Raw genomic sequence first — 144,179 nt, 5'->3', positions numbered from 1 at the left:
CCTGTCTAGCGAAAGAGTGTGAATAGACAGTTTACATAATAGAAAATTCAGTAGGCTCACATGTGACAAATTATACAGCCTTGTTTGCAAATACCAAAATACAAACTTAAAAAGTTATGGCATATTTGAAAACCTATTAAACTCACAAAAATAAACCACAATAAGAAAACTCTAAAATTCAATTCTTTCTGGTCAGCCGTGTGCCTAGGTTCTGTGCTATGGCCGAAAGAATGTTTCTTTTGTAATGTGAAGACTTTTAACTAAACTATGGACAAGTTATTTACTTTTCCGAACTCAGTTTCTTTCTTCAGCTGCAAGGTGTGAATAATAGTATCTATCAACCTTTCAAGGTTTATAATAGGTTCAAATAAGTGAATGGAAGAAATTTTCAAATGGTAAAGCATTGTATAAATATAAATTTTTCTTCCTGTTTTTGTCAACAGATTAATAAAAAGGTGGCAAATTTCAGTTACTTGCATCCTTTTCAGAAGTAGGTGGGATGTAATTTATGAATACATTAAATGTGTTTAGCAATTTCACTTTTATACGTTGACAGTGAACTGGCTAAATAAACTGTCTCAAAACAATATGAGGGAATTAATTATTATTAAAAATTACGTTTTGGTGTACTCTATCAATACACTCACATTAAACTCAGATTTAACCATGTTTTCCTCATTTTCTTGAGTGATTTCACTTATGTTATAATTTAATCCACAAAACAATCTTGAGAGGTAGACATTATTTTTCCTATTTAAACGTGGGAACTGAAGGTTCATTTAGTTGTCTGATTTACGTTAAAAATATATTTAATTTAAAAAAGCTGAAAACAAGATAGTGAGTGTACACTTTACTTAACATTATATATGAATGTATGTGAGGACCTTAATAAAGAGTGGAAGACAAATCAAGGAAATGAAAATGGTTTACAACTAAATACTTAAATATGTTTTATCATGATGCCTTTTTAAAATTTAAAGACAAAATGATATCTTCAAGGGAAATTTTATTGGTATGATTTAAAACAAAACAAAACAAAATAAAACACCATTATCCTAAGGGAAAATTAGTTTAAAAATCATTTAAACTCTGAAAGATATTAGTATAATTTAATAATAAAACCAATCTTGCCACAAAAACAGAGACACTGTGACTGAAACCAACACTTATGGGGGGAGGGCAATTCTGTTTTAGCCTTGCTGAAAACTGTAAGAAAAATGGCACTGGTGAATAATAAGTCACTTTTCATCCCGTAACAAAGACAGGAACACAATCCTCGAGCATTTTCCCGGGTCAATTAACAGTTAATATGTTATCTGCTCAGTGACATTAAGATGTGGTTCCCAAAGCCCTTTATAAAAACGTGGGCTTTGATGAGTGACAGACAACAAGCCCAGGCAGGCTGGTGAAAGGAAATTCAATTATATTCCTTCTAAACTGTGCATCCTCTGGGTTGAACTCAGAGATTCAAATACCAAAGAATAACACTGTACCCTAGATTTCCTTCAGGGAACGCTGAGTGACTTCACAATTTTGTTTCTGCTAGAGAGGGACACACTTCAGGGTAATTAGGTAGCAGACCCCACAGGAGAGTGAATGCCCCGGAATAAGGGGTGTGAGGGCTGGCATTTGTTGGTTGAGAGGCATTTCCGGGGGTGTCAGGTCCCTCCAGGCCTCGATAATTCGACACATAATAGAACAAGGGCAGAGATGGCTTTTGTCTAAGAAATGATTCAAGAAACAGCTGTTCTCTTTGTTTACTCAGCAGACTGGTCTCCAAGGTGGGAGTTCATGCATCTCAGAGGTTGGCTAAAGACATCATCTGGGGTCTGGGAAGAAAAAAGTAGAACTATTATTTATGTTCTCTAAAAATGAAAGGGATCCAGGTTATTAGTACGCATGGAATGGTTGGTGCTGGCGCTCCTGGCACCATTCATTGGTCTATACGGATAGCCGTGTACCCTGAGTGGTGTGGAAGTTTTGCTGAGTGGAGAATGGAGTTCTATATGGTAGAGATGGTAATGGGCTGTCGGTCTCACTCTTTTGTTTGCTTTCAAAATATTTCAAAGTAGGGTCTACTAAGTGGCTTTTCAGATACTGTCTTGTTTTAACTGAATGAATGCTCACTAAATAGACAAGTAACTTGAAAATGCCCCTTGTAGAGAAATGCAGATTAAGAAACACTAACAATGTAAGCATAAATGAACAACAATAAATTTGTAGAGATGGTTCTTTGCCTACTCCTAATATAAGCTACATGGCAAAGCAAAAGCAATGATCAAATCAGATCTATTAAGAATTAAGGTAACTTTTTTTCATTTATCAAGAATATTATTTAAAACGTGGATTCAAATCCACTATTTTTTCAGCTTTCTTAAGGTATAATTGACAAATAAAACTGTAAGATATTTAAAGTATACAACGTGATGATTTGATATATGTATACCTTGTGAAAAGATTACCCCCACTGAGTTAATTCACACATGTCCATCACTTCACATATTTACATTGTTTTTCTTGGTGAGAACATTTAAGTTTCACTGTCTCAGCAAATTTCAGTTATACAATACAGTGTTATCAACTATAGTCACCATGTTATACGTAAGATCCTCAGACCTTATTTATCTCATAACTGAACATTTGTCCCCTTTTACCAACCTCTCTCTGCTTCTCCCACCCCCTGGCCCCTGGCAACCACTTTTCTACTCTCTATTTCTATGAGTTCAACCTTTTTCTTTTTCCCTCCAGATTCCACATACATGTGATGCCATATAGTATTTGTCTTTCTCTCGTTGGCTTATTTCACTTAGCATAATGCACTCCTGGTCTGTCCATGTTGTCACAAATGGCAAGATTTCCTTCTTTTTCATGGCTGAATGATACTCTATTGTGTGTGTGTGTATATATATTTTTTCTTTATCCATTCATCCATTGATGGACACTTACATTGTTTCCATGCCTTTGGTATTGTGAATAATGCTGCAATGAACATGGGAATACAGATATCTCTTCAAAATAATGATTTTGTTTCCTTTGGATATACATCCAGAAGTGGAATAGCTGGATCATATGGTAGTTCTATTTTTAATTTCTTGAGGAACCTCCCTACTGTTTTCCATAGAGACTGTACCAATTTACATTCCCACCAACAGTGTGCAAAGGCTCCCTTTTCTCCACATCCTTGCCAGCATTTGTTATCTCTCGTCTTTTGTTAATGATGGTCCTCACCCCAAGTTTATATTGTATATTGCATGTGTGGTGCCTTTGAAAGGCACCTTTCTCAGCTATCGTGAAGTATCACAGACTGGGTGGCTTAGATCACAGATATTTATTTCCTCACGGTTCTGGAGGCTAGAAGTTCAAGATCAAGGTGTCTGTTGGGTTGGTTTCTTCTGCGGCCTCTCTCTTTGGATTGTAGATGGTCGTCTTCTCTCTCTGTCCTCATGTGGTCTTTTCCTGTGTGCGTGCATATCTTCCTCTTCTTATGAGAACACCAGTCATGTTAGATTAGGGCCCAACCTAAAAGATCTCCTTTTAATTTAATCACATCTTTAAAGATCTTATCTCCAAATACGCTTACGTGCTGAGTTAGAATGTTAGGGGGTTAGAACTTTAACACGTGAATTTTGGGAGGACACAGTACAGCGTGCTTTTTAGTGGCTTCAACAATAGCCATTAAAATGGAGTATTAAAATAAACTAAACTTATAAACAGACTTCCAAATCACTGATCACAGCTTTAAAGCAAGATTTTGAAAAGAAGCATACTTTTCAAAGTTTTGTACTACTAATAAATACAAATTATTTAAAAATATCCTGTATTCCAACTTGAGCTTATCCTGTAGAAACTTTTGGTTTGGGTTTGTGTTCTATGATATAATAATTTAATGCCATTAATTCATTAACGTAACAAATACTATGAAGCTCCTGTCATGTGCGGGTACTCTGTTCTAGGCACCTGAGACACACCACAGAGAAAACCAGATCCTTACCTTGTGGAGTTTACATTCTAGCGGGCGAGAGGCTGACACTAAGAGCATCAGAATTAAGACTGAGAGACGTAGCCCCAGCTACTGGGAGTGTTGCCAGCTGTCAGCCAGCTTTGGGAATTGCCCTTGGCTGAAGGGACCTAATTTGCCCAAGGTTGTGGACTCTTCTCAGTGCAGCCTGTATCCGAAGATTGGTCTCTACGAACTGAAAAGACCTAGAAGCCTAGACCCAAGGCCACCCCAGCTGGAGAGCTCCCTGCAGAGTTGTCTGAGGACTTTGTTCAGCCTGAATCACAGCCCCACTTCTCCCTCTACCCAGGCCTGCTTCTTTCGCTTCCTGCACAGTCTCAGCGTCTGTTTCCTGAGGAATCTAACATGAAACAAATGTCATATTATGATGTTACATTACATTATATTATATTATATTGTATTGTTATATTGTATTATATAGTGTTTGTCTGCCTCATTGAAATGCAGCCTCTATGAGAGCAAGTCCTTTGTCTCTTTCATTCACTGCTCTATCCTCACCTCCCAGAACAGAAGCTGGAAAATTAGTGTGCCAATAAATATTTGTTCAATTAGTGGATAAATTTGTAAAGTGGGAATAAAAATAGGACTGATTTCAAAAGATCGAATTGTGACAACCCATGTGCAGTCTTAACATAGAGCCTGGCATATAATAAATGCTCAATAAAAGTTGGTAATTATTATGATATTCATATCAAAGGTGATTTATCACTCTCTCTCTCTTTTTTTTTTGGTGAGGAAGATTGGCCCTGAGCTAAGATTGTCCATGGGCTAACATCTGTGCCTATCTTCCTCTATTTTATACGTGGGACACTGCCACAACATGGCTTGATGAGTGGCGTGTGGGTCTGTGCTGGGGATCTGAACCCATGAACCCCAGGCTGCTGAAGTGGAGCATGTGAACTTAACCACTACACCACAGGGCTGGCCCCATCTCTCAATTTTTTTTAAGGCCAGTAATTCACCTGTATTTGCTCATGTGTTAACTAATAGAACATTTGTTGCCAAGTATTGCATTAGGAAGTGTGACTACAAAAAGGGTGAGAAACATCCTCTGTCCTTTATGAAGGTCCAGTTCCCAGACTCAGTCCCAGGTTGCATTTGATTAGTTATGTCTCATTTACCCATGTATCACCTAGCTGCTTTTGTATATTCTTTCCTTTCTCAAATACTCCAAAATGTGAGCTTCAGTACCTGTTTTCCAAGTGACTTTTTTCTTTTTAAAATATTTGGACAATAACTCTTAATTAAAATCCATTCATGTAAGTCATCGGGCAACACTTATCTAGAAATTACACAAAAAGACGACCATGTTTCCATTGATATGATTAGATTCTCTTCATCTTCTGGCTTATTATTATTATTATTTATAAATAGGGACATTTGGAAAGGATTTTATTTGCTAACATTTTGGGTGAAATGTTTTTTGGCTAAAAGATTCCAAAGCTTCCACCAGAACTTAGCCATCTACTCATCCTGAAGACTTAGTTTAGGTACTCCCTCCTCCAGGAAGCCTTCCCAGTTTAAATTAGCTACCTCTCCTCTCTGACCCCAAATACACAGTGGTAGGTTAAGACATTGTTGTACGTGGCACATTTTATTGGAATTCTGCTTTCAATCTGTCTTTTTCACTAGCTCAGAAACTCCTTTAGAATCAGAAACCTTGCTTTATTTATTGTAGTGTCTCTTATGCATGATGCCTGGCAATTAACCAGAATTGTAATAATAGGCAACCCTCACTTGCTATGTAGACAGGCACTGTTGCTAAGTGCTTTGCAAATCCTTGTACGGATCCTCTGAAGTAGGTACTGTGATCATCTCCATTTTACAGATGAGGGAACTGAGCCCCAGAGATCTTAAATAACTTGGCAAGATCGTCCAGGTAGTAATGACCCAGATGTAATTTGAACACAGAAAACGTGGTTGTGGAGTGTGCACGTTTAACCACTGTGCCCTCCTGGCTTTTGCATTTTGAATTGAACTATGCATATAAACTATCTTACATAAGGGAAGAACCATGACGGGAAACTTCAACCACAATTTAAACTTAGTCCTTTCTTAAGTTCAGAAACTTCCATAAGTAGGTATCAATTCTCAGAAGTAGAGCTTTTTCATATTTTCTAGTTTAAAAGTAGAAGGTTCCATGGTTTACTGAAGTCTTACTTCTGTCTTGCTGTAGTCTTCTGAGAATGGGTAACTTATAATCCGCTTTGGATCTGCTCCGTATCCTGGAACAAATCTGTACTTAGGAATAATAATAACGTGGAGCAACATTTAGTGAGCATTCACTATGTAACTTGGCCAAAGGCCCACAGCGTGTCAGTGGTGAGACAGGAATTTGAATCTATACCCCTCACTACCCTGAGCCACTACTTCAGACAGGAGCTTGCTTTGTTTCCTCTGCCCGTGATTTGTAGCTCAGTAGCCAGAGCATTGGACCATGCTCCTTCATGTTGTGGCCATACTTCTTTCTCTGTCTGGCCTCCAATTCTTCTGAGCCAGAGGTCCCATGTCTGAGTCCCTGTGGTTGAGTGTCTAGTACATTTTCCTACTGCTCACTGTTTTCTAGGACTCTCAGTAATTGCAAGTTGTTAGGTCTCTGCCTCTCTTGGTCTTCCTATTTCTTATGCATCCCTGATGTGTGGTGATACATTCAAAGATTGTTTTAGGTCTGGGAGGGACCCCAAAAGTCACCTATTACAACTACTTGGTTGATACTTAAATACAACTTTTGCAAAATTCCTTCCCAGTGGTTATGTGGATATTCTTGAAGAAATCTATTTCATCTTTCAATTATTCTGCTAGTAAATTCTATGTTGAGATGTACTCTTGCCCCCATGACTTCCACCCCTCTTTTTGGTTCTACTGATCTCTCAAAACCTAATCCATCTTCTCACTAACAGACTTTACAATATTTAAAAACAATACTATGTTCTCATAAGTGTTCTTAATATCCATTCCATGTCGTTTTTCTTATTAGATATTGTTTCAAGTCCCCTTGCTCTGAGCGTACAGGAAGGGGAGGAGAAAATCATTCGGAGTCAGACACACCCAGCTTTTAATCCTGCCTCCACCACTTACTGGCTTTATGTGTTGCAGTTTCTTCATTTGTAAAATGTTGACAATGACACGTAGTTTAAAGGGGAGTTGTGAAGATTAGATTAAAGAGGTGAAATACAACACTTGACACAAAGTCGACACTCCAATAAATGGTACTTGCTGTTATTTTCATTATCATCATGTTTTTGTAAGTGGGGTTTGAAGAACCAAAACTGATACTCAGATGTGATCTGATTGTCCCCAAACAGAGTGAGACTCTCATCCTCCGACGATGATGGTGAGGATGATACGAATACAAAAAACAGTGGCTTTCATTTATTGTTTTCTCCATGCCAGGCTTTGTGCTAAACACTTGATATTCATTATCTCTTGAGGTCTTCTCAACCATCCTGTGAGGTAGGTATTATTCCCATTTTACAGACAAGGACACAAGCACAGAGAGAGGTGACCTGCCCAAGGTCACACAAGTAGGACATGATAGGATTGGCAAAAACCCTTGTGTCTGACACCAGAGATCTTGCTGCTTCAAATTTTAGACCTTTGCTAATCCTTTCTTTGTGGCACATTTTTCTTTTTGGCAGTAACCTACACCATGGACTAACAAAGTGCTTACCGTTACTGGAAGCCTCTTCACCGTGGAATGTGCGACCCGTTGCATGACTGTACTATGGGCTGGGTGGCTTCAACAACAGAAATTTATTTTCTCACAGTTCTGGAGGCTGGAAGATCAAGGTGTCCGAGATCAAGGTGTCGGCACGTTTGGTTTCTTCTCAAAGCTCTCTCCTTGACTCACAGATGCCCTGGTCACCTTCTCGCTGTGTCCTCACACAGTCACCCCTCAGTCTGTGGGCTGTCTGTGTCCTAATCTCCTCTTCTTATAAGGACACCAATCAATTGGATTAGGGTCCATCCTAATGGCCTCATTTTAACTTAATCACCCCTTTAAAAGTCCTTTCTCCAAATACTGTCACATTCTGAGGAACTTGGGTTTAGGGCTTCAACATATGATTTTTGGGGGGGGCACACAACTCTGTTCATAACAACAGGGTCTCATAGTCTCCTTCTGTTAGATTTGACTTATTGTTCATTGAGAATTTTTTGAATCCTGATTTTGTCCTCCAGCATTTGCACATTTCTAAATTTGTGCCATCTGTGAACTCAATATGCATTCTGCCTATATATCTTCCCATTAATAAAAATGTTGAAGAAAACAGAAGTGATCACAGAGCTGAGGGATGGAGCTAGATGATTTCATCCAATTTGATGCCCTCTTGCTGCCTGACTGGGCCTTGTGGATTTCTCTGGTCTCCATTTACTGACTGTCTATGGTTTGGTCCATGTGGCCATTCTCTGCACACTGGTTTTGATTTAATAGATGAAATACAGGTACCGTGTTCAGGCCTATTCTAATGACAGCTTCACTTAATTTGGTGGTTGTGATAATAGAAAAAAACATCAGACAAAGAGTCAAAAGACTTGAATTCTAGTCCTGGTTTTATATAATTACCTATGTCATGTAATCTCTTGGATTCTCAAGTTTCTCACCTGGAAAAATGGGATAATACCTGCCCTACTTCAGATTTTACAGAGCTGGCATCAGATTCCAGTGAAATGTCTATGTGGAGCCCCTATAGAGGCAAAATGTTAGCTATCCACGGCAGATTGTTGGCAGGCATTTTGAGATTCACATCTGTTAGCCTATTCTCAGGCCAACTGGTCCCAGTACCAGCCAGATGATGCTTAAAGCATCCACCTCCTTAAAGTTGATTACTCTCATCATTTGTTTGTTTCAGACTCTTTGGAGGAGCAATATAATACACATATACTTTTGAAAAATTAAAGTGAATTGAAATAGAGTTGCCCAAAAAATTCAGAGCTGACCTAGAATTGTAAATCATTGACCTAGGGCACGTAGATTAAGTTTAATATCTTGAACTCAACATAATTAGGAAGGTAAACCTGCTTTAGGGTCATGCTGTAGTGCTTTTCTAAGCCAAATAGAAGAAGTATTTTAGAATATACCTCTCCATTAGCTGGATAAGCAATATATGGAATGGATGCCTTCCTAAAGCTTCCTGTAAAACAAATTTCTGAGTGTTTAACTTTATTTTACTACTGATTTCTACTGTAATATGTAATATATATTCTATGGAAACTATGCTACACTATCAGATTGTAAATTAGCTGAGTCATTTATCCCTTCAGGATCGAATCTAGGCTTCCTAAATTGTGTGGTGTCACAGGTGCACTCCAGGAAGCCTTAAAGGGAGTTAGGATAGAGAAAGGAGATAAGGCAACTTGCATTTACTGAACATCTACACGTCAGATTTATGTGCTATTTAAACTCTCATTTAATCTTGACAACAATTCTGAGGTAACACAAATATAGCAGCCGGGAGGAAAGTATATATAACAGTTGGAAATGTCAATGTACTCAAAACCAGCTTCCTAAATTGTGAACCACTTCTGTTGATTCTATTTGCAGAATATAACATTGAAAAATTGTTTTAAATTAAGATTAAAGAGAAAAATAAAAATCTTGCTCAGTGTTCAGGAAGAAGATCGCTGACACACCGGGTGACATACCAAGTCACCATCTGGTGATTGATGCTACTTTCTGTAAGGTTGTTGTTATCACTCCAGTTTTTCAAGTGAGGAAACTACAGCCTAGAATAGTGAAGTGCTTGTTCCATGTCACAGAACTGGTATGTATTGGAGCTGGGATCAAAGCTTCTTTTGCCTTCTGACTGTGTGCTTTTGTGCCACGCCCTGAAAATGCTGGACTAGCAGACCGAGGTTCTCCTCTCTGCGCTCAGGGACTAATATATGATGTTGTCAGCCACTTAACTTCCCTACATTTCCTGTTTCTTCGCCACAGTATGGGAGTAATTTTATCACGTATCAGATAAATAATCTTTTCCAGTGTTTGGAAAATCATGAAGTGCTATGCAAACATAAAATAGTGTTATTCAAAAAACTCTGTGACAAGATTATATATTAAATTCCTTTCCTAATTTAGAGTGTTTAGAATCCAACAGTTCTATCCACTAGAACGTTCTGTGATGATGAAGTGTTCTACACCTATGCTGTCTGATACAGGAGTCACTTGTCCCATGTGACTATTGAGCACTTGATATGTAGCTACTGATTGAAGAACTGAATTTTAAATTTTATTGACTTTTAACTAATCTAGTTTTAAATTAAATTATGACCTATGGCTAGTGGTTGCTGTAATGCGCAGTGCATAATGTCGGATGATTTCACACACGAATACGGATTCTGAACAGCCAGTTCATTTTTACATATTCTATGCGTGATCAATACTCCTTGATGTATAGCTGGTAAACTGAAATGGGTGTTTTACCCTTCTCTTCATCCTCTATCTCCATGTCATCTGTATTAGGTTTGTCATTTTAGTTTTAAGCAAACTCAGGATATTTTTAATTCTCCTGACTCCAGGTGGACTTAATCAATCAATCAATTAATATTTGTTGAATGAATGGACATGGTATAGTTAGTGTATGTAAGCTCCCTTTCCCCGTTGGGCCTTTCTTATCTGTATACAGTGGAGGGAATCATACACCACGGGCTTCCATTGAGGTTTAAAGGCATCTAGTATGTGACAGCCTCTGCCCCAGCAATGTTCATGCCCTTCTCTTACCCTTGAGAGAACCTGTTGCTTGTAAAGGACGGAGCATAGTATTCACAGAACCAGCCCATGTGTCTAAATGTTCATCACGGCTGGGTCATCTTGCCAGTGCCATTCATTTCTTTGTTTCACAATTTGTAAGTTTAGCTCATTCATTGGAATAATCTTTAATTATGCAACTTCATTTGCATTTGTTACTGTGATTTTTAAAAATATAAAACCAGAGGAAGTATTCTCTTCTTTCCACATGCTATCTTCTCCTACCCAAAAATGACTCATTGTAAAATATATTGAATTGGGAGAATCTCAATTTCTGTGAATATAAAGAGTCCAACTGCTCTGAAGTGACCGTGTGATTTTTTTTTTTTTTTTGGTTTCATGCATTTTATAGTTAACTGGAAGCAGAGGCCACTCTTTTCTCCTCATCCCCTCAGTGTGTGTGGGAAGTTGTGAATCAGCACAAGTAGAAATCTCCAGAAAAAAACGCATATTAGGACAGTGACTACAGATGTCCTTAGCTTTGTGACTCAGTAGGACATTTTTATTCAGCACTATAGTCGTAATCACCTACTCTCTGGAAATAAAAAGAGAAAAGCAGACTAAAAGAGGCTCTAACAAACTTGAAAAAGGACTCCTTTGATCTTCTCTCCAAACAGGCTGTCCTCATCAATTTGTGGAAATTCCTGTTCCATTGACATAGAATGTAATGCTTTGATTGTATCGGCTAAGTAAAGAGCTGTACATTTGCTTTATTCTAACTGATGAGATTTTTGGGAAGAGAACAATTTTTTTTCAGAGGTCCTGAAGCCCTTAGGGGCAATTTTGCCTTTGATCTTATCTCTCTGTTTTTCCTTTTTAACTCAAGTGTAATCTTAAATTCAGGTCCTCATTTTTCCTTAGAGAGACCCCATAATAATTTTCAAAGTGAGAGCATAAGCAATATTTCAAAAGGTAATCATTATGAGATCAACTTTAAAACATTTTAAAAGGAAATTAAAATATTTCTCTCATGTTCCTTTCACCGACAAAACAATTTTTATTTTAGTTCAGGCATTATTAACACAATAGGGCATAGCAATAAATTTGTTACTCTGTTTTTAACTAGTTTTTTAATGAAGAGAAAAAGAGAAGTTATAGCAATAAGCCACAATGGTACTTTTCAATCAGAAAAGAATCTTCAGGAATAGATTAGAATTAGACTAGAATATAATTAGGAATCTAAATGTTGCCATCATGCAAGATCATTTTAACACACAAACCTGTTAGAAGTATTAAAGAATTATTGTGAACCGTAGATGTAATGAAAAAAAACCACTAGAATAAGTATCAGGAGAAGTGGGTTCTTGTCTGAGTTCTGCTGGTAAATAGTTGTGTGATCTTGAGTAAATATTTTAGACTTTCTGGACCTCTTTCCTGACCTGTGAAATAATACATTAGATCTCCAAAATCTTATTACTCAAAGGATTCTATCTTGGATAATAGTGTACAGATATATATGAGGGCTTTTGTATATAGAAATAAATGGGCCAGCCCCATGGCCGAGTGGTTAAGTTCGTGTGCTTGGATTCAGCAGCCCAGGGATTTGCTGGTTCGGATCCTGGGTGTGGACATGGCACCACTCATCAGGCCATGATGAGGTGTGTCCCACATAGCACAACTAGAAGGACCTACAATTAGAATATACAACTATGTACTGGGGAGCTTTGGGGAGAAGAAGAAGGAAAAAAAAAAAAAAGATTGGCAACAGATGTTAGCTCAGGTGCCAATCTAAAAAGAAAGAAATAAAAATGCGAGGGACCCTTTGTCAGTAGATCATGCTCTTGAGATAGAGTATCAGTAATGGGTTTGTTCCCATCCATCTACACATCCTCTTACAAGGTCCTCCTTGGAGCCAAGGGCAGATATTTCTCTTTCCTGCTTGTGTTGAGGCATCCTGTCTGTGAGCATGTTAGCTTTGGTCTTCCTGGCATTAGTCTTGAACCAATTAAATGACTGATGTAGCAAGTGCAGTTGCCACAGAGTTTATACCCAATAATGGCCCCAAAGAGTTACATATGGCTGCTCCTTGACCCAGTAAAAGGCAGTTATAAAAATCCACCAAGCAACTGGAAGCCATCAAAAGTCATTTCTCAATGACTCATTTGTCACTGTTAACAAGAATGAGTTAGGGACTAGTGGAGAATGTTTGTTATTTTTAAGGCAACTAAATTTCAACAGATGAGCAAAAAGTTGTCCTTCAGCACTTGCAAATAGCAGCTGGGTTGTTTCGAAGCCAATAATCCTTGTTTCCTTTAGGAGTGCCTCTGAATGCCTGTCACTCAAACATCTTTCTAGTTGCCAGTTTCCCAAAGCATCAGTGAAACCCACCCTCTGCTATTGATGTTCAGCTGGAAACGGGGGTGTAGGAATAGAGTCAGGTAGAATCAAGCTGGGGAAGTTTGGCCTGGATTTAATTCTTCTCATAAGTCCTTTTCTTCATCTGTTAAGTGAAGCCGTTTTTAGATAACCACTCAAGATCACGTCTGCTCTAAATGTCTGTGACTTATGAGCCCAGTGACCTTAAATAAGTGGTAAAATCTCAGAATCTTTCTGTTGATCTTGAAATCAGGGGAAAAGGCATTTGTTTGCAATACGCTTTAATCAACAAATTAACTCTCTCAACTATATAATTACGATATACTTGTTCTAGGCTTTGTGATGTATAAATGATAAACTCCTGATTTCTACATATTAAATTATTTTAATTAGCAATTTGAGTGCTTCCACTAGATAATTGCTCACAGTTTCACATCCTTATGTATGGAAGGGTTATTAACCTGTTTTCTGTTGGAAATGAACCTTATATGTAAGCTTTCTGTAATTGTAAGATACAGAGTCTACGGACATGTAAATATTCTAAAGAAGATACAGAAAAAAACACAAAAAAACTGCTCTTCCCGTATGAATAAGGGTATCCTTTCAAGCATGATAGTCTAGAAATCTTGTTTATTTTTCTTTAAAAGATGTTGGTTTGAAGATCCTGAGGAAGCCACCGGCTATGACAGTTATTTGTAACATAATTTCCTGGTGAATGGATCAGAGATAACTTCATTATATTTAAAAGGCAGTTTATTTGCCAGGTTTTATGTGTATGTACAATTATGAAGGGGTTTTCAGCATTTAGACAATGAGTCTGGCAGTTGAAAGGATTACAGACAGCCTTGTCATAGCTATAGTTGTACATAAGCCGAGATCGCTTGGGGTTGGTGAAACAGCCAAATGCTACCACATTGGCCGAGCAAATGCTTTGTGCTTTCTCCAAGGTGACTGGTTATTTGGGAAGACTGAGATTGCTGTATCAAATGAAAGATAAGCTGTGGAGAGGGAGTTATCAGGTTAGTAAACAAGGGATTTGGATACAGGCTCTGAGATGAAAGGTTAAGAGGCAGGGCTTAAATAGCAACTTTAGTTATCGCTTCCAGGTCTGTTAAAGAAAACCAGTCTTGAGCAATGCTTAAGATCACAGTTTATACTGAGTAAGGGCTGTGCACTGAAGGACGATACCTTTTATTGCTTAGCATTCTTTTTCCTTTGAATAAGCAGAGCATGTGTGTGGACAACTATCAACCGTAAGTCATCATTGGTAAATGAAGTTGTGATTTTCATAAGTACTCCACTAGCTCTTCCTCTCAGAACCCTAAACTCCCCTCAGTCAGTGGTTTCTTATGCTTCTCAGTTTCTATGTGGGGAAGGCTGCAAGCCTTCCTAAATATTTAGGGACTTTTTCAAACGTCTAGCTGAAATCTATATTACTTTAGCAGAAATCCCTATTTTCTCTCTTAAGAGCTTAAAGATCTCTAACATTTCTTTTTGGTGGGGGATGCCTCTTTTTTTTCTAAAGAGGGCTATAACTTTTGAAATATCTATGTCTCTCAATATTCAAGCAGATGCTTCCCATTTAGATATTTTCCTCCACCTTTAAAAACTGGGAATCAGCTGCTCTGGCTGCTGGACTGGCTGGTGATCTCTACATTCTCATCTTCATCTTCTAATAGGGAGTATCATGGAGACACCAGGTGTTACTTAAACAAAACAACATCCAACCTTTGTAATTGCAAACATGAGGACAATTCACGAATCTACTAACTGCTGTTTTCTTTTGTCATGGCACCTATCTGTGTGCATCCAGTTCAGAAGCCAGAGACCACAAGAGCCCTAGTTTCACACAATGAATTTCTAGCTAATAAAAAAACCCCTCCAAAAACCAATTTGATTTCTAAAAATCAGCTTCACTTCAGAATTTCAAGAATCTAACCTTTGCAAAAAGCTAGGTGTAATAGTTTTGGATGTTAAGCTGTCTATTCCAGAGTTGCTCAGAGTTTACTTGGCGGACAAGCATTTTTTGAGCATCTTCCTGTGTGGTCTAGAGAAGGCAGGTGGTATCCCAGAATTACAGATGACGAGTCAGATAAAAATATGGCAGGTGTGTCCAAGGCTGTTAGAGCTTACCAAATATTAATGTACTCCTTTCCTTTCCCAGCCTCCCTTGCAGTTAGCTTGGAGCCACAGGAATAGTTTTGGCCAGTGAAATGTGAGCAGAACTACCATGTGCGTCACATTTGCGCTGAGACGTCTAAGAACTGGTTTGCCTCTTCTGTTTCTTTTTTCCAGGAGGTCTATACTGCATAGCTATAAGATAGAGGGGGGTGATATGAGACAGAAATACTTTACCGAGTTGAGCCACTGAGACTTGGGGTTTGCTGTTGTACCAGCTAGTATTAATTACCCTGACTAGTAATAGGAGGTGATACTCCTAATGTTAGAAAGTTATTGGAAATGCTGGGGCCATTATGTAGATTAAAAAAATCACAAATCTGACTTTGAATCAGAATCAACTGGGAGAGCTTTAAAAAAATTCACGTTTCTTGGACCCATATAAGATTTACTAAATAAAAATTAGGGGTAGGACATGTAAATCAATATTTTTTTTCAAGCTCCCCAAATGATTCTAGATCATTCCCTTTAAGTCTGAACTTTTTTTTTTTTAAACTGAGATGGGTTTTTCTTTTTTTTTAAGATTTTATTTTTTTTCCCCTTTTCTCCCCAAAGCCCCCCGGTACATAGTTGCATATTCTTCGTTGTGGGTCCTTCTAGTTGTGGCATGTGGGACGCTGCCTCAGTGTGGTTTGATGAGCAGTGCCGTGTCCGCGCCCAGGATTCGAACCAACGAAACACCGGGCCGCCTGCAGTGGAGCGTGCGAACTTAACCACTCGACCACACAGGCAGCCCCTAAGTCTGAACTTTTGTTCCTCAACATCAAAGTCTCTGATTATTTTCTGGGGTGGTGAGATGGAAGGTTAAAAACGATTGGAGAGAATTAGAGCTTTTAGAGTTAAAACAGGGACTGACAAACTATAGACCCCAAGGGCCAAATCTGGCCTGCAGTCTGTTTTGTAAATAAAGTTTTATTGGGCTATAGTCACACTCTATAGTTTATATATTGTCTGTGGTTGCTTTCACTACAAAGGCAGAGTTGAGTAGTTCCAACAGTGACCTCATGGTCTGCAAAGCCTAAAATATTTACTATCTGGCCCTTACAGAAAAAATTTGGGGACAATCTACATGATTCTCTCTGTACTTGAAAAAAACATGAGTTCTTGATTTGGCCCTTCCCATAATCAGAAGGCTCAAATTCTCAGCACTCTCGGTATGTATAAAGGCCAGTCATGGAAAGTTGTTTAACTTTGGATTAGCTACACATTATGGTATCTCCATGCTCCATGAAAGAGTTTAAAGTCATAAAAATTCCCTTAGTGTCTTATAATCTGTCAAATCACCAGAGAAACACAACCACAGGAAGAGAACTGTTTCAATAGAATCTAGAAAGAGCTGGCTGATATTTATAGAGAAAAAAAATGACAGTTCAAAATATATCTGGATTCTGGTAGTTCTTTTTTACCGCAAATGAAAATATGAAACAGGGTTAATACTTAACGGTAATTGAGTCACACTCTGGTACATATTTTCTTTAAAGTTTATCTTTCATTCATGCTCAATTTATATCCAATGCTTGGTACAACCCCTCAATTTAAAATATGTATGTATATTTAAAAATGTGTGTTCAAATACACACATTAAATACAAATTTTAAAGTTGTCCCATCCAGGAAACTCAAATTCAAAGTGAAATTCTAGGGTGGCTATTTGAACCAGCTCCAAATGCATCATCATTGCAGCTTCTCTTTCTTTCCTCTTGCTTCTCCCCAACAAAACATTACCCATCAGATACCTAGTGAATCACAACAGAGAAATTGAATATTCTCGCTTTTCAGTGAACAGGAGGGGAATTTTGTATCTTGGCTAAATGATCTCTGTTATTACTTAGTGAAGAAAAGAGGAATAAGCCTTATGTTAAAATCACAAAGAGCCTCCCCTGGTCGTTTTTGGGGACCTCAGCTGGTATTCTGATTGGTTCCACTGTATAGTAAGTGCTGAGGTCAGATTGGCATACAGCTGAAGAACTGGAGGAGTTTCAATGCACATGGTTCTTTTACACTTAGAGGGAAAAAGTAATGTTTAAGCTCTGTTCCCTCGCTACTTTAATTTATATAACTTCTTGGAGCTAGAGAAGAAAGAAAAATCAAAGCAAAACATCCAATTTCATTATGATCCCTAATAGAAATAATTGGTAACATGTGTACCTAATTTTGGTTACTCACTCTTCTAGTCACTTGTCGCTGGTTAATTGAGAGTGGCAGTCCCAATTAAACAGCCCCTAGTAGCATGTAATGGCTAATTGTGAACAGGTTAGAAGCCTTCTTTGTCTTTGAAAAGGTCTCAGTTCTCCAGGGCATGTCTGTTTTGGATTGAAGTCATAACTTGGTATCGGGTGGTTTAAATTCAAGAAAGTCCTTTAATATTAAAGTTCAAATAAATGAATTTACACCGCATGTCATATGTTCAGCAGGTGACTGAGACCATGTGCTCTTTACCCCATTTAGAAGAGAATTATAATGTGTGAGGGATTTAAATTAGGCTGTAACCAGCCTTGCTGCTAGGGGCAAAAAGTAATGTGGTTAATGTAGTGAGCTAGAATAAGAGGTATGGTCATTTGGGTTGTTGCAATGACTTCTGATTGAATTTAGGTAATTTCTTCTAACAAGAATTTATGCTTCTCTTCCTTCTACCTATAACTCCAAAACTTCACACACAAACACTCACTGATTTATGCAGTTACTATTACTAAATTTCTGGGCTAAACTATATTTGTCTCAAAATGCTTTGGCCAATAGGATCTATGAAAATGATTATGGAAGTTTATTATGGGTGAGGGCACATGTTATTTGCTGTATAATTGTTGCGGTATCCCCAGGATGGTTTCTAAGCATTGTTCAGGCCTACAGGCTCATGAAAGGATGGAATATGGTGGCCGGGGTTTCATCAATACAACTTTCGTTAATAGAGATGGTAATTGCATGGGTGAGAACCATAGCCCTCTTGGGCCAGCATGTGTGCACTGAGGACCACTTTTCAAGCAAAGATGCCATTTCCCTTTCCTTTATCTCAGAACCGAATTAAAAATTTATGAAGGTCATCATTTCACTTTGAAATCATTTATGGATACAGATGGACAGGATAATTGGGAAAATTAGCATAGCCCCTTTCAGGATGCATATCTGAATTTCTTTTCCATCTTTCTCCACATCTTTCCTTTTGACTCACTATGAGGACAGCATTCAGGGAGGTGAGTCATGTTGGTCTGCTTCTAAACCATTCATCCAGCCTCTGTACATAGCTTACATTTCTGATTCAACTTCCTACTCTGTCTTCTTAGCTTTTCTCAGACTCATTTGCTATACACATAGGGCGGAATATGACACATTTCCTCAAAGGGTCGGGGGAATTAGAATTAAGAATCACATGATGGTTTTCTGCCTTTATTCTTATTCCTTTATTATTTTTTTCAGGTCTTCAGATAAAAGAAAGCACATAAGATTGGTTTATTAGTTGGACTAAATATTCTGTTGTGAGCAATAGGGACTCAAAAATATCACTGGCTTAAACAAGATGTATATTTGTTTTTCTGTATAAAAGTTGAGCTATAGAGGCTGAAATGATGGCTTCTCAGTCATCTGGGACACAGATGGCTTCCAACTTTCTATCTCAGTTGATGAACTGGGTACATGACCCTCAGCCTCATGGATGGAGCTCTAGACCTTACATTCATGTTCTGTGCAATAAGATAGAGAAATAAGGAAGGACATGTTCCCTACCTTTAAGGACACATCTCAGAAGTAACACACATCGTGTCTGCTTACATCTCATTGGTCAGAACTTAATTACATAACCATACCTCTTTGTAGGAGAAGCTGAGAAATGTCTTTAGTTTGGGCAGCCGTGTACCCAGCTGAAATTTTGGACTTCTAATAATGAGGAAGTCAAGTGGTTAAGATTCGGTACTCTCTCTGCTGCAGCCTGGGTTGGTTTCTGCAAGGAACCATACCACCACTCTCTCAGTTGTCATACTGTGGCAGCTACATGTTGCTGTGATGCTGGAAGCTATGCCACTGGTATTTCAAATACCGGTAGGGTCACCCAGGTTTCAAAGGAGCTTCCAGACTAAGACAACCTAGGAAGAAGAACCTGGCCACCCACTTCTGAAAGTATTGGCCATGAAAACCTTATGAACAGCAGCAGAACACTGTCTGATTAACACCGGAAGGTAAGAGGATGGCACACAAAGACCAGGCAGGGTTCCTCCCTACTGTACACAGTTTGCTAGGAGTTGGAATGCACTAAATGGTGATAACAACAAAAATAATGAGGAAGAAGTGGAGAACAAACTTAGGGACATCCAACAATCTACACTATGGTCCATCCAGGTGGGAACTTAAATAGTTATGTGGATCTTCTCATACACTCAGCCCCTCCCCCAAGGGATTTAATTGAGTCCCATCCAGTTATTGCAATTAACTCAAAGCTCAGGATCTCTGGATGATACTTGGTCCCTTCTATGCGGTCAGAATAGAGTTCCTTTTCGGTCCATAATTTTCTGGCCCCATCTTACCCAATATGCTTCAGTGGAGTAGTAACATAACTATAGCAAAAATTCCTATTTGGAAAAGGAGGGAATGCACATACTTTCCAGTCATTAGACTGTAGTGGTTGTCAAATCCTCTTGGACCAGAATGGGGAAGGAGTAAAGAGGAATAAATCTCATGCTTAGTGTATCTGGTAGCTCTTGGTTCTGACTCCTCGGAGGAGCTCTTATCTTCCATTATCCTCCCCCACCACCTCTGAAGCCAACCTTTGACAGTTTGCCCTCTTTCTCAGCCCCCTTTCTGCTGGTGGAGGATTCAGGTTCCCGGGGTTTCTTTAGGGCCTGAATGATCAGAAGTTTTGTCAGGATGGGCTTATGGTTTCTTTGGCAATATAATTCCCTCTCAAATTTAGTAAATGTCTGACCTGTTTGTTTCTGGTTAGTACTCCTTTGAGGAAGCAAAGCTGAAGGACTCATTTACACATGATTTTTAAAACTAAAGACTCTGTCTTTTACATATTGTCTGCTGTGTTCTGCTTACTACTGTCTACCTGTATTAGTTTGCTAGGGCTGCCATAACAAAATACCATAGATGGGGTAACTTAAACAATAGAAATTTATTTCCTCACAATTCTGGAAGCTGGAAGTTCAAGATCAAGGTATCTGCAGGGTTGATTTCTTCTGAGGCCTCCCTTCTTGGATTGTAGATGGCCATCTGCTCCCTGGGTCCTCACATGGTCTTCCCTCTGTGTGTGCCTGTATTCTAATCTCCTCTTCTATAAGGACAACAGTCATATTGGATTAGGGCCCACCCTACTGACTTTATTTTAACTTAATTACCTCTTTAAATACCCTGTCTCCAAACTCAGACACATTCTGAAGTCCTGGGCATTAGGGCTTCAATATACTAACTTTGGGGAACACAATTCAGCCTATAACACTACTTCTCCTGGTTTTCTAGAAAATGGGCTTGGATGGGAAGGCAACACCTTGAATATGATCTTTGCTTCTAGACTGGCTCCCACTGTCTGGCAGAAACTGTTACATAATGGAGGCTGAAAATAAGATTTATCTCCTGCTAAGTCTACAATTCAGCTTGAAAAGGGTTCAGTTTGGGACATAAGCAGTCAGCTTTTTCATTCTTAAAAGACTCCAAATTTGATAGGCTTTTCCAATAACTTAGATTGCAAACCATAGGCAGAACTGTATTCGCTGCCATTTCTGCAACTGGCTATCTCTAATTCTTTACTAAAGGATTGAATTTTCAACCATGTGGCCTAGGGCTACAGGTTAGTTTGGCTGGGTATTATAAAAGACAGTTTTATCAAATGTTGAGCCATAACATAACATGGGACCCCAGCATGCTGGCCTCCACTGTCTATATGCTCGCTGTCTACTTGGTATCATACTTTTAAGCCAGTGCCAAACATTAAATCTATTTGGCTATGACTAACAGAAATTCAAAATAATAGTGGTTTAAATAAGATAGAAACATTCTTTCTTTATCACTTTAAAGTCAAGATGTAGACAGTTCAGACTTGATATAGCAGGGCCTTACTACAGATATCTGCAACCTAGGCTGCTTCCAACTTTTCACTTCACGTCCTAACTGGTGCTCCAGCCATTGCATCCATATTCCAAGCAGAAAGAGGGGTAAAGGGGAAGAAAGAGCAGATCTTCTTCCTTTAAAGACACATCTCAGAAGTTGTACCCACAAGCTCGGCTTATATTCCATTGACCAGAACATTGTCACACGGCCCCTTCTACCTGGGAAGGAATCTGGGGAATATGACTATATTTGGGGTTGCTAAAGTTTTGGAATTCTTATCACCGGGGAAGAAGGGAGAATAGATATTGGAGGACAACTAGAAAACTTGACTTCCTCTTTAATTCTCCTGCCTGCAACTTTTGCCTGCTTTCCTCAACTATACAGCAGTAGCTATTGATGTTCACCAGGAAGCCACTGAGGAGCAGTAAAAGCCTGAATTAGTTCTGAATTCTTTAAAAATCAGTTGTATTCAGGGCTATATTAGGGTATATTTTTTGGTATTTTAATTAGAGCAAAATGGATGCTTAACATGTAGTAATAGCTAATGTTAATAAATGTAAGCTATTAAGAGCTTGCAACATACCAGGTATTCTGTTAAGCATTTCACGTACATTTTCCCATTTAGTCTTTACAGGGACTGTGAAAATGGGTCTTACTGGCACCATTTTACACAGGAAGAAACTAAAGCTTGGAGGGATTAGGTAACTTGCTCAAGGATACCTGGCTCCTAAGTGACAGAGCTGGTATTTACTGCTTGCATGACTGTCTCTAAAACCTGATCTGTCTACCATTTGAGTATATTAAGAACAATGGTTCTCAACGAGGCAATTTTGCCCCCAAGGGGCATCTGGCAACATCTAAAGACATTTTTGGTTACAACTGAGAGGCTGCCACTGACATCAAGCAGGCAGAGGCCAGGGATGCTGCTAAACAGCCCACAAAGCACAGCATAACTCCTCCAAATAAAGAATTATCCAGCCCAAAGTATCACTGGTGTCATGATTGAGAAACCCTGAATTAAGCCTCACTACCTGCCTGACACATTTGATGGACTCCTTGGTTCTCACTAAATGATAGCAGATGATTTGTGTCCATTTAGGTTGCTGACCTCTGGAGATAGGGAACTTCCATTTCTGTGTAAAGGACTAAACTTTTCTTAGTCAATAGGATCAGTTCTTCATTTTAAAATTTAGCTAATTTATTTACATTTTTGGGGAAAAGATTGAGTTTTTTGAAGGTGTTGGAACAGGGAAATTTACAGAGAGAATACAAAACAACACTTGAAAGTTAATTATTTTATCCATTGTACTTCTGAAATTTTTAAAATAAAATGAAGCTTTCATCCAAATTCAGGAAGAAATGACATAAATTATTAATTCGTTATCTTTCTTTGAGAAAGAAAATGGCTGTGTATAATAGATACGTTTGGGACATGAGCCAACATTTGATATTACTCTTAGGATGCTTGGTTGCGTGGGTTTTAATTGCTGTAACTGCTTTACCACCAACAGGATAAACTTTACTTTAAACAAGCATTTACTAAGTAGTTAAAGTGGACAGACCTTGTCCTAGGCAATCCAGGTAGAGATGGCTGTGACCTTTTTAACCACAAGGAGATATATGGTTTATTGGGGAGAAACAGCAAGCAAACCAAAAGTTCTCCTAGGAGGGGATTAAGGATACCATGGGGAATGGGGACTCAGTGACAACAAAATGGAACATAATAGAGAGAGGCATGGGGTACTGTGGGCTCACAGAGGAGAAAACTTCTGTCACTGTGTCGGAGGTGGAGAATACAGTGAGAACCTCCCAGAAAAGGTAAGATTTTAATCAATTCGTAAAGATGATCAGGATTTGCAAGGCAAGCAATAAGGGGCTGGGGAGGGTGGAAGGAAAGGGAAAAGTCCTGGCCACCTGATACAACTGTGTAGTTCTTGCCCTGAAATCCAGCACATACTCTGAGGCACGTTTGCTTCCCTGCAGAGAACTTAGCATCTGCTTTTTGCACAAAATTTCCTTCCACTTTCTGAATCTTGCCTCTGGGACTGCCTCTTCCTGGAGGGGAGGTCTATTAAGAATTAACACTAATGTTTCCTTATAGCCACGAAGAGGTCCTGGGATTGACATTCTAAGTATTGGATGCAGTACTTGCAAAGCCATGGAAGAGTGGAATATCATGACATAGCTTGTATAGCATGCAGTGGAGCTCGTGGAGTTGCCAAAATGCCATCACCTGTGCTTTAGGAAGAGCCCTGGTGGCTACATGAAAGATGGATGGATTGATGCCGGAGGAGATGAGACTGGAGTCGAATTCACTCTAATGTCATTCTGGGGCAAATTTAAGTTACTGTAAGTATAATCAAGACCAATGCCATAGTTAGCTTTAATCCTTTGAAACTAACATTAACGGGGAGATCACCTGCTATAAACATTTTACTGGCAGCAGAATATGAATCATAAATACTCTGAGGAAACAGCTACCTTATTCAAATACCCTTTTGGCACAAAGAATTAATAAAGTGATACATGCCTCTCTAAAGACTAGAGGGCTTTTTAGAAGACAGCTTAGTTCTTCCTTTACAAATTTTAACTTTGCAAGATGTCTTCAGAATCTGGATTTCCCCCTAATTGTTGGGGGGAATTTATCATTCAGTAAATTTGTGTGTGAAGTAGAGAAAAATAATACGATTCTGTGACATTTGTGATGTTGGAATTTTTAGAAAATTCAGTGACTAGGAGTTTCATAAACTCATAGACTATTAAAATTAGGAAAGACCTTAGAAATATCTTTCAACTTCCTGCTTTTACAAATGAGAATTTGAAGTCCCAAAACATTATGGGATTTGCCCAAGTCCATAGTTAGCTACTGGTTGATCTGAGACCCAAATTGAATTTTCTGGCTTCTTAGTCCAGGATTTTCTCCCTTAGAAAATTAAAATTTTTTTTTACCTAAGAATTTTCAAAACTGGTAGTGATTGTTTATTTTAATTTCATAGAAAATTTCCCCAGTTCCTTTGTCAAGCAGTTCCGGGGCTACACTTCCTCTTAGTTGTATGGATTTTAAGCAAGTGATTGGGACTGATCTTTGGTTTGCTTATGTTTTGGTGGTTTTCTTTTTATTCTTGAAAGATCTAAAAATTCCTCTGAATTCTCTTCTTGTTGGAAAAAATGGGGAAAACTCTCTTTACTTTGCAAAGTGTGGATGTTCTTCCCAAATAAATAGTCAGAGAAAAGAACAATTGTTAATGGAAACATTCATGAGATTAGGACAAACTCTTTTAAGGTAATGAACAAGCACTTAATGATAAAATATTCTGGATTTCCTGCAGAACTGAAATAAACGGGAAGATCAGACAATGAAGTAAAGCAGCATATTAAGTAGGTTGGAAAAGATTTCCATAAGACTTCGCAAAACGGCATCTGGTAAATCCATTCTTGAATACAAGTAAGAATTACTATTCTTTGGCCTAAGAGGTATTTTATCACAGTCAAATGGGGAATGTGGTCACTTCACCTAACCTGGGGTTTCATAAACCATAAACTCTGCGTCAGAGTGGGGCTTTATCTTCTTTTGGAGTTCTCCAGCCTAGCCCAGGCTTGTTCAGGGGGCCCTCCGCATAACTTTCAAATTTTTAAAAGATTGAGGCTAAGAGCTGTCCTTGTTCCAACACAGCTCTTTTCTCCAACTTTTTTCTGGGTCAGCATATTCACATTTTCCCAGATGTAGCTTGGCCTCAGTAAGACTTGATGAGTCAAGTTTCTATTATATAAACAAGAAAGTTTATACTTATTGCCTCAATTTATGTTGCTAAGGTCTTTATTCATTGCATTTTATACATAACTACCATGTCAAGTTTCAGGTTAAAAGATACATTGTCTATATTTTCCAAGATTTAGATGGTCTTTTAATAAAGAGTTAAACCGTCCAGACAACTTTCCCTCCTTAACTTTGTGAAGCACATACTGCTTGGGGTCCTGCCCCCATATTCATTATCCCTTTCTTCCTGAGCTTTTCCTGGGCACATGGCTTCCCAGCATGAAACCACACCTCCCAGTCTCCCTTGTAGCTGGTTTGGCCATGTGAATAAATTTTGGCCAATGGGTTGTGATCTGAGATATGTGTGACTTACGGGTTGTGCACATAGAAAGGTATGTGGTGTCTGCCTGATCTGCCCTTCTCATTGCGTGGGAGTTGCCTAGAACCCAGCAATGAAAGCCTTGTCTTAAGGATGGCAAAGCTGGACTATCAGCCCTGTACATTTTCCTTTGAACCATTATGTGAGAAAGAAATAATTTCTGTCTTCTTTTGTTACTTCAGCTAAACCTTCTCCTAATTAATTAATATACCTTGCTAGGGTGTTTAAAACCATTTCAGCCCATTCATACCTGGATGAAGAGGAGGCAGTGGCCACATTGGTAGCAACTATAAAGAAGTCCTGTGAGCAAGAATGAGGTTCCCTTCAAGAGTCTGTCTAGACAGCAGAATCCTTCTCAGCACAACTGCTGAATGGGAAACATTATAACAACCCCACACATTGCAGAAGTTTGTTCACCTCTGTCCAGTTCTGTCTTTGAGGAATTTATTACCTAAAAGTAAACCAGGAGATGATGTGGCTTTATTATGTATTGAGGGGTGAGTCTCCTCCAGTTGTAAGGGTCTCAGCTGACAATGCTGAGATGACTTCAGTTTCTGAAAACTGGAGTATGTTCAGAAGCACAATTTAGGGGAGGAGAAAATCAACATCTAAAGTCTCCACAATGTGCTGGATACTGAGCTTAGACATCTCACAAACATCTCATCAAATCCCCACTAAAGTTGATGTTTTTATGCACTGTTTGCGGATGACGAATTGTACTATCAGAGAGTTTAAGAATCTTGTTCAAAATTATATAGTAAAAAGGAAGGCTGAGACTTGAACTCAGGTCTTTGGAGTTCCAAGGTTGATGCTTTTTTTAGCTGTAGTGGCAGTCTATGGAAGGAAAGAAATCTCCTGATGGGAGACACTAAAAAATAAATTGCTTGATACCCAAGGTACTCAGCAAAAACGCTATCTGTTTGGTCTCCAACCCTTCCCTGGCTTATATGCTCTACCACTGGTGTTACATTCTTAAGCCTTATTTTCATAGGGTAGCTCATCTGCATGTGCAGAAACATAAGGCTAAGTGGGACCTTGAAATACCGATCCTTCAGTAACAGTGCTTTTAGATAGAACTATACCAAAACTATCCTTGGTTTTTAAAGTCCTTCACAGCCTCTAGCAGAAGGTGATTCAAATTTTTCACAACCTTCACTGAATAGAAATTCTTCCTTCTACATGACATAAGTCTTTTATGCTATAATTTGGATGCATACTATCACCATCTTACTGAGCAAGGTAGAAGAGCAGGAAACAAAAGCTTATGATTCTTTATTTAAGAGTCCTTTCTGTTTTAGAAACTAATTTGTCACATGACTCATTTTCCCCGCCTTTGGAATAATAATCCAAGTTCCTTTAACCTGTCTTCGTCTTAGATTTTTGTGGGTTTTTTCAGGCATAACTCTTCAAGTTAGCATTTTTTATTTGTGGAACTCCAGACTGAGGCAGTACCAATTGATAATGCCCTTACTTTCGAGGTGCACAGCCATGTGCTAAGTGTCACTGGAGTGCGTCATCTTATTTAATCCTCATCACCATTCTGTGAGCGAAGTACTATTATTAGCTCTGTTCTACAATGGAGGAAACAGATGCTCAGAGAGATTAAGTACTGTATGTGCTAAAATATGAGAAGAGATAGTACCCCTCAGAAAGGAGGGGATCACTTTTAGTTCAATCTTTATAAAGTCTCTCCAATTATATGGCACTTCTTCAACTTCTAAAGCCATGTAAGACTGAGATGACCTCAGAAAATTCTGGTCTCAAAAGCTTATAGAAGTCACCTGCAGAATCCCTAAAAAATCAGGCAAAGAAATTGGACAGAGATTTATTCATTATCCTTGTGAAAGGTGAGGGTGGAGTGGTGACTTCACAATGACAAGGGTTGGATGTCATCATCAACCTTTAGAAAGACGCTTTTCAAAAGCAAGATATCAATTATTATATTACATTGAGTGAACACAACAGCACAAATATCCACCTACAGGATGAATGAACAAAGCAATTGTCTTAATGTTATGTGAATGGGTAATTATGGTTTGGAACCAAATTTCTGGTGACAACATCAAACAACCCATCCAGAAATGATGTTGTACTGTGAAGATGATGTCAGGTGACATGGATGCCAATGCTACAAATTAAGAATCTGAAGAAAACTGTTGGGTGAAATGTGAGAGTGAAAAAAATATTTCCAAACTGATGTTTACATGATTGTAAGTATTTATACGACTAAATAAGTGAAATAATATAAGTAGACATTTGGTTATTTCATCTATATTCCTAAAAGTTTATATAATTCCAGTAGGTGGGAAAAGTTTTCAACCTTCTCCTTGGGAAAATGAAGGAATTCCTCATATTCCGGACCATACAGTAATTTATCCAAGTTCATATAACTAAAAGTGGGATATCTGGGATTTGTGCCTAGATTTGTCTGATTCATGGGCTCATAGTGATTACATGGTATCATGGATCTTTAGAATCCTGGTTCTGAGGACTATTGTCTGTATTTGTGCTGTTGTATTCTCTTTTTAAGTGTATTTTAGTAAAGTTGGTAGACTAAATGTATGCAAGGCTCCAAAAAATTAAATACTCCATAAGTATATCAGTATTTATTGGGTACAGTAGAATGAGTGTTCCAGCGTGCACTCGATAATAAATATTAAGATTATTATTCTCTCTTTTGTCCTTACGTTCAATTGCTCATTTTTATGTTTAAAGGGGAAATGTGTTTTCCAGAATAATTTTTTTTCGTAGCCTCAATCTACGGAGGGGATAATGGATTTGCACCAGAGAATTCCACTTCCAGGAATATATCTGACCTATCTATTATGTAGGCATTACATAAAGAGTCTTAGATAGGTCATATAACCTCTCTTCCCTGTCTCTTCATTTGGAAAACAGGGACCTTGATGCTCACTTTTCTTCCTCTCTGCCCCACACCCTCCAAAAAAACAAACTGGGAAGATATTTGGAATGATGCTTATGCAATATCCCTCTTGCCTTAGGATGAATAATTATACATGATGGAAAACACATGAAAATATCTTGTAAGGCTATTAGCTTCCTCTGCTGCTATCCAGATACCCCTCCTATCCCCTCTCACATCTTTTGTTAAAAGCTAAAAGCAACTTATATAAATTACATGATGCAACTTCTTGGTCCAATTCTCCAAATATTTTATTCCATTTATTGCCACAGGCTGAGGCTGCCTTTATCTCTTTCTATAGACAACTTTTTCTCTCCCCGCTAGTTGAACTCTACATGAAGGAAGTGAATTTATTAGGCCAGTGGCAGTTACTTGGATGTTCAGACATATGGTCCACACACTGCTTCATTCTGTTTTAAATCAGTTCCTCCTGATGGTCTCCATTCTCTCTGCCATTTATGCCACAGGTGAAGTAATGAAGATGCTTATTGTGGCTTCCTGTTAATATTCCAAGGCCTGAGGGTCTGAACAGCAGGATGTCTGTTCTCCAGCTCTTTTTCCAACAGGAAGAAGGGATAAAATAAACAAAGCATACACAGTAGTCCATTGAAACCACAGGTAATCCACAGCTGCAGTAAAAACAATTCAGGGTTGCCAAACTGGTGCACCATCACAGATTCCCATCAGCAAAAGCAGCTTTAAATACTTTCAGGGTAGTTGATATTTTCTTTCAAGTCCTTCATGTCCAGAGGGCAGCTAACCTGTAAATCCAGATTTGGACCAATGAGTCCTAACTCTCTTGCCTTCTTAATGGTTTTTGAGTGGAATTCTATGGGATGGAAAGGGGGTAGTCATGGTATAAACATGCACAAATTACTACCATATACCAACTTGATTTTAAGTCTGAATTTAAAATCTATCCAAATTGACAAGCCCTTCAAAATAGGAATCTATGTAGCACTCTTTCTAATAGCTTACTGCTCAGTATTAGCAAACATTATTACCCCAAGCACCTAAATGTAATCCAGCCAACTGAATATGCAGAATTCTTATTATATGACTTGCCTTCTTTAGTGATATGCAAAATATGGAAGCTTCATGTGAAATGTCTATTGAAGAAGGACCCAGAGACTGATTCCTGAGCCAATTCTCTACAAATATGTAAGTTTGGAGTCCAAAGCTAATTTCTTTCTTTGATATAATATTGATGACTTAAAACCTAAGGCAGTAGATGCCACATAAGTCCAAAATGCATTGTTAATTCATGGCCAATCACCTGGCTATTATTCTCCAAATCCATGACAATGTGTCTCCAAGGGAAAATCAACTTACCTCTTAGTCATCAATAAGATCTAAATCCTGAACTTTTGAAATCCTGCCAATGAATTCCCAAAGACTCTTTTTTCTTTTGAACAAGGTATGCATTTATTCATCTCAATGAAAGCAATACTCAGTACAGGGCCAAGTATGATTCAGAATGAAATTGAAATTGGATTAAACAAACCATGCAAAGTCACAGGCTTGAATGGCCATTGATGCCATCAGTGAACACTAGTGGTATTGAAATGGATTTACCAAGCCAGTCATGCTTACCTGCCTAATGGTGACCATGGAAACACTCATGCTCTATTTTATCACAATTATTTATTATGTTTAGAACTTATTTCCAACCTTATGGTATTATTTTTCTTATTTTATTTTCTACAGTCATGATTAACTAGGAAAAAATCAAAGTCTGTAAGAAGCATGGTCTGAGAAGTTTTTTTTAAAGTTTGGCACCTGAGCCAACAACTGCTGCCAATCTTCTTTCTTTCTTTTTAAATTCTTCTCCCCAAAGTCCCCCAGTACATAGTTGTATATTCTAGTTGTGGGTGCCTCTGGTTTGTGCCATGCTGTGTGGGATGCCCCCTCAGCATGGCCTAATGAGCAGTGCCATGTCCACACCCAGGATCCGAACCAGTGAAACACTGGGCCTCCGAAGCATAGTGCATGAACTTAACCACTTGTCCATGGGAGCCGGCACTGGTCTGAGAAGTTTGATGAATGCCATAGTTTGACTCAAAGACAAATGGATGCTTAGAAACTGCATTTGCGTATTGTAGGCTTCAATTCTGTCACTATTTTGAGACTCTTTTTTTCTAGCCAATACCAAGAGTTACTAGAGTCATCTCAATTTATTAAGAAAACCAACAACATGCTCCTTAGGTTAAGAAACTGATGAGTGAGTAAGGATGAAAGATACGATTCCTGCCCTCAGAGAGCATAAAGACTTGGTTAAGAACACTGGTAGGAAAATTAAGGATTGCACCACAACAGGATGTGAGTGACAGAGCTGTCTAGCATGCATTTCCTCTTCTATTGTATTCTAATTTCTTTTTGGGGGAATTACCTTCTCTCCATTGTGTGAGTGTTAGTGCGAGGATAATTTCTCATGACCAATTCCCACTACAGAAGCTGGAAGGGAATGATTCTCTCTCTCATACCCTAGTGCAGCCACAGGCTGGTCAGGCTGGTCATGGGACCTAGAATTGGCCAATCAGACACTCTTATAGGACTTTGATGCTAGGATGGAGGGAATATTTCTCTAATTCCTTTTGATATGAGGCAATTGTGCCCTCTGCTTCTTGCCTTTAATGTTGGCTCTTGGGCATTTCCCAGTCTTTCCCTCCAGCTACTGTTGAGCCCAGTCCCCAATATACTTCCCATAAGTTCTCTTTTGTTAGAGTTACTTTGAATCAGTTTCTATTGCTTGCAGTCAGGAATCATAAACAATGTCATATCCTGGAGTCGAGGTGAAAGGAAGTAGCTGTGACAAGACGGCAGCTTGAAGAGGTAACTCCTGAGCTGTGTCCTTAAGGACAAGAAGAGGTTCCCTAAGTAAGGAAGTGGGAAAGGTATTACAGGTAGGGGAAATGGTATATGCAAAGGCTTGGAGGTCAGAGTAACTGGGGCGTGCCACTTAGAGGAAATGCAAGTTGCTTTGGTGGCTTCTGTGTTGTGTGGATGTGTGCATATGTGGGTATGAGACAGCCTGAATGCTGAGAGTTGAGGTCTGACGGTCCTGGAAGGGATATATGAAAATCAGCTCTTTCCTCTGTTAGAATAAACTATGCCTTAGCTATTGTGGTGGTATCTAACAGAGGTTGGCCTAGAGAAGGGGCTTAGTGACTGTTTTGTGAAAAATGTGACAGTTGAGTTTAGTTTCTCTGAGATACTTTCTCCAAAATTTAAAAGCATCTGTCAGGCCATGTGAGCCCTGGGTGCCAAAAATCTATGTGCTGTCTGGTACTTATATAATTCCATTTCTGCATTTAGGTAATATTGTCTGTAGAACATTCCAGACAGTTGGGAACTTTCCTATGTTTCTATACCTCTGGAGAAGGAAAGACTAAGATGTCATTTCTGTTGGCTCCTTCAATGTTTAGCAATGTTTTCTGCCAGGAACGTTCCTCTCTACCTAACCTAAGTTGTTTATGCTGCAGCTCACTTCATTTCCTGTTTCTCTCTCCTCAGAGGATACAGACATCATGGGCTCATAACCCTCCTTGGTAATGACAGCTTTTCACATGCTTGACGTCGATTACTAAATTGCCTTTAGCTTTCCCTTCCAGTTCTCGGAGTCTGTCCTCCAGCCTTTAATCATCTCTGTGGGTCTCTTCTCAACCCTGTCCAAGAGCACAAAGTGACTCTTAAGGCACTTTTCAGTTTCAAAACAAATACCAAAGTTTCCAGGCTTGTTCAAACTGGCAAAATGAGGTGACTTTCTAAGAAAAAATATTTCAGGGGTTCCTGGAATATGAAATGATACTCCAACCAATTAATGTAGGAAGAAATCTTTCAATATTGGTCTTTTTAAGCTGATGCTGTTGTAGGACAGATTCAAGTCAAAAGATTCCCTACACTGACCTTGCGAAAGGTCAATGTGACAAACGGTTATAGGGCACTTACTATATGCCCAGCATTTTGCATGGCACTAGGGAGCCAAAGTTAAATGAAATGTGGTTCCTACTAGCAGAGAGCTCATAGGCTAGTGGTTGAGGCAGATACAAGTAAAAACCCTTTCACTGTGATCGATAGCGCAAATAAGAGAACAAGGGCACAGAAAAGGAGGAAAGTGGCATCTCTAGCTGGTGAGATCAAGCTTGAGCAGATTCTTGAAAGAGAGTTCAGAGACCTAGGTTTGGAAAGTAGGTGAGGAAGGATGTTCTTTTTTCCAGGCAGAGAGAACTGCCTGGTAAGAGGTACGAAGACATGAAACAGCATGGTGTGTTCAATAGTTAGCATAGGACACAGTGGGCTTGTGGCAAGAGGTGAGGATGGTGAGGACGAGATCACAGAGAGCTTCATGCACTGCTCAAGGGAGTTTGGATTGTGTGTGGCAATGGGAGCCATGAAGCGCTTGTGAGTAACGTAGCAATTTAGGAAGAGCTGCTGTCCAGAATAATCACTCTGTTAAAAAGGGCATATTGGAGGAGAATGACATTGAAGTGGGACTGGCCTGGAGGCAGATAGAAGAGTTAAGAGGGTTGCAATAGATAGATGAGAAATGATGGGAGTCTTGGTGGGTTGTGGCTAGGAGAAAAGACAGCTGAATGACACTAAGCAATTTTGAGGAATTTTCATGAAAGTTGAGAATGAGTAAATGAGGTGGTTGTTATAGAACATGGTAGATAAGATAATTCTCAAAGAACTTCTCCATTTCAGTTTTAGACTCTAGAGGCCAGCTCTACCAGACTTCAGGTCATCGAGTTGAAAAGCGAAGATGTTGCCTTCCAGAGCCAATGGGGAGAATGTTCCAGAATTAGTATCAGTGTTGGTATCATAGAATCAGATAAGAAGCTTGGAAGAAAATAAGACAATTCAGCAAATGACTACATGTTCTAGGATGGCCCACAAGGACAGAAATATAACATTTAGCAACCTGTGTGATGTATATACTTAGGATCTGTATAAGATATAGGATACAAGATAAACTTTAGAAAGAATGTATTTCAGATGCAATCAGACCAGGGACTTTACTTATCTAATGAGTGAGAACAATGGGTGATAGTTGAGTAAGTGTGTAGTTGCTGTGACTGCCAAGTTTGTTGGCATTTTGTCAGATTGTGGCTGCTGTGAACAAAAAAAGTCCCTTCTTCTGCCCTTCCTGTCTCCGGGGCTGCTGGTCATGGGAATGAAGGTAAGAGTGGGTCTGGGTAAGTGCTGAGGATGGGTCAGAATGACTGAGGCAATCTTGACTGTGTGTGTGTTTGTGCAGAAGGGTGATGAATGGATGTGGAGGAGAGGAGGCAAACTGCTGAGAAAAGGAGGAATCCATGGAGGCAACAGTGACTTAGAGGCGAAAGCACCTCCAGGACACTGTTAAGAGTCTTGAGGTTCAGGGGATGAGGGAAAATGAGGGCAAACCTGTAAACGTTCTGCTTAGGGTACATTCCAAAAATTCATTTGAAAGTTTTTATTGTCGGTTGGGTTTTAGAATGCTTAGTATTGATACTTGATTATTTTTCTTAGAAATCTGTCATTATTTTTGAAAGGGATAAAATGAGCCATATTCTAGAGAATTCATAAAGATGAATTCTTAGGATTCTGTTAGGGATGCTGGCTTAATCTCTGGTTAATTTTTCTTTGATTTTCTAATCTGACAATAGTAATGACACCAACAGCAATAGCTAGGAGTCTGATGCTTTACATACACTACCATTCGTTCTTATAACAATGCTGTAAGGGTGGTATTATTTTAGCAATAAGGCATCTGAAGCTCAGGAGGCTGATAATATGCCCACAGCTGCGCTGCTCGTCAGTGGTGGAGCCAGCACTCAGAACCGAGTCTGTCTCCCTCGAGAAGTTTTGCTCTCCCCTCTCTCTCTTTCCCACTGGCCTACTACAGCAGAGAGTGAAGGGGCCTTGTCAGAGTTAGCAAAATGGTGTCTGTGGGCTGCCTGGGGATGCTGGCCAGGAACTCAGCAGTGTTTTTCTGACTGTGGTTGGCCTGACAAGTGATTCCTCACAGGATTCTGTCTGAAGCAGAGGGAGGCGACACTCAGTGCCTGAATCATACTGCTGGCTGGCCTTGACTTCAGAGGCCAGCGTTCCTGTGATTGTTCTCTCAGGTTTTAATTTATGCCCCTGCCAAACGGCAGGCCCGATGTCTAAGTCAGATAGAAAGGCACAGATGGGGCAGTTGGAGTATATCACGCAAAACGTGAGAAGACAGTTTGGTCAAGGGCACTGAGGGCATGTGGGCTGGCCTCTCTTTCACTGTGGGCTCTCCCTAGGTTGCCACCTGGTTCTCACTTCCTGTCATCATACACGATATGATGTCCCTGATAGGAGGTGATGACACGATGCAGAGGTTAAGTGTGACTAATTGGCATAACTTTTAAAAATTGGATTATATGGGATTTTTTTCTTCAAAGGATAATCTTGGATTACAAAGACATTCAATAGATAGTTTTTGGGCGTTCATAGCACTGTTCTAGGTACTGAGGATATATCATTGATTAAAATAGACAAAAGTGATTGCCCTCAGTGAATTTGTATTCTAACAGATAAATGCTACTCTTCTAGTGACATGTCCTTGAAATCAATTTGGCTTATTTCCTGAGTATCGAATAAGTGAGAAGCCCCAAAGCTTTAGAGATAAACAAGAAGTTAGACAGTTTGCAGTCCTATCCTTAGAATAAGACAAGGATGCTTATGAGCGTAGTATGAAGCAGAATATGATAAATTCCATAGTATACATATTAAGAAAGTGAAGTGGGGGTTCAAAAGCAGAACATATATTTGGATATCAGAATTAGACCTCACGGAGGAGGTGGCATTTGCCTTGTTTTTTAAAGGATAGGTAGAATTTTGACTGGTGGAGATTAGTGGGAAAGTCATACCAGGTGGAAAGATAAGCGTGGTAAAAACGTGGGTGTGTCTGAAGAAGATTGAGTGGGCCAGTTTGGGAGACAAAAGCTAGGAAAGTAGCTTGGGCGATACTCTGGAGGGCAAATAAGTAGCTGGGTCTTTTTTTTGTAGAAAAAGAGAAGTCATTCAAGGTTTATGAGTATGGAAAAGACATGATCAGAACGCTTTTCTAGGAGGAAGAGTAGTTGATGCTTTGAGCAATTATATGCTAGGCACTTTAATTTACATTATTTCATATACTCCTAAAATGAACTATCATTTTATGGAGCAAATTGAGGATTAGAGGGTTTAGGAAAATTGCCCAAGATCACACCACTAGAAAGAGGTGAAACCAGGATTTGTATACAAAACTATCCGATTGTGAATTTTTTTTCCCCATTAATAGTGTTTGCAGTAGTCCAGGTGAGAAGAAACAAGAGCTTGAACCAGGGTGGAGGCTGTTAGAATAAAAGAAGGAGTTGAATGCTAAGGAGGATGGATGGGAATGATATGTTGGAAATGGGTCTTAGAGAACCTCTCAATGGAATTTGAGTGGATGGGAGGGAAAAACAAAAGAGAGGAAAGAGTTGGTGATGATTGAGGTTTCTACCTGGGAGAACAGTGGCACCATTAATAGAACCTGGGAAGTTGGGTAGAAGAACTGGTTTTGCAGAGGCAGAGGATGAGTTTGGTTTTGAACATGTTTGCTTTGTGATATTGGAAGAACATCCAGATATCTGGCTGGAAGATTACAATGCAGGTCTGAGCTCTTGACCAAAGATTTGGGCGCAATCCATGTAGAAGCGATTGTTCAATTGAATAATATCAATGGAGGAAGGGACGACTGGACAAAAGTCAAGGGCCTAACCAAGATTAGAAACCGTGTTTCAGAGCAAAAAGAGCCAATAAAGGATTCAATTCTTGTTTTTGAAAATGCGATCACAGTAATGGAAATAAGGAAAAAGAAAACAAGTGTTTGTTTAACACCTGACATCCAAGAGCCTTTAGAATGTGGATTCTTAAATGCTCCAGTGATTGCCATGTTCCCTGACATGTTTGTTTGGATAACTTTTGTGTCTCTTGCATAAGTGACCTAGAATGGCTTTCTGGCATCACAGAAGCGTTGTTGTGTGTTGATGCCTCCATTCCTCGTATCTATGAGGCTCACAGTGTTCCTGGATGTGCACTAGTGACTCAAACATAGACATTCCTGTTTGGGAAAGTTTGAGCAACAGCTCTTAAAGTTCTGCTTTTAGTGGTTGTTGGCCTGCAAGGGAATGTCCATATGGGTGTTTCCCCGTCTCTGTTCTCGTCTTTTCTATTTAATCCCTGTAGGATAACATAAAGATGACCAGGGGTCCTGAGTGGAAAGGTACTTTGGAATAAGCCACTGCCAAGGCTTTAACCTCACTGTACCCTGGGAGGTTGGATATATGTCTTTTTTTTTTTTTTGTGAAGAGCTGGAAAACCAGTGCAATCTACATTTGAGAGCTTATGGAGAGAGGCACATTCTAGCAAGCAATCACAGATTACAAATATCATGAAAAACAGGAAGCAAGACTATAATCAATCCTTATAAATGGCAAGTAAAAAATTGTGTGAAAAAAATTGGCCTCTCACGTGAAAAACATTGGCATGAAGAGGCTTGGGGTCCCACCTAAAGCATCAACACTCTTGAGTTTATGAAGTGTTGGTTCACGACCCTTCATTTGCCTGAAGTCTGCTTTTATTTTTTCCTCCACATTTTCATGTCCTTTTCTCAATTCACTTGTTCATGGGCTTTGTTTTATTCACTGCTCAATTACCAGAGCCCAGAGCGGAGCCTGGCACACGGTAGGCATTCGATATCTTTGTTGAGTTCATCAGTCCATAAGTCTACTTCTCCATCAATTCATTCATTCATTCTCTCATCAGATATCTGTTGGGTATTCGTTATGTACCACGTTCTGTGCTAGTTCCTGGGGATAAAAAGATGAATCAGAAGTTGTTCCCTCCCTAATGAAGCTCATAACCTCGTGGAATAACAGTGACAGAAACAGAGTTACAATCCCACTGGATAAGCTCAATAATAGACTATGAACTCTTGACAGGCAGTAATGGGGAGGATGGAGAGGAGGAGGGGCGGGGAGAGGTCAGAGGAGGCTTCCGGAAGAAGGAAACCTCCCTTCCTGTACTTCAGAGATCTCCCGGCATTGATTATTTTTTTGCTCTCTTATCTTAAACCTCTTCCTCTCTACTGTGTCTTTCCCACCAACCTTTAAATTTGTTCAAGCCTCCACCATCTTAAAAAAAAACACTTTTCTTGGCCCAGCATCCCTCTACTTACTTCCCTTGACCACTATTTTCTTATCCCTTCTCTTGTGCCTTTCACTTCCAAGTCTACTGAAATCTGGCCCTCATCCTCACCTGTCTCCCAGATTGCTCTCAGTAAGGGCCAAAAATGGCATCTGGGTTGCTGAATCGAATGGAGACTTTCTATAACTTTTCTTATCTGTCTTCTTGGTTGCATTTGTCACTGCTGACACCTCTTTTAGGGTTCCCCTCCTCCCTTGGTTTCTCTTACCCCTCCACACCCCTGGTTTTCCTTCTGCTTCCCTGACTGCCCCTTCTCACTCTGTTCTAGCGTCTTCTCCTACAGATCATCACTTAAAGACTGGTAAATGTTGGAATTCCTCAGGAACCCTTTTTGAACTTTGTATTCTCTTCCTGAGTAAATGTATCTAATCTTATGATTCTAATACTGTTTTCATCCTGATGATTCCCACGTAATTTTCTCCAACCAAAATCAATCTTCTGAGCAACAGACCTTCATTCCTGCATTCATTCATCTACTCCACAAATATTTACTAGTGCCTACTATAGGCCAAACACTGTTTTAGGGAGAAAGAAATTAAGCAGCGAACAGACAGACAAAGTCCTTGCCTTTGTGGTACTTATATTCTACTAGAAAGGACAATCTCTCTCTCTCGCTCACACACACACACATACTCTGTCAAAAAGTGCCAAGGAGAAAAATAAAGTAGACTAGGGAGTGCTGGAACATGGGTGGAAGATTTTACTCTTTATTGAGGATGGTCAAGAAGTTTCATTCAATCAAATGATATTTAAATAGAGACCTGAATGAAGAGAGGGCAGGAATGAGCCATGCAGATATCCGGGGAAGAGCTCAATTGTCAGAGGAAAGAGCTAAATCCATCATTCTCCGTCATCCTTGCCTAGGTTGAGTAAGAAATCTGGATGATGAGAATCTTCTACCCTGGGACCATAGGTGGATAATAGGGGGAACAAATGACTGGTGCCATTTTTATATTTTCTCTTCTCACTCTTATACTCACCAAATGGGTTTCTTTTCTTGCTTAATGTAGCTGAATCATACAGGTGGGCTAGGAAGCATTGAAATAGTCTCGGTAAATTACTGGCTATCCCAGAAGCCATTTGGCAACAATTATCTTCCCCCACAAAATGTCTCCTCCGCCCATGTTCTCACTGACAGTGACAGGCACTGGCATCCACCCTGATGCCCAAGCCAGAAACATGGACATCACCCTCCCTCATCTCCAATAGCTGATTCATCATCACCAAGTTCCTGTGGGTGGCATCTTCTTTGAAATCTGTCCGTCTCCTTCAATCTCTGTTGCCTCAACATAAAACCAGTCACTGTCTTCTCTGATCTGGATTACTGCCTTGGACTCCCTGCTGGTTTCCTCTCCTCTTCTTAGTCCCTCCTCCAATCTATTATCTGCAGGCCAGCTGGGGTGATGTCTCTAAATAGATGTCTAATCTTAAACTCCAATGGCTCCTCATTACCCCAGGGAAAGATCCTATACTGCCCCCCAGGACTCCATACTCCAGCCAGAGTGAACTATTTTCAGTCCCTCAAAGGAACCATGTTCTTTCTAACACATGTGTGTTTGTATGTTATCATGCTACTCCTTTTGTCTGGAACCTCCTCCCCTCTCATATTCCCATTTGCCTGGCTAACTTCTACTTATGAGTCTTGACTTGGATGTCACTTTCTCCAGAAGACTTCCAACTTTGGTTAAGTGCCTCTTGTAGGTGCATCAGCCCTCCTCTGGTCAGTGTACTTATCACTGGGTAATCATTTGTTGATTTGTCCATTCCCCACCAACAGTCTACACTCTATGGAAGCAGGGATTGTGTGAGTCTATTTTATCACTATAGCCTAGTCTCTGTCATAGAGTGGATGTTCTATAGTTATTTATTGGATGAATGAATGAGTAAGTGAAGTGACATGAGCAAAATTAAAAAAAGGATAGGAGCTACCTAGACAAAAGGCTGGTGAAATTTTAGAGGGTGTTTCAGGCTGAAAGCAAAGCTTGAATAAAGACACAGAGGTGAAAAACATCACAGTGAATGAAGGAAACTATAAGCAGTTTGGTGTTTCTGGGTCATAAAGCACGAATATGGAATTAGCAAGAGGCTTGAGACGTAGTTTTGAGAGACCAGCCTAATCATGGAGAGTTTGTGGGTCAGGTTAAGAGGTTTAAACTAGATCTTATAGGCAATGGGAAGCTTACTGGGTTTGCTTTTAGGTGTTTAATGCAGGCAGCTCTATGAAGATTGAATCTCAGGGCAGCAAGAATGGAGACCAGAAAGGGTGGTTAGGAGGCTGCTACATTCCTTCCTGGCTCTGCTTTAAAATATGATATACGAGTTTTCATCCCAACTCCTAACATCAAAATTTTATGGTAGTCAGAATTCTAAAATGGCGTCCGTGATCTCTGCTCCCTGGTGTTACTTTGTGAGTATGTTATGTTACATGGCAAACGGGATTTTTGCAGATGCAATAAAGATTATTTATCAGTTTACCTTAAAAGTAGGGAGATTATCTGGGTTGGACTAACCTGATCACATACCTCTGTAAAAGCAGAGTTTTTTCTGGCTGGTTGCGGAAATCAGAGAGAATCGAATCATTAGAGGGGTTCAATGTGAAGGACATTCTCTGTTGTTGACTTTGAAGAGGGTGAGATGTTCAAGGGAACTGAGAGAGATCTCTAAGACCAAAGAGAGGCCGCTTGCTGAGAGTCAGCAGAGCAGTGGGGTCTCTGGGCTACAACCACATGGAAATGAATTCAGCCAACGACCGTGTGAGCACAGAAGTGGATTATTCCCCAGAGTCTTTAGACAAGAATTCAACCCGGCCCACACCTTCATTTCAGACTTGTGATATCTGAAGAGCAGAACCCAATCAAGCCTTGCTGGACTTCTGACTGCACAACTGTGAGCTAATAAACGGGTGTCATTTTAAGCAGTTAAGTTTGTGGCAATTTGTTGCATAGCAATAGAAAACTAAAAAAAATTTCATCAAGGTACTCTCGGACTATCCATTGTTCACGGAAGAGTATTAACCATATCTTCTTTTGCTTTAGGAACAATTCTTTTTAGACTGAATTGTAATTAAAGGATAACTAACATTAGGGCCTCACAGAGTGCCAAACCCCATACTGAACAACTGATAATTGACATCTCATTTAATGCCCACAACCACCTCATGTGAGAGGCGCTATTGAGGATCTCCATCTACAGATGAGGGAACTGGAGCTCAGAGAAGCTAAGTAACCTGTCCAAAGTCACTCAGCTAGCACTTGACAGGGCTGGAACTTGACCTCAGGCTGCCTTATTGCACAAGATAGATTGACTTGTCAAAAGGTTTAGCAATACCATTGTTATCTAATACTTAGATGCCATTTCTCTGAGAAGGGTTTGACGGACTAGGTTATAGACTATAGGACTGGACCATGGGAAAATTTTTCAGGTTCAATTTGTGGACTGTTTCTGTTGGAGATAGCTTAGGAAACCATCTTGGGCATGATATCAATTTACTCTCTGTTATGTTTTGTTGTGATTAGATAAGGAAAAGGAAGAAGAACATGAAAAGTGGTTGGAGGGAAATGATTAGAACTATTTCGAAAAACTGAGCTTGGTGTGGATGTAGAGGTTTGGTCACAGATGTGTCCAATTTAGCAATCCCCTGTTTCATGTCCATTCAAGCACAGGCAGGTGGCGTTTTTTCAAGTGCTATAGAAAGCTTGAGGCTGTCTGCTTTGTGCCAAGAAAAAAAAAGCAATTAAATATTTTAATATTTCCTGCCTATAAACTGCTCCCTGTTTTATTACTTCAAATGCACTGGATTTAAAAGGAGGTGTGAAAGACTCCTAAGCCGTTAATAAAAGGCTGCAGCTGCTTGTGGAGAGTGATGCTCGGCATTTTTCAAAGCGTGATTTCGGTCTGAGCACTTCGCTCCACAGACTGTTGATTTATGACTGTCCCGAAACTGATACAGAAGCGTGAGGCAAACACTTACAGTGTTTCCGGAATATATTTGGGCAGAATACAGACAATGAGTTCTTTACCTTCGGGAAAATATAAAGGAATAAAGGCAAGAAATACGGAAGCAGCAGTTCAGAAGTTATGATGCAAAGCAGAATCAGCACAAGAAAAGCAAATCTTTTGCTGGAGTCAGTGGCAAATTTCATGTGGTTTGTTTGTGAGATTTCTGTCCTTGAATGAACAGAAGAAAGAGCAGGGATTTAGAGATTTATTTGAGTCTTTGGGTCCTTCAAATAGAGATCTGCCCTAAAGTTACAGGGTAAAAACCAAGACGTGGTTCTATCTTTTCTTAAAATCAACTAAAAGGAACCAAAGCACTATTTCCCAAAGGTCATAAACTTTATTTAAAAAAAATCTTCATTTTTCCTTTTCAGGGATGGTGTGTAACAGAAATCAAAGGATGAGGGATGTGGAGATTCAGTTCAACCCAGCAACACTTTGTTGAGTGCTACTGCGTGCAAGTTCCTGCTCGGTCCCAGGGAGGACGCAAAGGAAGCCACTGCCCTTGCCCTCTGTCCTGTGTAGGCGATTTGACCTTGTGTGTGGACATGTTGAAATCCTTCTGATCAGGCCGGGAAGGTTTTTCCTAAACTTCAGTCATTCCCATGCCACTTTTCCAGTTTTGGCTGTGGACCACCATATTATTTATTTATCTATCTATTTAATAATTCAGGCCACAGTGTACTTAAATAAATTCAGCCTCATCTCAAGCAATAATGTTTGTGAAATCACAAATCTGGTGTGCTGGTTAAACCTTTCAAATGTACCTTCAAATAAATAAAGCTTAACAATATCCTATCTGAAACCACTGGGTCCAGAAGCATCTAGAAATTTAGAACGTTTTTGAATTTTACAAAGGTGACAAGGTGCATGTACTATACCTTATGTAACACCACTGTGAGGGATGTATGTAACATCCTGTAATCAAACCACATTTCCACAGCAAGGCCTGTGAATATTTGCACTAGGTAGTATGTGGAGTAAATAAAGGTGTTAAAAAGCTTCATATCAGTTCAGATCAGCTGGAAAACTTTAGTTTTCATAGATTTTTGGATTTCATAACTGCAGATGAGGAATTGTAGAGTGTCAGTACCATTAAAAAAAGTCTGTGTACCACAGAAAGAGTTGTCAGTAACATTCAAGGCATGAATTATCCAACCTTTCCTTCAGATATATAGCTGAGCTAAATTTTTTTAAGAAAAATTTTTATTGAAGTATGAATGCAACATACATTGAGTAAGAACTTAAAGAATATTGATCTTAAGCACACGACCCAATGACTTTTCATATATATAAGTAGATATGTATATTTCATATGTATGTATATATCATATGTATATATACATATATACACACACACACACACACACACACTCATGTACCAGCACCCAGATGGACTACAGAACACTCCTGGCACCAAGAAGCTTCCTTCTGTCGCTTCCCAGTCAATACTCTTCCCAGCCCCCACACCATGATAACGATTGTTTTGAGTTCTATGCGTGAGTTCATTTAATGGAATCCTATAGAATATATTCTTTTGTCTCTGACTTCTTTCACTTAGCAAGATGTCTGTGAGATTCTTCCATGTTATTGTTTTATCAATAGCTTGTTCCTTTTTATTGTTGTATGCTATTCCTGTGTTAACTTTTATAACCTGTTAGAATGTTACATGCAAATATTTTAAGTTAACAGTTTCTTGGGATTGAAGTGTTATCTTTGTCTTTCTCTTCAAAAGATAGACAATCACATACAGAAAGTTTTTATTAGAAAATCTGAAAGCAGCTGGCGTTTTTAGTGCTCACCAGGATTGTACCCCTGTCAACTAACTTAGAAAACACAACTGCTATTGTGATGCTCTGTACAAATAGAGGTTAGTTTCATTTCCCATCTTCTTTTCACCACTCGGGTGAGTGGATTCAAGCTGCTAGCTTCATCAAATAAAGACATCATTTTTTCTTAAAAGACACTTCTTTCTTAAAAAAAGACACCAGAAGATTCTGAAGAAACTTTTTGATTTAATATTTGGATAGTGTAAAACTTCATAAAAGGAAATTAAAAGCCCATATTGTTGTACATTGAGATTATGATAAGACATGAAAGACTCTTGAAAATGACTTTTGTACTAACTTTGGACAGTGCTGTGTGTTCAGGCCAGCTGTTGGTGGGATGGGGTGAACAGGGATGAGTTGGGAGCAATCACCGGCGGCTTTTTTACTTCCTCTTGAGTTCCTTCACAGCCTGGCTACATTGAAAACATCTGAGTTGGTGTAAATTACTGGAACATGAGAAGCCCTCATTCTCAAAATACAAAAACACATTCCAGAAATGAATAGAAAGAATTGTCAGACTTTGGCCATGTTAGATTGATATAAAGAATTGAAAGCTGAATGATCCAAGACAAGTTGGAAAATAGTTTACTTGGGTTCTCCTAGAGGGTTGCACTGTGTTTTTGACTAAAACATGAGAACTGGCTACAGAAATGCTCACTAATTAAAAAAAAAAAATGTATATATATCAGAGGGGCTGAAGCCATTTGGAAATCTTGTAGATGCATTTTATCCACATTATCTTATGAGAGGCAAAATAGCAAAATAACTTGTGCACTTTGTTTTTTTCAGGAAGATTAGCCCTGAGCTAACATCTGCTGCCAATCCCACTCTTTTTGTTGAGGAAGACTGGCCCTGAGCTAAAATCCATGCCCATCTTCCTCCATTTTATATGTGGGATGCCTGCCACAGCATGGTTTGCCAAGCGATGCGTAGGTCCGCACCTGGGACCAAAAACCGGCAAACCCAGGCCACCAAAGCAGAACATGCGAACTTAACCATTGTGCCACCGGGCCGACCCCATGACCTGTGGGTTTTGAGATCAGAGACACTTGAGTTTAAAATTCTGTCTCTGTCATTGACAAGTGCAGTATAAGTTAAGCACATTAATGTCTCTGAGTCTCAATTTTGATTTTGCTTGTTTTTTCTTTATAAGCAGCATTATCATAAGTGAACAATCTCAGAGAGAACAATGCTAGTGAATTTTAAAGTAAGAGTTAAAGATGATTAAAGAGCCTCTCATTTCATAACACAGGAAAGCTCAACACTCAGTAAACTGCCTGATACAGCATATTTCTACATCTTTATTTAGGGGCTTAAGGTATGTTGTGAACCATGAACTTTTTCTAAATCTTTCTTTGGCTGGCAGCTGTCAGGGCATTTTCACTAAAAAGATCTATCCATACTTAGTGGGAATGGTTTTCCCAAGAACTCAGAAAAATACTAACAGAGCTAGCCGTGTGATTGTGTTTCCTGGTCATTATTCTTGTGCTGGAGTACTGGGATGGTTCATAGAGAGTTAATTGTCTGAGAGGTTGAGTATGTTTTTCCCCAAAGACAGAAAGAGGTGGGGGCAGAGAAACCCAAGTGAGTATTCATTACATGTAATTGAAAGCTAATCATCTTTTCATGGATAACTACTCTCCAGAAAAAACCAGCCAAACCACTTAAAACAATCCACAAAGCTTATTGGCCTGTTAGGACAATAATGCTGAAAAATATTGCTATGCTTAATTTATTTGATTATCCTTTGTTTTATAGGCTGCCTGATGATTAGTGCAGGTTCAAATTCAGGGCCAGGATTTATTTTTTCCCCAACAAATTCTTTTCCTCTGCTCCCTTGCACACATCTAAGAAAATTTATCACAAGAGGTATGTACCAAGGCTTCAAAAGAATACTATTGGGTCGGAAGCAAAATGAGCTTGACCTTGGTCTTTGTCAAGAATTGCTTGATTCTATCAGCTGAAGTCTGGGAGAGGCAGGTAGGTAATAAAATACCAATTTGATTTTAAGGACACTGTTGGGAGACGAGGGAGACAGGCCCCCCTAAAACATTTTCAATTTGTTCCGATACCTAAGAGAAAATGTTGTTTTTTTTTTCTGCAAAAGTGATTAATAATACATGTTTTCATGAAAAATTCTGAGACATTTTGAGCCAGCAAATTGTTTTTGGTTTGGACAATAATGACTTGCTTACTCCCAAAATATTTGGTGACTAATCTTCATTTCTGATTCTTATTTCTCCACTGGCAAGCCACTTTATGATAAATTCTATAAATATTTATTGAAATGTTGAAATATTCAGGCATCGTGCTTTTTGCTTCATGTATAAAGATGGATGTGATCAAGTCGCATTTGAGTTCTCTATTGATGAATTTTACTTTTCTGAATTTTACTTCCTTAAATCATTTTCCATCTTAGCCAAAAAATTATGGTCAAAAACAGAGATCAAGGTGAAGGGATCATCTCACTGCCCAGGATGGTGTTTCTTTTGAGATGTTGAAATGGTAGAGTTATTTTGTTTTGCTAAAGGCATATTTTCTTTTCCTTTTAAAGAAATATAACTCTATAGTTTTTGCTGGTGAAAGAATGAGTTGGGCTCTGGGCTTTTCATGACCAAGCTAAGCAACTCAGAGCTTTGGTGCGAACAATGAAAGTGAGATTCCCTTTCACGGAAGGGCTGGCCCATTTGGAGTTGATGATTCTAGTCTGGCTAATCCAACAGGTTTTTATTTCTTAAAGCTTTGAGCACTGTGAGTCAGAGGGAGAGGAAGAGAGAGTTAGGACATGAGCTCACTAAAAGAGAGGCTGGTATTAGAAGAGAAGGGAGGGATTGTTTTTTGGACCCAAACCAGAGAAAGGAGTGGCTGTTATTGCAGCATGAAAATATGAGCACTGTGGGGGAGTGGCTGAGCTGTTTGTGGAGTTGGCTTCAGGGCCTCAAGGCTAATCTTCCACAGGAAGCGAAGTCATTGGTTGCCAGCCTGAAGGGTGAGCCGGTTTTGGAATCTTTTCGCTCTTTGCCTTTCTCTGCCTAGAAACCTGACTTGAGAGATGGGAGTCTCTCCTCTGCCCTTGACTCACCTACACGACACTTCCGTTCATCTACATGCTCTTCAAAGTGAGATCACACTGGTGAGCTCATCTGGACTCAAGAGTCAGAAGAGCTAAGAAGGGCTCTAGCATGTGAGGATGTGCCTGTGGGTGCCCACAATGCTGGACACCGGATGCCATGCTGCCTTTGGGATGGCACCAAGACTTCCTGGGCTGTCTAATGTGATAGAATGGTATGGACGGTCTCCTCGTCCACCTTCCCAATTTCAGGTGGCCGAAGGTTCAGATTCTCTTAGAACTAAACTTTTTGCAAGATTTGTTAATCAAATGAAAAATGGACTGGGCTGAGATTTCATCTCTTTATTTCATGCTTAATGGAGGGATAGTGAGAGGGTCTGTATTAATTAGGATCCTTTTCATACAAGTAACAGAAATGCAGCCTGAACTCACTTAGGCAAAAGGGAACGGTAAAGGATATAACTGGGTCTCCGGGATCACTGGAAACAGGGACTCAGATATCTTCAAGTCTCTCTTCTAGCTTTCATTTGTACTCCTTTCAACATGTTCTACAAGCCTCCTCCACAAGGTCACCATGCCCTCAGACTCAGATCCTAAGCCTTGACACCAGAGCAGGATTGTCCCTTTTCCTCAAGTCTCAATTTATAGAAGCTTAGGGAGAGTCCAGTTCAGGTCACATGCAGCCCCTCTGATCAGTGGATGGTTATTATGATTGGCAGTTCTCACCTGGACCATGTGCTGTAACTGGGGGAGGAATGTCTCCTCAAAGATGAGGGAAGTTGGGGTGAAGGTGGGGCTTGCCAAAAAGGGAAAGGTACTGGGAAGATACAAGAATATATCCTGTTATAGGGCATAGAATAGAGACTACATGATAGAAAAAGAGAAATTTTAGTTGAGCCTGGGTCTGAAAAATCCATAAACTTACATAATTAAACATTGATTATCCTAGAGTTGACGGCATAAATTAATGACTAGATCTCTCTGGTTAAACTTTTAGCCTTTACTGTGGGAAGGAAGATAGCACTGACTGCTCATTTCATGATGAGATGAAAAAGAAAAGGAAAAGACTTGTCTCCCTCACTTTCACGCCCCCCACCAGAGTCCCAAAGTAAAAATAATTTGGCCAATTTCTTTTAAAAGAAAGTGCAGATCTTGGATGGCTCAGTGCAAGCTTTGGGTTAAATCCAAAAGTATTTAATGACGAGAAAAGCTTCCTGGTTCTGGATTCTCTGAAGACAGATTTACTCCTGGAGGTGTCAGTCACCCAGGACTTTTATAAAACTTTAACAAGTTTAATAACTTTGTGGGCTCCTAAATGATACCTACAAATGGGCAGCATAATATTTCATTTCATTATTTTCTTCAAATGTTTACTATAGCCATCTATACAATCTTTATATGTTTTAATGGGTATGTTTTGCCTAAAAATATTCCCTAGTTAGCTCCACTAAGGAAAAATGGTGTTGTCAAATCCAGGTTTTTAAGTGAGAATAGAAGCCTGGGTCAAAGGACAGAGGAAGATTATTTGAAGCATTAAATTGGTTGTTGAAAATGCCAGGTTTAGGAGTGAGAGTAATATTGAAGCCATTTGGGAAAGATTTCTGGGCTTGGATAAAAAAGGGGAATGCAGAGCATGCCAATGTGTGAGATCCACCAATCAAGCTGCAGCCCCAGGGAGCCCTGCAGAATCCAGGTGACATGTGCTCACGCTCCTCATAGGAAGTAGTCTGCAGGTCCCTGGACCTCGCATCAGGCCTCTGTGGTCCTGATGATGGCTCCACGTGCGCTGTGCTACTGAGAAGCATGGAAGGGCAAGTTAATCCTAATTCCATTTTATAACATAAGGGAACATGGATCTGGTGCCCTGAGTCTTCTTGAGTTTAGAACAAAGCAAATAGTTGGCAAGCTGGGAGGTACCCTTAGAGTTATAGAACCTGTGGATTTAAAGCGGAAAATAGCCATAAAATTCATGCCTATCTTTGGTGTGAATTGTCTCTTCACTAGGAGCTTATTTAATTGATCGACCATACAGTTTACTTTGAATGCAGGCAGCAGTTGAATTTTTTCTGGTTCAAGCATCTTTAATAATCCAAAAGAATTTTTAATGCAAAACTATTGAGAAAAGAAGAGAATTATTTGAGAAGAACTAAAAGAATGAATATTAACAGTTTTTTAAATCAGTTAACTTAAGCAGAGGCATGTAGAGTAAATACAAAGAATTGTAGGTAGTACCGAAGCCCAATCTGGGGTCACTTGCCATTGCTTTTCCATGGAATAGGAGTTAAATCATTAGCCAGGTTTGCCTAGAATAATGTCTCATTTCCTGTCCTGGGTATAGTTTTCTTTTGATGATGCTAGATCCTGACTGCTCGGTTTTACAGCACATATGCAATATTTTGCTGTAACTTGTTAGTCTGTCTGCAATTACTTGGGCTTTGAAGCACAGAATTGTTCAATTTCACTATTATTCTATCCTAATTCCTACCAAAAACCAACAACTACATTTCCAGTGCCGTGGCTTTGTGTATTCTGTTCTTAGTTGCTATTACATAAATTTATGCAAAATAAGTTGAATTCCTTAGCACCTTACACAAGAGCCTTCAGAAGCTGACCCGGCTCACTCCCCCAGCTTCATCTGCAGTCACTACACTCCATCCGCAGAAGGTTCTAGTCATCCTGGCTGACCTACCATTACACTTTGAAGTTTCATGTTTACGTTCCTGTTCTTCTTCTTAGCTTTGTCTTCTTTGTCAACCTGGTGAGCTCATATACGTCCCTCTAAGCCCAACTTAATTGTCACTTTCTCTGTGAAATCTCCCTGACAGCTCCCAGCATTCCCCAAGACTAAGTCCTATATAAACCTTAGAATATCGCACTATATGTTGTTGGTAATACTGCAGTGGAATTGAATTTTGTTTAAAAACTTATTGTGTAAAAAGCACATTTATTCCTCTCTCTTCCTCTCTCCTTCCCTCCCTCCCCTCTCTCTCTCTTTTATCCCTCCCTCCCTTCCTTCCTCCCTTCTTAAAGTCAACTTAAACCACACACTCCTGGCTTTTATAGCCAATGCCTACCCAACACATCCACTTGGATGTTTAATAGAAAACTGAAACTCAATATGTTAAAAAAAAAAAAAAAAAAGAGGTCTGCATCTTCTCAATTCTTTCTTCCAATCTGTTCTGCCCTCAGTCTTTCCTAGATCAGTTGATGGAAATTCCATCCTTCCAATTGCACCAGTGGAAAAATCTGGAGTCATTCTTGGATACTCTGTTTGCTTCACACCCCACATCCAGTCTGTCAGGAAATAAAGTTGGCTTTACCTTCGGAATAGATCCAAAATCTGACCACTTCTTATCACCTCTACTGCTACCACCATATCGACTAGATTACAATAGCCTCTAATACTTCTGCTTTATTCCACACCATTTGGCAACTTCTAACATACTATATATTTACTTTCTTGTTGTATTAATTGTTTATTGCTGTCTCCTCGATCTAGAATGTAAGCTCCTGAGGGCTAGCAATTCACCTGTTTATCCTTGCTGCATCTCTAGCACCTGGTACATAAAAAATATTTGTAAGTAAATGAATTAATTTGACTCTTAATGGAATGAACGTGTCTGTTGTAGATCTTGCTTCCTCTCTACGGCCCAGGGGTAGGATTGCCATAAGCCTTCATGCAATGATGGTGCACTGGAGGGAAGTCCTCTTTTGTCGTCAATCAACCCTAGAATTTCTGAGTGTTCCAGTTGGTTTGGTTTCTTCAAGACTCTGCTGCTCATGTCTTACTTTTCATGCACAGGAGTCCTGTGGTTAGAGACCCTTGCTGAGGGCCCAGCCTCCCTATGTATTCCCTTCAACGCTGAAATCTGGCTGTCTCCCTGGGGAACCACACTGAGGGGTCCGCTGGTCCCCACTGCCTCTGATCTGTTGACCTCTGCCTCTTTCCAGTGTAAAGCAATCAATGTCCTACTTCTACCTCTGCCTCAAGGACACTTCTCCTCTCTGTCTGAGAGGTCCGTCATCTTCGCTTTAGTGAACTTAGGCTTTTCCAAAAAACAAGAAGCAGCTTCTGTCTTCTCCTCTGGAGAAAACTTTGGACATGAGAGAGTCAGGGCAGGAAGGGACCTTATTGTCCCACTCTTCACACACAGTACTAGAGTTTCAATTTCACTGCTCTCTGCCCATCACTGGGTATTAGCACGATAACAATCCCTGTGGGCATGGAGTAATTCATGCTTTTTCATGGTAGATATACTTTTAATACATATTTGAATTTCATTTAGGAATTTTGTATTTGTGCTTATTACTGATGTTTATCAGTAGATGTGTCGGTAGCAGTAGTTTGTGTGTGTGCGTGTGCATGTGGTTTGTGTAGTTTTAGAGTCAGGATTATGCAAGCGTTGTAAAGTAAATGAGGAGAATTTGTGTCTTTTTATATATCCTGGAATTCTTTATATAGTGTGGCAAGTATCCATTTCTTAAAAGAATGCAACCTTATAATAGGTTAACTCTGAGACTGTTTTTTAGGACTAGGTTTTGTTTTTTGGTGAAGAACATTGGCCCTGAGCGAACATCTGTTGCCAATCTTCCTCTTTTTGGTTGAGGAAGATTGTTGCTGAGCTAACGTCTGTGCCAATCTTTCTCTACTTTGTATGTGGGATGCCACCACAGCATGGCTTGATGAAGAGTACGTAGGTCTGTGCTCAGGATCTGAACCCATGAACCCAGGGCCTCTGAAGTGGAGCATGCGAACTTAACCACTATGCCAGCCCCTTCTAGGACTAGTTTTTTGATAAATATTTCAATTTTTTCAAGTTTATTAAGTCTGTTTAGGCTGTTTGTAAGATTTGCGTTACCATTTGATTGAAATTGTGTATTTTACTGATATTTTAAAATTTAAAACATTAAGCTGCACGTAGAATTATTTCTAGAAAATGATCTCCTTGGAAGTCTTCCTGATGCTGTTACTTTTTCCCGTTTCTGCTCTGATTTATAAACTTAAAATGGTTTTTTCTTTATTTATCCTGGAATAGAGAGAAGTGTCTTTTTTAACTCAGTGTTTGTGATCGGACATTGTTTGTGGCTTGCCTTGATTTTTCTCACTGACACTTCTGATGCTAGATGAATTCTCTCCTCAGATCAAAATTGGAGAATAATTAGATTATACTAGGTAATTGATGGGCAGGTCTCCTTGCTCACCTCTCATGATCAGCCAGACATTCATCTAGGGCAGCTTCATTTACCAGAAAAGAGAGCTTGTCTTACCTCTACTTTCTGCTTCTCCTGTTCCCTGAACAAGCTTTCCTCAATGTGTTTTCTGCGAAATACTTGTTATGTAGGATATTAAGAGTTATGTGAGAAAAATTTTATCTAGGCCAAAGGATTTGGGCCACGATGGATAAAAATTTTAGTATGATTATTTCCAGCAGAATATTCCAAAATTATTATGTACACTGTGACTCTCCAAGAAGAGACTATGCATCCTTTCCTCAAATTCTTTGCTCACAAAACCTACTGGAAAGCCACTTCATGGTGCTATTCTTCTGTGAGTCTTATTTCAGGGACTCCTTTGTAATAGAAGAGAGTACTTGGAAATTTACAATAACAAGAACAAACGGCTGGAATGTTTCCTGTACTCATTCATTTCCAGAGTGTTCACCTATTTTTCTCTTGGAATTAGTCTCCAAATGGTTGTAGGATGATGCTGGGTGAAGAGTGCTGGATTTTAGCTGCCCCCAGATGCCATGCAGTGGTATGACTATGGTCTATGGATCTCTGAGTCAGAGTGGAGAGATTGAAGGAAGAACAAAGAGGACTGATAGGGACTGCTACTCCTTTTTTCTTGATATTTTCATGAGGGCTGAGATCTTCCTCTTCAGCAGATGATGCATGGGTAGGCTTTGAATTTCTTGAAATCCAGCTCCATTATCAGACTTGGAAATCCCCAATAGATGCTTGTGATGGGCTACCAGTTTTAGTTTTTGGAGATATAAGAGCTTTTGTGTTTGGTGATATTCTGTGTCATCCTAGGTGTTTTGGTGGGGAGTTAGGGTAGGTTGAAAACCCCATTTTAAATCTGTTTGCTCCATAAATATTCCTTCAAGTCCTGTGAATTAGTAATTATTATCCATAGCATTTGAATCCAGGAACCTGAAGGCTCAGAGAAGGAGGATAAACAATGGAAAGGGAGGTAAACTTCCTGCCGCCTCTGACATGATCCCTTCAGCTTTCACACGTTCTGTTAAGGATGCTTTCTCAGTTTGACTTGTATTTTTTGGTTTGGTCCTCCTTAATAACTCCCTAGGTAACGTCCTTAAAGGAGGGCCGCAGCTGCTACAAACAGGCGGATCTGCTTCCCTGCCCATTCGGGGGTTCTAAGCAGTCCATTGCTGAAGTCAGTCCCTTGTTGAATTATCTTTTGCTCCCAGTATACACTAGACTAAATACCATAAGCTGACCATTGCCAGCAAACTATCAACAAATCGTCACTCATCACCTTCACCCACCTTACTTGGTCTTTGTAGTGAACCTACAAGACACAGAGAAAAACTCCAAGGGTTTCAGACCAGTGCTACTCAAATTGTGGCCTTCAGGTTGGCATTGAACTATTGGTTATCTGTCAGCAATAAAACAAGTACAGAGATTGAGAGCAAGCATCCAGAAACTTTTATAGCAATTTGACGTCACCCTGACTTCCAAGAGTGTGATCAGTGGTCTTGTCCACTGAGCATAGATCAGTTTGGTTGGATTTTGTTAGACTCAGGTGGTGTGTGGCATGTGGCATGAATTGTGCCCTATTCACGTCCTGATCCTAAAAAGATCCTTAAAGAGCCCATCACTTTTCCCCACCTTCCAGTCTTTGCCAAAGGCTTTGTAACCCTTGGACTTTTACCTGCTCTCATTCAATTACACAGAGACATTTTCCAACTCTCCTCTGCCCCTTTCACAGTAATGGCCTGTGATCTGAATCCAAAATACTTGGAGTCTGCAAAGGACCCATTAAAATGGAGAAGCAGGGATTTCTTCTCCCAGTTGTTCCTCTGAGACTTCTTTCTAATGACAGTGACAGAATATTACGCGTCTTCTCTAGCTCACTGGCAGTTCAGGTTGTGTAATAGCAACTTGAGCATGAAAGCCTCTCACTCAATGTCATTGAAATGCTGAATATATCTGTGGGTAGCATTTAAATCAGGAGGCCAGGCTGTTCAGCTGCAGCCCAACATCATGTGGCATAAGCCAGGTCCCAGAGATGTGCTAAGTTATTTAGCACCATCTGCTAAAATTTCACACTGTGGAACTATTAAAATGGGGTTTCTTTCCTGAAGTTAAAGGATTTATTTATTTTTTTAATTCCCCAGTAGAACATCTCTTAGGTGATATCTTATGTGTGTCGTGCCCCAAATAGTGAGCTGATGCATCCAATGAATCCACCTAAGGAGAAGACTTGTACTCAGCATCTGTGTGTTTGTGTGTGTGTGTATGCACGCTTGCCATGTGTGTTAGATCAATCAGTATCAAATAATAATGCCTGTGGTCCCAGACTTTGGTTAAATCACAGTGCTGAGTTGATGAAGGGCAGGCTCTAACATTCCTAAGAGACTCAAGTATTAAAGAGAATCTGTTCCCAAGCTCTTAAGACAATGTAAGATGAATAGTCCTTTCTTCCTGTTCACATGTCAAAATCTTTTGATTTTGATTAAAGTCCCTATTTTCAGTGTACAAGATTGTTTCCTTTCTTAGCTTATTTGCCACTGCTTCTTAGTATTTCATTTATTTATTCATTTAAGAAACAATTATAAGCCACTTTTTGTGTGACAAGTATTGTGCTAAATCTAGGCCCCTATCTTTATAGGGGAGAGCAGCAATCAATCAGTAATGATAGCAGATTATACGCTGTGATGAATTCTTTGATAGAAGCATGAACAGGATATTTGAGAGCACAGAGGGTAAGACATTTGAACTAGAAGCAAAGGAATTAGGAACAAAATTTGCAGTGGAAGTGACATTTGGATTGAAGTTTGAAGAGCAAGAAATAGCTCCATAAAGAATGTACATGTGCCCTCATGCGTGTGTACATGTGGCTTGTGTGTGTGGGAACGTCCTCCGTGGAGGACCAACATCATATTACAAGGCACACAGACATGAAAGAGGATGACACACTGAAGCAATTGTATACAAAAGGTCCCATACCTCCTTAGATCATAAGTGCCACAAAGAAGGACTCTTTTATTCAGCAATGTACATCCAGAGCTTGGCATATAATAGGAGCACAATAAGTGTTTGTGGAACAAAAGAATGACCTCAAGTACTAAGTTAATAAATTTGAACTTTTTTCCCAAAAATATGATGGCAAGATGTTAGCAATTGTAGTTGGCCTTTATTACACTTTTATGACATTTTTGTGGTGTCCCTTAAGGGAAACACTCTACCATACAACAGCTGTTCCCTTCCATTTTCTGTCATTCCCATTAGAGTCACCTGTTTTTTCTTTGCCAGTCATTATTGATTGATTTGACAACTTTCTGGTCATGCTGTGACATATAACACTTGTGTCAAACACAGTTACGACTCTAAAACTCTCATATGTCTTTCAGATAATCTATTGTGACATACTGTTAATATCATTTTTTTTGAGGCAAAAGCAAACACTTAGTTTAAAGCAAATAACATTTGCATTATAAATATATATATTTTTATGTCAAGGTGTTAAAACACTTACGAATGTTAAAAGTGATGACTAACATCAAGCTAAATTGTAAGCCATAGCATTAAAACTGGTTAAATGCTTATTCTAAGAAAAGTTCTCTTTCATCATTAAGCCATGAGCTAGGAAATCTAAGTTCCATAAGCAGAACTTGAACATGTAAAGATTTGATTCGTTGAAAATTGATAGTTAGCAGCTGACCAGAAACTAAAGACACACTTGATTTTGGACTTAAAAACAGCAAAAGTCATAAAAAATTACTTTTATTGAATTGAAAAATATGTGAGTTTCAAAGCAATCTGATAATTAAAAAATATTCATTAGGAGATACTATATTCAAAATGAAATTAATTTTTAAAAACTATTATTTTCTTGAAAGATCAGGCTGTCTTGTTAGCTTGCTTTTGAACTCACTTTCAGTCATTTGCTTTCAATGTCTCTTTGCAGATATTCTTCTAGATAAGTGCCTTTCTCACTGCAAGCACCATACTGCCCTTCTTTCCTAACTTGATTTAGTTTATATCTTTCGAGAAGGTTCTCTGGTTAACTTCACTCAACTCTGATTGCTTGTTCTACTCTGTTTCTCCCAGTCCTCAACCATGTTGCTTTTAGATTGTTCTTTGGTATTTCCATACAGATTTGTATTAATCTAATTAATCCCCTGCCTCTTTCATTTATTTATTTTTGGGGGAGTATTTATTATATTCAAGGCTTTTTGGTTGCAAAAGACAGAAAGTCATTTAGACTATTTCTGGTAAAAAGAGAGTTTTTTGAAAGGATACTGGGGCATCTCAGAAACATTTGGTGGCAGGAAAAAAAGTACAACCAGGCCACAGGAGGTCCTGGGATTGCAAAATCAGTGCCTTCCGCCACTAAATGACTGGCCTCTTGATTTTCCTTTTCTCTGCCCACCTGTTCAATTCTGCTTTTCATATTTGCCATCTTCCCTATGGCTGCTCTGCTCTCCCTTAACTTCTGCTTGGATGTAGCTTTTGCTTAAATGGGTCTGGTGCTGACTTTGGTTCTATACCTGTCAGTATGTCTCTCCATCCCCACCCCAACCAACTGTCATCTCGCTGTCTCCATTACTAAGCCTAATGCTACATTCTCATGTCAGAGAATCTGATTTGCTCAGCTGAATTATGGATGGTTTCCCCTCAGAGCAGCTGTTTACACATCAAGTTAGGTGGTAGGTGTCATTTGGTGTAAACAGGATGGATTCTGTGAAACTAGGTTGTGGGCAGCAGGCAATGATTGGTGTCTGAAGTACAGCATTCTCTCGTAACATCTTAGTCAGTGTTCCCAATGGTTTCAAAAAGGCTACCTGACAGATTGTGACCATTGTTAGTGACTCATGACTCCTGAGCTTCAGTGATCTTCACCGTTTTTCCACTATTAAGAATACTGCTTCTTGCTTTCTAAACACCTTATTTTTCCAGTTGGCTTTGATACTGGGCTGGGAATCAAGTGCGATGAACTGAATGGTTGTTCCCCCCAAATTCATATGTTGAAGCTCTAACTCCCAGTGTGATGGTATCAGGAGGTGGGGCCTTTGGAAGGTAATTAGGTTTAAATGAAGTCATGAGGGTAGAGTCCCTATGATAAGATTAGTGCCCTTCCAAGGAGGGATGCTACAGAGTTCACCTCCTTTCTCTCTCTGTGCACACACACTGAGGAAAGGTCGTGTGAACACACAGTGAGAAGGTCACCTTACAAGCCAGGAAAAGGTCCTCACTATGAACCAACTCTGCTGGCACCTTGATCTTGGACTTCCCAGCCTCCAGAACTGTGAGAAAATAAATGTCTGCTGTTTAGGCCATCCAGTCTGTGACAAGCATAGCCCGAACTGACTAAGCCACTGACTAAGCAATGATAGTTTCGCTTCCATTTTATAGACAGAGCCCTCAGTAGTTAGAGAGTGCTCAGCTCACGCACTGGAGCCCAGATTTCAAAGCCCAGCCTCTCTGGCCACCAAACCATTGTCCTTGCACCATAGTTCTCCGCCTAATGCTGTCTCACTTTGTAAGAAAACAAAACAAAACAAAACGGAAACTTCAACTCTAAGTCTTAAAAGTACGTTTCAAATATTTTCAACATGTCTCATCATAGTATTTAATTCATTTGAGAGAGAACCTTAGAAAATTTATTTCAAGTTTATAAATTAAGGAATTTTTCTTTTTCTTTATTTTTTTTTCATTGGCTGAGCTTCTAATATATGCAGTAGTTTAGCCTTTGAGATGACTATTATAAAATTCAAAAAAAAAGTTTGTTTTAATTATGTTTGTCCTCAAAATGTACCTTGGATTCTTGCCATTGTCACTGGGAACATACATAAAACAGCTTGAAATTCTGCTTTCTTCAAGACTAGCCTATCTTTTTTCAAGCTTTTGGGCAACCAGGGGCCTTTTAGAATTTCCCCAATTAACATATAACTAGATATGATAATCTGGAATTATGGTTTACTAACTTTAGAGATGCAATGGAGCAAAGAGCGCCTAAGTGGGAGTCTGGAGACCAAAATTTCAGTTTGGGCTCTGTTTCTTAATAACTATGTGATCTTGAGGAAATCCTGTCTGCTCACTCAGCCTCAATTTCCTAACCCATGAAAGAGAATAATCATGCCTCAATACCTCACTAGAATGTTGTGAAGATAAAATGAAATAATGTATGGGAAAGCACTTTGCAAACTGAAAGGTAATACAGAACTGTAAGTGGATATTATTATTTATTTTATGAGCCAGTAGATATCAAAGCCCCGGTTTCATTGCCAGGAGGATTTTCCTCACAGATCTAATTCTTAAAGCTTGGCTTTGCTGAGTTAATGAGTACTTTCCAAATAAAGATCCCTTTACTGCTTTGATTTTTGTGAACTTCCCTTTGCTCTGATTCAAAGTCACATGGGAAGGTGCTCTTGTAAAGCCATTGTTTAATTTAGACTTTTCATACTGCGTGTATGTCCGGCTATTCTCTGGTTTCGGTCTCCAAGGAGCCTTTGAGGGCAGACTGTGCTTGTTTCTCTTACATATAGTTTGGCAGCAAATGAGATGTTTTTTCAATAGGGATGAAAAAAACTCACAGTATGTAACCTGTCACCTCAAGGAAGCAGCACATCCTGTCCTAAAGAAGTTGCCTCAGAGCCGGCCCGAAGAACATACCCGTGTTTTTACTTATGATTCATGCAGTAGCCTGGGATGAAGCTTTCAGGAGAGAGGTGTTACACAACATTGTTGTAATAACAACGCGACAAGCCACCATACAATGCTCTTTATATTAGTAATTTAGACTTCTAGTCAGGACTCTCAGTTCTATTCAATACGCCTGAAATTTTTCTTGATACTACACAGGGAAAATGATGTTTAAAAGATCATTAGGTGTAAACAGATATGCTTTTAAGTTTAATCCTATATGTGAAAGGATTAAGGCAACAGGTAGTTGACTTGCTTTCCTTAAAGTCACTTGCTTGGCTCTGATGGAGACACTTGTTCCGAGTTTTTGTGTTAAACTTCACCTGTTAATTACGCTCCAATCCTGTTCTTCCTAAGTTTTTGGCGTCTAGGCACTGGAATGAGCGAATGGAGAAAGATGGAACTTTATAGAAATGAGACGGCTTTTAGAACTATAATTCCATTGTCATTCTCTGAAGCACTGTAAAAGATGGAAGAGCCAAAAACAATCTCCTGTCTCCTGTCTTTTGTTATATTTTTACCAAACTCTGGGATCACAGTTTTGATAGTTAAGGGTTTGTTTATCTTCATCCAGGGACCTCAGCAGAGTCCCACAGTGCCAGGTCAATAGGCAGAGCTTCCAGTGTCCCATCTATTGTGATTTTCTCTTCTCTTCTCCTTCCTCGTCCATTGCCTGGGATTAAATTTAAAGTGTCAGGCCACAGAATAGACAAATTGTCCACAGTGGTAATATGATTTGGTTGTCAGTCACTTCCTGAAACCCTCATCTGGGTGGTAGTAAATGCGGGACTGAGATTCTAATATTATAACTCATGGTTCTATTTTCTATCCCGCAAACAGAGACTTTCTTTATGACTTATAGAGGAAAGTGGAAATTAACTGCAATTTAAAAAATATTAAATATGGGGTCTCAAGCTAGGTCTTAGCATTCTAATATCAACAGAAGCACGATTTTGTTTTCTTACTCTAAGTCCCAGTTTTCATCAACACGTTTCTTTGTAATGACAGGCTTGGCTGATGGGACATGTTCTATAAGGTAAATGCTATTTCCCTATAGCCAAACTTCTAATGTGGCCAACTTTTCGCAAGATCTATTGCAACAATCTCTGGGATTCCCCAGGTGGTGTCTCACATGAGCACATGAACAGGTATAGCCAGCAATGAACACCTTGTCTATTACTTGGAAATATTTAGAGACTAAATGACCTAACACCAGGCTTGCTATAGACAGGGTTCTTGTTTCGAGTGTCAGGTTGGCTAAGTTTTCTTTAAGTTCTAAAATTGTAAGATCGTTGAGAAAATTCAAGAAATATTTATGAGATCATAAGTCAATTGGTTTGGCTGGTGTAGAGAGTTCTCGGCCTAGAGAAGTGAAGGACAGAGCTGGAGGAATGGGTTGGTTTCTCATTATTAATTCCAGATCACCCCTAAAGTGAGTACTATCACAATCTCTGGATATACTGATGCTAATTATTATGAAACAATTGAAAAGTATGCATGACAACTTAGGGTGACACTGCAGTGGGGAAGTTAACAGACGTGTGTTTGAATCCTACATCTGCCATCTGCTAGCTGAGTCACTTTGGGCAAGTTAAACATTGTTAGTCTCAGTTTCCTGATCCAGAAAATGGCAATATAATATTTACCTGAGAAGTCTGTGTGGATTAGGCAATAGAATATGTCAATAATAAATGTATAAAGCAGTTGTCACACTGCCTGGCACATGTGAACAACAAATTTAAGCATCATGATCTCTTGTCTAGATGGTCGAAATAGCCTCCTTACTGGTCTCCCTCTTCCGCTCCAGTTATGCCTCATTCTATTCTCAACACAGTGGCCACAATGATCCTGTTACAATGTAAGGTGGATGATGTCACTTCTGTGCTCAAAACTCTCCAATGGCTCCCCGTTTCACTCAGAGTAGAAGCCTCATAAGGACTGATATGTTTCCAATCTCACCTCCTTCTCTTCTCCTCTTGACTCTATCTGCTGCAGCTACACTGGCCTCCCCTTGCTGTGCTTTAAACATTCTAGAAAGTTCTTCCCTGAACTGATGACCTTTATCTGACTTCCCTGTTTAGTTTTCTATTAAACACTTACCACTAACTAACCTCTCTCTCTATTTTACCTGTTTATAGCATTGATTGATTGCCTTCCTCTGCTAGAAGGTCAGTTGCAATGGGACAAGGATTTTTTTTTGTTGGCTTAGTTGGTTGCTGTAGCCCTAGTGCCTGAGCCTGGCACGTAGAAGCCCTCAGAAATGTCTGTTCAGTTAGTTCTGAATGACTGAACAAATGGGTGCCATTAGAAGTGAATTAATGGGATCTCTTAGTATTAGTTCATGCACATGATTATTTATCCATCCAATAAATATTGGTTAAGCACACAATATGAGCCAGCGTTACACTAACTGTTAGGCATAGAGCTAGAAAGAAGACAGACATGGCCCTGCCCTCTTGGAGCTTATGGTCTTAGCGTTATAAGAATTGCACTGAGTAGAGATTCCTAATTGTGGAAAGGTGAAATATTTTTCTTTTCATAATACTTAAGTATGAACTTTATTTGAAGTTTTCAGCAACTCTACTCATGTTCTAAAAACTTTAAAAAATTATTTTATTTTCCGTTAGTATTTTCCAAAAATATTTGAGGTAGAATTAGAAAATTATATTCTAACTTCCTTTAAATCCGTGAAAGAAAAGAGTTCTAAACACTCCCCTCAGTGATTGGACTTCATGTCTTAAATATTTCTTCTTACCCTAATGATCAAAGGAAATCACATTTAAAATCGCATATGATAACTTTCAGATATACTTCAATGCATAATGACTTACCAAAATGTTACTTAAGCTTCTACCTAGTTTTAATTCCGTATTTAATTTCATGATATTTGATGTAGGTCTCTTCACAAAACAACATTATCTTAGAGTTTGCAATCTTGTTAACCTCCTGTGATTAGAAAAGATATTGCAAACTTCCCACTTCATTACTGTGAGCTCTCGCTCAGATTTTAAAAGTTATTACCAGATTTAATTTGAATGTTTTTCCTTCTCTGATTATAAGAGAGTACGCTATTAAGGTTTATTCAATCAGGTAAGTCAGTATCATGTAGGTTTTTAAACGATTCTTAATTAATTCACCTTTCGATTTGAATTTGTTCAAAATAGTTTCACAGTTGCTTAGTAGTTTTGATTTAAAAAAATGACCATTCTTCTGCCAGTCTGCTGCAGAGTATGATTTCAGTAAGACTCCTGCATGGTATTTTGTCTGTGAAGGCATTGCATCAGGTTGCATTGGTCACACTGAATTTGCCATGTTAAGTGCAAGTAAGACAAGCTTATCCCATGCAAAGGAAACCATCACAGCTCAGAGTAATCAAGCGGGAGTTTTGAAATTACTCTTTTTCTGATCACAAGAGGTTAATGAAATTGTAAACTCTAAGATAATGTTACTTTGTGAAGAGACCTGGGTCAAATTATCATGGGTAATTCTCAAATAGAATTAAAATTAGGTAGAAGGAAGTTCCAGTTGATTGCAATCTGGCCAATCTCAAAGCTATAATGATCAGATGTTTCACATTTACTAGGGTTATATGTTGTCCTTGCGTGGGTATCATTGAAATTAAGGCCTATGTTTGGGAAACGTATGACAGTTCAACAACATCTTCTGTCTATTTGCTTAATGAGTGAGAAGCCAGATGCACCAAAGAAGTGAATGGAAAAAGAATGAAAGGTCTAATTTGTTAAAAACAGGTATTAATGATGAAAATTGGTAACACAAAATTTTGCATGGTAAAAGTTTTTTTTCTGTAAGTAAATTGGAGAAGTAAAAGATTGAATCAGAAACATTTTATTTAGTTCCAAGATCCAGTCTGAGTTTAAATTTGATTTTATTCTATTCCTATAGAAGTACAAGACAGATAATTCTTCCTCAAGAAATATCATAGAAATTGCCATTTCAAAATAAAACTTTCACAAAGAGCAATAACTTTTACTCAGAAGATTGTCAGGTAGAACATAAATTTGAAAAGCCCAAGAAAAGGAAATCTTTCTTTCGTAATATCTTCTTGAAAAGATTCCAGATAGCCTTAAAAAAAGTTTCCTACACTGGGGCTGGCCCCGTGGCCGAGTGGTTAAGTTCGCGCGCTCCGCTGCAGGCGGCCCAGTGTTTCGTTGGTTCGAATCCTGGGCGCGGACATGGCACTGCTCGTCAGACCACGCTGAGGCAGCGTCCCACATGCCACAACTAGAAGAACCCACAACGAAGAATACACAACTATGTACCCGGGGGCTTTGGGGAGAAAAAGGAAAAAATAAAATCTTTAAAAAAAAAAAAAAAAGTTTCCTACACTGACTTTAGCTGTAATGAGAAGAAAATCAGAAAACTCTTCGAAATCCTTTAGTGACTAGTACTTTCATTTTTAATAGCTCTCATCATAATTCCATTGTATTCAACAAGCATCTACCAAATGCTTGGTATGTGATAGGTGCTGAGAACACAAAGATGAATTTACCCTGATCCTGGATTCAAGGAATTCACAATTTAATGAGAGTCATAAGCATATACAAGGAGGAAGCAAAAATTTATTGACTACAGAACTATCTGCTAGACCTTTTGCTGGGGCATTTACATACTTTATTACTTTTAATCCCTATGGAAAAGTTATGAGGTAGATATTATACTGAATAGCCATTTGATCCCTTAAGAACTTGAGGGTAAGCCAGTGAGTGGGGGAGCTAGAATTCAGTGCTCAGTCTATCTGCCTCCAAGTCTCTGATTCTTTCCACCCTAGGATGCTGAAAAGAGATGTATAAATACACATACACAAACAAATACATATATTTATATACACATACATAAGTGTATACATATATTTATATACACACATATAAACACACATATGTATGAGTCATACATACGTATACATGGGCAACTTCGTTATCCAAATCACATACTTTTTTATATTTAAAAAGTTTTAAAATTAAAAGTTAGTTTTCTAGAGTAGTTTTAGATTCAGAGCAAAATTGAGGAAAAGGTACAGAAATTTCCCATATATGCCCTGCCCCCACACATGGATAATCTTCCCCATTATCAACATCCCCACCAGAGTGGTACGTTTGTTGCAATTGATGAACCTACATTGATATGTCATAATCTCCTAAAGGCCATAGTTTACATTAGGGTTCACTCTTAGGGTTGTACATTGTATGGGTTTGGATAAATGTATAATGACATGTGTCCACCATTATGGAATCGTACAGAGTATTTTCACTGCTTTAAAAGTCCTCTGTACTTTGCTTCTTCATCCCTCCCTCCCCAATCCCTGGCAAGCACTGATCTTTTTACTGTCTCCATAGTCTTGCCTTTTCCAGAATGTCATATAGTCCAAATTCTATAGTATGTAACCTTTTCAGATCAGCTTCTTTTACTTAGTAATATGCATTTAAGTTTCTCCATGTATTTTCAGAGCTTTCTAGTCCATTTCCTTTTAGCAGTGAATAATATTCCATTATCTGGATCTTTCACAGTTTATCCATACATTCACGTACTAGAGGACATCTTGGCTGCCTCCAGATTTTGGCAATTATAAATAAAGCTGCTATAAACATCCATGTGCAGGTTTCTGTGTGGACATAAATTTTCAGCTCCTTTGGGTAAATATCAAGGAGCATGATTGTTGGATCATATGGAAATCAAATGCATTTTTGATGTGTTGTCCAAGTGGTGGGTAACTAGAGCCTATAATTCTTTGTTTTAAATTGGAAAAATAGTGCATCCCATTTCTCCAAATAATGCTGTAACAGTTAAAATACTTATATAACAAGCTCTAAGGGATTTTTTGAATGATATAAAGGATTTATAAAATCAATGCTCTAATTTATTACTTTAAAAAATCTTTTTAAAAAGAAGATATAAAGACGTTTTTATCCAAAGGAAAGCTGTTGATTACAGTGTACTTGGAATACTAAAGTTTTTTCTGCAAAATTAACTTTATTGAGAATAATAAATTAAAAGCTTATTTATAAAAGGCCACCTGAAATATTCATGTCCAGTGAAATTAGTCCATCTAATTATATGTTCTTAGCTCTAAGACAATGAAAATATTGCCACAGGAGATTTTCTAAAACTTTATGTGATGTGAAATATAATTAAATTAGCTCATTTAATCTTACCATTCTCTGTGAACTTCAATCCTAATAGGCTATGTTAGGTATTTGCCAGAATTAATGTGTTCTCTGCTGTTTTGACATTGTTCTTCATCTTAGAGCCATTTTGATGCAAAAGGAGTACTAATCAGTAGTTTAAAATGCTTCTGCTGATTTTCTTCTCAGATATAATCTAGAAACTAACACATCATGGTATTACCAAATAAATTTTTTGGAGTTTGTTTTTGCAATAAAATTTTCATAATATCACCAAAAACCTGGAATTTTAATATTTAAGGAATAGCAAATGCACTCAGATAATAGCATCTTTGTATATTTTTTGTCTGCATTCTGGTAGCTACTGTCTTGTTGGCCCATGTTTATGTATCTAACTTTGTTTCACCAACCAGATTGGAAGTATTTTGAAGATAAGGTGAGTGTAGTATTCTTTCCCACAGCCATTAGCGAGCTGATATGGCCTCGTGGAGACTGAAATGGAGCCCTCAGAAATCCACTTATTTAGTTTACCAGCATGTTACAATTGTGATATGCTTTGAAACTTCAGTCCTCTCACTGTGTCTGAGACATATGTTGAGTGTTCATAAGCCAATGCAGTGTACAGATTTGGCGATCTGTCTTTATGTCATAAAGGGAAGACTGATTGGCCTTACCTCTCCCATGTGATTGACCCTTTCAGGGGCAATCAGCTTCTCTCTATTCCTGGTATCTTCAACTCCTCTTCCCTCACTGTCCTCAACCAATGGGCCACTAAGTTGTGTCTTTTGTATCTCTTAAATATCTCATGGAGTATGACACTTCTCCCATGATGTCTGCCCTTAGTTCATTATGAGACCTATTGTGGGTATAGGGCCTTGGTCAGATGGTTCTCTTGCCACCTTGGGTGGGAACATTCCCATCTGTCCACTTCCATGATAGGTCCTGGCACATTACAGGTATTGAACAAACACCTGAATAATGCTGTATTTTTATGAAAAGTAAGATGCTAGTCTCAAAGTAAATCAGTGAATATTTATTGAACACCCATGCTGTGTGGAGCTATGAGGAGGTCTAAGATACTAGATTCTTAAAATGAAAATGATGACCCAAGTAACAATAAAATAGAGTTACCTGATAACCAGGTATACAAAAATACAAGCAACACCACAAGGTGGTCTATCACGAATTACTAGATTTGTTATATAGCACATGATTGCTAACAGTTCAGAGGAGAAATTGGCCATTGAGGCCAGCGTGATTAGCAAAGACTATGCAGAAGAAGAGAGATGTAAGCCTGGTATTAGAGAGAAGGTTGACTTTGTGTGAGTGGAGAAGTCATCCAAGATGGAAGGGAAGAAACAAAGAAGGAGCAGGATGAGGAGAAAGTAGTCTGATCTCCTAGAGTAGAGTGTTCCTGTAGAATACTGTTCTTCACTTTTTTAAGGTTATGGATACTCGTAAGAATTTGATAAATATTTTGAATTCCCCTCCAAAAAATGACCACATGAAAATAAATGCAAAATTTCCTATACATTTTTAGGGGTTTATGTACATGTAGCCAACACATGGACCCCAGAAGGGGTCTCAGTGGGGTTCATAAATCCCTCCACTTAAGAACCACATTTCAAGAGAGATTAGTGGGAAGAGATCTTTGGAGTGTGTAGGTTTTGAAGGGCCTTAGATAAAAGACTAAATAGAAGCAAAGGGAAAAAGTGGAAAGATAATTCAATTTTGATTCAGAAATTGCTTTTTCCTCTTTGACCTTTTTATCTACAGAATAAAGACAATGATCATACTTCCTAGATTGTTGAGATGCTTAATGGTGATAGTGATGTAGAAAGTGCACTAAACAGACTGCGTGTATTTATTCTACAGGGAAGAATAAAAGCCTGAAGATTTTTGATTAATGAATAACATGATTAAAATGGGGTTTTAGAAGAGAAACTTGTTGGCAGTCTGCACTATGGAGTGAAAGGAAAACAAACTGTTACTGCTGAGTGTGAAAGAGGGGGAAATACTGATGTTGAGAACGAGACGAGAAGGCCATAAACAACACTCTCAGTATGGGTAAGAGCAAGACTTTTTTATAGGGAAGAAATGTCACATGAAGAGGAGTTATCACTTAAGAATATTTCTTCCTTTAAGAGGTCACTTTTCACAGGAACTTACTCCCACTTAGTAATTTAGAAATGCATGATTGCAATCATTATAAAGGTTCACTTAAAATATTCAGGAAATAACTGTGACTGCATTTGGTAGACTACATGATGGACTTGTTGAGGGAATAGAAGCCTCTTTTGGAGAGTTTCACACTAGATTACATAGAAAGGAGAGTTAGAATGATGTTCCCAAGTAAGCATCAGCTTGATTCCTATGTGGAACAACTGGCTTCTTTTTGCTCCTCTCATCCTTAACATCTCCCTTAAAGCTCTTAAGGGAGATCGGTCCCAATTGGTCTACAGATCCTAAACAACTAGTGGGTCTGTTTTCTCTATGTTTCTACTACACTTAATTCAGACTTTTTATCTTTCTACTTGGCTATTCCATCAGCTTTTTATTCCATCTCTGCCTCCAGGCCTTTCTCCATTTAATACATTCCCTGCAGTATAGCCAGAATGCTCTTTCTAAAATGCAAATATGATCTTATCTCTCTCCTGCTTTAAACTCTTCACTGACTCCTTAAGTCCTGCAGGATCAAGTTCAGAGTCTTTAGCATGGTTTACAATCACCCTCAACGTACTTCCCCAGACTTATCTCCAATCATTCCCATCCACACGCTCAACCTCTACGTGCCAGGCTGTTCTGGAGGCTGCCATCTCTGCTGAGAGGCCATTGCTCTTTTTCTTTGCACATGATTTTCACTCATTCTGCTTTAAATTTAATTGTAATTTGAGATACATGAGCAAAGATTAATCACACAAGCCATATTACAAGTTTGTCCCTGCTTTGCCCCTCATGGAAAACTGTGATACTTTCCAGGGGCAGCAACTCGACAATCCGTATTTCTGATGCTTCTCTTTCTTTTGTTCTTTCTTTATCTATGTATCTATCTATGTATCTATCTATCTATGTATCTATGTATCTATCTATCTATCTATCTATCTATCACTTTTCTGATTTTTAAAATTTAGACATTATATCAAAATACTACTGTAGAAAGTTAGAATTTAGCTCCCTTGACCTCTCTTTCTGCCATGTTGGTTTATCCTCTAAATTGGGAACAACTCTTATATGTCTCCTCAGTTTTTCCTGGTGCTGTCCACCTCCCAGACTGTGCTACTGCTCCCAGGAGATAACCAGTCATTTGCTCTGGGAATGTTGGTTTCTTCCTCTTGGCTGCCAGCAGCACAGCTGGGCCAAATAATCTAATGCCCCAAATTTCTGGCTCTTCCTACCACTTGTGGACTCAGATGAAGCTCCAATCCTCAGAATGTGAGATTCAGCATCCTTAATGGCTGCAGGAGGGGCCAAATGACCCAACTCAGAAATGAAGGAGAATTATACCTGTGGGTGAATTTTGACTAACGAGAGAAAAGCATGTAACAAATGGCCTTTACTGTTTCTCATCCTTTTTGCTTTGCTTTGTTTATTCCTGTCTCTCATTTACCTGGATTAGCACCTCCCCAATAAAGTCTCAATATTTTAATCGTTTTATCAGACTCTGTTTTACTACAGTGCTAAAGGCTAGGACAACTTTCCCTTTCATATGTGTGTGTGTGTATCACAATTTTTAGTTAGCTTAATAGTCAGAATTTAAACTGTTATGTCTCTATAAATTCTACATATCCCAGCAAAACCAACAGGCATGATTGTACTTTTTTCCCCCTAATGCTTTTTGTTTTTCCTGGAGTTTAAAATTGCATGGGTTTTTTTTGTTGTTGTTGTTGTTCTCTTAATTTCCTATGCCACTACAGAAATCTTCTCAAAGTGTAAAAGTTCTCTTAATATAATCAAAAGTGTTAGGTAATCTAACAGTTCTCCTTTTGTCTTTGAGATTTCTACTGCAGTCCTGTATTCGCTTGTTCCAATTTGAACTGGTTGTCCCTTGATGCTTGACACTATTCTCCGAAGCCTCTTTGTGTGTTTCTTGTTTATACTCTCTATTTTCTGGATCCAAATGCTTTCCCTTTTCTTGGTTTACAACCTCATGTTGGTAAAGCACATCCTCCAGTAGTTTCTTGAGAAAGGTACATGGGAGGTAATTTATTTTTAAACCTTAAATGCCTGAGAAGATCTTTATTTAACCTTCATATTCAAATGGTAATTTATTTGGATATGGAATTTTTGATTGGAAATAAAATTTTATCTGAATTTTAAAAGCCTCCCCACTTTTTTGGTATATTGCATCACTACCAAGAAGTTTAACACCAGCCTAATTCCCAGTTCTTCATATACAACCAGTTATTTTCTCATAGGAAGTTTAGTATCTTCTTCTAAATCCCTAAGATTTTGGATTTTATAATGTTGTGTCTTGCAGTGGGTCTTATTTTATTTATTAGCAAGGTACCATACGTGAATTTGTAAATTGGGGTTCTTAAGTTCTAAGAAATTTTCTTGAATTATTTCTTTGATAGTTTTATACTCCCTATTTTCTTGATTATTTCGCTCGTCAATAAACATCTTTGTTATATTTGTAAGTTCTTTTAAGTTCTTGGGATATAGCAGCAAACACAAAGACTAAAAATCCTGTTCTTGTGGAGTGTACATTCTAATGGTTGAGACAGAAGGGTTAAATAAGTAAAATAGAAAGTTTGTTAGGTAGTGATAAATGCTAAGGAAAAAAAAGTAAAGCCAGGAAGGGAGTTAAGATTTGGTGGGGGGTGGGTTGTGTGTTTTACAATTTTAGATGCAGTGACCAGAAAAGTCTTCACCGAGAGAGTGAGGTTTGAGTAAAGACTACAAGAAGTAAGAAAGTTAGCCAGGTAGAACTCTGCGGGAAAAACCTTCCAGGTAGAAGAAATATCAAGTTCAAAGTACAGATGCATTTAAGGAATAGTAAGGAAGCCAGGGTGACTATAGTGAAGGAAGCAAATGAGCCAGTGGGAGGGGATGAGGTTAAAGGCAATTGAGGCCTGAATTATGCCAAGGCCTTGTGGATAGGAAGGGAGCCACTGGGGAGTTTTGAGCAGAGGGCTAACACTATCTGACATATGTCTTAATGGGATCACTTTGGCCGGTGTGCCGATAGTGTGAAGAAGGGCAAAGGTAGAAGCAAGGGTACCATTCAGGAGGCTGTTGCAACCTAGCAGAAGAGACGTAAGAGTCCTGTTCCAGGGTGGTGGCAGGGGGACTGTGAGATGTAGTTGAATTCTTCACATGTTTTGAAGGTAAAGGTGTCATGATTTGCTGACAGAACATATCTGAGGTGTGAGATAAAAGGGAAGGAAGATGACTCACGGTTTTGGTATGAGCCTAAAAAAAGATGTTGCCAAAAACTGAAAAAGGGAAAAGTACAAAAGGAGAAGGTTGTGTTTATCTTTATTTTGTTTTAGAGGGGAAGGAAAATGTAAGCTGAAAGTTTGGAATTGGGCATTGGAAGTGTGGGATGCTGCTTACACATTCAAATCGAGATGTAAATTGGCTGATTGACATTTAGATCTGCATGTTGAGGAAAGGTGTGTGGGCTGGAGATACAGGTGTGGAAGCCATGAGCATATGGGTGGTCTAGGGGCTGTAGATTATAAAGAGAAGACATCCAAAGGCTGAGTCTGGAGGCACTGCCCGTATTTAGAGATCAGGGCATTGAGTAAGAAACACCAGGAGACACTGAGAGGAAGTAGCCAGAAAGTAGGAGAAGTGTAGGCGTGTGTGGAGTTCCACAAGCCCAGCAGAGTTTTCCAAGGAGGAGGGAGTGATCTGCTCTGTCAGGTGCTGCTGATAAGCCAAAGTAAGAGCAAGACTGACATATGATCTTCTTTTTGGTGATCTTGTTAAAAGTAGTTTTAGTGGAATGTCAGGGGTGAAAATCAGATTGGAGTGGGTTAAGAGAGAAGGAGGGAAGGAACTGGAAATAGTGAGTGTAGACAACTCTTTTAAGGAATTTTGCCAAAAAGGGAAGATAAGAAATAAGATGGTAGCTGGAGCTCTATTCTATATTTTGGGAACTCGTATTACCCTGATGTTGAATATTCTGGGTTAATTCTCTTATTTTTCTTTCTTTTCTCTTCCATTTTCCAATTTTTTGTCTTCTTGTTCTACTTACTGGGAGAGTATTTGATTTTATCTTGAAACTCTTCTGTTGACTTTTTTACTGCTAGCATTTTAATCTCAAGAGCTCTTCTTTATTTTCTGATTGTTCATTTTTCATATGAATTGTGAGCTCTGTCTTTGCTTTTCTTTTACCATAAGTTCTGTTGAAGTATGTGAAAACTAATATATATTTTTTGCTAGAAATAAAGTATTTCAATTTTGGTCTAGTTAGCTTTTATTTTGTTTTTTCAAAAAATTATTAAAGGATATTTAAGACATGCAAAATGGTATAAAGGATAATACAACAAAATCCTTGTGCTTAAAATATAACATGTTTTTTAGTTTCCCAGTTTTGTTTTATAAAGTCTCATCCCATCTTCCTGAAGTCATGTATTTATTTATTTGTTTCAGAGCTGTGAGGTCTTTTTTGTTGTTGTTGAGGCAACATTGGTTTATAACATTATGTAAATTTCAGGCACATATCATTATATTTCAGTTTCTGTGTAGACCACATTATGTTCACCACCCAAAGACTAATTACCTTCTGTCACTGTACACACGTGCCCTGTCACCTCTTCCACCCTCATCCCTCCCCGCTTCCCCTCTGGTAACCACCAATCTAATCTCTAGGTCGATGTTTGTTTGTTATTATTGTTTTTCTAAATTATTTATTAAAGTTTTTTTCCCCTAAAGCTTTTTCCTGCTCACTCCATTGACCTCTATTTCTTCCAAGTCCAATCAACTCTCCTGATTTTTTCTCTTTGCGTTGGTCTGTCTTTCATGTTAGAGTGCTTCCTCAAATATTTGGAGATCTTTGCCTGTCCATGCATAGTTAAGAGTGCGGCCCTAAAAAGCCCACGAGGAGCTCTGTGTGCCAGGGTGGCACTGGCTGGCTTCCAGATTGCTATAGAGCTGGAACCTAGCTCTTTGCTTGTCTCCTCCTCGGACCATTCTGTTTTCCCAGAGAAGAATCTTGCAGTTTCCTGCCTGGAGGGGATAACTCCAGACTTGGGAAAGGGGCTCAAAGAGCCTCATAGATTTTCACTTCGTCTCCCATTTTCTGTATGACACCTTGCCTCTGACCTTAGCTGTGCTTGGGGTTTGAGTCAAGAGTCTCTCAAGTTCAGCTTTTTCTGGGAGTAAGCCTCTTGTCTTCTGCCTGAAGTTGGGAAGGGATAGATCACTAACCGTACAGATGGGTAGAAGAGGTGGGAGATGTCTAAAAGCTCCATGTAGATTTTTAACCAGTCCTGTTCTCAGCTCCAGTCTGTACATTGGCTCCCAGAGGTGCCTGTTGGTTCCAAAGTCTGAGACTTTTCTGTGTTGTATGGAGTCAATCCACTCAATGCACACTGGCATGCCCCCACTACAGGCAATCGATTTCAATCTTCTTCCCTCTGCTCAGCCACTCATCACCTCTGCAGCTTCTTTTCATTTCTCATTTCCTCACCAGTTCTCTTTGTTCTGTTGATTTTAAATTTGGGGGTTAAATATTTACTTTATATAATATTAAAGGGGTTACTAAGAGGTAAGCTTGTATGTTCAATGCTTCCTATTTACCTCTGATGTCACTTACTAATAATTACATTACTTGTCATTCAGATGTGGCCATCCCTGAGAAGACATCCCCAGACTGAGAGCCCATCACTCCTTGGAGCTTTGACACCACTCATAGTGAGTCTCCTATGTTATCCATAGCTTTGTCTTTTTATTGGACTGTAAGCTCTAGGAGGGCAAGGACAATGATTTACTCATCCTTGAATCTCCAAAACCCAGCATAGAGTTGAATGAATGGATATCTGCAGAATTTACCCAACTGGTCTTTTTGCAAATATCTGCTGTGGGTTATAAGAGCAACATGCACAAGGGTACAAGAGTGGATAAGCAAAATTTTACCACAGAAAAATGGCTTTACTGTTTAATAGCTCTGTGAGGCTGAGCAAATTACTTACCTTCTTTAGGTCTTATCTCCTTAGATTCATGATAGTAATGCCTACTAGGTAGCGTTTGTGGGGGGAGAATTGAGTGCTTTAATATGTGTAAACCACTTAGCAAAGTGGCTGGTTCATTATAAGCACTCAATTCACTATTATTACTTTACTTTAAAAAATAATTTTTGGCGTACATTTTTAGAGAAGGTACAAGTTTTTTCCTGCTCCCCCCCCCCAAGGAATTGTTATAACCTATGAATGTTTTTGATAAAATGTTAAGAGTTAGGCCAGGAGAGGGAAGAGTCTCTGTTTGAAGCCCTGGGAAGAGGAGACCCACCTGGGAGTTGATCTGGCCTCCAGAGTGAGCTCTTCTTGCTCCATTCTCCCCTCTATCTCTAGGGAGATGAGTTCTCCTTTCCCTCTCCTCCCATCGGAGCATTCTGGGAGGTTTCACTTTTCTTTCTTCTGGAGATTAGTCTTACAAGGGCAGATATTTCCTGGTTTGTGATTCAGCTTTGCTTGTTTGGAAAAAATTTAGAAGTAAAAAGAAAGAATAATAATTTTAAAAAAGGCATTGGGTATGCTAAAGTGTAGAATAAAGTGCTTTTCAAACCACATTAAGCATGGGAATTTCATTTTTTTTTAAACTCTTCATTTTTGAGAGGGAAGGAGGGGCAGAGCTTGTGGCATTGACTAAGAAGAAAATACATGTAATCCCTGAAAACTTGTAGAAATTTTTAAGGATGATATTTACTTTGATGCTTATAGTAAACTGTGGAATAGTATTAGTGGAAAAGAGTGGAACCTAACTCAAGTGTTGAAATTGGGTAATTTATTCATTTAACTTTTTTGGTGGGGGACTGGAAACTGGGAATATGGTGGCGAATAAAATACACATGGTTCCTGCTGTCGCTGAACCTAGAGACTAATGGCGAAACAGTCTTTAAGTAAAACTCTGAATATATAATTGTAAAGTATGGGGCATTTGAGAGAGATTATCAGGAATTGGGAGAAAGGGAACTGGTAATTTAGATTGAGATAGGAGAAGACTTTTCTTATGAAAGGATATTTAAGCTGAAGTATAAAGGTTGAATAGAAGTCATCCATGTGAACATTGAGGGGAAGAACATTCCAGAACACTTTGAGCAGGAAATACTTGGTGAGTTTGGCAGGTGTAGAGTACTGTTGGGGTGGTGTTTATTGTCAGGAGAGGATGGTAGAGTATGAGTCTGCAGAAGCCCATGAGGACCAGAAACATACACAGCCTTGAGAATCATATTAAGGACATTCTATGTTATTCTAAAGTCTTTGAGGAGCCATTGAATGATCTTAGCCAAGAAATAATTCTATTTAGTTTAAATGAAAGATTATATTGGGGACTCGTGCAATGGCACAGCGGTTAAGTTTGCATGTTCTGCTTTGGCGGCCTGGGGTTTGCCAGTTTGGATCCCTGGTGCAGACCTACGCAATGCTTGTCAATCCATGCTGTAACAGGCATCCCACATACAAAGTAGGGGAAGATGGGCATGGGTGTTAGCTCAGGGCCAGTCTTCCTCAGCAAAAAGAGTAGGATTGGCAGCAGATGTTAGCTCAGGGCTAATCTTCCTCAAAAAAAAAAGTGAAAACCTACAAAAAAACAAAATAAACAAAACATTTTTTTTAAAAAAGATTATATTGGCTACTATAAGAAGATGTGTTTGGAGAGACGCAAGAGCAGCTCTTGAGAAGAGGTAGGGGACTAATGCTGTGGTCTTGCAGGCCAAGGTGTAATCAGTGGAAATGGAGAAAAGTGGTTGCATTTGAGATTCATTTGTGAAGGAGATCAACCAGACTCCTTGACTGATTAGATATGGGGAAGTGAGGGATGGGAGGTGTCATAAATAACTTCTAGATTTCAGGGGGCAACTGAGAGGAAGAAGAGATTTGAGAAAAGTATCGAGAGTCAGGGAAGAAACAGCATAGTATAATTTTTAGAGCAGTTAATAAGTAATTATTTTCTTTCTGTTAACCAATTCTTCAAGTTCTAAATCGTGTCTTGTCTTCATGAAAACATCTCTGACCATCTGAGACAGAAATCAGTTGGCTCTCTTCGGCCATCTTCTGACGCACTTGTCACTCAACTCAGTTTGCACAGGCTGTCCCTTATCCTGCTTATCTTCTTGTGTGATGCTGCTTCTCTCTAGGCCTAGATTTTATACTCAGTGGCAGGGGATGCTTTCTTATACTTGAGTTCCCCAAGTCATAGAGTTTATATACAGCGAGTTCTCAATAAAGATTTTTTGACTACTTAATAATTGGAAATAATATCATTTTGAGAGAAATTTTGAAAAGGACATGTTATTGTTAGTGATTTCTTCTCTCATATTCTGTTCATAGAGAAAAAAATAGATCATATGTGTAATCTAATTTCTGAAATGTCTTTGTGAGGAGTGTCTATAAAGAACTACAGAATAATTTTTGGTGGCTACAATTGTTTGTACTATATAAGTTTAATAGAGAGGTTGAGGGAATTCAGTGCATTTGACACTGTTCTTCTCATGAATTAGAGATGCTGGTTGCATTTGGAAGAACGTGGTGGTGGTGGTGATGAGAGGACAGGCTGAGAGGGACTCAGTAAAATACATACCAGATGTGGTCCTGTGTAATATATGAAAAGTGTTGCAACCTTAGAGGCCCCAAAAAGCTCTCTAAAATGTTGCCCACAGTGGTGCTATCCACACCCCCCTACCTTCGATGCCACATGGTTAATGATGAAAGTAGGACAGTGCATACTGGCCCTGTGGATCTTTGATGGACTCCTTCTCCAATTGCTCCTTCATCTCGGACTGCAGCTTCTCACAGCTTCCTTTGTCCACGATCCTTTTTAGACATTTTAATGAGGGTGGGGACAGGATATCACTGCTACCACTTATCCATCAGCTCCTCGTGCTATTATTAATAGCTCAAAGCTCCTTGCTAATGTGAGCATTTATGTAGGAATAAAAGACATATTTACCAAACACCTAATGTATGGCAGGATTTGAGCTAGGCTGCATTGAAGACATAGATATGAAAACAAACCAAAAAATCTATGATCTCAAGGAGCGTGCAGTGGCAAAGCCAAGTGTGTACACAGGCATACAACTTATCACTGTGGAAATAGAGATTTCTTTTCCTATGGGAGACTTAGCTATCAGTGTTTAATGTGTTAGAATCAGGGAGACCTGGCTTAGCAACTTGACTTCTCCATATTGTACTATGTGATCTTGGGCAAGATACTTAAGTTCTCCAAGCCTTATTTGCATCAGTCCTAAAATGAAGATAGCAATACCTTCATTCTAGGGTTGTTGTAAGAATTAAATGAGAAATGAGATAATGTATTCAAAGATCATAGCATATGTATTCTACATGGTGAGTGCTTAATAAATCACATACATATACAAACATGAAGATCTATTCCACTTGTCTAACAAGTGCTTGCATATTCAATTGTGGCTCCAACCTTTCCTTTGCAAAGACAAGGTTGATGTTAATGATCTATTTCCGGGGGCTGACTCAGACCAGTTGGCCCAAGGACCCAGTATTTCTTCATAGCCCGTGCAGCTCCCTTCCACATTTAGCCTCTCGCCCACTCCACCCTTCCCTCTCCCTCCTAATTGCCTCCCACCCGCCCGCACAGGACTTTCCCTTTCTTCTACTCCAAATGATTATGCAAGAGTCAGGTTGCTCTTGAGAATATGTACTTTTAAGAGCAAACTTGAGAATAAATACTTGGTTATTTCAAAGCATGAAATGAGGCAACTTGTCTCTCGCTTCATCTATGAGTCAAGAAATTTATGGGCATGAGTTTCCATATCATCTTCTTTACTGATTTGAAATAAACTTGACAAATTGTTCACTGTTTCCTGGCTACAGCTTTCTTGTTTGTAAAACAGATGATTGTGAAATGAGAATGTTGGATTGCCTCTGATCACTGGAGCTGTGTTGTGGTGTGTGGCACTGGGAAAGTGGTAGAAAGGTCACTGTTAGAGAAATCAAGAGATCTGGGCTCTTGACTTCCCTAACAGAGTGATTTTAGATTGGAAATTAAAATGTGGGATGAAGAGGAAAGAACTGATTCTTCCAAAATATGTTGGCCCCAATCCACCTTATACTGGCAATATTTTCTCTCTTTCTTGTTTAGCCTGAAGGTGGGGAGGAATAAAAGAATGATCTGAGAAAGAGATGGGAAGAATGAAAATCAGAATATCAGGGTGTTCATGTTGGGGTTGGGGTGATCAGAGCAATTGTCAGTTTCTCTCCGGAAGTTTTCTCACATGGGCACCAAAAGCCATTGCCTTACTGATGTGTCTCCAAGAAGGACAATTTTCCAAAGTTGAAGAATAAATATTATATTAATGATTCACTAGATCTATTATGCAAGAGTTTATCTAACATCTTCTAGAATGGATTTATGTTTTCAGCCAATATATTTTTGAGTGATGATTTTCATAAAGTGGTAATTTTATAATTTTCTAGAAGGGATAGATAAGAATAATGGTCTCTGAGAGGAGGCTGGAATATCGCTTTCAAGACTCTCCTCTTCTCTACCCATCTTTCCCATAGAAATGTAATATAAATTACTCAATGTAAGTATCTTAGATTTGAAAATAAGAAGGAAGACTCTTCCTCTTACCTTCCTAGTCTTTGTCTCTACAAGATAGTACTGTCCGGACTTGCTCAGGAGGAAGAGAGTCTGTTATATGTAATCATGGATTTCCTTAAACTGATCCCTGTTCCGATAAACAGCAAACCACAGTGCCGTAATGCCACTTACACAGTCATTCCATTCATTTAAAAATAAGTGCTGACTTTTTGTCACCATCACTGTGATAGGTTTAACATATTTTTTATCTGTAGAAACTAGAGAAAGCACTTCTGATCATTAAAAACAAAGCCATCCAGGGGCCAGCCCAGCGGCACAGTGGTTAAGTTTGCACGTTCCGCTTTGGTGGCCTGGGGTTCGCCAGTTCAGATCCTGGGTGTGGACCTTTGCACCACTTGTCAAGCCATGCTGTGGCAGGTGTCCCACATATAAAGTAGAGGAAGATGGTCACAGATGTTAGCTCAGAGCCAGTCTTCCTCAGCAAAAAAGAGAAGGATTGGTGGCAGATGTTAGCTCAGGACTAATCTTCCTCAAAAAATAAAAAAAACACACAAAAAATAAAGCCATCCATCCAGACTTTAGCTTTTCTATAAAATGCACTCATTAGGCAATCCTCATTTGCAGGGAGGAAAATGGAAAGGTGATGTGATGGAAAGTGACCCTCTGGAGAAGAGAGGCAGGAGAAACTCTATATTCACCATTCAGAGGAAGCCTGGCTATGTGGGGAAGTAATATTTGAGCTGAGAGCAGAAAGCTAACAATGACAACTCAGACAATAATGATCTGTAATCATTGAGCACTTAGTTATATTCTAGTCATTTACATACATCAATTCATTGTGTCCTGGGATTCATACTCCCAACTTCCCGCTTTGAAAAGTCCTTGCTGTTGCGGTTAAGTCCTATGAAGAACTGGAGGAAACCATTGCAGAAAAAGGAATGGTAGGTAGAAAGTCCCTAAGCAGGTGCGAAACCAGGTATGTTGAGGAATGGGAAGAAGTCCAGAGTGGCTTGCGTAGGGTGAGCTAGGGAGAGAAGGTCATACATATGGGGAAGTTTGTTGGAGGCCACAGTAAAGAGTTTTGATTTTATTCTTTAGTCTTAAGATTTGTTTGTCTCATTCACTATAATTATATTTTAGATATTTGAAGGTGAACTTGTTTGCAATTTGTATTCTGTCTACTGAACCTGAGAACAGATGTAGGATAGTTTCTCCAAAAAATGCATAGTATTTTATCCTTAATACTATACGGATAACTATTGAGTATGACAGAATTTAGCTATCAAATATTTCTACTTCTTAAAACACCCAAGTCTAAATAATTCACCAGACTGAATAATATTGTCCACCACAGTCTGAGCCAGGCCTATTGACCACTCCAGCAGATTGTTCCTATTAGGTGCATTTCCCTCCTAAGACTTCCGAGAAAGTATAAATATTTAACATCTTTGAGCAATTTGAGCAATCATAGTTTGTTCTGATATTAAAAATGCAATAGCGAGGGGAAAAAAGTCTTTCTAACAGAATACAGACCCAGGTCTATGTAAATATAACTCTCTTGTCCAAAAACTTCTTTCCCAGGAAACTGTGCCTGTCTTCAACAGCATTGTTTCGGTTTGGGTTTGTTGTGTTAACACATTGAGTCATTGTTTGGCAATCAGAACTGTCTCCCGTAGCATTTCATGTGACTAGGAAATTGGCTTCTGGGTTTGATCACAATTAATAAGTAATGTCCACCATGTCAACAGGACAAAGCTCTTTGTTGGTACAGAGGAAGTCAACATTCTAAAATATCACAGGGGGTAGAAACAGAAATGACTTTTCTACTCCTGTGCAGAATTAGAGAGCTGAGTTCTTTCAGGATGATGGAGTGGATATTTTGGCAATCCCAAATCTTATGAGAATCCTCTTTGACAGAAAAAGCAAAAGCAAAAATTAAAAAGAGGGAGTAGCTTAGTACTTAGGATATTAAGAACATGTGAAAAAAATTGACCCATGAGGTTGGTAAGGATTGTTTTAGGCGGGTTACTATGGAAAAGGATAGAAAAAGCTTAATTCAGATGTAGTTACTAAGTGTTTATTATTTGAGTCCAGAAATGGATGGGAGTGAGTAAAAGGGGATGTTCCCTCAGTAGGTTGATGTTTTTGGCAACAGTACAACTGATGTTGCAAGAAGGGAAACAGTCTCAAGATGAAAATCTCTTACAGGTTGGCATTTGCCCAAAACTGTAATGTTGACAGGGAAGTGGGGGCACACCCAAGAACATCCTGATTAAATTGCAGGTGTTGTGCAAAACCAAGTGGGAAGAGCAAATATTTTATAAGGAGTAAGCAGATTCTGGCAGTTGCTTTAGCTATGATGTGTATAGTGTGTGATATTGTAAAGTCTTAAGATACAAGGTAATTGTTTTATATTTCTGTTGTGAAACAGAATTTTACTCAAAGAATTACACACTATTTGATGTGGAAAGGACTTCTAGATCGTCTCTTCTAGTGAATTTTTTTTAGCAGAAATCACTCCTTGCAAATAACGTCTTAAATGGAACTCTACTATATGAAAACACGCGGTATTTTATTAGAAAAAAATAAATTCAAACCAAACATATTTACTCCTTATGAAGTGAATAAATGAAACTAATGGAGTTGTTTTGATTAATACAAAAACTTGGGATCAGAGCTGCCATGTAACACGTGATTTCATGCAATTCTTAGCATCTCATTTATTTTAGTGTTTTTGTGTGTTTGCCCGCTATCGAAAAAATCTTGATTTACACAGAAAACTAGTTGTAAATTGGAGGTTTTTCGCAGATCATCGTGTAATCTCAGGATACCCTTATAGGAGAACCCTTCATTCTGAGGCCTCTTCAAAAATTGAGTCAAACCGGAAACACAAATTAATGCATTGGTGGTTTCCAATGTGCTAACATCCGGCACACAACTCCTTTGAGTGTTTTAAGTATTATGAAATTTAAAATGTTTCCAAAGCCCTTAAAATGCAAGTTGAGTTGAATATCTGTTGAACCCTTTGTGCAGAAGCTCTTCCACAGAAACCTCGGGCTCAAGAGAACACCACTAGTTGTTAGTGGTGGTTTGATAGATATTTCAGGCTTCTCAAGAACTGAAGCGTGTGCAATTCAGCAAAATAAACAAGGTTAACCCTGTTAAATACAATAATTGACATTCTAGCTAGGAAACCTCACAATCAGGACTGGACTCTTGGCCTCTTGACTTCTTTCCTGTTTGATTTTCATGGAGAATGAATTCAACCCAATATGGGAATGATTCACTCATTCTCAATTTTATTCCTTAAGCACTTGATTAGGGTACAACTTGTGGGCTCCCACTCTATCTTTTTATTATGTGTTTCCCCAGCTAGATTTAAAGCTCCTTGCCTAAAGGAACCCAGCCGTATGTTTTTCTATAGCCACCAGCACAGTGCACATAGTAGGCTATTAATAACATATTGATTATGCATTTAAGAAATGTATGAACTTTTTCTCATATAAACGTCTATTATTGATAATTTACTTGGTGTGATGCATTCTGTTGATACTTCCAACCGCACCGTTTTCAGTGCATAGATGAATCTATCCACATTTTTGTTAAAACTTTCATGAAACAATTTTATGTACTGTAAATTAGTTGAGGGGATATGTATCGAATATCCACTATGTCACTAACCCTGGGGGGAACCTTGTATTCGATGAATATAACGGTAAGTCTTTTGTGTGACTGTTTCACGTGTTATAAATTTAAGCAGTTATTCAATAGAAACCATCATGTCAAAATGGGTAGCCATCATTGCTGAGTTTGTCGTTAAACTGAACTTTTAATTGGGATGGTTGGTATTTTCTTCTTCTCCCACTTGGAACGGTAGCATTCTAAAACTGCTATATTGTTAGGTCTGTTTTTATGTTGTGGGAGATTAAAAGTCCTTCTTCAGAAATATCTGGCTTTGCTTAATATTTCATGTCCCATTCCTATATGGCAGGGTTATTACCCATCCAAATAAAAGACTTGTTTAGCTGTTTAATTTTCATAACAAGATTTCAATCTTATTTTTTTCTAAAGTGCTAGATCTACCCATATAAAATCGATATTTTCTAGATCAAAAAAATTGAAAATTAACAGTTTCATATAGTTCTTCTTAGTGTATAAATCCAACTCAAATCAGCAAAGTGTATACTATCTAACTCTGATCAAAGCTCAATGGATAAAGGTGATAATAATGGAGGTTTGCTTTAAAGCAGAGGTCAACAGCTTTTCCTGAAAGGGCCAGATAGTAAATATTTCAGACTTTGTGAGCCATACAGTCTGTAGCAACTACTCAACTCTATTGTAGCATGAAAACAGCCATATACACTAAGTAAACGAATGGCTGTGCCTGCGTTCCCATAAAACTTTGCACAGTCATGAACCACACAACGACATTTTGGTCAACGACAGACCGCATATACGACAGCAGTCCCATAAGATTAGTACCATGTAGCCCAGGTGTGTGGTAGGCTATAACATCGAGATTGGTGGAAGTACACTCTGTCGTGTTTGCACAACGACGAAATTGCCTAACGATGCATTTCTCAGAACATATCCCATTGTTAAGTGACTCATGACTGTATACAAGAATAAGCAATGGGCTAGATTGGCCTGGGGTCTGAGTTTGCTCACTTCTGGCTTAAAGGTTATAGAAATATGTCTTTAGACCACATTGTCTTGGTATGAATTGTGAATGAATTGCCTTGGTAAAATAACCTTGTACTGTTAAGCTCTGAGCTCTCATGGGGGAAGAAATTGAGAAAGAACTTTATGAAATTCTTTATTACATTTGTTCTGGGGATGCTACACAGGAACATTATTCATATGATTAATCAGTATTCCACCTAAAGTATTTCTTCCAGAGCTAAGATCTACGTAATGATTTATTTCTTCCCCTGTCTAACTGATTTTTATGACAAAAAAGAGTATAACTGACTGTCTCCCTCTTTTTTGTTTTTGCTACCAAGAATATCAACACCAAATCTGAGCTTCAACTATAGCAACTATGTTGCCATTTACGTTCTGTAGAAGTGAGATTTCCTTCTTTCTTATACTTGTCCCTGCTTTGACTTTGCGTTCAAATTAAATTTTCCCTGGTTTTAAAGATTCTGAATTGTAATCCATTATTGTACTTTGTGCTTCCTTGTTGTAAATTGACTCATTCTTGTAGATCATGTTTGAGAGCAGATACACAATGTAATTAAATGATATATTTTTACATATAAAAATCCAATTTCCTGCAAACTTTCACTATCTAAGGTTCCTTAATCTTAGGCATAGACTATGAAATTCTTTTAATTTAACAGATAACTTATGAATATCTATTCTCCTGCCCTCAAGGAGTTTGTGGTCTGATGGGGGAGACAGACATATAAACAAGTAATGATAAAGCTGCAAGGTAATTGTCACAGTGGAGGTACATACACTGTGCAGCCTGGAGCTTGCGTTTTTTTTTTTTTTTTTTGTAAGATTTTATTTTTTCCTTTTTCTCCCCAAAGCCCCCTGGTACATAGTTGTGTATTCTTCCTTGTGGGTTCTTCTAGTTGTGGCATGTGGGACGCTGCCTCAGCGTGGTCTGATGAGCAGTGCCATGTCCGCGACCAGGATTCGAACTAACAAAACACCAGGCTGCATGCAGCGGAGCGCGCGAACTTAACCACTCGGCCACGGGGCCAGCCCCTGGAGCTTGAGTTTTTAAGGAATGATGCTGTTGCATCATCTTCCTCATTGGCATGGTGAGGCCAACTATTCAGAAACAAATTGTTTGCAAATAGTCATAACTGCCTATGGAAAAGCTTGGAGGCATGAAGCAAGATGATGCTTATGTTTCCTCTATTTACAAGCTCAAAAGCTCTTCCATGATTAATTCAGACTCTAAGATCTACATTTTAGAAAAACATGTTAATTTCAACCAAGATTTATAATGTAATTGCTAAGGCCGTCAGTTTAAGCCTTATATCTAAATTCGTCTCTGAGCATTTCTCAGGTTTGAGTTTATATTACAGTCTAAGAGCTTTTGTCACCAGAAAAGCCAACATGTCCCTTCGTGTTATTGAATACATATGAACAAGGTTAGACTGGTTGATTAAAATTCATAAATATTATTCTTTTTTCTTTTTTTCTTCTTGAGGAAGATTGGCCCTGAGCTAAAATCTGTTGCCAATCTTCCTCTTTTTGCTTGGGGAAGATTGTCACTGAGCCAACATCTGTGCCAATCTTCCTCTATTTTATGTGGGATAGCTTCACAGTGTGGCTTGAGGGGCTGTGCTAGGTCCGTGCCTGGGATCCAAATCTGCAAACCCTGGAGAGCCTAAGTGGAGCATGTGAACTTAACCACTACGCCACTGGGCCGGCCTCCATAAACACTATTTTAATGACATTGAAGTAACTAATAATACAAGCAAGAAAAAATGTTATTCATAATTACTCTGCCTCAGTAAATGAAGCTCTTGTAACTGTTTCTTTCCTTCACATGCAAAATATTTTAACACAAAATCACAGTTTATGTTGTGTTTAAACAATTATAACAAGATTTTTTCCATCAACCTATACATTTTTATATTTATAATTTTAATATCTGGAATTTTCAGCATATATTTATTGAGAGCCTACTATATGTCATGTTTTGTCCATATGCAGAAATACTGCAGAGAACAAGACATATAAGGTCTTGACCTCATGGAGGCTGCATCCCGATGGGAGAAGACAGAGGAGAAGCATAGAGACAAATTCTTAAAAAGATATATTTAAACGGTGATTAGAGCTATGATGAAAATAAAACAGAAATGGGATAATGAGAAACTGTTGGAGGAGAGTGATGGGTGGTAATCTCTGAAGGTCTTTCTAAAAAATGGTGAGAAAGAGCCAGCCATGTCGAAACCTAGTAGGGAAGAACAATTACTTAGAATTTATTTAAAATTCCCTCATGGTTGGGGAATTATTTAATATCAACAATATTGCAGAAAACATATCCAATTATATGTATTCCTCACCCTCTTTGTTCTTACCTGTAATTGGAAAGACTTCTTTTAATAAGTCATCATCATTATGCCATGTGGAATGATTATATTGGCATGGAATCAGTTTGGTTTTCTTGTAGATATTTCTCTCGGAAGTCCTAAGCACGTTCCTTTGGAAGACTCCACAAGGTTCCACTTTTTTTCTCCCAGGGTGGAGCTTGGGGCAGAGGACTTCATGACCTTGGTCTCCTGGAATGCCAGCAGAATGGAGTAGGGACTGTGGGATGTATGCGGAGGCTTTGGAGGGTGGTTTAGCGATAAAATTAAAAAGAGAGAGGCAGATCGTGGGAAATGGGGCTCCCACTCACTCATTCGAAGCCGACTATTGACTGAAAGATGATATAATATTATAAGCTAACATTAAACGTTCCTCCGTCCTCTCACTACAGGTGTGTTTATGATCAGCAAACAGAGAATGAGAATATTATTTTTCTGGTGATGGACTATACTTGCATGGCCATCCAGGTACTGCAGCATATAGTTGAGACTTTGAACACGCATTTGGTTAAAAAAAATTAAAATGCCCTTAAATTTTCTTTCTTAGAATAAATTCTCAGAATTGGGATTTCTAGGTCGATGGCTATGATTATATTGGTGGTTCTTGATATATCACCACATTGTTTTCAAATAGGCTGTCTGTACCAATTTACCTAGCTCTCCATGAGCATCAGCTAAGGCAGATCTTGCCAGACTGTTTGATATTTAAAACACAATTTAAATTCTTGCCTGTAAGTATTGAGTTGGAGACTATTTAACTGGCCATCTGCTTAGTCTGGATAAAAGCATATGCTGAATACCCTCATGGATGATAGTGCATGTGGCTTCCTTCCTTGGGGCAGCCCTCCCTGCATGTGTGGCTTTTCGGCCAGCCTATAGATCCTGTATCTATCATGTAGGCACGTCCCTGGGTTCTAGATACCCCTGGAAGCCACCCTCTGATCAGCTCCTCTCTGCCATCACTCCCAGTCATTAGCTGAGTCCTTGATTATTTCCTTGGTGACTACAGAAGGAAATCTTGACTTTAGATAGTATCAATTATTTATTGCTGTGAACTACCCCAAAACTCAGTGGCTTGAAGCAATAAGCATTTATTTAACTCATGAGTTCATGCGGCAGTGATTGATATGGATGGTTATTTTGGTCTCTGTTAAACTTGCTTGCACGGGGCAGCTGGTTGGCTGTTAGCTAGGGTGACTGGGCAACTGGGCCACATTCATTCTCTCGCAGGCTATCCTTGGTCTGCTTTCATTGTATAGAAAATAAGTGGAACTTCACAAGAATTTTGGTGGCTGGGATAGTTGTAAATTGACATTGAGACCTTTCTGTGGTTGATAAACAATCGTCATCTATTTTTCAAGGGGACCCTTTAGTGTAGTTGTTAAAAGCCAAGACTCTGGAGCCAGAGTCCTCGGATTCAAATCAAAGCTTTACTACTTGCTGTGTGTCCTGGGCCATGTTATATAACTCCTCTGTGCTTTAGTTTCGTACTCTGTAGTGTGGGTATAATAATAGACCCTACCTATTGGGTTGTTTTGAAGATTAAGTTAATAAATATATGTAAGATGTTCAGAACAGCTCTTGGCACATAAAAATGTAAGGAAAACCTTATCTATGAAATATTTTTCTTGTGGTTCACTTTTATTGGTTTCTTCAGAGATCTTACTACTGGGAAATTCAACTCCATTTCTGTTGACTTAGGCAAGGCCCTTCAACGGCTGCCTTTGACTTCTGCTTGAGGCCTCAGCCTCTTGCAGGTCACTACCCTGCTGGGTGGCTCCACTCACTCAGACATCCTCGTGTGTGGTGTCCATTTCAGGACGCACAGGGCCAGTTTTCCCCCACAGGGTCCACATTTGTGCCCTTCCACAGAACTCTGGGAAACTCATATTTTGACTCTCCTGCCATTGAAAATAAAGCTTTCTCTCCTTGTGCTATCACCAAGCAGGCCATTCTAGCTAATTCTTTTTTCTTTTACTTTTCCAGGAGAGAGTCCTAGCCACCTTAGACTGTGACTTTTTCTCTTAAATCTTTGTGCTGAGGTTGATCCTAGAGCAGATCAAAGATGGCAGGTAAAGAATAGTGGAGTAGGCTGAGAGAGGGAGAGAGAAGAATCTGCCCAGGCCCCAGGTCTCCCTACAGGTTTCACAGCCTAATTCAGGCCGAGCTGGGAAGAGGAAACAAACTTTATTTTGGATAAAAGTTTAGTTCTTTGATATAACACAGGACTGGACTTAAAAAATTCATTTCAGTTCCTACTTCAAATAGGTTTCATATAGAAGAATACACTTATTTAACAAAATAAGCATCACAATCTAATAGGGAAAAGATACTCTTGCTCTGCAGGCCTAATGCCATAGCACAAGAGCAACGTTTTTCCCCCCGAATTCTCCATCTCTGATCTCCTCAACTGATTCCTTAGTCACCTCTTACGTAGTCTTGATGGGGAACTGGTTTGGGGCCACAGTCTTTGGAAATCTTTTACACGTGTAGCTGTGGTTGTCTTTGGAATTGTTCTGTATAGATTGTACTGCTTAGTTGAAACTGGAATAACATGAAAAGGTGCATTTTAAAATTCTGTTTCAAGGGCCAGCCCCGTGGCCGAGTGGTTAATTTCTCGCGCTCCTCTACAGCGGCCCAAGGTTTTGCTGGTTTGCATCCTGGGCGCAGACATGGCACCACTCATCAGGCCACGTTGAGGTGGCATCCCACGTGTCACAACTAAAAGTATACAATTATGTACTGGGGGGATTTTGGGAGAAAAAGCAGAAAGAAAAAAAAGAAGAAGAAAAAAGAAGATTGGCAACAGTTGTTAGCTCAGGTGCCAATCTTTAAGAAAAAAAAAGGTTGCCAACAGTTGTTAGCTCAAGGTGCCAATCTTTAAAAAAAAAAAAACCTTATTGTTAAAAAAAAATTCTGTTTCACTGATTTGTATGTTGACTCGTGTCAATATTGTACAACTGCATTATTTTAACTGTTGCAACCATATTTTCTCCTAAAATTTCTAACTGTTCTGTGTTTTCTTCCATGTGTACTTTAATACATGGATGTATTTCATCCATAATCAAAGTACTATATGCACATGTGAAAAACTTAAATAAAAACATATATTTAAAGAATTAAATAAACATATTAATCATCTGATTATCTAAATTTTATGGCACTTTCACCTCCAATTCCAAATGGTTAGTGGGAGAAAAGTTGGTTTCTATTAAAAGCCATGCCACATCCCACCAAACATACACAGTCTCAATCCTAGAGGGAATTATTGTGAACTCTTAAACTATTCTGTTTTTAGTTTTTTAGCGGTTAGAAAGAATATCAATGATTAAAGTGTTTATGTGACTAACTTTTGGTTTACCAATTTTAGATATCTATGCACAACCTGCTACGACACTTCAATCACTCTCTCACTTTCCTTGTCCCCATGCAAATACAGTTCTATTATGATTTTTAGTTCTTCATTTGTGACTTTTATGACTACAAATAATGTATCTTCACATTTCTACCTTATTCTATCAATTCTTGATTTTCAAATTTGAAAGATGAAGAAATTAGCATTTCTATTCTTGCCTTCGTTTCACCTCACCCTTCAACTCCTGGCGTCAGTCATGGGTAATTTTTATATTGTCAAGGTAATGGTCAAGGTAATTGACAACATCGTCAAGAAATATTGATAATATTTTTCCATTATTTCCTAACCATAATTGAGCCTTCAGTGCTCTGTATATAAGAGGTGTTGAAACCTCAAAAGCTATGGAGACCAGGCAGGCATGAGTTATAAGAATTGACATATCCCTCCAGTAAACTGGTGAATGCATACTGAATGTTTCCCATGTGAATGTGGACACAGTGATGCAAAATATTCTAGTGTTTTAAGAGAAGCCTGATAATTCTGATTTAAAAATGCTGGAAGCTCATTCAATTGATGTGTGCGCGTGCATGTACACACACACACACAGCGGGTCAAATAAAACACTTCTATTAGTTGAATGTCGCCCATTGTGCCACCAATTTGTGACTTCTGTGTATAGGCTGTGTCTAAAGTTTGTAAATAAATACATGCTATTTATGTTTTTATAGTTTTAAAAAACATCATAGCATATTAAATGGCATGCTAACTTCCATTCTTAAATAGCTTTTCCCTTTTTTTGCTTTTCTTGGTTTCTAATTTTCGTTGTCTTCCTTTATTAAATCCTTACGATCTTTCAACTTACTAAAGAAAGTGCCAACTTTAAGAAGTCTTTATTTTTCCTGGGTGTCTCTCTTATTCATCTGAGCTGATTGCTCTTTTGAACTTTTTATAATTTTCATCCAGGGACTGATAATTCTTTTTTTTTTTTTTTTTTTGGCATGGGTCCCCCATTTCTTGGCTTGAAGTTCTCTTTTCTTAGTTTCCTCCCTTGTTTTCCTGGAAAACATCCTTAAGTAAGTTCCTAAGAGAGGATGTGTGGGAAGTAAACATTTTGAGTCTTTGTACATCTGATACGCTTTTATTCTACATTATATTAGACTGCTAATGTGGCTAGATATAGAACTATAAGTTTATTTTCCCTTACATTAGAGCCATTCTTTCCATTGTGATTGCTGTTTTTCAAGGTATCTTATTAACTGTTAGCTTTTTAATATAATTACATGTATAACTTTGCAATATTTTCATTATTCGAAGAGAAAGATAAAAAAATAACCATATCAATGTTAGGAGGAAAATCAAAGTAAACTTAGGGAATGAAGAAAATAAAGTCAGGGCTGCTTATGTGAAATCTGATACCAGGCTTAGTCTCATTGGTGTTTTCATCTAGAAACTTTTAGGATTCTTTCTTATCCTTTGTGTTCTAAAATTTTATAATGATGTGCCTAAGTTGGAGTATTTTTCCTTCATTGTCCGAGGCACTTAGTAGAACATTTTTATCAGAATATTCATATTTATTAGCCCTGGAAAATTCCTTTTATGAGTCTTGTTTTTTTTTTAAATCACTTTAGCTTCTCTCTCTCTTGTTTTTTTCTGGTTTCATTTTATAGTATTAATGGAAGCTGCAGTTTGAACGTCATCTGGTATATTCAACTTTCATAAAACCAGATCTAGGAAAGCAGTCAGATTTACTCTTTCATTCTACTTTGCCTATTTTGTAATTGTTGTCTTCTTTTGACTTTATTTTCTTCAATCTATATAAGTTATATGTGTAAACAGGTTTAAGAACAAAAAGTTAAGGAGACTTACTGTTAAAAGCAACAGTCACCTCCCCAACTTCTTTCTACCCTCAATTTTCATTTCTATTTTAAATTCTTCTACTTGTTTCTTCTGGTATTTGCTTCCATATTTCTAAATAACACACTTACATTGACATTTTTTTCCGCTTTAGATACCATCTATTAATTTCTTACTCTGGAGTCAAGGATTTAAGTTGCTAATGCATCCTTTGCCCTCCTCTCCGCAGGAACACTTTTCCTTCCTCGCTTTCCAGAAGTAATCTTATTACTCTTTTAATTAAATTGATATTCAGAGTTTATATGTTCGTAACTATACAGATTTTATTCACAGATGTAGTGCAGTCTAATTTCATTTTCCTTTCGATATAAATTTTCTTTTTCCTGGAGTCATCATTGTGTAGCTTTTTTTCTTTTGCTTAGTTTTCTGAGTACCTATCACAGGCCCACTCCAAACTTTTTGCCAGAATAATGAATCTTCTCTCAGTGCACTCAAACGTTCAAATAAACCTCTTAAATTTATTTAAAAGCATTGGAGTTATTCCTCCTGGATGAGCAGATTTGATACTCTCTAGTCCAGTTGAGCTGGCATTTCTTTGGGATCTCCCTTCATCATCATCATGGAAATTCCCGTCAACTCTCTCCTCCATTGGAGACTCTGTTTCCTGGTTCCTATCTCCTGGTTCCTCTTTCTTGGTTTACCCTTTCCTCAAGTTCCAAAGAAAAGAAACATGGAAAGTACATTTTTTTGAGACCTTTCATGGGTGAAATATTTTTAGTCTATTCCTGCTCTTGATAGATAATTTTTCTGGTATAGACTTCAATATTGGATGTCATTTTCTCTTAGAATTTTCCAAGCATTATTTTGGAACCAAGATTGCCATTGGAAAATCAAGTATGATGTCATTTTGATTTTTGGCTTCTGATCTGCTTTTCTTTCTGATCTGGAAAGATCTAAGATCTTTTCAGTCTTGGTATTTTGAAAGTTCATTATTTTACACCTTCATGTGGATTTTTCTTTATTCATTGTGTTGAGAATCTGATGGGCACTTTCAAGCTCAGTTCTTGGAAACTTTTCTTGGATTATTTCTTTGACAAAATCTTGTCCTTTGTTTTCTCTCTTCTTTTTATACAGAACTTCTGTTGGTTAAATGTTAGCCGTTTTGGCCTGATTTTATTGTCTTCTAACTCTGTCTTTTGTTTTAGTCTCTAGGTTGCTGTCCCCACTTTACCCTCCAATCCTGCTATTGAATTTTAGATTTCTGATATCAGATTTTTAATTTCTAAAGCTCTTTTTTGGATTCTTAATATCCTGGTAAAAATAGCATCTTGTTTGTTGTTCCATAGCTGCAATAACTTCTTTTATTTCTCTGGGGATATTAATTTATTTGAAGAAGAGTTTTTCTGTCTCTACCCTATCTCATCCTTGCCAGTTTTTTTTTTTTTTCCTGTTTGTTTTGGTTGCTGTCCCTCTTGCTGGAGGTTTTCCTCAAATGTCTTGTGTCCTCTGGGCGCCCACTCATACTTAAGTTTGATGCACTAAAAGGCTATCTGGGATCTCTGATGGACTTTGTTCCAGTATGATTGGATTGGGATGTTTCACTGGGGGATCCACAACCATCAGTATCTGTAGATATTTTCTCACAGTCTGGTCATCCTAAGATTTCCTGCCCAGGGATCTGTCTTGGCTACTGGTGCATTCTGGGAGCTGAGTGAGGAAAAGGGGAGGGATCCCACTATTCAATATAGCAATAGTCACGTAAACGCTTTATTTTCAATGTCGCCTCTGAGTTCAGCTGTTCACAATATAAGATCCCTCTGCTTCAATCCCTCCAGTGAGTAGTTTTTGTTGGATGGGAAAGGAAAGTTCTCTGGCTGAGCAGGTTGGGAGAAATGAATCTGGGCAGGGAGTGGGTCTAATTGCTTTTGGCTTCTAATTCACAAGTTACCTTCCAATATGTATCTGTTTCAGCCACATCTTTACATCTCTTTGAGAGGCAAAAAATGTCTCTGATTTTGAAACATTACAGGGTTTTTTGATGTAAATAAGTTTATTCCTGATCTTACTCCATTGTTGGTGTATGTTTAACTTTTCTCGTTTTTAATGTTAGTCCTCTCCACTTGTTGGCTTTATAGATTCCAAAATTTTGATGCTGTCATTTCCTTCTCTGCCCTCATTTTCCTTGTAGATTTATGTCTATTTTTCATATCTCCAGTGAGATTTTAGTGAAGTCTGGGAGAGGAATGAAGATCAAAACATATGTTCAAATTTCCATGTTTAAACAGAAATCTGTGTTCTGTTTTTAATTCAACATTTACTTAATAGGATATTAAAATTTGGCAGGATTTTAAAGTAAAATCACACAAAGTCTCACTACTTTGCTCCAACTATTTTGAAAATTATTATTCAAATGTTTGTATATTTTTTCATAGTTTTACTCATATTATACATACTTGTATTTTCTTTGTGATTTCATTCAACATTTCATCATAAATGTTTTATGTTTTCCTATGGAATATTTGTAGTTATGGCTTTACAATGTTTCATTGTGTTGATGTCACATTATTTGCAAACCAGTCTCTAATATTGGGTTATAATTTTTCCTATCATTCATATCAAAGTGAACATCTCTTTACTTTTTGCCTTTCTTGAAATTTTTGTAAAAATATATTGCTTGCAATGCAATGACTGGATCCAAGAGAAAGAACATCTTTGTTTGTCCTGCTATACATTTCCGTATTGATTTTCTAAAAATCTTACACCAAATTTTAATACTCCCTCAATGACTGAGAATATAATACTAATTTAACAAAAGCATTTTTGTTAACGATTTGGCCCTTCGGAGCTCTCTCCTATAACACAGATCTTGTCCAAGAGAAGTGTTCTTTTAAACCATCTTTGCTGTACACACGTTTCTGAGAATCTGATTAAGGCTGGGAATCTTTTCCCCATAAAAGGGAATTCCCTCAGCCATGCTGGGTCACACACACACACACACACACACGCACACACACTCCTCTACACACAATTTTAGGCACTTGATGAGCCCCTCTGAAGACCATTCTATAGACTCTAGTGTAAGACCCTAATCTCTAGAGAAAGCACTTTTCAGAGATATGAACACCAAATTCCTCTGTTGTCGAGAAATTCAAACTGAGATAAAATGGAATCACTGAATCACTAAGGACTCTGTAGTCTGGGATTCATGTTGCTCTTTCCCTTCCCAGCGTGGTGATGGGGCAAATCTAGGGTCATGGAGAGTGATGAGGAACTGATCTCCTAATCTTTGCCCAATTCTTGCCTCTTAACTTTACTCTATTGCTTTGAATTTATTGGCTACAAACATGATCACTATATAGACTGGTTACACAAACTTTAGTGAAAAAATGAGCAAAACAGGAAGGTTAAATGGGGATTGGGTGTGAGAAACTTGGAGAAAAATAATAGAAAGAGCATGTGGAACTAAGAGTTGCCTATTCTGAAGCGTTGTACAATCTTACGTGATAAAATGCATATTGAGGAACTGAAATTAGAACTCTTAGTAACCATGGCAACAGCTCTGTTATGGCTCAATTGTTAGAAAAACAGTCCTGGGATTTCTGCGAAATGGAAATGATTGTTTAGATAATGATACATCTCCAGTGTGAGGACTGATAGTGAAGTTCCAGCATAATTGGAAGAGGTAGGCCAAAATGTGAGGAACTTCTCAAACCCAGCTTTCCAAAATATTTCTCTGGAAATAAATACAATTAAGCTTTATAGGAAACTCCAGCATTTGGCATTTTGCAGTGTGACTTTGAAATTTTATAGCCATAATTTTCCTATATGTCCGTAATTTTCCATATCCCTCCTCTTTGCATATTCTATATTTAGCAATTTTTCAGTAGCTTGCTCCTGGAAAAATGTCATGTGAGGTTTCTATTATTCTAGTCTCCAGATCCCAGAGTTAATTTTAGAAAGAGAATTTAGAAGTTAGATGCAGAGTAATCTTAAAAGAGGAAATTTATCTACATATAAGGAAGTACTTAGGTCTGTGGTATGTTTATTATGGAGAAACTTTATAATAACAAAATAATTAACATTCATTTCAAACATAACGTTGTAAAAGAAGCTATGCTTCTTGCTTACAAAAAAAGGAATGTTGCCGACTTGTTTGTGTCACTGTCGATGTTTACAGAATGTTAAACTGAGACTCAGAAAGGTTGAGTAATTTCTTTAAGGTAATAAAATTGTAACCACATGGTGACTGGACTCACTCCGTAGTCCCCATGTCTTTTTATATCCAAACCTTGTGCTCTTTCCACTACTCTGTGTGGTCATTAAGCTCTGTATCTGCTTGTGGAGAAAAGGGAACCCTCATACACTTCTGATGGGAATGCAAACTGATACAGCAGCTATGGAAAACAGTATGGAAATTTCTCAAAAAATTAAAAATAAAAATACCATACGAACCAGCTATCCCACTACTGGGTATTTATCCAAAGAACATTAAATGGACAATTCAAAGATATTTATGCACCCCTATGTTCACCGCAGCATTATTCACAATAGCCAAGATGTGGAAGCAACCCAAGTGTCCATCAGCTGATGACTGAAAAAAGAAGATGAGGTGTGTATACAAACACACACACACACACACACACACACACACACACACACACACAAAATGAAATACTATGCAGCCATAAAAAAGACAAAACCATCCCATTTGCAACAACATGGATGGACCTTGAGGGTATTATGTTAAGCAAAATAAGCCAGACAGAGAAAGACAAACACTGTATGATTTCACACATATGTGAAAGATAAACAAATACCTGGATAAAGAGAACATATTAGTGGTTACCAGAGGGGAAGGCAATGGAGGCATGGGCAAAAGGGATAAAGGGACACATGTGTATGGTGACAGATAAAAACTAGACTATTGGTGGTGAACACAATGCAGTCTATACAGAAACAGATATATAATAATGTACACCTGAAATTATACAGTGTTATAAACCAATATGACCTCAATAAAATAACTGGAAAATAAATGATCTGTATCTGCTATATTTTGCTAAGGATAGGGACATGTGTGTTGGTTCTGATTCTCTGCAAAATTAGGAATTTATATTGTTGTTCCTGATGACTGGTAAACCCTTCTGCTCAATCCTTACAGCCTCCCGACCATTCATGGCTCAATTCAAATGCCACATCCTTGCACTGAACTTTCCTTTTTCTACCCAGTCAGACCATGTCTCCTTTGACATTTCCGCAACATTTAATTTTATATTTCTTATATTTCTTTATAACCTTTTTCTTTTGTTGTGTCCATGTTTGCTTTAGCTACTTGGAGGTGTCCACACAACCCTGCCTCATTCATCATAGGTGACTGGTGTTTGTCAAATGACCTGATTGTGTGTTCTCTGACAGTCTTCAGGTGACCGGAAAAAAAAGAAGATGGAACGTTGCAGAAACGTGGGCAATAGTTAAAATTATGTTTCAGTCTTTTTCCTTCTTCTGAGGGAAGTTTCTACAGAATGAATAGTTTCTGCAGAATGGATAAAAGCTTGCCTGGAAAGAAAGCTTTGGAAAAAGACTGAAGAGAATTCCTCCTGGTGCTCAAAAAGACATGAAACCTAGGCCTTCATGCAACTGCACTTAAGCTGAATTTTTTTTTATTGTTATTGAGGAAGATTGTCTCTGAGCTAACATCCATTGCCAATCCTCCTCTTTTTTTTTGCTTGTATAAGATTTGCCCTGAACTGACGCCTGTGCCAATCTTCCTTTATTTTGTATGTAGGATGCCACCACAGCATGGCTTGATGAGCAGTGCATAGGTCCGAGCCTAGGAATCAGACCTGTGAACCCCAGGCCACCAAAGCAGAGTGTATGAACTTAACCACTATGCCACCAGGCTGGCCCCCAAATATTTTATAATAATAATAAAAAAAGAGCTTATTTTCAGTGGCCGTAAGACCTCAGAAAAGTACAATGCTATCAACATACACAACATCAATGATAACCACAATCAATGTAAACCCCAAACACTTAATTTCTCCAAAGGAATTTCTAGATGTATTCACTGCCAGATTTGTTGTTTCGTTCTCTATCTCTGGAACATCATTTTGTGGAACTGGTCTAACTTATGACAAACCCTATATTTAAAAACTTATTTGAGATAAGGCAGTCATATACAACATGAATGTGTTTTCTTTGAATGAATAATTGAGTATTGAACATCTTTTCTAAAAATTCTAGTAATAAGAGTTGGCTAGAAAGACTAACAATAATAATCCTCATAATATTGCTTCAACTTCAACAACAGTCAAAACTAAAAAAAAAATTCCCCCAAAACAAAAAACAGACACTCCAGCAAAACAAAACTAACACAAAACTCTCACACAATATGCACACATTAATGTTTATAATAACGGAATTATTAGTTCATTTACAGTGCACATAATTTATGGCAAGTGCTGTTCTTAATACTAAGAGTTACTCTGGTAGGAGGAGTAACTCTTAGTATGTGCATGGTTGGTGCCATTCAGTACTTAATTTGGCTGCCTAATTTAATGACGGATCATATGGGTTTGTTAGGTTTTGACTGAAGCAAATCAGGGCTTTGGGGAGGTTTTAAGACTCTTTCACAGAAGAGTCTTGTCTGTCTCTTACAGGTTACACAGGGTTCATACTTTCTGTTTAGAATTCTAAGCGGAAATGGGCTTTTGGTTAGGTGAACATTTGCAAGAACACTTGAGTGTTTTCTAAGTGAGGTTGCTGCCTCCAATAGTTTATGCATGTTTTTTCTGAATTTTTAATTTGTTAGTTGAGAAGTTTAAGGAATTAGCTACTCATGTAGAATGTGCTGTATTTGGAAGGTTTATAACTTATAACATGCGCAGATTGTAAATTATGCTTAAGTATTGGGTATTATTATCATCAGGGTCTCAAATTTACTGATAGCACAAATTGAAATGGAATGTCTCTCCTTTATTTCTCATAACTGTGGTAGACAGAATATTGCCCCTCTGCTCCAAAGATGTCCAGATGGAACTTGTACATATGTTACTTTGCATGGTAAGTGGTCCAGTTTAACCACAAGAATCCTCAAAAGTGGATAACTTTTCAGGCTGGCTGAGAGAAAGAGATATGATGACAGCTATATGGTCAGGGAGATGCTACATTGCTGGCTTTGAAGATAGGAGAAGGGAGCCAAGAGCCAAGGAATGCAAGCCGTTTCTCGAAGCTGTAAAATGAAAAGAAAGGAATTCTTCTTTAGTGCCTCCAGAAAGGAAATAGCCTTTGACACTTGATTTTAGCCCAGTGAGACCCAGGCTGGATTTCTGACACACAGAACTGTGAGATAACAAATTTGTGGTGTTTTAAGCTACTGTGTTTTTGGTAATTTTTTATGGCAGCAATAGACAACTAATACAATAGCTGAGATAAATTTTCTCATGAGCCCCCATCCCTCTGGCCAGCAGGGAAAACAATGTAAACTTATCAAGTCAAACTATTTCAACACCTTCTGACTTAAACAGTTGTGTGTTGAGGTCACTCAGTGTCTTTTGTGTAAATATTTGCTCTCCCAGATTTCCTCTCCTTTTCTATGTTCTTCCCAAGGTGGCCCTCAGGCCAATGGGGTGGAGGGGGCTCATGTATTTTCCTGGCAATGGGCGAGAGGTAGATTGTCCATGAGAAGCCTCTGGTTATGGACCTACTTCCATTAATCTTGCTTGTTGGCCTCTGCTTAACGTGCTGGTGTTGTAGCTTGTCCCCCCGACCACTGGGCCTGCACTGTGTGACTGGTGCTTTGGAGAAAAGAAAAATAAGATGTAGAGAGAATCCTTTCTAAAGAGGAAAAAAGAGGTAAAAATGTAGTATCTTCCTTTACTGCCTAACCTAGACCTTGCCGTTGTCCCTGGTCATTGAGGTCCAATCCTCAACCAGCCCTGGGTTCTGCGGACCAGGTCGTCCTCTTAGTACTTCTGCACTTCTGGGGGGCCAGTTGAGAAGTTTTTTATCTTCTTCCTGCTGTGCCCAATCTATGGGAGGCTATAAACCTTATTTCAGTCTCCTTAAGCCAATGTTATGCTTTGAATCTTGTGCCATTTTGGTCCAAATGGCTCACAGTTTCTCCCAGAGGCTTTGAGTCTTCCATTCTCCCCAGGAAACTGGGTGACCAGTTCTGAAGTTCTTAGAATTCTTGTGCCTGTCTAGATGGACCTAAAGCATTTTCCCCATCTCTGTACACAGAGTTTGGCTAGAGTTTGTAGAACTTGGACCTCTGATCACCTCACACTGCCTCTCTTTGTTCTCTTTCTAAACTCTCCTGGGATAAAAAGGTCTGGATTTTTATTTCTTCTCCAACTCTGGAAGGAACTTTCCCTAGATCTTACTTTCCTTTCCGCAGAGCACCAATCTCACTTTTTAATAGTAATTAAAAAGTAATAATGGGGAAGAGTATCCCCTTCACACTATAGAAGAAACTCTGTGATCCGAATTGGCCATGTTTGTCTCTTGATAGGGTGGCTGCAGGACAATGGGATATTAGAAATTATAAAGACTGAAAATACATTGGTTTGGTGCAGGGGTTGACATGTTATAGCCCGCAAGCTGGCTGATTGTTTTTGTAAACTCTTTTATAGGAATACAGCCATGAGCATTCATTTACCTGTTGTCTCTGACTGCTTTCGGGCTACAACAGCAGAACCGAGGAGTGCGATAGATACTGTATGACTGGCAAATCCAAAAATAATTACTATCTCGTCCTTTAAGAAAGCATTTGCTAACCCCTGGTTTAATGTAGTATTTATCCATTGCTATGTAACAAATAACCCCCAAATCCAGCAGCTTAAAACAACAAACATTTCTTATCTCACAGTTTCTGTGGATCAGAGATCTGGGCTACCTTAGCTGGGTGGCATGTGTCTCTCATGAGGCTGTAGTCAAGCTGCCAACCAGGACTGCCATCATCTCGAGGCTTTACTGGTGCTGGAGAATACACTTCCAAGCACACACAGGTGGTTGTTGGCAAACCTCAGTTCCTCACTGGCTGTTGGCTTGGGGGCCTCAGTTCTTTGCCCCATGGGCTTCTCCATGAGACTGCTCCACATGACAGCTGGCTTCTCCCAAAGCAGATGATCTGAGAGTAAAGAGAGAGAGAGAAAGACAGAGAGAGAGTGAGAGTGAGAGAAATTACAAGATAGAATCAGCAGTCTTTTATAACCAAATCTTGGAAGTGATAGACTATCACTTCTAGAGTATTCAATTTGTTAGAAGCAAACGCTAAGTCCAGCCTCCCACTCATGGAGAGGGGATCATATGAGGGCATGGAGATGAGGAATCAGGGGTCGTTGGGAGACATCTTGGAGTCTAGCTATCACATTTGGTAATGTAGGGGAGGAAGACATTTCCTGTACCCTCTTTGGGTTTTTGGCTGGAGAACGAATTAAATTCACATGAGACAGAATAGCAGGAGAAAATTAAACAAAGCTTTATAACATGCATACATGGGAGAGGCTCAGGCAAGCTGAGCAACTCACCAAAATGGCTGAAGCCACCACCTTAAATACCATATCCAGCTAATGACAAAGGAGGATGTTGGGGGTGGAGGGGGAGTCGATCATGGGAAATTACCACACAGGTACAGTAACAAATGCAGATTTAAGTCCTTGCCTTTGGCACTGATTAAGAGTCTCTAGAGATAAAGTCATCCCCCTCTTCCTGGTACAGAAAGGGAGATAACTTTACAGATGGAGATTTCCTTTACAATGTAAATGTCTCCTAACAAAGGGCAAGCAAGTTCCACTCCTCAGAGCCTCCTTCCCTGTCCCAGTTTATGAAAAGCAACCAGCCCCAGATAATCCTCATGCCAAAGAGACATATCTTGGTGTGGCCAATGCCAGTTCCCCACAGTAACCTCCCTACATTTTTGCTCTTTTGTATCATTATGCTATATATGGACTTCCATCAATATAGCTCTGGAATTTAGGACTGTGAGAACCAAGATAAGCCAGGTAGTGAAGTACTGAAACCATTTTAATGAATAATCTAATCCAAGATAACCATAAAAACGTTGCTAGTCTGGTTGGTGTGTGTGAGCCAAATCCAAGCTAAAACTCAAAAGGTTGGAAATACTTGGGAGCCTAAAAGGAAACAAATGACAAGGATTCAGAGAACAGAGATAGATGGCTACCGCAAGGCTGATTTGTGGTAAGGTGGGCAGTTACGAGAACACTGTACCAACAACGAGAACTTTTTACTTGTTAATTCATTCAATATTCAATAAATATTTACTAAACTCCTACTAAGCTCCAGGTGCTATTGAAGTCTTCATGGATACAGCAGCAAACTTGGAAGCAAAGGTGGCCTCAGGCAGGAAACATCTTATAGCAGGTGCTTCCTTGTATGTTGACAGAGACAACAAGTGACTTCCCAGGATTTGACCCTTTCAGGATTTGTGGACAGAGAAGATATTTACATAAAAAGATAATAGTAGAGTGGAGCTTGCATCCTGGGCTGTGGAGACAAGTTGTAGAAACTTTTTAATGCATTTACAGTCTCTCCTAGTTAAACTGAATGCTTTAAAAATGCTGTGGCCCCAAAGTTTGTGAGTCCAGTCACAGGCACAAGTGGCAGAGTCTGTAAAAGCTATAGACTGTTTAGAGTATCAACACACTCACATGTTTTTTCTTACCTGCTTTAATTAGCATTTTTAGCACAGTCATATCTTTTACTAGGCTCAAACTGTATAGTATATTTATTTAACAATCAGATCTAAAATTTTGCTCTAGAAATCTTACCAATATCCAAAACATTTTCTGCCTCTTGAGATGGATACAGAGAGCAGAGATTGGGGGAAGAGGGAGAGTTTTCTTGGCTGATCCAAGGAAAGTCAGGCTGATTTGTGGTTAAGCTATAAAGGCCCCATATCTATGCTGGCTGGGTGGAGGAAGTAACCATGGCGGCCCAGTGTTGAGGACATTGTAAAAGCTTTTGACCTACAAATGAAGTTAATTTCCTCTATCTGTGTGATTGCAAGTTAGTTTTAGAATCCCATTAGATCCAAATATTCCATTTCCTGTACTTGCATCAATGGCTTATTGGTGTGGAATTTTTTTATGGGTCTCTGGAGAGAATGAAACTAGGAGCTCTGTGGAGTTCATAAGAATGTTTATTTCAGTCATCCACATTTCAAAAGGGAGGGACCAGGAGGAAAGGACAGCCACAAAAATTTATTGTTTTGAATCTGAATCTGTGAGAAAAATAGAAGTGTAATTTTAAAATGAAATAATGGCAAAGCAAAATTTAAGGCATGATAAGCAGCCACAGCCCTCTCTGTGATGGTGAGTCCTTTTTCTTGGAGATTATAGTATCTAAGGCCAGATACACAAATGTTTTGCACTTACTCAGCGATTAAAGGTAAGAGGTTGTGAAACTCTAAATGAACCAGAAAACAGAGGCAAAGGGCTGAGTTTGAGTGAGTAAAGGAAGATAAATCAGATGAGATTGCATGTTGATGACACTCACCAGGGTTGCTCAATAGCATATCTGACAAACAGCAAGAGAAAAAGGAAACATTTTGGCAGAGTCAGCCACCCCCAGCATCTCTCTTCAAAACCCTACTAAGAAATCCCCACCACTGGATGAGTTACTTCCTCTTTCTGCTGTATGAGTACAATGGGAAAAAAATAGACCCTAGAGCTGAAATATTGAAGTTAGGAAAGAGTGGGATGAGTAATAACACAGTAATGAATTAGACCAAAAGGCCTGGAGGTACAGATCTTCTATCTAGAGGGCCTGGATTTAGTGAAGTCCGTTTTGGCACAGTGGATATTTCGACTGTCTTTTTTTTTTTTTTTTTAAAGATTTTATTTTTTCCTTTTTCTCCCCAAAGCCCCCCGGTACATAGTTGTGTATTCTTCGTTGTGGGTCCTTCTAGTTGTGGCATGTGGGACGCTGCCTCAGCGTGGTCTGATGAGCAGTGCCATGTCCGCGCCCAGGATTCGAACCAACGAAACACTGGGCCGCCTGCAGCGGAGCGCGCGAACTTAACCACTCGGCCACGGGGCCAGCCCCTCGACTGTCTTTTTAGGCTGATATGTATGGTCTCCTGTTTATGACTGGTCGCTCTTGGTTTGGTTCATTCATTCTTCCCGCCTGGACTCCAGTGGAACTGCCCCTCCTCCCACTCCCTCCTTGGTCCTGCCATGTCTGCTTTGGAAACTCTTATGCTTTTTTCAAAGCCCAACTTAAATCTATCTTTCCTCCAAGAAAATTCAGCTCTCCCAGTCCACAATTAACCTCTCTTTTCTCCTCTTAATATCTTCAGCCATTTATTAAAATGGTCACAGTAGCTTTTCTACACAAGGTATGTATACATTTTCTGTCGTCTCTGTTGAGTTGAAGTCTCCAGAGGGCAAAGGGCTTGTTATGAACATCCTCATATTTCCTATAACATTTACTCAGTGATATGAGGGATATAAAAAGCCAATATAATAAGTCAGTGTTGACCGACTTAAAGTGTAAACTAACTCAATAGTTTTAACAGAGATTAGCAGCATCCTAGGCAAAAGTCTCTTAACGTTCTTGCAGATAAAACTAATTAACCTTGATCTCCTTTTGCCTTATGTAGAATTCTGATGAAATAAATAAGGCTATTTATTCTTTCAGAAAAATCCTGGGGAAGCTATTTTATTTTTATTTTAGAATTTTTTTATTCAAAAGGAAAAAAGGAATTGATTCCATCCACCGTTGAGTTCCTTGGAGGCACGAGGCCATGTGGTTGCCTTTTGGCTTCAGATTAGAGCCATGGAAGGTTCTAGAATAGTTTAATTCTTTCCTCCCTTGTAGAGAAAGCTTTTAAACAGAGCTCCATGTTGTAAAAAAGCAACAGAATGGCCATCACTAGATACTATGGTTTTCTCTTTTCTTTTTCCCTCCCAAGCCTCTCAAAAGCATAGTTTATGGCTGTTGGTTACACTTCCTAGATATGCCTTCCTTTCCTAACTGTTTGCAATTGACTGGCTTTGATCTTCATCACACTCCAGAAGCACTTCTCTAAAAGGTCAGTTGTGACTTCCTTTTTGTCAAAATCTCTCAGCTGCATTTGCTGCCGATAACCTCCTTATTTTGACTCCTTGCTGCCTTGGCTTTGACATTGCTCTCCCTAGATTTTCTCCTAGGGGGAGGGGAAAATTAATTTGTTAAACACACATGTTCCCACTAGGTGCTTTCTGTGTATCATTCTTTGAGCTTCATGACAACTCTCTGAGGCAGGAGCATTCTTGCACACTATCACTTGAGTATAGACATTTTTGTTTTGTCCCACTTGTCAGTCATTTCATACAGGAGTAGTTCTTGTGTGTCTTAGCTGGTTACAATTTCCTTGAAAATGGAATCTGCACCCTCTACCTTTTCTCTGTCACTCACAGTGCCTGACACAGCAAATATTTTCAGAGTTTAATAAATATTAGTTGACTGATTGTAAGTGAAAATGCTCAGACCTTGAAGATGAAGACTAACATGCACATTGACCAGTTTTTGTTGAACATCTCTGTTTTTCCAAGTGCTGGCAGAAACTTCCTTTCATATACCGTCTTAAAAAGAACCAAACCTCATTCATGAAAAGATCATGTTTGACACTAAGATTAGAAAACCATTAGCAACCGTCACATGTAGGTCAGAGTGGGCTTCCTTCTAACGATAGGAGAACCTCTCAGCTGGGAGTGCCGGGACCAAGAGGCCTCTGAATTAGATCAGATAGATTATATTTATTATCTGCTTTGGGCAGCTTTGCCCAGTTTCTGAGTCAGATGCACTGAATTTGCACTTTCTGTCTGACACATGCATCTTTTATCCCTCACTTCCATGTGAGATTAGGACCAGTCCAGGGTGAAATGGGGGAGTGGGGGTGGTGCTGATGAAGTTAGTCTGTGTCACCCTCTCCATTTCCTCTTACACTCCCTTTAATCGCCTTTCAGTTCCTCCTTTCCCACCAGGTGCCAGAGAGGCTATGCTTCCCCATAATCTTTCTTGTCATGGAGGAAGTGGTGGGAACTAACTTTTTTTTGAAAGCATACTTACTGTGAAGCTTGCACATTATTAGGCATTTAGAGTCATTGTTTCATTTCTTATCTCTTGGCAACTCCATGAGGTAGATTTTATTATTTTTTATATCATAGAGTTGAAACTGATGCTTTGAAAGAATAGAAAATTTGGCCAAATTACATAGCTTGTAAACACACAGGTGGAATTTAAAGCTCAGTCTGTCTGACCTGAAAACATCAGGCTCCTTATGTTGTATAAGGTTACCTCCTCAGAAGGAAAAGGATGATGTAAAATTGTTCCCCATTGAGGGAGGGCTTTGTAGCTTCTGGGAGAGAGAACCCTGCTTTTCCAATAGAGCTCCAGAAAATTTGCCGTGGTCAGAGGGCCAGGGCATTTGGGGTGGAGGAGGCTATGTTTTCTCTGCCCAAAGGCTGATTTGGGACAGGATCCTCTTGTCCTTCATGTGCTTCATAGCGTTCCATCTGACCTCTCCAATTAAGCATCTTTAGCTACCTGAGGTATACAACCTAGGATTCAACACTTAGAGAGTTTTTTCTTTGGTGGATGTTCTTTCGTTAGCCCTGGGAAAATGAATTTAGTGTGTTAGGTCCTTCCTTTTAATCAAAGGAAATGCCTAGGTCATAATAAGGAGCAAAACCTTCCCATGAACAGTAACTCAACTGACCATGGGCATGTGTGTGCAACGTTCAGATGAATCCCTCGTACTGGGTGATGTCATGGTGCTCACCTGTGACTTGATGGGTGATGCAGCCTGGCAGAATTTTAGAAGCTTCTTCAGGGCAAGGAGCATGGCTATAACAGTGAATGGGTCCTCATTATCCAAAGAAAATTAGTAAATATATATATATATATATATATATATGAATATGTATATTTTCAGAAGCTTTAACTATATACGTATGTGCATGTGTGTGTGTGTGTGTGTATATATATATATATATATATATATATATATAACTTTTTTAAAGCTCCTGAAAATGAATCCACTTAAAATATTTTTAAAAGTAATTAAAAGAACCAAGATTTGGTCTGTATCTTCAAAGGGAAAGTAAATCTCATGGTGACAATTTGTTTATTCTTACTTACATTTAAATAAATTTAAGTTAAATTATATCTAGTACTTTAAGAAAACAAACAAAGATGAATCAAACACTGATCATTCTTTTCCAGACTAATTTCTTTAATAAAATCATATGAGAGCTATATCAAAGTCTTCACTTAATGTATGTATGCCATTTGCAATGTTATCACAATGGAGGTAATTTTGGCTTTGAGTGAGGGCTTCACCAATTTTCCTAGATGTCTCTCTTAATCCTTTTTTTTTTTAATCAAATAGTTGTTTTTTGCCATGCCTATCACATCAGTATCCTTGTTGATTTCCTATTCATTAAGTTTTAATAGGTCCACCTCTGCCAACTCTTCTGGGTTATTTTTGTGTTCCAAGAAGTTTTTCAACATCACTTTCATCAATCTTATGAAATCCTACAACTTTTGCAATGTTTGTCATTTTGCTTGGCAATCCATTGCATTGCATCTGCGTTGTTTGATTAAATGTCTACAACATCCGCAGTGTGAATTGGAGCTGATATTGATATGATGGGTGGAGAAACAAGCTAGGGTTGAGTGGAATGGGATAAGTGGTGACTAGTATTACAAGAGATCTGTCAGTCCATTTGTGAATATTTTTGTGTCATGATGCCTCTTTGCTTCCGTAAGCAACCAAGTAATTATTGGATGGGGCATAATACATGTTCAAATAATGACCCCATAGGCTCAAATAGTTGTTGAATGGAGTGGAACTGACCTTTCCTGGATCTGCTCTCAACTTATAAATATAGCAGATGTTAGGAGCCTACAGGCCTGGGTTGCACATAGATTAACTGAATCCTGTTCTAACTATTTTGGTGTGCATGAATAAAGCTGAAAGCATTCCAGAACTACTGAAATGTTAAATCTCCAATCCAGAGATCTGCTTGAAGGCCCATAATTATCTCTAATGTGATGCCTTTCAACAGATCTAAGAATTTGCATAGTTTTGATTCAAGGTGGGCTAAGGGGATGGTAAAACCAGATGAGACTTGGGTTCCAGGCCTGTTCTATTATTGCTATATTATGCCTTTTGAGGTATGTGTGTGTGTGTGTGTGGCGGGGGTCGGGGAGGGGGCTGACTAGCTTCAATAGAGTTCAATATTATGATCTTTGTTTCTTTTAACCTCTTTTATCATTATATTCTGTATGGATATAACTTAATAAATAAGAATCCATTTAATAGGTCAGTGGGAGAGGCTGGCATGTTTGCTAACTACTTGCCTCTAACTACATATGTATGACCTTGTATTTGAATTTTATTATTCAAACATTATTATTTGCAAAACATACAAGCATTTCAAAGTAACACTTTTTTTTCATAGGTGGAGAGAATAACGAAGGCTTACATTTTCCTCTTTGCTTCTTCGGCATGCTGTTTATAAGACCTGTTGTTGTTGTTCCTGTTGTAGTTGGATGTGGGGTTTTTGGTTAAATCTGTATATTTCTTCTGATTGGATTGCAAGCTCCTTGAGGGAAAAACCCTTGTCTTATTTGTTTCACGTCTGAAGGATCTGACATAGGACTCCATAAATGTCTGTTACGTTGTTCTGTAATTGAGGTAGAAATGAAGAGCCTGGCTTAGAAGGAAGAAAATGGTAAATTACTGTGGTGGAAGTGAAGTGGGTTGTACTGACTTTGCAAGGACAGGAAATAAAGCAAGGTTAATTGGTGGAAGGTAAGGCGGAGGGCAGGTTCTCTGTGGTGTATTATGAAACGGGCAGAGGCCAAAGTACAATGATTATTCCACTGAAAAACAAATAAACAAGCTGGCACATGCTTGCCAGAGCACATAGAAACTTGGAGTCTGTGAGTAGCTAGATGCTCTGTGCTAGTGACAAGCCACGAGGCTATTTGCATAGTCCCTTAAGCCTTTAATTCACACTTTTTCAAAAGTGCTTCAATAGAAAATGACTCTTTCTAATGACATGTCAATGAAATTTAGCCAGTAACTAATACAAGGTGATGGAATCTTCTTAACATAGAGAATTTAATTTTTAAAAATTAAAAGGAGACTTTAATTTTCACAAATCTCCATTTTAAGGAGATTCTATCACATCAGAAACTTCGAATGCCCAACAGAAAGAGGGCAAGAAGGTTTTCTGGAAGCCACGTGTCTGCTGAATGTATCCACAGACCTATGAAGAAAGAAGAGCTTAATTAGACAGATGAGCAATTTCCTGAAAAGACACATGCAGGCATTGGATTTCTTCTCATTTCCTCTAAAAGAAGCACGGAAACCATCATGATTAGCAACTCACTGTTTTGGAGCTTAGCCATTCTCCAGTGTATTTTCACTTGGTGGGAGTGAAGGAAGGTGATGCTGTTGCTATTGGGTTGGGTTGTCTTAGTCATGAATGTGGAGCTCTGCTATGCAGAATGTGTGTCAGGGGCTTGCCCTGTGGTGTAGTGGTTAAGTTTGCATGCTCTGCTTCAGAGGCCTGGGGCTTGTGGGTTCAAATCTCGTGTGTGGACCTACCCACCATTTCTCAAACCATGCTATGTTGGTGTCCGACATACAAAATAGAGGAAAGTTGCCATAGATGTGAGCTCAGTGACAATCTTCCTCATGAAAAAAAAAAAAAAAAGCACAAGAAAAGAAAATAAAAAAGAGTGTGTGTTAAATTGAGTTCCATATTATCTGAATGTAGGATTCTACTTTGTGGCTTGTCCTTAGTTAAGCTGCAATTGCTTTAGCCAGAATAATGTTCTAAGTCACCTCCCCTTGCTTTCAGTGGCTCAGGAAACAGAAACTAATTTTGATTTCAACTAAGCCAAACTTGATTAGGAAAGGGTATGTAATGTTACTGAATGAAAGCAAGAAGTTCCTGCCCAAGCCAAATGTGTACTTTTAAAAATATTCTACTGATACTTTCCCGTTTGATTTATCCATATCATCTCCATCTTTTCATTTCAGGTCATATGACTGAGAGCTTGCAATACTGGAAAATAAGAAATGGTGTTATCAACATTGAAAAACTAACACTGACATGGAAGATCAGAATTGAAAGCCCTCTCTGGATAGCATGGACCTTGACTTTCATTTCTCAGTGCTTCTGCTTCTTGGAAACAAGGAAGTTTGTTGGTCTTTCTTCGTTTCCTTGTGCTCACTTGTCCTTTTTTTTCTTGGTGTTTTACAAAACTGAGTCATTGAAACTCTTCCCATTTCACCACCATACAGCCGTAGGGTAATCATCTAGAAAAGAAAGCTTTTTATTATTTGTAAGCTGTCAGAAATCCCTGTTATTAAGCCTCATTACAGGTCACTGACTTGAGATACTTTGAATTTGTTTTAAAAAAAGTTGGCCAGTGATTAGGAATGACTATTCTTGCTAGAGTTGTTCTTTCAGTAGTCAAGTTTAGGTATGTATTGGCCCAACTGAAGTTTAAAAAGGATAAGTTGAGTATGAGGCTTCAATTAAATTTATTTCTGTAAAGAATTGCTAACGTGCTCTTTTAAACCAGAAATTAATTAAGGATTTTAAAAAGTAGAATGCTGGGAGTGAAACATTGAGAAAGATGAGATTTTGACAGCTACTACAAGAGGCAACGCAAGCTGGGAGAGAGAAAATCAGCAGACTCCCTGGGTTGGCCAAACAGAGTCAGTCTGCAGCGTTTTTACTTTAGTTCAGAAAAGGACCCCTATTAGTCAGCGTCCTCCAGAGAAACAGAACCGACAAGAGATTGTATGTGTATATACAGATTTATCATCAGAAACTGGCTCATGTAATTATGGAGGCTGAGAAGACCCATGATCTGCCCTCTGTAAGCTAGAGACCCCAGAAAACTGGTGATATAATTCAGTGCCAGTCCAAAAGCCTGAGAACCAGGGGAGTCAATGGTGTAAATCAGACTCCAAGCGCAGAAGAGATGAGATATCGCAGCTCAACAGTGAAGTAGGAAAAAAGGGACCTCTTTCTTCCTCCTTTTGTTCTATTCAGGCCTTGAACAGACTGAATGATGCCCACCCATACTGAGAAGAGCCATCTACTTTACTGAGTCCACCAATTCAGATGCTAATCTCATCAAAATGCCAAAATCTGTATTAGTCAGGGTTCTCCAGGGAAATAGAACCAATAGGACAGATTTACTTATTTATTCATTCATTTATTTCTTTATTCATTCATTCGTTTATTTATTTATTACAGGATTTGGCTCACTGGGCTGCCCACCCACATTGACGAGAGCGAGCTTCTTGACTCAGTCTACTGATTCAAGTAATAATACTAGTCTCTTCCAGTGACACCCTCACAGATACATCCAGAAATAATGTTTAACCAGCTATCCGAGCACCTCTTAGCTCAGCCAAGCCAAGTTGACACATAAAATTAACCATCCCAGAACTCCTTCTACGAAGTAAGAGATTAAGCTTGACACCAGAATTGGAGTATATGGGAGCGATTTGTAATGTTCTTCTGGTGGTTTTGAGACGTTTCAAATCACCAAAACCATCTTAGATATCATCTAATAAATTAATAGAATTCACCATAGTAGATTTCACAAAGAGGGGAAGTTCTGTAATAGTTCCAAATGATCTCAATTAGTTTATCATTAGAAGTTAATGAAAAGAAGCAGGGAAGCGTGTGAACTCAAATTTTAGTAGAGCTAAATTTTTAACATTCTTCTCTTTTCTTGTTCTACACTCTATATAACACTGTGGCATTGATTTGCTGCCTGCAAGAACCTCCCACCCCACACACATACACATAAAATTACTTTAGAGTAGATGTTTAGTGGAGGTCCAAGCAGGAGTATTCAGGCCAAGCCTAACCATCAGGTGTGTTTCGTCTGCCTCTGCAGAATGCTTAAATTTTTAAAAAATTTATGTTCAACACTGAAGCATAAATCTAAATTTCTGGTCTTTCTTGAAAAATAGAGAGATTTGGTATTGCTGGACCTATAATATCCATGTAGCCCGAGAAGCTGGAGCTGAGTAGTGGCCCTCCCATCCCATTTCCAAGGGCCATGAACAGTACTGTTTGACACAGTCCTCACCACTCCCTAATTTCTTCTCAACATTGGGAGCCATTTATGATCAAGGTTGGGCTTTTGTTTTTCTTACAGTTAAGTGAGCATAAAATTGCACTATTTTTAAAACCTGTATCTTTTTCAAAAGAAGACAAATGACAGATAGATTGAGAAGAGTATATGTTTCAAGAAAAAGAGGAGTGAGCATATTACTTATAGATACAAAGACTATCCTTAAATATTTGTTTTAATTAAAGCATACCTGTTTCACCTAGCTATGTAATGTTACCTGGCTGGTCTACCTCAAGTTAATGTACTTGCATGTCCCTTTTAGGAATTTGAGAATAATGTAAAGTAATACTTTTGCTAACAAAAAAGATTCATTTCAGAGACTTGCTTTGTGGTATTAAACTTTGTCATCAGCAGGTAACAATGATGTAGAAGACACTAGGCTATGTCCTTTGACTTTTTCTCTTCTTGACGAGCCTTCTCCTTGGGACTCCCTGGATCATTGTGTGCATGTTCCTATCTTATCTGGATAATTCTCTACTCACTGATGCAAAGGACTCCTGCTTCTGGGACCTGGGCTCTGATCTATTAATTTTTGGTTGTGTGTGTGCATGCCTGTGCGCATGTCTACGTATGTGTATGTTGGGGGAATGTTGGGTGGGGAGCAGGTAGGGTGGGTGGTGGTGATGGTAGCTGTGGGAATTGGCCCATTTCTCAGTGGGATTCCAGTTCAGACCCATCTGTTGAAGATCTGAAACAGCACTATGGTTACTTTCTCAGATGCCATTGGCATTGAGAAGACTGAATTACAGTAGTCCCTCTTTATCCTTGGGGGATACGTTCCAAGACCCCCAGTGGATGCCTGAAACCACAGAAAGTACTGAACCTCATATATACTATGTTTTTTCCTACACGCAAATACCTATGATAAAGTTTAATTTATAAAGTAGGCAGAGAAAGAGATTAACAACAGTAACTTCTTTTGGGCATATCTGAATTGCCAACATCACTACTCTTGCACTTTGGGGCCATTATTAAGTAAAATAAGTGTTACTTGAACACAAACACTGTGATATCGCCACAGTCAATCTGATAACCAAGATGGCTACTTAGTGACTAATGGGTGGGTAGCAATGTACAGTGTGGACATGCTGGACAAATGGATGATTCATGTCCTGGGCAGGCCAGAGAGGGATGTTGTGAGCTTTCATCATGCTACTCAGAATAGTACACAATTTAAAACTTACGAATTGCTTATTTCTGGAATTTTCTATGTCATATTTTCAGACTAACATCCACTGTTGGTAACTGACACTGCAGAAAGTGAACCATGGATAAGGGGAGACTACTGTATCCATTTCCTTCATGCCCGTGTTTCTGTTATTAGAGAATACATTGTTCACTGAAGGTTTCTTAAGCAGTGTATAATTGTGTGTTCATACTTAAGATTTTTTTCTTGGTATGAGGATCGAATTCTAGATGTAGAGTCTTATTATCTTTTACTTAAATCAAAGCTTTGAAATTGTGTTAAAGAGTCTTATAGAAACAGTCCAGGCTCTTTAGGACCAAAGTCCAAGTTTTTTGGTGAGGAAAACTTGCCATGAGCTAACACCTGTGCCAACCTTCCTCTACTTTGTATGTGGGATGCTGCCACAGCATGGCTGATGAGTGGAGTAGGTCCATGCTGGGATCCAAACCCGTGAACCCCAGGCTGCCAAAGCGGATCTTGCGTAACTTTAATGACTCTGCCCCAGGGCCGGCCCCCAAAGTCTAAGATTTTTAACAAGACTTGGTGAGTGCTGTCTCATTCTTTTGAAACAGTGATTATGCAGATATCGATATACAGTTCACTTTTTTTTAAATGTCCGCAATGTCCATGAATTGAAATTTTACCAGGTTAATTCCGTTGCCTGGTCCTAAGCACTGCGAGAGAATAGAGGACCCAGAATCAGATTCTGAGCAGACTGAAAATTTAGATGGGAAGGCAAGACATGCAAGCATAAAATGGTTTGATAAAGTAAACTTTTCATCAAATGATTATGTCCACCCGAGGAGCAGTGGCAGGAAATGACAGATTCTGTTGTAATTGCAGAGAAAACTATTGAAAAATTCCTCCCACATCATGTCAACCTGAATTAGTTAACATCTTCCCTAGGAGAGACTTGAACCTGAATTTCAGCAAATTTAGCCTTCATGAAAAGGATAAAAGGGCATAGATTGTACTGATTGTTCATGTAGCACCAAAGCAATCGTTGAAAAGAGGGAAAAATAATCTTTTAATTTTTACAGCATTCAAATAATTTCTTTCTGCCTAAGTCTTATTTTTCTCTGAATGGAAATTATGAGCAGACACAAACAGAGGGTAGATTTCTCTCTCTCTGTTTTTGTGTATGTATACAATAATGCGTGTGTATTATAACAATTCAAGCACTATAATCTGGAACATGCCCACCCTTCCTCTGACCCCCAATGCTCATAATCAATTGATCCTTACAATAAATTACTATTAATAGGTTTGTTAATCGCTTCCAAGCTCTCTAGACATATGGCAAAGATATAAACACACATATATAATTCTTTTTTTGCACAAATTAGAATAAAATATACATTTTGTCCTATAATTTACTTTTTATTCATAATATAACTTTCTGTTTCCATATCATACAGATGTATCCATATCATTTTAAGAAATGCTCATATCATATTGTACTCCATTTTATAGATTAATCATAATTTTAAAACTATTTCCCTAAAGACATTTAGAATGTTTTCAACTTTTCAAATATAAAAAATGTTACAAGAAACAGCCATTTATAATCTATATGTTTGCATACGTGTATCCACAGGATAAATTCTCAGAAGTGGAACTGCTTGGTCAAAGAGTATGCATATTTTAAGTTTCTGTAGGCATTGCCAACTTGCATTCCACAAATTTTACATAAATTTGCATGCTTATATACACTCTAAGAGAATTTATATTTACAGACCCTTAGCAGAAGTGAGTATGATTAATCTGATAGGGATAAATGTTATCAATGTTTTAAATTGTATTTCCTTAGTTAATGAGATTTTAATATTTTTGATCATATATAGTTCTGCTGTGAATTGCCCATTTGAGTCTTTTATCTTTGTTTTCTTTTGGGCTGTTTCTCTTTTACTTCTTGAATTCTTTATATATTATAAATGTTAACATTTCTACATTTGGCAAATATTTTCTCCAATTTGTCATTGTGCCATTTGGCAATAGACTTCACGATTCCTTAAACTTCTGTATTTTTTCTTTAATTATGGCAAGCTGCAAAGATGAACTTGTTTTCACTAACGTTTGTGTTAAATTAGTAGTAAACAAAGACAGTAGCGCTGAATGAGTCAGATCGACGAAAAGAAGAGTTAAGTTATAAAACCTTGACTTTTATTTTGATTCCATTGATTTTTAGATTAACTAAATTCTTTTGTGCTGTCAGTCAAATAGGCAATATGAGGTTGATATGAGGTGTTACAGCTTCTTTGTCTTTCCCTCCCATTTCTATTCAGTCTTTCCTCAACTTGTTTTCTTTTTCTTTTATCTTGTACATCCAGAGGACTCTGTGGCATGTTTGTTTCACTCTCAAGGTGACATTTAGCGGTAAAGGACTTATTGTGGGTACTTTAGCGCACAAAATGTAGAAGGAGAAATCTGAACACATAGGTAATAGATCTGGTATTGTAAATTCAGGTCCTCTACTCAAAAAATGTGGATGATGATACTTGTTTCCCAATTTAGAGGGATCTCAAAAGAATGAATTACATCATGAACATGTAAATATCTTGACCTTTCTCATGACTGACTGGGGGTGGCTGGTTGTTTGTAGGAGAAAGGGGAGCAGATGAGAGGAGCTAACCTGTTGTAGGGTCTGCTGTGGGTGAGTTACTATATGTGCACTGCCACATTTCATCCTTCCAGAACCTATTGAGAAATAGGCTAAAAAGTTCCTAAGTTTTATAGATGAGAAAGTTGAAGCTTTGGGACCTTAAATAATTTGTACAAAGTCAGGTAAGTGGTAAAAATGAGATTTGAACACAAGACTGAATAGAACACCCTCAAACAAATGTAAGATTGACAAGGGCTGGGTTTTTTCCCCCTATTTTGTTCACTTTGACACAGTGCCTGACATAGGTTCTCAACGGGTATTTGTTGAATGAATATGAGTGGAGCTAATGCCCATGTTCTTTCCATTATATGATGCTGGATCTGAAGAAGGGGGCTAAATTTTCCTTTCTCTAATGTTATTATAAAGACTTTTTGTTTTGCCCTCAAATAAATTAGAGAGACAAGTTTTTAGCCTTTGCTTTCATACTTTCAAATTTACTGATTGGATTGTTGATGCTTATTCTGACTGTTGGAGAGAAGGGTATGAGGGATTCTCTTGCTCAGCTTTTAGACTCATTTTGGCTGCAAAGTTATAACCTGACTAAACTGGAAACTTTGTATGCCTTTATTTAAAAACAAAGAGTGTACCCTACTCTTCAAATTAAACCTTCAAAATGAAGTAAAATGTAGACTACACAAAAGTTTCATTTATTTATTCAACAAACATTTGGATGTTTACTAAGTACTTACCACTGTGCTAGGAACTAGGATATTATATTGAATATGATGTTTCAATATATATGTATATGTATGCATATGTATATATGTAAAATGAATATCAAGAGAAAGAAAATATTTTAATATACTGTACTATAAAACCGAACAAAGCTTTCCTTGTCATAAATGTTTGCTAGAATTCTAGGAGCAGTTACTCATTTAGGAAAATGGCCCTGTGCAGTCACCTGTGATGAAGAGTAAATGTGTCAACACAGTTGAGGCAATTCCACTTTCCTAGTGTGCTTTTTAAGGACATTAAGGCAATGGCCAGATGAAGTGACTGTTCTGACTGAATCTATTATTCAGTTTGGCTAAACAATTGGTTTTATTTTCATCTGCATGACAACTGGTTAGCTGTTTTTACCTCACATTTCACACAAGTTATTTTTCCTTCATATACTGAATTTAGTGCTCTCTGGTCAGTCTGGTATTCACTCTGAAAAGGACAGAAAAAAGCAAAATAAAAAATTCCCTAGGAAGACATCTACGCCTTTGATCAGTTTCTTTGCTGTTTGCGCAATTATGAATTTTTGAATGGTTTTACATACATATGTATCCTGTGTAGTTATGTACTTTTTGTTTGTTTGTTTTGTTTTTTGGTATTTTTTTTTTTGAGGAAGATTAGCCCTGAGCCAACATCTGCTGCCAATCCTCATCCTTTTGCTGAGGAAGACTGGCCCTGAGCTAACATCTGTGCCCTTCTTCCTCCACTTAATATGTGGGATGCCTGCCACAGCATGGCTTACCAAGTGGTGCCACATCCACACCTGGGATCCAAACTGGCGAACCCTGGGCTGCTGAAGCAGAACGTTGGAACTTAACTGCTGCACCACCGGGCTGGCCCCTGTAGTTTTGTACTTTTAAAGTATACTTATTTTGTGGGTAGGTCTTGGAAATATTTTTCTCATAAGGGAGAAAAAAACTAAAAGATGGATGTGTATCCATGGAATTTGAGAAAGAAATGAAAACGAAGTTTCATTTAACTTTATATCTACCAAAATTAGCAGTCTAAAATTTCCTCTATAAAAATATTTTCTATCACTTGCTGAAAAGATTTGCTTTTTGATTTATAAGAGAAAGACAATGAAAACAGATAGATTAGGACAATAAACCAAATGCTCTAAGAGGATTAAAAGATCAAGGCCAAGCGCAGGGCAGCTCTCTGCTCTGCATACCCAAGGTTATGCAGAGTAGGCCACATTTCTGCAAAATAGAGACTCCTTCAGAAAATGCTCTTTGTCAGTGAGAGTGTAGCGTGACCATTTGGGGCACGTGAGGTAAATAGTTAATGAATGCCTCTATAAGAAACATAATAGCATATTACATCTTTCTTACTCTGAAATTCTAGGGCTCTTTCAGTTAGAAGATGAGAGAATCTTAGTGTTACCCTAAATATCAAAATCTGTCATTTCACTCAGAAAATAGAAACCAATTCAATAAATTACTATCATAATGTCCTGCATTGATGGATTTAAGTCCTCAATTTCTGTACTAAACAGGCTTCTTTTTGTGGCAGAAAGAGTTCAAATCTCATCTCTTATCCTTGTATAACTACACCATGATTAGCTTAAGGACTAGATATAGGCTGGGACTTAAAAACATTTCTTTATAACATCAAGCAGTCGATGTAGCAAAAAAGCATTCCATCCTTTGCAGGCTGTTTCAATGACTGGTGAGATGTGAAGCCCAGTTGATATGATAATTTTATTATCACAATGATGAAGTCGTTCCAGATAGACTGGAAAATGGCCAGGCTACTTACTTTTGTATATGAGTGTTACATACAAAAAAAATTTCAGCTAGCAGACTCTGATTATTAATTTAAGACATGATGGAGGTCAGTAGACATAGAAATATGTGCTCAACCTCATTAGCAATTAGAAAAATGAGAATTGAAATGACACACTGACCAGATTGGCTAAAATTAGGATGTAAAATCACCTTGAAAGAAAACTTGGCATTGTTGAGGAAAGCTGAAGATATATATACCGTATGACCCAGCTATTCCAGAAATATACCCTAGAGAAGCTTGCATATGGGCTCCAGGATAATGGAAAAATAAATTGGAATACTAAACAGTAATATAAATGAACAAGTGACAGTTACAGGCAACACCATGAAAATCGTCACAATTGTAAGGTTAAACAAAGTCATCACAACATAAAAAAATGCTTACATTATGATTCTGTTCCTATAAAATTAAAAAACAAGACAAAACCAAAGTATTTTTTTTTGCAATGCATACGTTAGTAACACTTTTAAAGAAAAGCAAGACAATGATTAACACAAGTAAAGATGGTGGTTATCTCTGGGGAGAGGTACACAATAGGGGGCTTCTCGGGTGCTGATGATATTCTATTTCTTGACCTAGATTGGGCTATTTGTTTAAATAATTGCCAAAGAGTATGTGTATGTTTTATGTACTTTTCTATGTGCACACTATATGCTGCAATTAAAAGTAAAACGCACACACACACACAAATTCTGAGACAACTGTCCACAGCATGTGACTACACAATGCCTAATATGCTAAAGTGGGTCTGGCTGTTTTGAGGGCAGTGCAGAGCTGGCAGCTATGAGCAAAGTGTGCACTGGAATCAAGGTATCACTTCTTCATGTAACATCATTGACTGTAGTCCAGAATTGGGTTGTTATCACACAAAAAGACCCTTCCATAAAATCCTGTTTGATTCAACTAACTTCCTTCATTCTCATGACTACCCAGTTAGTCTTATTCAACTTGGTTTAGGGATAAAAACCACTAGACATTACTACAACTTAAATGAGAATTGGTTGGGAATCTCTGAGAACTGGTCTGAGCTCTTTTATTTTCCTTCCAGCCCTATCTCTTTCTAAATGACCTGCAAATTCACTTTTTTGTCAGCCTCCTTTTACCTCAAGTGACACAGCCTGTGTTCCATAGATAGCAAAGGAGAAAATACATTTTATTCAATGATTCTTTTTAATCATCTCCAAACACATGAGCAAAGGAATATTTGAAAGGTGTTTTCATCTGACTAATTAGGTTAGAAATCTCAGGAGAACAGTCCTATTTGCTATATTTTTGATGGAAATGTTTCTGTTTCTGGTTGAGAATCGTGCAAGAACAGATTTTCCCTTTGACACTTCCAGTTAGAACTTCAAGTGGGAAAAAAAGAAAGCAACATTTTCTTCCTCATAAGTTGGGAAACATGAACTTGGATTGTAGTGACTTATGTACAAGGGCCATGACTTAATTTTTTGTAGCATGTATAGAATGGAGTTGTGCAGAGTGCTGGCAAATAAATGCTTTTTGGTGACTGTTGACAAGTAACCCTTTCCCAAATTTTGCTATATCAGTGCAGCATTCATAAAGTCCTCAGTTTTTAGGATAGCAAGTCAGATGATGGAACTTAAAACACTTCTCTCTTTATTTGAAGCACTTTTTCTTTAATGGTTTGTGAATGTGAATACTTTGAATCAATCATGCTTCTATTCTCTCATTACCTTACATTTGTCAGTCTTGTCTTCTCAACTGGTAGAAAGTTCTGTGAAGGAAGAAGCTTTCTTTCCTTTGTGTTCCTCATGGCATTTAAACATAGTGCAGAGAAGCAACAGGTGCTTAATAAACTCTTGCCACTTTTGATTTCTTCCTTTTTAAAAAGAGATGCTTTTAAAACACATTCCAAATCTTGTCTTGAAACTCTTACTCAGCATGGTCAGGGCCAAGTAATAGAAGTTGTGGGAAATGACTGAGTTGTTGGTCTTCGCAGAAGCCTTTTGCTACAGATTGTAATTTTTAGTGATAATTGATCGAAATGGCAATTATTAAAAACACGGGATCTAAGCAATTTTTAAACCATGTATGCCTGTCCAGGTATGGGGGTAAAATACGATATCAAAGATATACTGAGAATAAAATAATATTATATGAGATGACAAGTAGAAATTAAAAACAGAGGGAAGCCAAAGGCAACCAAAGCATAAGGTAATTATGATTTCAATCTACTGGTTCTTTCCCCCATTGTCCAGTGCCATTTGCTTTCCATTAGAAGCCGCTGTAGGTTCTGGTCAAGAAATTAAAGACCAGGGGCCACCCCTGGGCCGAGTGGTTGAGTTCACACGCTCTGCTTCAGGGGTCCAGGGTTTAGCAGGTTCCAATCCTGGGTGTGGACCTAGCGCCACTCATCAGGCCATGCTGAGGTGGTGTTCCACATAGCACCACCAGCAGGACCTGCAATGAGAATATACAACTATGTACTGGGGGGCTTCAAGGAGAAGAAAAGGAAAAAAAAAAAGATTGGCAACAGATGTTAGCTCAGGATCAATCTTCCAATCTTTAAAAAAAAAAAAGAAAAGAAATTAAAGACTAGTTCTTGTGATAGTAAAGGAAAGGGATGGCCTCTATTAGAGCCTCTCTAAGATTCTAGTATTTAGTTTTCCATGTTAAATTTCACTAAAATACTCTCAATAATAGAATGCAGTGGGCACATGCTATACAGACTATAGACCTAGGATTCCTAATATGGAGTCCATGGAAGGGACTCAAAGGCCCCTGGGCCCTTGCTGGTTATGTAAAATTGAGTTCTTGCAAATGTTCATTTTTCTGAGTGTTCTGGCTTTTCATCTGGGATTCCCGACCGGTCCTATCCCTAGGGGCCAGCCTGGTAGCACAGTGGTTAAGTTTGCCATTCCACTTCAGCAACCTGGGGTTGGCCATTTAGGATCCGCTATTTGGGTGCATAGGGTGAGGACCTACACACCGCTCATCACATCATGCTGTGGCAGGTGTCCCACCTATAAAAAGTAGAAGAAGGTGGGCATGGATGTTAGCTCAGGGCCAATCTTCCTCAGTTAAAAGAGGAGGGTTGGCGGGAGATGTTAGCTCACGGCTAATCTTCCTCAAAAAAAAAAAAAAACAAAAAAAACCACAAGTATCACTGCTTATAGGTAACTCTCTACATTTGTTCTATGTTCTAGAACCAGCCATATGAGCTTGACTAGACAAATAGATTGGAGAAAGATCCTTCCCACAAAGACTCAATAGGCATTTTGCAAAGAGAGTAGTTCTCACCATGCTTCAATTTAGGAATGTTCGGGGGATCCCTTTCCAGAATTCAAGCATCGTGCTGAAAATACCAGAGGCTATTAATACTGCATGTATATTTACTTTCATGACTTGGCAAGGGTGTGAGCTGCCACATGCAATGTTCGCAGGGAGGATACTGTGACGGTTGGCTGGCAGCCAGGCAGATGTCCGGGGTTTGGCAGTAATGCTCTCCTCCGCCTCCTTCTTGGAGCTGCAGAATGGTCCACATAGTGCATTTGTATTTCCATTCTTTGTAGTCCTAGTCTCTTCTATTTTTTAAAAAAAATCTTTATTGAAATATAATTTATATACCACAAAATTCACCTTTTCAAAGTGTACAATTTAGTGGTTTTTACACCTAGTTGTACAACCATCACCACTATCTAATTTTAAAACTTTCTATTTTTAAGACTCTTTTCTAAGTGTGTTCTTCTAATACTTCTGGAACAACACTATGTTTTATTTATTTTTTTAAAAAGAAGGTATATGCTTTGAAATTATCCCTGTAGAAAATTGGCAGTCACAGGTTTTAAGGGGGGGTGTTGATAAGATATACTGGCTTCTTCCCTTGGAGTGCCAGGATTAACTCTTTGTGACTCAGTGTTTACAAAGAAAGTGCTAGTCAGTTTTTTAAATGTAGATGATGTCTCCTAGACAAAAAACATTAGGTTGGACCATTTGAATTTGCCGTTTTTGTAGGCCCAAAGCGGTGAGTCTCTGTAACTTTGCAAGGTTCAATATATTAAAACTTTCATGAAATTTTCATGCCCATTCCACTGCCATTGCAAACATTTTAAAGAAGATACTATATTTTAGTCTCATTAAAAGTAAAGCAACTCACTCCTGCTTGAAACACACAGCAAAGATACTGTGTTTCCTTGGAATTATATACAAAGAGTTAAAATATTCTCATTCTTGATCTTTATTCACTCATTCAGTCTCAAATATTCACTAAGTACCTACTATCTACCAAGACAGGTGGTAGGAAAAAGGATACAGTCTCACCCTCAAGGGACACGTATTTTTGCTATACCTTCCTCTAGCTTTCTTTATTAATTTATTGTTTTGTAGCTTTGCAAAGTGTTTGCATTTCCATCTTGAGCAAATGCATTAACTGATCGGTTCTTGGTCCCTGCTGCTTCAAGGGTAAGCCAAGTCCTCCTTTCCTCCATGCACACAAACTTCAATTACACAGATGACTTTTTTTCTCTGTAGTTCCCAAGTTCACTGAGCGGGCACAGTCTCCTGTCAGTGTTGCAATGTTTCCACATTGTTAAGGGAGGTAATTTTGTGGTTTTCCCAAGTGTAATTACTACCTGCCTCTGTCTTGGCTGAATGCCAGTGAGTCTCAATTCTTAAATTTTGGAAGTAGATTAAAGCATTTAATTAACACACACACACACAGTATCTTGAAGTGTGAAAATCTAGTCCTTAACATTCAAGTCTCATATGTGATCAGTATCATCAATAGTATAAAAGACACATGTAAGTAATTTGTATGTATTTCTAGGACATTGGTAATTCCCACTATATTTTAAATGTTGCATTGGCCTTTCAGATTTCCAGTGGATTTTACCAGTCCTGAATTAAGCTGGAGTATACTGCTGGACTATTGACTTGGGGTGGAGAACTACGTGTATCTTTTAGTAATTTTCCTCCAGGTACAGCTCCTAAGTAGAGAAATAGAATGCTGGGAAATTTCTGTCATCAGGTTTATGCAAGCAAGGGCATGATACTTAGGAAGCGATATGATGCTAATCAAGGATAATAGTGCCAAATTGTCCAGAACCGATAGCAAACAGAATTTGTGAGTTTTGGAGAATAACTTATCTCATTACATCATTTTGCAGATGAGGAAATGGAATTCCAGAGAAGTTAAGTGATTAGTTCAAAGTCACTTAATTATTAGTTAAAAGTCCAAAATCTAAAACTAGTGGTTTAGGTTTCCAGCACAACGGTCTTTCTACTAACACTTTTTCCATTTTATATGGGGAAAGATTTAAATTTATACTCTGTTTCTAACATGAGCTTCCTTTCAAATCAAAGATCTCTCTTCAATTGTCTTTCTCTTTCCTATCCTAAAACTATTTTTCTTAAACTTCGTTTAACCTCAGTGAGGGTCTGACAACCTATCCCAGTGGTTCTCAAATCTGAGCATGTATCAGAATCACCTGGAGTATTTGCCAAAACGGATTCCTGCGTTCAACCTTGACTTTCCGATTTAGTAGGTCTAGGGTGTGTGCATGCCTGGGAGAATTTGTATTTCTGAGAAGTTTCCAGGAGATGCTCGTGGTGCTGCTTGGAGACCACACTTTGAGAACTACAAACCTACATGAGGCAGGCTTAACAACTCCTCTATCAACAGGGTTTCTAATGCTGTAGCTCCTGTTGCATACTCCTTTAGCCTTTACAAGTATAATAAATTATCAAAATACCCCATCCAAAACTCATTTGCCCTCTGTGGTCTCCCAGCATTGGCTTCCACATCGAGACCAGTGTGAAAATGACTATCTGTCTTCACAGATGGCTAGTGAGTCAGTCTGGAATGAGAAGGTAGTTATCTAATGCTTCTTATTAGCACTCACAGCTCCCAAGACCCATCCTCCTCACTGGTGCTTACTTCTTTTTCCCTTAACAAAATAATTAATGTTAAATTGCCAATGATAAGAAGATAGCCATAAAAAAAATGTTTATGAACCTCCTTATGTCTTCAATCCTTAAAGAAGCAGAGAAATAAAATATCACTGTAGCGGTCAGGATTCTTATTTGCAGAAATAGAATTGACGTTAGCCAGTGTAAACAGAAAGAGATTTAATATAAGGTATCAGGTAGCTTACGGAATGTGAGTGGGCTTAGAAGAAGCTGGGTCTCATGCAGAACCCTCTGGGGAAAGTGAGTTTTAGCTTTCTAGCCTTTATTCTACAGGAAGTCATGCTCGAAGGAGATTGGAATAGTTGTTGAGTGAACCAGTCTGCAGTATCTGCCACAATTACTATGACCAAATTGTGTCTTATTTATTCTCAAGCTAGATGCTGGTAAAACATCAAGTTTTGGTTTTGGATACTCACATAATGGTTTATGAATCACCCCAGTGTTGAAGGAGAGATGTGGCAGTAAACTGACTAGTAAAGTGAAAATTTTGTAAATAATTTTGCCAATATACTGACAGAGACGTTTAGGATTTCTGATCCTTGGGTTCCTGGGATTTCAGGATTCACACAAATCTTTTATTTGAAGAAACACTGTTCTAGAGAAATCTGGTTGCTATTACAATCCAATACTGATTACTTTGTTACTGGTGGCCCTAGTGTTTATATATTTATATTTATTGTATTTTATTTTTTGCTGAGGAAGATTCACCCTGAGCTAATATCTGTTGCCAATCTTCCTCTACTTTGTATGTGGGCTGCTGCCACAGCATGGCCACTGACAAGTGATGTAGATCCATGCCTGGGACCCAAACCTGGGCCGCTGAAGTGGAACGTGCCAAACTTGACCACTAGGCCACCAGGGCTGGCCCTCTATTGTTCATGTTTTATACTATGTTTATAGTTTATACTACATTTCTGTAGTGTGAGACTATTTATTAAGATTTCAATTTTTGAAAACTATATTTGGCTACAATATGTTAAGGATAAGGATTCATTCTACCATTATTTTACATGGTATGTTGGATTAAAAAAACATTGTTGTTCTTAGTAATTAGCAAGTCTTCCTCTTATGAACTATGAAATCTGAGATGTCCTAGTTTATAATTAAAGCCATTTCTCTGTAAGTGGAATCTTAATGCTGTGGGCCAGGTCACTACTGCATAGACTCCGAGCCTAAAGCATCCCGCTCAGATTCCTCATTTTTAGTCTACGGCAGCGTTCATTGATGGCTGTACCATTGGGTGAACCATGGAAGCTGTTAAAACAAAGAGACTGGATGCAGTGACAGTTTATTTTTCTCTTATGTGCCTGTCTAGAAGTAGACAATGCAGAGCTGGTATATTAACTCTGTTATATTTAACACACAGCTTCCATTTCTGTGTCCATGTTGGCTATAGCAACTCTCCCCCAGACAGTGAGAAGGGGAAAGGAGGAAGTGGAAGGCACATCCCTTCTAGTTAAGGGTAAAACGTAAAAGTTATTCACACTTCTGGATCACATGTCATTAGTCAGAACTCAGACACAGAACCACACTTAGTTGCAAGGGAGGCCAGGAATCGTCATCTATAGTTGGAAGGTCTTGAACCCAGTGAAAATCTGGGTGGGAGATTTCAAAACCAGAAAGAAGAAGCAAATGGATATTGGTGGATGGCTCACAGTCTTTGCTAACAGCTTACCTGAAATTGTGGGTTGGTTTTCTCCATATTAGAGCTGCTTTGTGGGTGGACTCCACTGTGGCCATCTGTGCTGGAAGTGAAACTCCTTGAAAGGCTTAGTAAGGGGAATGTATTAAACTAATTTCCTAGTAAACAGATCAGGGAATATTAGAATCTCAGGGTTGAAAGGAATATCAATCTACACCTAGCCCAACCACTGACCTGAAAATTTCAGCTGAAGCAACTATCTTTTAGATTTACATGTGAAAACTAAGGACTTATCCAGAGTTACAGAATTATTGGTGACAATCGAGACTAGAATCCAGAGAACCTGGTAAATTTCACTTTTCTTCTACTGCTCCTGGATGAACCCTTCTGAGCTTGGCCTCTATTATACCATGGTCAGAGAAGAGATTTGTGTTTATTATAAGCTGTAACAATCTATGTATTTTTAGAGCACTGTTAAATGCTGTAGAATAATTGAGCTAGTATATTGAATTGTAAGGCCCCCTTTCAGTTATCGAAACAGTGGAGTCTTGTTAGAACACAGTTCATGATTACACATATTTGGATGACCGTATAAGTTGGTGAAAAGGGTATTGAAGTAGAATTCAATGACATACCCTTGTCTTGGCTGTTTACTATCTATATGACTCGGGACATCATTTAACTTCTTTGAGACGTGACATTTTAAAAATAAGACTAGAATTGATCTAGATGGTAAGCTACTTAACCATTGGCATAGTACAGTTTCTAACCAATCAGAATGGATGCCAGTCGTGAAAAACTCATTTGGGTAAACTGGTGCGTCCTGGAAGAATGTCACCCAGCTTTTAGCTCCATGAAATTTCTCTTGAAACTGAACTGCGCACAGTAAAAAGCTGCCACATAGCCTGAGTCATTAGTATTCATCCTCACCCTTGGTACTTAAATGATAAAAGAGTACATTGAAGCTTCTATTTAATGACTAGATGCTATTTTTAGATCTCAAGTTTCAAATAAATATCAGAAGTAGCAAATCTCTGTAAGACTGTTCTGGAACAATGAGCAAGTATTGTCTGTTTAGAAAAGCCAGGGTTTCCTAGGTCTTTCTGTAAAATAAAGTATAAAACAAGGTAGAGACTGGCTTCTAAAATGGCAAGGAATCCATTTGGCCACAAAAGGGACAGTTTCTAGAGCCTAATTCAAAAGCCTGTCACATTTCATTATGTTTCTAAAGGCCTCAGCTCTAAAGAGAAGACTATTATGGGCCTGTAGGTGAGCTTGAAAATAATCTTTGGTAAGGTCTAGAGATAAGCACTTGCAATGAGAACTGAATCCATTTAGGATGAATTGGACAGAATAATTCTAAGTTATGGTCTTGAAATTCCCACTTCACTTGTAGGAATGAGATAAGGCAAAACACTCCGGTTAATGGAACTTGAGCTACTAATTTCCTGAAAAAGACAAAAGGAAGGGAATGTATTGCTCTTACATGGCATGAACAATTTTCTTCAGTCTCAGCGCTGACAATGAGAGACTGTGTCAAGGGAGAAAGTGATAGGAGAGGCAGCTTTAGATCAAAACAAAGAATAAATGAAAGCTTAACAATGATTCTTATCAGATCCAAAGGTGAGTTCACCTTCCTGGCTTTCAGCTGTCTTGTTCATTGCTATGGCTCCATGACTTTAGCATTGAGTCTGTTCACAGCTTCTCTGAATGTATGTGTGTGCCCACATTTTAATTATTTATAAATAGTGTTTCCTCTATGGTATTTTTTCCTGGCTCCTAAAAAAAGCAGTGTTTGTCTTCCACATGCATAAACATGGCACTATCATCACAATCTTACCTTATTTACACGAGAATGTGGAAAATGGACATATAAAGAACACTGGCTATTTTGGAACTATAAACAACTATTCTTCTATGATATAAAAGCATTAAAAGTCAAGATCTGCAGAGCTGGGGAAGGTGCTCAATTCCCCACATCTCAGTGGTAGGGTAGTGCTCCTGGGAAATGGGGCCCTTGTCACTGAAGTTCATCTTCTGGCCTTCCTAGCAATCTTCACAATGCCCCCTGCTCCCTTCCTAAGGCTCTTACCAGGCCTGTGCTTCTGTGGCCTGTGGAAGAAGTGGAAATTTTTGTATTGGATAAAGGAGAAGGAGGTGATGTTCCACCATGATCTCTCCTATCGCTTTACTTGTCTTTCTTCTAGAACATCTAGAAAATGGCCTTTCAGTTCTTCCTCTAAGATGCCTGAGTTTTTGAGGCTTTTTCACTCTGGACTGGAAAAAGTGGACAAGAGAAAAGAAGAAGGGGATTTTGCTACTGTGTTATCAGGATATCTGGTCTTGTTCACATCCTAGCTTCCTGAACCCATTGCTTCTTTTCCCACACATCCTTTGGATATACTTTATAGATATGTGGGGTCTGGTGTTTCCCTTGCAATTCTTCTGTGATGAAATGAATCATCTCTCTCATTCTCTTCCTCCCTCCTTCTCTTTTTTTCTTCCTCCCTCCCTCTCCTTTCCTTCCATCGTTCTCTTCCTTCCTTTCTCCCTCTCTTTCTGTGCATTGATCTCTCAGATTTTCTGTTGTCTTTCTCTTGCATATGCCACCAGAAAAAAGTCTTGATTGTCTTCTTGAGTTCCTTCCACATTTCAGAACAATCTTGGGAAGTTATGTTTTTATGGGGCAACTCAGGCACTGAAGCTGTCTGCAAGACCCTGCCTCCTCCAAGGTGGACCTTATAGTCCATAATCAAGATAGCTTTGGGTCCTTTTCCAAGATCACTCTGAAATTGCGTGGTTTCATACTAGACTTGGTCCATTTTGTTACCTGTGGACTGCTATTGTTAGCCTGACCTTCAGGAGGTAGGATCACAACTCTGTAGGGTGATGAGGAAAGGCTTTCAGAGCATTCATGATGCAGTAATGGGGTAGAAAGAAAGAGAACTTTGGGATTATTCCACCCTAGGTTCAGATCTCAAGTTTGTCACTGGCTGTGCGACATCGGGAAGGTTACTGTAACTTCTCTGAACATCAACTTCATTATCTGAAAAATCGAGGCAATAATAGCTAACAGCATAAGATTGCTGAAGGCCAAAGCCCTGCCTTGAGAAGACACCTAATAAACAAGAACACCTCTATTCTCTTGCTGACAAGAGGGCCTCCTAATTCTCTTCTTTCCTATTAACTGCACCTACCATTCATTGAGGGCTTACTTTTTGCCAGCTACTGTTCTGAGCATTTTGTCTAATTTAATTCTCATTATAATTCCATGACCTAGCTATACTTTCAATTGACCAGTGAAAATTTGTGACTTTCGGGGGGTTAAATGACTAGCTTGAGGGCACCCAGCTGGTAAGCTCAACAGGAGAACTGGGTTTGGCTTCCTCTTGGCAGGCTGAGTCCAGAACCCTCACGCTGAACCACCACACACACTGCATCCCTGCAGCATATATTTCGGGCAAGTATTTCTTTTGGTGCCTAAAAGCAGAATATCAAACGGGATGGCCATACCTTTCACGTAGACATGCTGTGATCAATGGGAAGAGGTTAGCGTTTTGTCGAGAGCTGCTGTTGAATTGAACAAGGGCTCTCGAAGCAGTCGTTCTCAGCTTAGACTCCCTTTATGCTGGTTCTGGATCAGTCATCACAGGTGCAAGGCATAAGTGTTAGTGCCACCGTATTAAAGCTGAACAGTGCCCACAGCCAGGCACCTGGAGTAATTTTTCCATGAATCAAGGCCTTGAGGCCGGTCTGTGAAAGTCAGGGGAAAATAGGGACATCTTGGAAATAACTTTATTTATTATACATTGAACAATGATTTGAAAACTAATGGCTGCTTTCTTTTTTAAAACTGCAAAGTCTGGTGTTTACGAGAAAAATAAAAACGTCTTTCAGAGAGGTAAATCCCTTTTCTAAACTTTCTCTGTTGGTGCATTTATTAGGTCAGCACACGAACTGATGAAGTAAGAAATGTGAGCCTAGTAGCTGCTGGCATGTTTTGGTGACATAGAGAATGGTAAAAGATACAATTTCTGAACTACAGCTTACATGGGTAGAAGCAGCAGTGATGATCTGTAGGTAGCAGTTTAACATGGCTCTTAAATCAGATTGCTGAAACCCAAGCTGAACTCAGCTGCCATACTCTGCCCAAAAGTCTTAATTCTCTTCTCTAAATTGCCTCTCCTAGGTTCCCTAAGAACCTCTGCTGGAAGATGAGGATGAATTTGTGTGTGGTGTGTGTATGCATTGTTGTGCATAATGTGCTATGTAAATATGTGGTGTGTGTATTTGTAAGGAGTGTGTTTATGTGTGTTGTGGGTGTGAATGTGTTGTGTTATGTGGTGTGCATATTTGCATGCATTGTATGGTTATGCATGTGGTATGTATATATATGTGGTGTGTGTGTGTTAGTGGTGTGTGTGTGTTAGTGGTATGTGTGTCTGTGTGGTGTGTGTTTGTATGGTGTATTTATATGTGGTATGTGTGTACGTTGGTGTATTTTTATGTGGAAAATATGGGTATGTGGCATGTGTGTATGATATGTATTTGTATACAGTGTGTGTGCCTCTGATTTTTCTGTATGCATATTTGCATGTGGGATTGGCATGTATTAGTGTTGTGTGGTTGTGTGTGGTGTGTGTGTGCATGTATGTTTGCATGTAGTGTGTCTACGTATGAGGTGAATTTGCATGTGCTGTGTGCATATATGTGTGTGTGGTGAATTTGTATGTGATGTATGTATGCTTGTGATGTGTGGTGTGGGGGTGTGGTGTGTACTTGTAAGTGGTGTGAGGGTATATGTATGTGTGTTGTGGATGTGTATGTGTGTTGCATGTGTATATTTGTGATGTGTATGTGTGTGTATTTGCATTGGAGTGTATATTTGCATATGAGATGGTATATATGTGTATGTGGCTAATTTATATGTAGTACATGTGTGTGTGTGGTGTCTAGTGGGTGTTTGCAAGTGTTGTATGTTCATGTGGATTGTGTGTGCCCAGGTGTGTGGAATGTATGGTGTGTGTATAATATGTATGTATATGCATTTGTATATGGTCTGTGCGAGTGGTGTGTATTTATATGGAGCCTTGTGTGCATGTGTGTGGCGTGTAGGGGAGGAAGACATTTCCTCTACCCTCTCTGGGTTCGTCTGGCTGGAGAACAAATTAAATTCACATGAGACAGAATAGCAGGAGAAAATTAAACAAAGCTTTATAAGGTGTATACATGGGAGAGGTCAGGCAAGCTGAGCAACTCGCCAAAATGGCTGAAATCCCCACCTTAAATATCATATCCAGAAAGGAGGATGTTGGGGGTGGGGGAGTCAGTTACCAGAAACAGGAATAAGATTGTTATGCAGATTTAAGTCCTTGTCTTTGGCATTGATTAAGAGTTTCTAGAGAGAAGGTCATCCCCTTTCTTCTTCCTGGTACAGAGAGGGAGGCACCTTTACAGATAGAGATTTACCTTACAAATGTAAGTGTCTCCTAACAAAGGGCAAGCAAGTTCCACCCCTCAGAGCCTCCTTCCCCGTCCCAGTTTATCAAAAGCAACCAGCCCAATAATCCTCATGCCAAAGAGACATATCTTGGCGCGGCCAAGACCAGTCCCCCACAGGCATATGTGTATATGATGTGTGTGGTGTTCACATGTGATATGTATATGTGTGTGGTGTCTCTTGTTGGCATATGTGTGGTATGTATGGTATGTTTATATGTAGGGTGTGTGTGTTGTGTGTATGATGTATGTGTGTGTGGTGCCATGCACACATTATAACTGTGTATGTTTGTGTGTGTGTATACATGAAAGAGGTGGGTATGTGGTACAGCTACAGGTAGCCATTTATCCTGATTCACTCATAGTAGTCCCAGATTCATTCAAGGGCTATTCAAAATCATTATTACAATTAGTTCTGTCTTGCAACAAGCTAAATACAATGGTATCCTAGACATAGCTGCTCCTTTTTCTATGTTCTTCCAAAGTCATGATAGATTGAAGACAGGAATGTCTAGCCAGTTTGTTCCAATATGCCTCCTTGGCCTCCTGATCCTCTGGGGAGCTGGCTTATGTTGCAAGGGAGTGGGAGAGAAGGGCGCTGTGAAAGTGTTAAAAAACACAGAGCTACTCACTGATTTGTATGTGTGTCTCATCCCAAGGCAGAGAGCTCATTAGATTTGCCTTGGCAGTACCCCTTCTTCTGAGGTGACTAATACTTCAGGTTGATTTTGTTTGCTTCGAATTGGGTCTTCAAAATTCGATGGGGTCTTATTTCTCAATTTGAAAATAAACTTTCCCATCCACCAATGAAATGACAAAGAACCCCCACAGTCTCCTTTGAAGTTCCCTCATCTTAATGTCTAAAAATAAAAATCATATCGTCTGGAGTTCAAAACTTTACTTTCAATTTTTTAATATCAGTTTTTTTATTAGACTTCTGAAAAATAAACCTGTCATGGACCTGAGGCACAGAGACAGAATGTGAATACAAATACCACTTGCTAAACATTTGTGCCATTTGTCCCTACATGCACTCTATTCAAAGAGTTGGTCTAAAATGCAATTTTGAGCTGAAACAACAAACCTTTTCTCAGAATCCTCTGGCAGAGAAGCCAAGGTTGCACCAGCAAGAAGTGCGCCAATTACTAATTACTCTCCCGGGAGCCAATCATTAGGGGAAAACCTGCATGATGTTCTATCTCCTGCATGATGCAGATGCTGACAGATTTCCCGTTTTGTTGTTTCCTGCCATTTAGAGATGTTGCTGTTTGTCACATACTAAACAAACGAGGAGAGAACAGCAAAGTGCATTTCAGTTACTTGGGCAATTTTTATAAATAACTAATATATGTGGCTGTTTTGAAAGGCTTTCTCCTTTTGTGTTAGTGCATTGTGAGGCTGCCTGACAGTCTCACGGCTTGGAGCCTTATTAGTAGTGATTGCTCAAAGGGCAACCACCTGGCTTCAGGGCCAACGCCAGGTATTTGGGAGCTGAATGGTCAGGGCTTGATCTCTACTGTTAGAGGTCAAATGGTAGAGCCCCATTATTGTAAGTAGAATAGCCTCACTCAAAAAAATATATTTTTATGCTAGGATTGGTATAACATGTAATTCAAGAAAAAAAGGAGTAGTAAACCAACTGCACTATAACCTTAAAAGATACAGGAGCTGTGAAATGAATGACATCTTAGGGATCGCCTCATACACATGAATGGCAGGTGGCCAACTCGTAAAATGTTCTGAACAGTTACCAAGCTACCCTGAACCAGCATCAACATAGGAGAAATCTCAAATCTTCAAAATCTCTTTACTGCTTCAGTTCTTCCCTAGCAGAAACATGATTAACTGACTATGAAGCTGGAAAGACACACAAGAGGTGGACAATGAGAGGTCTTATAAGCCAGGTTAAAAGGATAGACTTTATTTTCAAAGTCATGTGGTTCCACAGATGCTGTTCCAGCACGTTTGAGTTGTATAGAGATCATTGTGATTGTGGCTGCTGGGTGGAAACTCAACTGAAGAGTGGTGAGACTGGAGATAGATCAAATATGATGCTATTGCCTTTTTCTTTTCTCTCCATTTGTAATAATAATAATAATAAATGTGTCTCTGTGATGGATGATAAGGGTAAGTGAGAACAGTGCCAACAGAACACTTGTGAAATAAAGTCATTCATTTAGGTATTCAATTTATTTATTCATTCAATTTATTGAACAAGTATTTGAAGCTTATTATATGCATGGCATTGTTTTAGGGACTGGGGACAAGAGCCATTGACCTCATGGAGCTTCTAGTTTACAATGGAGGAGATAGACAGTAAACAAATAAGTTAAATGGATAGTATGTTAGATGATAACTAAAAAGAAAAGTAAAGGAGAGACGGGACATGCAAAGAGTGGCAGGGGAGGTTGGAATGTTTTGAAAAGTTACGCTGGTCATTGAGAGCCCAAGGAGATGAAATTTCAGCAAAGACCCCATAGAGGTGAGGTGAGGAGATTAATTGTGTGGTTATAGAGAAAAGAGCATTTCAGACAGTGGGAGCAGAAGGATCAAGACTCCAAGAGATCATGAGAACTGGAATGCTCAAGGAAGAGCGAAGGGCCAATGAGGCTGGAGCTGCATGAGCAAGGCAGACAGGAGAAGGAGATCAGCCCTGAGAGGCTGGGGATGGGGCAGCCAGCAATGTAAGCATTTGGGCTGTACTGTGAGTGAGATGGGAGTTGTTGCAGAATTTTGAGTGGAAGAGAGACATGATCTAACATGATTTCACAGGGTCTTTCTAGTGGGTATGTTGAGAATAGAACTTTAGGGGCAGAGTAGGGCAGGGAGAACAGTTAAAAAGAAGTTGTAATAATATAGCTAGGAGGTGATGGTGTCTTAGATCAGAGAGAATGAGAAAAGTGGAAGCAGGATTCTGGATGTATGTTAAAGGTAGAGCTGACAGAATATGCTAAAGGATTGAATTTGGGGTCTGAGAGGAAAGAGGAGTCAGAAATGGAAGCATAGAATTGCCGTTAACTGAGATGGGGAAGATGGAGGGTGGGTCAGGTTTGGTAGGGGGCGGGGAGAGCAAAAATCCAATTTGGGACATGTTAAGTTTGAGAAGGCTATCAGACAAAAGGCATTGGGTATCCTTGAGTTTAGCAGAGAGGTCTGAGCTGCAGTTTAAATTTTGGAAATCTCAATATATAGGTGATATTTAAAGCCACAAACTGGATATGATCACTAAGCAAGAGGACATAGCCAGAAAAGATAGAAGTGAAAGTGGACCTAAATAACAATCTGGTGCAGTCAACATCTAAATTCTTTGCGATCTCCCAGAAGTCCTTTATCAGGAGCTCCATAAAATTATTTTCTTAATTTTTTCATCTTCCTGTAACCAGTTCTAGTTCCAATGCAACAGTTTTATTTTCCACTGATTCAAAATATAAATTAACATTATTTTGCTACATATTAGGTTTAAGTAGATTTCACAGGTAACCTAGGAACCTATTTCACACTTTTCCACAATGTTTCTATGGGAACGTATATTCTGAACTCTAAATAAGTGTCTTTCAAATTACCTTTGGAACATTATCCAGTTTCAATTTGGAAACTGCCTGTAATTCCAATGCAGAAAAGAACAAACATTTTAATCCTTCTTCTTTATATCTTTCCATTTGATCAAATGCCCTTCACATTCCTCATTCATATTTATAATATTAAAATTCAAGGAAACAAATATTTTGGTTGTATTAATATTTTCATTGTCAGGTATTTTTCTTTTTCAATTTACTGTCTTCCTTTCCCTTGGCCTTTGTCTGACCTTACACCTACCCCATTGATGTACATTAAGTATTTTCTAATTTTACTGATAAAATAATTCCTACATTAAGTGATAACTACTAATTTTTATATATTATGGAAATATACCCTCTTCCTCCCATTGCATGCCTTATTTACCTCAAATTAATACCAGACCAGACTTGATTGGTGCAGTCTTTAGGGGAATGGCTCTGTTTCTCCTGTCCTGGGTTCCAGATTGTTCATGACTGTGAGGAATAGGAAGGAGAGTAGCCATTGAGGTGATGGAAATTGAATAAGCAGCAGCATAATCTCTTTCTCATTTTTTGTTCAATTTTCTGGAACTCCTCAAAGACATCCCATCATTTCCTCTGGCTGAGTCTTTTTACTCTAGGACTAACTCCCTAGTCTCTGTAGGTAAACCGGTTTCTTTTAAAAACCTTTCATTGTGCTTTTCATGGATGCATTTTCTGATCGCCATTGTGACATTTTGCATGGAATGACCAATCTAATCAAGAGGATCTCTCAGATTGGCTTTTTTTCTGTTGACCAGAAGCAAATTTTACCCTCATGCTATTAGAATTATTAATCTCTTTGAAAAACATTGAGTGTCAGTATTTGCAAAGCATATCTTCAAGTCACATCCTTTCGATTACACCATTCACTGAGTTAATCTTTGGATAGGGTGAAATGTCATCAATCTCACCAGAGGATTTCGCAATCTCTTTCATTTGTTTCAGCCCAACAGTTTTCCTCCTGACTCGGGTAAATGATCACTAGGTCCCGCAGTAAAATTCTTTGGCTCCACTGAACTGGAAAGCTTAGATTTCTGTTTGCACTTCTGGTTCACATTTTCTTTGCCATTATTCTTTTACATTTTGTGAAGAAACTGGAAAATATTTCACGGAGGTATTATTCTTTTGCAATAGAAAGAACATATGACAAGGCATCTGGAGATCTGGAATGTAGCCCCATAAGGCAATGGACAAATACCGTCTTCCTGTTTCAGTTTAAGTGGGGTTTACATCCCCTTCTCTACTCCTATTATGGTGTAAGTTACATGAATCAATTTAGTCTCAGATTTGGAAGACCCTTAAGGGGTACTTTATCCCAATCTCTACAGTAAGAATCCCTTTTAAGACGTCGTTCGTTAGTGGTTGTCTGCTTTTGCTTGAATATCTTCAGACTTGAAAATTTCCATTCAGTTAGTGGAAAGCAATAATTGTTAATTACTCATTAATTTTGAGGGGGAAAAACTCAATCCAAGATTGCTTCTCATAATGCACTTGGAAATTGGTTGAGAAGCCAACCATCAATGTTTTCATTGGTTGAAGGTCAGCACAGGCGGTGGGTGATTTGGGGAAGATTTCAGTGCCTCTTTTCCCAGAGAAATGGAATCTGGACTTGTCAGCTTTCTTTTTTCTATTATTTGGCACATTTATAGTCTTTTGAATCTGCAATATCACATGGAGATAGGGGTTCCTCTTCTGAAGGCAGAAATTGACAGGTGAGTAAGGAAAATTGCTGGAGAAATCTGAAAAAAAGAGGAAAAAGAAAGGAGGGAGAAAAGGATAACAAAGGAAGAGATAAAGAGGAAAAAGGAGGGAAAGAAAATAAGAAATAGGACAATGAAAAAAAATGTCGCTTATACGCTACGTTGGTCCTTTTCATCTGTGTTGCACTGAGAAGCAAATTGAGATGCAGTTCTCTGTTTGACCCTCTGGTTTGAGTAGCCATGCCTGTCTGTCCAGATCTGAAAAACATTTTCTTTCCTAGTTACCAACACTTGGTCTTCACCAATGTTCATCTCTTTCTCCTTTTGGATAACAGGAAGGGAACTGAGGGACTCTACCCATACTTCTCAGTCTACTACCTTAAAGATGTTAACCTTGCATAAGCATGTAGCATGACAGGTGGCTACAATGAAAACTGGTCATGTTTCATGTGACAAATATGATAAGACATTTATTTGAAAATTAATACATAAGCTCTGGGAAATTCTGTGCACTTTTAGTAGTTCCATTGTTAGCCAGAATTAACAAATTCTACAGTCACTCTGTCAAGAAAGGAACTGGTTGTTTTTTTGACAGAGGGTTGATGAGTATGTGACTGGTACTGGTCATTTCTAAGTTATTGACTACTTCTCTTTCTTCTCTTTCCTGGGAATCTTTGTGGGTGGAAGGGCTGCTACACATTTCCTGTGGCTCACTTTCCTGGGTAAGTCTCAGGTAGAGAAGTTGCGTTTTCTTGAGCAGAATCATTTAGTTAATGGCATAAGTCATCTGGCGCTATATCCATCCATCCATCCCTCATCTACATTAATTTCTCTCAAAGGACTTTTCACAAAGGACTATGATTTCTTTGATGGCCTAAGCTTGTTGAGATCTGGCACTTCTATGTTTTATCTAATGATCCAACAAGGACAATTTGCTGCTTCTCTTTTCTATTATAAATGATCACTATATTGTTCAAATTTCTTTGAGAAAGCATGGTTCTTTCTGATTAATAATATAAAAAGCAATCTTACGTAGATTGTTTATCCTTACATAGAGGATCAATCTGAAAATAGATATAATGGGAAAATATGTTTTAATCTATCATATTGGGTCCATAAGACATGATACATCTTAATGCTCACCTAGCCAGCTCTGATGGTGGGCTGTGTGTTCTAAGACTTCAAGAAGGAATGAAGAAACTAGAGTTTATGTAACTTGTAAGAGGTGCTAGATACCCATAAAAATAATTACAACTGGTACTTGTCATATTCTTCTGAGGTATATTTATTCTTTGACTTTTAGGAATTTGGTGAGGGTGATACTCCAAATCGATGCAGAATTAGGAATTGATTTCATGTCCTCTTGATTCCGAAGCCTGTGATCTCTGTTCTCTACTATCCTATCTCCTGGGATTTACCCCTATGTCCTTTTCCTTTGCAGATATCATGCCTTTATTCTCATCTTTACCTCTAAGGAGAAGATCAGATCATTCCTTTTTGAATACATTAGAAATGAGATCAGAATGGATTAGAAAACAATGTAGTTTTAGTATTGGAGGTCTTTAGTATATCTTAATAATAAATGAGAAGGAAAAACAGGTCAAAGATATTAGGATATGCTGGAAAGAACAATGAGCAAGCCAGCGTTAGAAGCCCAGTTCACCATGTGACAGAGGAAGAAGTTAACTTTTCTGAAGTCTATTTTCTTCATTGAAAACTTAACACCTCCTGAGGAAGATGTTTGACATGAAGGCTAAACGTGATATCTATGTAGAAGTGGCTGGGTCATAAATTGTTTCTTTCCTTCTCCTCTGAGCTTTGTCTTCCTTGTCTGAAAATTGACAGGACTGAATTAAGTATTCTCTAAATCCCTTGCCAGTTCTAATATTCTCTGAAATGGCACCATAAACATCACTTATGTCAGTATTTAGGTGTAGGTCAGTGAAAGTCTTGAGTAAGTGTAAAGGTTGTGTAAGCTTAAAAAAATACGAATTCTAGTTCATTCATTCATACATTTAATATATACATCAACTGATTGCATCTTGTGTGCCAGAAACAGGTGAGATACAAGTAAGGATAAGGTAATGTGTTGTGTACTTAAGGAACTTACAGGTTTTGTTGTGTATGGGTGTGGCAACTGTTAGTTATGAAGTAATATGGTAAGAACTATATAAAAAAAAAGTGAGTACAAGATACTATGGAACACAGAAAAGCAATTAACTTGGCCTTAGAGTGAAGATTTTACAACAGAGGTGACACTGAAGCTGGGATTTGAAAGGTAAAGGATTTTCACTAATGGATCCAAAGGTTACAGGGCTTTCCTAGAAGAAACACCATATCCAAAGGTACTGAGGCAAGAGAGAACACGATGTGTTTGGAAAAAGGGAAGAAGGATGGAGAGAGTAGAGTGTTGGGTTGAACATGTAGATGAAAAATGAAACTTGACTTTTTATGCCCTGCTGAAAACTAGAATCCTCATCCTGCAAGTACTGAGGAACTGTTAGAGTAATGAGGAAACATTGTTTTACCCAAGACAATGTCCTTATTGGATCTGTGTTTTATTTTAGAAAGATAATAACTGACAGTGTGGAAGATAAAATAATAAGAGGAGAGGCAAAATAGCCAGTTCATTAGTTACTTTGAATGAAAGATTTTATAGATTGAATTAAGGCAGAAGCAATGGGGATGGAGGCGGAGAGAGAGATTCAAGAGATATTTAGAAGGTGGACTTTTTACCTAATTGAATATAGGTTGTGGAAGAGAGAGGGGATGTCACTTGATTACCAGATTTCTAACTTGAGCAATGAGAGTGGGTAGTGGATGGGGAAATGAAAATAGGGAATACAAGTGGGTAGAACTGAAGAAAGTTAGAGCTGAGCTCAGCCTTGGATGGATATGCTGAGTTCAAGATATTGTTTGGATATCCAGGTGGAGATACCCAGGAGTCAGTAGTTTTATACATTGCTTGATTACCAACCTAAGCTATTTATTTATCTTCTCCATTAGACCATCTGTACACCATTGCAAATAACAGCAAATGGTTTCTTGAAACTTTATCACTTTTTGTCCTCTGTGGGCACAAATAGGAGGACCCTGCCTCTGTACCCACTCCCAGAGCTTCATCTATGTTCAAGCCTCTTCTCCAGCAAAGAGGGTTAGCAGGGGCTATCACCCTTATGAAGGGGGCCATGCTAGAGGACTTGGCAGCCTCAGGGTCAGAGGCTTATGCAAGTGTGCTCTAGGTATCTAAAGAGCTATAAGCAAAACATTTATGTAGTGATTTTAAAGCACGTACACAAATTATTTGAAACTTTTTCTACATAACTGTGAAGTCTAATCCTCCTCCCCTTGAATATAGCCTGGCTAACTTCTAGCAAACAGAAAGTAGCAGAAGTGATGCTGCATGCCTTATGAGGCTAGGTTATAAATGGTGATTCAGCTTCTTCCAGGTTCCTTCTATCTTTCAGGACATTCACCGTGAGAGTCCCAAGCTAATATGTAAGAAGTCCAGTAAAACTGAAACTGCCGTGCTGGACAGACTATGTAGAGAGTCCACCTAGACGTATTGAAGCTAAGATTCTGATCACCAATTCTGATGTGTGGTTTTTTTTTCCCCACACCACCAAGGAATTCTGCGACACCAGCTACAATACAATCCAATTCTGACATTGTCTACCCAGAGGTAGCATCAGATTCCACAGGATACAGGTTCAGTCCTACAAGACTGCTCTCCTGCTTCAGACCCAATCACAACCCCAGGTTGTCACCTGTGCTTCTGACCAACCAGCTACAGATTGGAGGTTCCAACAACCCCTTCCTTGGGTTAGATTAATTTGCTGGAGCAACTTACAGAACTCAAAGAAAGATTTTACTTACTAGACCACTGGTTTATTATAAAAGGATATAACTCAGTAACAGCCAGATGGAAGAGATGCATAGGGCAAGGTATGTGGGTAGGAGCACAGAGCTTCCTTGCTCTCTGAGCACACTGCTCTTCCTGAATCTCCATGTGTTCACCAACCTGGAAGCTCTCCAAACCCTGTCCTCTTGGGTTTTTGTGGAGGCTTCATTGCACAATCATGATTGATAAAGTCATTGGCCATTGATATTTGAACTCAACCTCCAGTCCCTCTTTCCTCCTCTTCTCTCCTCAGATGTTAATGTGGGTCTGAAAGGTCCAACCCTCTAATCAAGATTGGTTCCTCTAGCAACCAAATCCCATCACAGGAAATTCTAAGGACTTTAGAAGCTCTGTGCCAGGAATGAAACTGAATACGTATTTCTTATAAATCACGATATCACTGAAGCCCAATGGTACCAACCCTCTGTTTGAGTCATCCAGTATCAACCATCAGACATGTGAGAAAGACTGCAGATGATTCCAGCCCTAAGCCTTCAAATTTTCCCAGCTGATACTCTATGGAAACAAAGCAGTTCTTGCTGAGCCCTGCTCAAATTGAAGTTTCACTAGCAAAATAAATTTCGTTATTGTTTTGAACTTCTAATTTTGGGGTGATTATGTTGCTTTTGATAATTAAACACTCTACAAAGCCATGATACATCATAATCTAACCTAAGAAGGATTTTACTTATTGATATAGGGTCAACCTTTATTCATTTTGCTCTCAAACTTTCAAAAAGATCCAAGATCTTAATCTATGTCAACTCATTAAAATCATGTGTTCTCTTCTATTCTACAGCACCAGCAAACTCCTGGCTGTCGTTCATTCTTATACTCCAACCAAAATTGCTTATCCATTCTAGCCTCTTCTCATCCTTCAGCTGTTTTAGGGTCTTTTTGGATATCAAGCTTGTTTACTTATAAAGAATCTAGCCCACATAGTATCAAACATAATAAATTATACTCACGGTCCAAGTTAAACATCATTTACAGTCTGTTTTCAACAGAGCAGAGAGAGTGGCCCCTTTAAAATCTAAGTTAGATTGCATCATTCCTCTGCTCAGAGCCCTCCAGTAGTTCCTGCTCTAACTTGGACTAAAAAAGCAAAGACTTCACAAAAGGCCCTATAATATGTGGCCCCTTGTAACTCCCTAACCTCATATATTGGGCCTCTTGCTCCCCCCGCCCCAGCTTTATTGAGATTTAATTGACATATGCCATCGTGTAAATTTAAGGGTCTACAACATGATGATTTGATACATGTATATTGTAAAATGAGTACCACAATAAGGTTAGTTAGCACATCCATCACCTCATGTAATTACCTTTGTGTGTGTGTAGTGAGGACATTTAAAATCTATTCTATTAGCAACTTTCAAGTATGTAAGATGGCATTGTCAACTACAGTCACCATGCTGTATATTAGCTCCCCAGAGCTTACTCATATTATAACTGGAAGTTATACCCTTTGACCAATATCTCCCCATTTCCCCCACCTGCCAGCCCCTGGTAGCCACCATTCTACTCTCTGTTTCTATGAGTTCAGCTGTTTTAGATTCCACATATAAATGATATCATACAGCATTTGTCTTTCTCTGTCTGACTTTTTTCACTTAGCATAATGTCCTCAAGATCCAACCATGCTGTTCCAAATGGCAGGATATACTTCTTTTTATGGCTGAATAACATTCCATTGTATATATTTACATATACATATATATCTCTCTCACATTTTCTTCATTCATCTTTTGATGGACACTTAGGTTGTTTCTATGTCTTGGCTATTATGAATAACACTGCAATGAACATAGGGGTGCAGATATCTCTTTCAGCTAGTGATTTCCTTTCCTTCGGCCTCCTGCCTTTATGCATTCTGCTGCAGCCACATTGGCCCCCTAGATGCTTCTCAGGCACTTCTGGCTTGCTCTGGCTTCAGGGATTTTGCTGCTGCTTTGGCCTCTCCCTGGAAGTCTTTCCCTACACATCTTTGAATGGTGAATTCCCTCACTTCCTTGAAGACTTCACTCATCCAGGCCTTCCCTAATCACCTATTTAAAATGTGAGTCCCTTTTGCCTGGGCCCTCTCTATTTACCTTCTCTATTTTTCTCCATGGCACTCACTCTCTTCTAATATATTATATAATTTGCATATTTTATTTTCTGTTTCCCTTCATGCACCAGTATGTAAGCTCCTTAATGCTAGAGAATTTTGTCTTTTGTCTTCATTTCTAGATCCTCAGCATATGGAATCCTTGGCACTTGGGAAGCTCTCTGGATGAATGAATGAATCTTATTACAGCTGAGTTGCAGTTGACTAGTTGACATAATATTTTATAGGCTTTTAAACATTAATTGATCAAAATTAGGCTATCTTTTCATATTTGGAAAACTTTAACTTTTCAGCTTTCAGGCATTTTCATTGGCCTTTGAAAAGTTCACAGGGCCAAGGCACAGTGCTTCTAGTGTCTGGTGAGTAAACAGCCCTGCACTCTGTTTCTTCCCTCCTTTGTGCTGTTCACAGTCCCAGAACATCACTTTTCTCTCCTACAGGTAGCTCCTGGGGAAAACAGTTCCTTTTTCCCACTCTCTTTACTGAAGGAAACCAGTCATGTGTTCTCCATCTTCCTGCTTCCTGTCTTCATTTCCACAAGGCGGTGTTATGGGCTGAATTGTGTCCCCCCTCCACCCCCCCCCCCCCAATTTATATCTTGAAGTCCTAACCCCTAGTACCTCAGAAAGTGACTGTATTTGGAGATAGGTTTTTAAAGTGGTAACTGAGGTTAAATGAGGTCATTAGGGTGGGCTCTAATCCAATATGACTGGTGACCTTATAAGAAGAGGAAATTTGGACACAAACACACACAGGAAGACCATGTGAAGACACAAGCCAGGAGAGAGGACCTCAGAAGAACCCAACCATGCTGACACCTTGATCTTGGACTTCTAGCCTCCAGAACTGTAAGGAAATAAATTACTGTTTTTTAAGCCACTGTTTCTGTGGTACTTTTTTATGGCAGCCCCTAGCAAACTAATACAGAGAGAGGACTAAGGAAGTGCTGAGGGTTCTTATATGTTAATGAATTGACACAAGCAGGGAGAATCAAGAGTTTGCTGGGGAGAGCTGGCAGAGAAGGTGCTGTCTGGAACCTCTCTGTCAAGATCCTCTTTGCTGTGTTTGGGCTAGCAGTTCTGTGGGAGCCCGTATGGGGGAGTGAAGAGTGAAGTGAATTGAAGGAAAGAGGCCATTGAGTCCTCTTAGGAGAAATTAAGACTATGTGTGTGTGTGTGTGTGTGTGTGTGTGTGTGTGTTTGTGAGTGTGTAAAGTATTATGCTGACCTTGTGTGACTTTAAGTTAAGCACCTTTTCACCCTTTTTAACATTTTATTTGACTAAGTCAGAAAGGCCAGGTTGAGAAGAAAAATTTTAAATACTCTCAGGCTTTCATAGTTAATAGAAAAAGTAGTTTTGTCTTATCTAGAGTAGAATATAATTTTAATACTTAGATGACAGAGGAAACTGACCAGGTGAAGATATCTTTGGTTCACAGTAGATGACGTCTAGCCAGCCCCGGTAGTCTAGTGGTTAAGATTTGGCACGCTCACTGCCATGGCCCGGGTTTGATCCCGGGTCAGAGAAGCACACCACCCACCTGTCAGTTGTCGTACTGTGGCAGCTGCATGTTCCTGAGGTACTGAAAGCTATGCCACCAGCATTTCAAATACCAGCAGGGTTACCCATAGTGGACAGGTTTCAGCGGGGCTTCCAGACTAAGGCAGAGTAGGAACAAGGACTTGGCCACCCACTTCCGAAAAAATTGGCTGTGAAAAACCCTACAAACAGCAGTGGAGCATTGGGTGACATAGCACCAGAAGAAGGCCCCAAAATATATATATATACATTCAAAACAGAATTTTACCAATAGAGGGTGTGCAAGAATAATTAAGAAAGAACAGAATGCATACTATATTGCCTTTACCCAGTTCCAATTAATCTCAGGATTGTCAGGCTCTTTATAAGTTGCGGTGTTCATACCACACCCCAATTTGGTTGCAAAGTGGCCCTACCCTCAGCTATCAGGTGGTGGATCTGAAAGATTGAGGCAGCCTAAAGTAGTAGGCAAGATAGAGATCATCATTAGGAAGACAACACGTGACTACAAACTCCCTAAGTGTACTGTGACGTCTCCTTTGAGCTGAAAGGCTATTTCCATCTGGCCTTGTGTTGCTGTGTGTTCTGGGGATGAACTGAAAAGGACAGATTCATTTTCCCAGACAAGTCAGAGGGAACCGATAAAGAGGCAGGGCACTAATATTCCACATAAAATGTGATCTCTTGAGCATCTGGATTATTTCCATTATGGACAGGTGCTTTGATAATAATACATCCATTTGGAGTGAGGGGCAGATGGTAAGAATGGGCATTATTATTTTAAAATCTGAATAGCTAAAGGTCTCATGTTAGTCCATTTGGGCTGCTATAACAAAATACTATAGATTAGATGGTTTAAACCACACATGTTTATTTCTCACAGTTTTAGAGACTGGAAGTCCAAGAACAAGGTGCCAGTGTGGTCAGGTTCTTGTGAAGACCCTCTTCCTGGTTTATAGGCAGCCATCTTGTATTCTCATAGGCAGAGAGAGAGGAAGAGCTCTGGTCTCTTCTCTAGGGACATCAATGTCATTTAGGAGGGCTCCATCCTTGTGACCTAGTTACCTCCCAAAGGCCTCATCTCTAAATACCATCACATTGGGGATTACAGCTTCAACATATGAATTTTGAGGGGACACAAACACTCAGTCCATAGCAAGTCTTTACTAACTGAGGCACCTGATAAAGTGTATATCCTGTCAACCATCTACTACACGGAAATGGATAGATCTCATACTCTTTTCAGTCTCTCCAGTCATTCATAAGGATTGACTATTGACTGTCGCTCCCTCCCCCATGTAGGGAAAGCACTAGTTAAAGATGTATGTGACAGAATTCTGATCCTTTAAGCACTTTAACTTTAGTTTGAGGAGAGGGCATACGTATCCAAGAAAAGCGTTCTGTTCCCTTTCCCATTCATCTCTTTTCTTCTTCCTCCTCTCAGATTTCTTCTCCACCTTTTTCCTTTGAAGCAATCCAAGCTTGTAAAGTGCATTTAGCTTAATCATCCGGATTTCACATTACTCATCTAGTTAACATAGAGTGGGTAGAAGGTGTACTCTTTTCCTTTCTAGGTCATTTCCAGTAAAACAGCCTATTGCACCACATTTACTGACAAACCTAGCATGGCCAGAGAAACCTGGGTCTCGCTCTTGATTTGCACTGACATCAGCCAAGAGTCTTAACTTTCTGTTTATGGCTTGCTTCAGAATTGTTTTTGAGCCCTGTGCTCATTTCCATCTCTTTCTGGAAGTTAGTTATTTTACAAGAATGTAACTGCAGGTAAATAGCTGGAAGAAAATAGCATTTTGGAAGGGTTAGGCATATACACATATATACCTGAAAGAAGCAGGAGATGAGAGTAAATCTAGTTCCTATTTTGGCCCAGAGGTATGTGTAGGCAAGCATCTGTATTATTCTGATTGTTTTAATTATTGGAGAGGGACATCTACTTATTTTCTTAGAAGGAATGTGAGCTGGTGGCACATTTTTCATCTAATAACACAATTCATTCTGGTCAGTATGGAAGTGAGCTGCCTGTGCCTGATCTTTATTGGGCGCTCAAAGGTATAACTGATAATTACTTTAGAGCTTGTTTCTGACAATAGAGGCCCTGATTGGTATGTTTTAGACCGTTAGAATCAAGGAAAAGAAACTAATGTTTATTGAAACTTTCATATCCAGGCTCTGTGCAAGATTTTTTCACATTAGTT

The 144,179-nt window shown here is 38.8% G+C and overlaps 2 long non-coding RNA genes across 2 annotated transcripts; both read left to right on the top strand.

Moving 5' to 3' along the window:
• The first annotated feature begins 23,354 nt into the window (after window positions 1-23,354).
• LOC138921207 (uncharacterized) lies at window positions 23,355-42,398 on the top strand. The gene is made up of 4 exons (XR_011433589.1): window positions 23,355-23,641; window positions 24,622-24,737; window positions 29,426-29,512; window positions 41,968-42,398. It is a non-coding gene; the product is annotated as an uncharacterized lncRNA (long non-coding RNA).
• Window positions 42,399-46,262: 3,864 nt separating this feature from the next.
• LOC138921278 (uncharacterized) lies at window positions 46,263-110,096 on the top strand. Its single transcript, XR_011433726.1, has 3 exons — window positions 46,263-46,411; window positions 72,316-72,387; window positions 107,591-110,096. It is a non-coding gene; the product is annotated as an uncharacterized lncRNA (long non-coding RNA).
• Window positions 110,097-144,179: the final 34,083 nt, after the last annotated feature.

Source organism: Equus caballus, chromosome 28 (genome assembly GCF_041296265.1).
Source record: "Equus caballus isolate H_3958 breed thoroughbred chromosome 28, TB-T2T, whole genome shotgun sequence".
Classification (NCBI taxonomy): domain Eukaryota; kingdom Metazoa; phylum Chordata; class Mammalia; order Perissodactyla; family Equidae; genus Equus; species Equus caballus.
Note: the sequence above shows the minus strand (reverse complement) of the source record. Positions and strands in the feature narration are given on the sequence as shown.